The sequence below is a fragment of the Heteronotia binoei genome, chromosome 13 (assembly GCF_032191835.1).
Source record: "Heteronotia binoei isolate CCM8104 ecotype False Entrance Well chromosome 13, APGP_CSIRO_Hbin_v1, whole genome shotgun sequence".
Classification (NCBI taxonomy): Eukaryota; Metazoa; Chordata; class Lepidosauria; order Squamata; family Gekkonidae; genus Heteronotia; species Heteronotia binoei.
In genome coordinates, this window is record NC_083235.1 from 19,265,900 (window position 1) to 19,410,078 (window position 144,179).

The following is a 144,179-nucleotide window of genomic DNA, read 5'->3' on the forward strand; positions in this document are numbered from 1 at the left end:
GTAACAGGAACTCCTTTGAATATTAGGCCACACACCCTTGATGTAGCCAGTCCTCCAAGAGCTTACAGTAGGCCCTTTAATAAGAGCCCTGTAAGCTCTTGGAGGATTGGCTACCTAAGAGGGGTGTTGTCTAATATGCAAAGGAGTTCCTGCTACAAAAAAAGTGCCAGTTCTGGGTATAAGCTTATGTTTACATGCAGCAGATGGAAGGAGAGTGGAACTGACCAGAAATTGGTAAGAGGCTTCCCTTTCCTCCCTGCCAAGGGGGGCAGGGGCTGGGAAAGGAAAGAAAGAGAAAGGGCATGCCTTTGATGGCAAATCCTCCCTCTCTTTTCTCTTCCCTTCCCCGAGGGAACCGAGTAATTACATCACAGACTCAGATGATTGCATCACAATAACTCAAGGAAAGCAGGGTTGCCAAGATACTCTTAGGTAGCCTTTCCATACAGTGCGACTCAGAGCTTTGGGCAAATCGAAAGACAGTCACTGATGGAAGTCTGCTCCATAAGTTTATCCAGCCTCTCTTGAAGCTGTTTGTGCTTGTAGCTGCCACCACTTCCTCCGGCAGTGAATTCCACTGAATAGCGACTGCAGCCCAGCTTCATGCACTTCTGTGGAATAGTGTGGATGTATCAAGGGCCATCAAGTTGCTTCCAGCTTATGGCAACTCTGTAAATTAATGACATCCAAAGCATCCTATCAACAGTCTTGTTCAGGTTTTGCAAACTGAAGAACATCAAAGTGAATCCACCTCACATTGGGTCTTCTTCTTTTCCTACCGCCTTGAACTTTTCCTAGCATCATTGTCTTTTCCAGTGTCTTCTCATAATGTGCCCAAGAGGCTGGGATAAACAACTGGCCTGTGTATATAGAATCATAGAGTTGGAAGGGACCTCCGGGGTCATCTAGTCCAGCCCCCTGCACAATGCAGGAAACTCACAAACACCTCCGTCTAAATTCACAGGAACTGCATTGCTGCCAGATGGCCATCAAGCCTCTGTTTAAAAACCTCCAAGGAAGGATTGGGCTTACACGCACAGATTTAAAAATACAGTTTAATTAAATGGGAGAAAATGATAATATTCTCAGCTCCTGGATTGGCCCTGGATCTACTGGTCAGGCTCAGTTTGACCCAGAAGTTAAAAGCCCTTTGGTTCTTGCTTTCAGGTTGGTATAATAGCCACTTTAGCCCAGACTGCATCCAGCTACTGTTCCTAACATTCTTCCCCTTCTACATAATGCTGTCTATGTACACTTCATGAGATGAAATGCCTCAGCCCTATGGAGTCTGCAGTCTGAAACAAGGAAGACCACAGAGAGAACTACTAGATGGACCTCTGCTGTACGCCTATCGCTCGTGTCTTTTATTCTGCCTTTCCCTCCAAAGGGTCAGTGCTTTATTCCTGTGAGGTAGGCATTACATTTTATGATGCTCACAGGCTGGCCCAACAAAGTTACATTTATGTTGGCTCCGGCCCTCATTGCAAATGACGCGCCTGCTCTAGGGTTACCAGACCCCGCCTGGCCTCTGGCAGGGGAATGGGGGGGGGGGGGGTAGGGTTGCTAGATGCAAACTGGGAAACTCCAGATGTGGGGATGGAGCCTGGAGAAGGCAGGGACCTCAGTGGGTCCTCACCTTCCAAAGTATCCATTTTCTCCAGAGGAACTGATCTCTGGAGATGCACTGTAATTCTGTGTGATCCTGAGATCCCACCTGGAGGCTGGCATTGGGGTAGTGCAGGGGTGGCCAGCGGTAGCTCTCCAAATGTTTTTTGCCTGCAACTTTCATCAGCCCCACCCATCAGCCATGCTGGCTGGGGCTGATGGGAGTTGTAGGCAAAAAACATCTGGAGAGCTACTGTTGGCCACCCCTGGTATGGTGGTTTAGTGTAGTGGTTAAGTGTGCGGACTCTTATCTGGGAGAACTGGGTTTGATTTCCCACTCCTCCACGTGCAGCTGTTGGAATGGTCTTGGGTCAGCCATAGCTCTCCCGCAAGAGCTGTCCTTGAAAGGGCAGCTTCTGTGAGAGTCCTCTCAGCCCGACCTACCTCACAGGATGTCTGTTGTGGGGGAGGAAGGTAAAAAAGGAGACCGCTCTGAGATTCAGATTCGGAGTGGAGGGCGGGATATAAATCCAATATCATAATTCCTAGGCCCCCTCCCTTTCTGTCTTTCTTCAGGCTCCACCCACAAATCTGGAATTTTCCAAATTGGACTCGATAACCCTAAGCCCCGGGACCGTTTGCCTATCTCCCAGTCAGGACAAGCAATGCGGGTTTCCCGGGACAAGAGATCTAATTCAATATTCAGTAACATCATATGTTACTGATTGAGAAACAAACCCCGGAGGATGAATGGCATTCATCTCTACTTCGCATTGCACCTCTTCTACTAGCCCCGCGCCGGCACACTTTCCGATACTGCACCGCATTCCGTCTTCTTTTATCTCCCCCTTCCCCCGCGCGCCCCTTCTCTTTGATCTCCGCCTCTGCGCCTTCTCAATCAATGGGCTCTAAGCCCCGCCCTTGTCCCCCTCGCCGGAGCCCTTCATTCAAGCTCGGGCCGCCGAGTGAATTGGCCGTTCCTTCCTCGCTCCGCCTTTTCCTCTCGGAGACCCAATCGGAGCGCCCTTTGCTCCGCCCGGGCGGCCAATCGCGAGCGAGAGAACGCCGAAAGCCGTTGGGCGCGTGAGGCGGCGTTGCCAGGAGAAGTGGGCGTGGCGCTTTGGCTCGGCTCCGCGCGCTGGGGTGTGAGTGTGTGAGGAGGCGGAGGAGGCAAGATGGCGGAGGAGGAGAAGCTCCCCGCGGGCTGGGAGAAGCGCATGAGCCGCAGCTCCGGTACCGCCGCGGGGGGAGACGGGGGTGGGTCCATCGGGGCCCCGGGGCCAGGGCGGGGGAGGAAGCCGGACTCCTCAACCGGGGTTGGGGCGCGGGGAGACACAAAGGTGGGATTGGGGTGCGGGGCTTCACCAGGCCCTTCGGCCTTTGGGGGAACGGCCTTTTTGAGAGAAGGGCGTCCAGGGTGGGGGGGTGGCGGGATTCGGGCCTGAAGGGCAAGGGACGAGGCGGTTGGGCCTCTTGAGTCGTGGGCCGCGGGAGGATGGGCCGCTGCCGCAGCAGCGCATTTGGCTCCCTGGGCTTTAGGGTTGCCAAGTCCAAGTCAAGAAATCTCTGGAGACTTTGGGGGTGGAGCCAGGCGACTTTGGGGTGGAGCCAGGAGACATTGAGGGTGGAGGCAGGAGCAAGGTTGTGACAAGCATAGCTGAACTCCAAGGGGAGTGCTGGCCATCATATTTAAATGCACACCTTCGAAATGTCTTCCTTCCATTAGAAGTAATGAAGGTTAGGGGCACCTTCTTTGGGGGCTCATAGAATTGGACCCCCCGGGTCCAATCCTTTTGAAACTTGGGGGATTTTTAAAGGAAGAGCATGGGATACTATGGTCAGATTTGGTGCCTCTACCTCAAAAAACAGTCCCCCCTCCCAGAGACCCGTGGATCAAGTCTCAATTATAACCTATGCGAATCAGCCTCCATAAGGAATAATGGAGTGCCCTCCCTCCCCCGTTTTTTGATAATCCTGAAGCGCAGGGAGGGCCTCCAAACCGAGGGATCCCCTACTCCCCACCTGGGGATTGGCAACCCTACTGAGCTTCCTCTCCAAATGCTGCAACTCCCCCCCCACCTTTCCTAATTCCCCCCCCCCCCCGGCATTGTGGCCCATCCTATGTCGAAGGCTTCAGAGCATCCTGTGTTGTTTTTTAACCCCCCCCCTTCCTATATACTCCTTTCTAGGGCCTTGGTAGGCTTTATTTTAACAAGTCCTAGGGTTGCCAGGTCTGTGTTGGAAAATACCTGGAGGTGGAAGGGGGTGAGGGGAGGCTCCAGTGTCTTAGGGGTCCGCCCTTCAAAGCAGCCATTTTCTCCAGGGGAGCTGATCTCTGCCAGATGGAGATCAGTTGTAAAAGTGGGGAATCTCCAGGCCCCACCTGGAGGCTGGCAGCCCCATCCCAGCCCCCCCCTAAAATGTTTAGGCTACATGCTGAGCATTTGGGTACCCCCCCCCCCCCCGCTTCAAATCCATGTTCAGCCAGAGAACTCAGTGAGTGACCTTGGGCCAGTATTTGCTTAATGGGTGAGCGTTAGAGCTCATGCTGGAGCATTTGGTTGGCATGCAGAAGATCTCACGTTTTATCCCCAACATCCCTAGTTAAAAGGATGAGGCCATAGGTGATGTGAAAGATCTCTCCCTGAGACACTTTTATTTAATGCTGTTATTTAATGCTGATGAACCAATGGTCAGATTCAGTGTAAGGGAATTTCGTGTGTTTTGTCTGTCTCCTGCAGTGAGCTCTGAGTCATGAAAGCTTATGCTGGAATAAATTTTGTGTGTCTTTAAACTGCCATCTGGGCTCCTTCCTTTCTCCTGGCCCAGTTTACTTCAGGGGGCTGTTTGGAGGAGGGAAGAACTATGTGCTGACCTGAGCTCTTTGGAAGAAGAGTGGAATAAAATGCTGTTTGAAACTTAGAGCAGGAAGATACTTCAAGGATCATCTAGGCTAGGGACCCCCAACCACCGGTCTGTGGACCGGTCCCGATCCATGACCTGCTAGCAACTGGGCCGCAGAGAGAGGCAGAGCAGCCCTGGACTAAAGAGGCGGCATAGCTTTGCTCCCCTTGCAGGGGAGGCAGAGTGAGGCCACACTGCCTCTTTTGTCCACCTGGGTCCCGGGCTGACAGAAGGGGCAGTGCTGCTGTGGCCTTAGCCTATCCTTCCTTTATAGACCTCCACAAATCAGCTGATTGGCAGGGGTCTTTAAATGGGAGGGGGAGACAGAAACAGCCCCAGTCTTCCTCCCATTTAAAGACCCCCATGAGGGGCAGGGATGTGGCGTGGGGAGGGGCAGCCTGGGCAAAACCCCAGTGCCGCCTTCCCCACCGGTCCCTGGAAGAAATGTCTTCCACAAAACTGGTCCCTGGTGCCAAAATGGTTGGGGGCCACTGATCTAGGCCAACCTCCCCAATGCAGGAAATTCACTACACCCTCCCTCAGCATCCCCTGCTGTATGCCCAGAGGAAGCCCAAACCCTCCAGGATCCCTGGCCAATGCAGCCTGGAGAAAAATTGCTTCCTGACCCCAAAGTGACAATTGGCATTATCCTGGGCATGTAAGAAAGGGCCATAAGAGCTTAGCATTGGCTCATCCCTTCCTGCTTGCTTTCATGGTCTGTCTAAGTGTTTTTGACTTTCTTCTTTGTCATACTGAAATCTTCCATCTATACAAATCTGACATAACCAAAATGCTTTAATCTGCCCCAAGCATGCTTTAATCTGTCCTTGCTACTTTTGGGGGCTACTGCTCCATGGGTTCCATTCATCCCCAGTGCTCCCTGTGTGTGTGCATTAAGGGCTGTCAGGTCACTTCCAATTTGTAGCAACCCTATTAATGACCTGAATCAAACCATCCTCTTTTGCCCCCTACCCTTAGAACATAAGAGAAGCTATGCTGAATGAGACCAGTGGCCCATCCAGTCCTACATTCTGTGTCACAGAATGGCCAAAAAACCAGGTGCCATGAGGAGGCCCACGAGTGGGGCCAGGACACTAGAAGCACACCCACTGTGCCCCCCCAAGCACCAATAATACAGAGCATCACTGCCCCAGACAGAGAGTTCCAGCAATATGCTGTAGCTAATAGCCATTGATGGACCTCTGCTCCATGTGTTTATCCAATCCTCTCTTGAAGCTGGCTATGCTTGCAGCCGCCCTTCTCTATAAAAAAGCAGTATTCAGAACTGCGGTTTGCACAAGCCATGAAGGAAGACAATAGTAAAACCAAAACAGTAACAGTTAATTGCAGATTTATTCAAAATCCCGTTATAGCTTTTTAGTTTAATTTACTCAACAAAACTGATGAACTTGATCCATTGACACCAGCTTATCATAGTTCAATGGTCATTTAGCAAGAATCTTAGATACCCCATTCAGTAACCACTGTTCAGTAAATTCTTAAAGGGATGGATGGGCTTGATTAAGTGGTGCCAGTTTCCCAGTGTCTGGGTTCAAGTCACTTAGCAGGAGTCTTAAATCACCATGTTTAGTAATCTGGAGTTGATTTCTTTGCTTGAAGAGAGGTTGGATGACCACACTAAAACCACGTTCCACCAAATATGATGTTGGAAAAGCAACAAGGAGCTTCTTAACCACTGTCCATAATGCAGGATCACCATCAGAAATGTCCTTCTGTAACCAAAACTCTTGGTACTATTTCTTAAACATTGGCTTTAGCTCAGTGTCATTTTGTGGATCAGTTAGTTCTTTTTCTACTACCACTTTCTCTGTATCTGAAAATGGATTTATCACCCATTCTGAAATTTCCATGAAAAGATGATCCTTCATGCGGTATATCCAGATGGTCACAAAAAATTTGCAGGTCATTGTTTTGTTTCCCAACTTTCTCTTTCAACTCAGACAGGGTCAGAAATTGGTATATCTCACTACAGCCTGCACTGCGTTTGGATAGTATTAACTTTGAAATAAACAGAGAGATGACAAATTTGGCCTTTTATAAGATTGACCTAATTTCATTTAACTTTGCAGACGGCTCTGATAAATAAACAATATCACTCCTGATCTCTTTGATTTTATCACTGAGCAAAGCATTCATGTCTTCAGAAAACTCCGCAACAGTGTCAAAAGATTGTAAAAGCATCTCACACAGTTGTCTTTTGATAGCCAGCAAACTTCAGTGTGAAGCAGGAAATATTCAAAATCTTTATCATTCTTGGCACAGAGCTCCTAGAGCAGAGTAAGGGCTTTAATTTCATTTACTGCAGTAATAACGGTGTGTATGACTTGTGCAGGAAGTCACTGAAATTTTTAGCAACCAGCTCTTGGTGTGAAGGAAACAATGAAGGGTAAGGATTTTTGGCACTGCTTTTTTCAAGTAAGCAACAAATCCACTGTAGCGACCAGTAATCGATGGTGTTCCATCAGTTGCATAAGCAATTACGTTAGTAAGTTGAATTTTGTTATCTTTGAAGAACTGCTCAACATCAAGAAATATTTACTCTCTTTTAAGGTCTGTTCTTAGTTGCCTTGCAAAGAACAACTCTTGAGCAAAACTTTTATCTTTTATAAGGAATTAGAACATAAGAGCCCTGTTGGATCAAACCAGTGGTCCATCTAGTCCAGCATACTTTCTCATGTAGTGGCCAGCCAGTTCCTTTGGAGGGTCAGCAACAGGGCCTAGAGGCTGAGACCTTTCCTTGATGTTGCCTCCTGGCAATGGGATTCAAAGGATGTCTCTGGACATGGAGGCTCCCTTCAGTCACCATGGCCAGTAGCTATTGATAGACATCCTCCATGAATTTATATAATCCCCTATTAAAGTTGTTTATTCCTGTGGCCATCCCTACATCCTCCTGCAGTGAATTTCACTTTTTAATTGCTCTCTGCGGAAAGGAGTATTTCCTTTTGCCTGTCCTGAATCTACTGCCCATCAGCTTCATTGGATACCCTCGAGTTCTAGTTTTTTGGGAGAGGAAGAAAAAGTTCTTTGTCAACTCCCTACCTAATGCGTAACTTTATAAACCTCGATCATGTCGCCCCTTGAAATACAGTGACCAGAACTGTACTATACTTTTCTGCTTGGATTAAAGCAGACTAGAGTTCCGGTGGTGTAAATGCTGACAGTTTTTACTAGAAGTTCAGAGGCAGAAACTTGGAGTGCCATTTGGCAGCATAGTGCTGTAATCCCACTTCATCCCTTACATAAATGTGAAGGAAATTTATAGCATAAACTATTCATAACTACTTACCAACCATGCACAAACCTTCACTTGCCACGGATGTATGGTAACTAATTTATGAGAAGATCGGTATCTAGTGCCAATAATTGGCTATCTTGTGACAATCTGGAATTGTACATACAGATGTGACCAAAGGAAATAACTTTGATCGTGCTAACAGCAGTAAGAGTTTAAAGACAAAGCGCGGGAGGCGTTTTGCTCTAGGCTGTAGCCTGATCAGTTATAAATAAGTGAGTAACATGGTTGAAGGGGCCCACCTCCAGCCCCCTGGCTTTTACCTCCTTACCTCTTAGTGCTGCCCATAGCAATGTTATTGTACTTTGGTCACATCATGAGATGCTAGGAAAAGAGGAAGATTCAACATGACAGAGGAAGCTGTGGGCTTCAGTCTGGAAGATCTCAGCAAGGCTGTTAACAATACAGTATTTTGAAGGTCACTAATTCAAAGGGAGCCCCGTGGCGCAGAGTGTTAAAACTGCAGTACTGCAGTCCTAAGCTCTGCTCATGACCTGAGTTCGATCCCCGGCGGAAGCTGGGTTTTCAGGTAGCTGGCTCGAGGTTGACTCAGCCTTCCATCCCTCCGAGGTCAGCCAAATGTGTCCCCATCTTGCTGGGGGGCAAGTGTAGATGACTGGGGAAGGCAATGGCAAACCATTCTGTAAAAAGTCTGCCGTGAAAACGTGAAAGCAATGTCACCCCACAGTCAGAAATGACTGGTGCTTGCACAGGGGAACTTTCCTTTCCTTAATTCAAAGGGGGAACTGACTTGACCTCACAGCACTTAACATATCTCATCATCTCCTAGGGAGCAGTACTGCCCTCTTTAGAAATCACTGCTGTAGCCTATCTAATAAAGCAGAATAATGCATATTAACAATGTATGGCTGTAAATCTATGGAAAAAAAATTTCTGGATTGAAAGTCCCAAACCGCATGTGTGGTCAGGGCCTCAGTAAAAGAGTGACTTGCGAGACTTTGTGTTTATATGAAGGGGCACCCTTAAAATAGTGGCTAGAATGTTGAACTGGGACTAAGAAGACCTGAGTGTTTGTATGGCCATGAATTTCACTGGGTAACATTGGACTGGTTATACTCAGGATTTTACGCTGGGAAAACCATTTCTGCTGCTCTCAGAAAGCTTATTTTTATTTGTTTAAAATAATGTGCCTCCTTTTCAGGGTTTAGCTCAGGGATGGCTAAACTTGCTTAACCTAAGAGCCACAGAATAATGTCAGAGCCGCAAGACATGAACAACAGATGCTTGAGAGTCGGAAGGAAGGAAGGCAAATAGATGGGAGAGGGAGGGGGCAGAGGAAGAGGTGAAAGAAAACAGCTTTTAACTTCAAATGCATTCTCCAAGCTGCTGTCTGGTTTGGCTTGGAGAAGTTATTTAAAGAGAGAAACGCCTTCTCCAAGCTGGGTGGTGGGGGTTTCAAGAGCCACATAATATGTGTGAAAGAGCCACATGTGGCTCCCTCTGGTTTAGCTTAATACAAGCTCTCTCTTCCCCCTCCTTTTTTTTTAAACTTTATTGAGTAATACACAAGATACAATGCAATAAGAATCATATTCAAATATGAGAGCTCATAACTACGTGTACACATTTACATAACAAAAGAGAGAACGTTCATTGCAACCGGTACAGTTTCAGCACAAATTGGTAAATCACCGATACTAATACTCAAATATTCAGAAATGAAAATGATAGTATAAGCTGATGTAGCGCTTTTACAACAACATAAAGACCTATGACAAGTTATTGTCATAACACGGTAATCTAGCTGTGTCTATGGATTAGTTGTTTAATGATATAATAATAACGATAAATCATCAAATTGACTGGGCGGCATTGAAGTACAGGAGAGATTCAGTCTCCAACGCAAGTATGGCATCCATTTTTCTCGTAATGTGCTCTAATACTTGGGTTTTGATTGGGTCTTTTGATTTGCTGCGATTTTTTCTAATAGAAAGTATTCCCAAAGTTTTTTGTTCCAATGAAGCAAAGAGGGAGGTCCCCCCTCAAATACACATGGTTCCTCCTATGCCAGAAAAGAAAGTGGTTCAGGTGCAAGAATCTGCCCAACGTTTCTCATGCTGAAGTCTTAATGGAATAATTCATATGCTTTCTGAAGACATTGGAGTAATTCATCTACTTTTTCTTCCATCTCTCTGTGCTTCAGTAATCCTCCAATTAACTGTTTGTCTCCGTGGGTGTTTTTCTGCTTCTGAAGTATTTAGTGGTTTTAGCCAATTGTTTCGCAACATTCTTTTTTTGCTAACTTTTCTGGAAGTTCATTCTCCTTTTTGCTCTCCCCATTTTGCGCTCTCCATCTTGTCTTCTATAGCTTCCCTGACTGCTGGTGAACCATACTGACATTCTTTTGAGCTTTTTTTTTCTTAGCCTTACCTGATCTGTGGTACACTTTCTCTGAGCTTCTATGACTATGTGTTTTAAATAAACTCCTAGTGTTCTGAAGAGAGATGACGCACACTCATCTTTTCTTTCTCCTTTCCATTTCTGCCTTTTGGCCTCCTTTTAAATGTTCCTTTCACTTTTGAAGCATTCTGCAACTGAGTAGGTGTTCCTGGGCATCTTGAATTGGATGGCATTTTGGTCACTGTTCCTGAACTGTTTGGCATCACTTGAATCATGCTTCGCATCAAGCATTCCTCGATTGAATCAAAAATGTGCCTCCCTTGTGGAGTGCTGATTAACTCTTCTAAGCCGTAGTCATGTATCTTAGAAAAAATTTGTCTGTATCAAGATCTGGATGTATGTTGTCCTGATCTGGATAGCTCAGGCAAGCCCAATCTCTGGGAAGCTAAGCAGGTCGGCTGTGGTTAGTACTTGGATGGGAGACTTCCTTGAAATACCCAGTCGAGAGGACTGGGGCAACCTCTATTCAGTCACCTCTCTGAATATCCTCCAGGCCCCCAGTAAGGGTCAGTCACCAAAGATCAATATGACTTCCAGGTGCAAACACATGCGCATGTGCATACACACAATATATATACAAAATACCAAAAAAAGAGGAGGGGGAATCTAGATGTATTTTTATATAGATAGTGCAGGGATAGTTAAAGACGTAATATTTTTTTGCTTTGGTTGTTTGCTTGATTTCTTCTCATGGTCACCCTTAGTTTTGTTTTTAGGGAGGAAGGCAATAGTATGTACCTAAAACTGTACTGCTTTTTCCATGCAGTCTAATTCTGTGCTTACGTTTGTGGTTGTTAAAAGCGATGCCACTCCAATATCCTCTTCCTTGTCTCTCGTGTAGATATTTTTTAATACAGGGGTAACCATACCCCCCTTCACTTTCTCCCTCCCTCTGCGCAGACTTCCCTTTGTTTCTTTTTATTCCCCAATCTTATTTTTCCTCTCTCCTCACCTCAGGTTTTCCTTCATTTCTTTTTGTTGTCTTTCTGCGATTCTTTTCTGAAGGAAGGAGACAGTATTATATTTGGCTCTGCTGCTTGGCTGTGGCCACTTTTGGGTGGCACTCACCACCCCTCTTTGACATTGCAAAGCTGTTCGCAGGGCTAGAAATGTTGGGGACCTCTGATGTAAGGGATATGGCACATGGAAAGAGACACCTGGAAAGGGATGCAGTGCATATGCTAGTGCCGGAAACAATGACAAGGTGTGGGAAGGATCGTGCTTGAGATGAAGAATGTAAGTCAGTAAAAGAGGACATATTAGTTCACTTGTGGAAACAGAGAACCTGCAGGATAATAAGGAAAGCCTGAAGGGGGAGTGGAACCACAAGCTTGGATGCGTACAAGTCTTCCTGACACTCTGGTGCAAGGGCGTCAGACTCATTTGATACAGAAGGAAGCAAGGGAAAGCGAGAAGGAAGCAGACGACAGCCAGTTGCTCGATGGCCTGATAGCCCTCCAGGGGCCTGATTCGGCCCCAAGGCTTCATGTTTGACACCCCTGCTCTAGTGGCTGCAGCTGCTATTGTAACCATGGAAACCCCTTTCATTTGAATGAGGGCAACCATAACAGGCCTGCCTTACAGTGGCCCCCACCCAAAATTGGAGGAGAGGAGACTGTTACAAGCTGCACGGTATCCCCATTGGGAGAAAAACAGGGCATAAATGAGTTAAATAATGTGTAATGGAATTTTAAAAATTATTTTCTTTATTATTATGGGTCTGTTGCAATGTGTTTAAATCCCATGCTATGATGTCAAACATCTTTAAGAAAACCACAAACTCGTAAAAGTGCTCATGCCCCAATGTTATCTTTCTGTTCTGTTATCTGTCCCTCCTTACGAATTAGTGAAGAATCAAGATCTTCTGATCCCATGTGAAAGGGGATTGGTGTTGCTGTCATTCTTTAAGTGTCTGGGCAGCATTTTTGGGCAGCTTCAAAGACAACTTCTGGAACAGTTTTGGATCTCTGAGTCCTAGAGAGTAGCAGCTAAAACTATATAGAAGGGAAGCTGGATTTGGTTTTGGTAGGCTGATAATTTCATTTGCATAGAAGAGTTCTGTGTTTCTGTGAGCCGCATCCCTATAACTCTCTCTGGCTCAGTAGAAAAGTCGAGAAGAGAGTGAGGGAGATGTTGTCTGTACATGGCGGCACCCAGGGCTTTTTTTGTAGCAGGAACTTCTTTGCATATTAGGCTACACCCCCCCCCCAATGTAGCCAATCCTCCAAGAGCTTACAGGGCTCTTCTTACAGGGCCTTCTGTAAGCTCCTGGAGGATTGGCTAAATCAGGAGGGTGTAGCCTAAACTGCAAAAGAGTTCCTACTACAAAAAAGCCCTGGGACTACCTAGTCTTCATTTGGTCCGAGATGTGACAACCAAATTGCTGTCAGGTGTTGGATGCATAGTTCCTGTCACTGGTGGTGCTGAAATATCTGCCTTGTCCAGCCTTTGCTGATGCAGTTTAGAATGCTGCTGCTTGTTTCGAAAGCCCTAAAGAGCTTGAGGCCAGGGTCCCCGAAGGACTGCTGCCTTCTCCCTATTGCCCTGCCTCACCAAGGTCATCATTACAAGCCCTGCAGAAGTGAGGCAAGTGGAAACTAGGGACAGGGCTTTCTCAGTTGAGGCCCCCCAATTGTTGAATGCCTTCTCCCCTTCACGGTTTGTCTGGTGGTTACCTTGCTGGTTTTTAGGTGCCAAGTGAAAATGTTTTTCTGTACTTAGGCATCCAGATAACTTAGAACATAAGTTAAAAGTGATTGTGTTGGTCTTTTTGGGCAACTCTCTATTTATACAAAATAGTATAACTCTATATTTATACAAAATACAAAAAATTAACTTGGTGTTAGTTTAAATCCCCTCTCTGTTGCCTTTCTGTTCATATTTGTTTATACTGCTGATTTTACTGGTTTTTCCTCGGACAGCTGACAGTCGTGTTGTTGGAATGTTACTGGTTTTCACTGTTTTAAATTAGTGTGTATATTGTTTTGTTGTCAGTTACCTCAGGCAAGATTCTTCAGAGGTAGGTTAAAAATTCTAGCTGAAGAAGCGCTTGTCAGATGTGCTGTGCAGGTAAAGTCATCTGTTTAAGTGTCCCCCTTTCCGTACCTTGTATACTGCTTTCCTTTCCACACTTGTGGACTGACCTGGCTGAATGGTTAAGGCGGGGGTGGCCAGACTTGCCTAACATAAGAGCCACATAGAATAAATGTCAGATGTTTGAGAACCGCAAGAGATGAACATCAGATGTTTGGGAGCTGCAAAACAGGAAGGAAGGAATGGTGGTAAGAAAGGTGGAAAGAAAGCAGCTTTAAATGCATTCTCCAAGCTGCTGGATGGCTTGGCTTAGAGAATTGATTTAAAGAGACAAATGCCTTCTCCAAGCTGGCTGACAGGGTGGTGGTTGCTTTGAGAGCCACATAATATGTGTGAAAGAGTCACATTGTGGCCCCAAATCCACAGTTTGGCCACCCCTGGGTTAAGGCCTTAAATCTGTGCAGGGTTCCTTGTTTCTTAATGTATTGTGCTTGGCTTAAAATCAGAGATGATAGCTGGTCATCGTTCGTATTTATTGTCCAGTTTGTCCAAGGTGACAACCCAACAGCATTAAATGTTGTGGAAATCCATGGAACAGGAAGGTGTGTATCTTGTTCTCAAGTAATAGCATAAGCCTGTGCCATGAAAACAGATCATGCAGAGCAGGCAGGGTTCTCTGCCTTACTTCAGCGTGGCTTGAACAGTGCAGCCTCACTTAATGCTTGATGGTAATCCATTCCTATGAGGCTCTTCTTTCTTGCTGCATTCAGTTTTTTTGATGGGACTGATTAAAAGGTAATGAGAGTTTTCAGGGTTTGTGGGAAAAGCTGGGGCATCTACAGTGGCCCCTAGAGGGATAGCTGGCCTTGCATATTAACTATCAGTACCCAATTTTGACTCTTCCAGTCCAACCGGCTCTTCAGCCTAGCTCTGGTATTCCAGCCTCCCAGAAGTTCTTATCCGTCAGATTGCACTTGGCATTTTAGCATACCAGTTGCTTGCAAGGTTAAAAGGGTTCTGGGTGGGGAAGAGCTTGACGCTTAACATGCTTCAGGGACACCAGGTGTTGGGGAGGGGCGCAAATAGGGAGGCAAGCGGTGTTTCCTTTAAGCTGAGATAGTGTGAGCTAGCTCACAGTTTTTTTAGCCTCTGGCTCACACATTTTTGTCTTAGCTCAGGAAGGATGACCCCAGAGCAAACTAATTTAAGCGATAGCCAAATTGCTTGCTCACAACTTTAATGCTAGAGCTCACGAAGTTCAGTTTTTGCTCACGAGACTCCACCGCTTACAGGGAGTATTGGGAGGCAAGTTTTCCCTTAAGCTGTGAAATAAGACTGAAGTAGGTGAATGTGCAGCCTTATTGTGAGGGGGAGGTTACAGGTTCAGCATTTCTTCTGGAGTTTCAAAAACAGGCTTTGAGACAAAGCTTCTAGTTGGCGTTATGAAAAAAAAAATCCTCCCAAGGTATTGCATTTTCCATTTTGGTTTTTCCTATCTGGCTCAGGCATTTATAAGACTGCACTGTGTCTGAAAGACACTGCCATCCGGCCTTTTTCTTCCTTCGTAGGCTTTTCTTTGTGACTGATCTCATTGGGTAAAGGGAAATGCAAATTCTTCATCCTGTTGCCAAAATCCCCAGGATCAATAACCTTCAATGAAGATCTAAAATTATCTTTCTGTGAGGCTGGGCTCTTTCAATGGATTGGCTGTGGCCGGGGACTGTAGAAAACCAAAGATGCGTGCTTGCCTCTTTGGTGTAACTCTCCTCAGAACAGTGCAAGGCAAAGGGCACATTTCCTCTTTCGACACTCAACAATATTCATAAGGTTATTTTCTGTTTTAATTTTTATGTATTGTACTTTGTTGAAAGACCTCTTCTAGAGACCCTGGAGGACCGACCACTGCCAGTTTGAGGAGGCAATACTGATTTTGATGAACAAAAGACCTGTTACAGTATAAGGCAGCTTATGTGTCCAGGTGCATATGTGCATTTCCTGAACACATATGCATGAAAGTTGGCTGCAATAAAACATTTTTGGAACTAAATTTTAATGTTATTTAAGGATTTAATTCGGAATGTTTTCTTAGGCAGCCTATATGGGATTATATAGAGATATATCTGTTTAGGGACGAGATATGGTTATAAAATAAAGATTGCACGTAGCGGTGTTGGCCTAGTGGTAAAGCTGCAGTATCGCAGTCTTAAGCTCTGCTCACGACTTGAGTTCGATCCCGGCAGAAGCTGGGTTCAGGTAGCCAGCTCAAGGTTGACTCAGCCTTGCATCCTTCTGAGGTCAGTGCAATGAGTACCCAGCCTGCTGGTGGGGGGGGGGGGGCAAAGTGCAGATGACTGGGGAAGGCAATGGCAAACCACCTCATAAAACAAGTCGTGAAAACATCGTGAAAGAAACGTCACTCCAGAGTCAGAAACGACTGGTGCTTGCACAGGGGACTACTTTTACCTTTTTAAAAGTAGTAATGGTGTGGCAGTTCGGCTCTGATTCAAAGGTAACACAAAATGATGGGCTATCATTCACATTCTCTGGATCTTTTAATCAAACTGGCGGCTAAGATGTTCGGGGGTGGGGGAGGATATTTTTCAGGGTGTGATGGGGAAGCCCTTGATTGGGTTTTGTTGTTCTGGTTGTAAAATAGCTTCAGGAGGCACTGAAAATTACCAGGATAGAGAAGCACATCAATACAGTGGTCACTCTAACTTTGATAATGTAATATCCAGTTTTGGCTACTGGAGGGCGATGTTGGTCCTCCAACCATTGGGTAATACATAATTTGAGTTCTGTTGACTCATAATGCCTTAACCTAAAATTCACATAGAGGCGAGGCATCTTCCTTTAGCTCTGCTCGTGTGTTTGCAGGATTAGTGCTGGTGAAGATGTTTGATTAAACGTTGGCTTTTATATTTTCCAAGGAAGAATGGGGACTACATTTTTTTTGGGGGGGAGGGGGGCTTCTCTTGTTCTCTTTGCTGCTGTTGCTGCTTCAATCTGTTAGGTTGGAAGTGACTAATATTGGAGAACTGAACACACTGCAAAACTCTAGGAGGCAGAGAGCATAGAATACCGTACTGTAATTGAAGATGGTTGGGAACTTCAGCTGGTTCAAAGGATGGAAGCCTGGCACATAATTCCAGCGCTACAAAGCCTTCAGTAGCTGCTGGTCCTTTTTTCCTCAGAGTGTGCTCTGTATTTCAAGGTGGTGGGATTGAACTTTAAAGCCTGGGACCGGGACTGAACTATCTGGAGGATAGCACTTCTCCAGGCCCCCTGCATACAAGTCTTTGTGGTAGTCCCCATAGTCAGAGAAAGGAAATTTGTCTGCAGTGAGAACAAAACGTTTTCCACAGTGGTTTCTCACCAGTAGAACTCATTCCATCTAAGGCAGGGGTTCCCCACCCTTTTTGAGCTTGCTGGTACCAGTGGAATTTTGACACAAAATGGCTGCCTCAAGAGGCAGAGCCATCCACAAAGTGGCTGCCTCAACTTACCATCAGTCACACAGCCAGGGGTCATTTTGTAGAAGAAAAGGTACAGGAGCTCAGTAGCATATCTCATTTGCATATGCCCTGGGATCTGTGTGCAGTGAAGAGGTTTATGCAGCGGTGGCAGCTACTGCCAAAGCAACTTTTTAAAAATCTCCCAAACCAATAAAATATCTAATGGCCAACAGGAAACCTTGCTGTGAAAAGCCCCACTTGGTGCTGCTCACTTTCTAAAAGCACTTGGAGGGTACCAGGAAAAGCATTGGTGGGTGCCATGGGCATCACATCAGGGACCCAGATCTAAGGCATGTCAGGTCTGTTCACTTGGGCATTTCAGGAGAGCTGTAGAACCTTCCCTGTTCTAACAAGCTTTGATTAATTGGAGAAATTGGATCCTAGGCCTTGTGAGGCCTACGGGCTCCAGGGAAGCCTGTATCAGAGGAGATACAGGGCCTACATTTCCCAGGATCCTTTCTTAGGTGGGCACCAGTTTTGGAGGGAAAACTTGCCCAGTGGAGACCAGAGTGGGACCTGGAAGGAAGGAAATAAAAGGCCCAGCTATACAGTGAGGGTTGTTCTCTCTTGAGAGGCTGGACTGGAGAGAAGGCTGCAATCGGGAGAGTTTTCTCATCCAAAGTGTGGTGAGTCAGTTGGAATTAGAGGAAAGGACTGTATAGCCTGCCTCAGTGGGGAGGGCGGGGTATAAATAAAATTTATTATTATTTATATAGTTAGTCACTTCCGGGCTTTTTATTTTGCTGTGTACCACCTTTGGTGTTTCCATGTACGCTATTGCACTAAAAGTTACAACCTACTTGTTTGTTCTTGAGCACCTGCAATAAACTTATTGTTATACTGCCTGGGTCTGCACACCTCTTTGGTCACAGATAAAGGGTGCTTGCTGAGAAGGAAGATGGGTTGGGTGGGTGCTCTGGGCCCTCCCAGACAGATCCTTACCAGAGTGGCGACGGTCAGTAGATGGCCTTCTCTGGTCCCCTGCTTGTGACAGCGGGGTAATCATTTTTTTTGCTTCTCTTTTTTATTGTGATTGTTTAACTTTTACATTTTTTATATTTTTATGAATTGAGCCGTGTTATTTGGCTTCTCCCTGCTTTGAGTTTTTAAAATAATGGAAGACTGGGCTACAGATTTTAAAAGATGTGCTTGTAGCACAAGGTCATCCTAACAGGCTCAGTGGGTGATCCTGGTGGGATGCCAGATGATGCTGGTTTTTCCATGAGTTGTCTTCCTAGTCGACATAATCTGATAGGAATGAGTACAACATAGTGATTTGCTTTAGATCAGTTATTTACGTTTATGATTTGGTTTTATGTAGGAAAAAACATCAGCTCTTGTGTGTTTTAATAGCTGTGGGTTCAGTTTTAAGAAATGTAGAATTTAACACGTTTGTGATGGATTTAGGCTTCAGATTTCATTTAAAACCAGGCTGTATTTTTAGACAATGAAATAAAAAGGCCATTTAAAATCAGGGTGTTTTTGTTTGCCAAACAATTCAATTATAGCAATTGAAAATGTACAAAAGAAAAACCAAAACCCATTTTTAAAGAGTTGATTTTTTTATCCACCCTGACAATTTGTGAAGAACAAGGGGAGTCTAGTTCAAGTGTGTGAAGTTGGAGGACTGGCTGGGACTAGGGGTGTGCAAAAAAAAAAAAAAAATCTGAATTAGTAATCGGATTTGGAAATATATGGGGCCAAAATATTTGGAATACAGTATATTTCTGAGTACCGGTATTTGGAATAGCCGTATATACTGGAGATATACGGCTATTTCCGAATATACGGCCCCATTATACCCTATGGGCCATTGAAATCAGTAGCAAAATAGGGTATATTGGAAGCCGCTTGTAAGGGAGGGGGTTTGAGGGAGAGCTCCCAAATTTGCAGGGTTCCTGCAGGGGACTCTCCCCTATGAACCCCCCAAGTCCCAATAGATTGGGCCAGGGGTTCCCATTCCAGGGGCACCCAAAGAAGGTGCCCCTATCCCACCATTATACCCTAAGGCCATTGAACTCAGTGGCAACATAGGGCATAATCAGAGGCTACTGGGAGGGCAGGGGTTTGAGGGAGCGCCCATAACTGCATGTAACCCACAGGGGACTCTCCCCTACAAAACCCCCAAGTCCCAAAAAGTTTGGTCCAGGGAGTCCCTGTCTTTGGGCTCCCCAAAAGGCCTATTGCCACCAATTCTGGGGAAAGCCCAATTAGCCACTTCCTCCGCTATAATTGCTGTGGGAAAAGTGGCTCTGGCCAGAGGGGGGTTTGAGGGAGAGGCCCCAAAACTGCAGGGCAGCTTCAGAAGACTCCCCCACATGCAACTCCCCTGGCCCATCTGTGGGCACCCCAAAAGCAACACTGTTCCCAATGGTGAGAAAAAACCAATTAGAGCCACTTCCCCCTCTGTAATTATTGTGGGAAAAGTGGCTCTGAGGAGCAGGGGGTTTTGAGGAGAGCCCCCTAAACTGCTGTGCAGCTTCAGGGCACTGTCCCACACAAAAGCCACAAGGCCAAAAAAAAAAAAAAATTGGCCCAGGGGGTCCAATTCCTGGGGCACCCAAAGCCAAACCTAACTTCACACCAGAGAATCTCTGTAGGACCCGAATGCACTGCATCCATCTATCTACTCTATGAACCCTGCTGACCTGGAACTAATATAAACCCAGTTGCCAATGTCACTGCGACACAAAACACAATCTGCTCAATGTCTGCTCTGCAGACCTGGCTGCAGCAAACCCAGATGCCAGATCTCCAGCCCTGCCCCAAACAATGCGGGGAGAGCTAGCCAAACACAACAGGCATGCTGGTTCTGGGTCTTTCACCCAGATGCCAGCTTCCCTGCCACAGAACACACAATCTACAGATGCCAGCTCTCCAGCCCTGCCCCAAACAACACAACTCTCAAACAAGAGAAGCGGTGGACCACACCTAGTTCCACATCATTCTGTATCTGACACAAAGCAAGAAGCCTTTAGACTTACCTTGAGTGATGGATGGTTGGCTGGTCCAGGCTCTTTTGCACCATGAGGAGGTGAGTCAGAGTTGCACCCCAGATGAGGAAGATCACTGGGAGGGCCTCAGATTATGTGAGAGGAAGGGAAGCATTCCTTCTTGCTCAGCTCAGCAGCAACACACTAGCTATCACTGTCTCATTAGAGGGATCTCAGCATTGGTATGGCTGCTGGCTGCCTGTCATCATCACTGGCACCTCCCTCTTTCTTCCTCTTGCCCCTGAAAAAAAACCTGGGTTATCCTGGCTGGACCTGTGGGTGCTGTCGGTTACAGTTGGGGGCTGCAATGGCCCTTTCAGTATTATTAGGCATGTGTGGATGGGGACTGGGAAAATTTGGATTGCTTTGAAGATTTTAAATCAGCATTCACTTTTGGTTTGGGGATGGATGAGGGGTGGGGAGGGTGCACTGCCAATCAATTTGTGAGTGAATTTTTGGGCTGTCTTTGGACTCTAGTCTATGTTTAGTGGGAGAGCATTTTACAACCACCTTCCAAGCGCAGACTAAGAGAGAATGCAAGCACAAATAGGTGCTCACTTCATTCATTCTCAAAGTCTACGTTTGGGGAGCTGAACAGAGGCATGTTGACCTTCAGGAAGACCAACTGCTCAACTGTCCAGGGTTGCAGGCAGTTGCGATGTGGGCAGACAATGTCGCCCATATGTGAAAATTATGCGCTCGCTCTGCACGCTCGTTGGTGGGCATGAGAGGAACGCCTTGGCCACGGAGGAGAGGGCCGGCCAGACCGCCTCCTTCATGACCCAGTAGTCCAAAGGAGACGTTTTCTGTGCTTGTTGGGCTCCGAAGGATAGTCCCTCACCATTGCAGCACCCATCTCCGCTCTCAGGGGCCTACCGCTCCCAGAGGGGCCAGCAAGCCACCTGATGAGTGTCATCTCGGCACTCTTCTTCGCATGAGTCTAGTGGGAAACACTGCCTAGCCGGGGAGGTTGGGGATGAACGGCCGCGGAAGTGGTAGATGAGCTGCTTCCACCCCCCTCCTCCTCAGCTACCAGCACTGGGCCCGCCCTGACTCTGCAGCGCTCGACCTTCTGGGAGAGCTCATCTCGCCAGCAATCGAGTTCGTTGGCCCGCTCAGCAATCGTGCCCTTAAGGCACGGGTCTAGCATGGTTACAACCAGGGCGCGGACCGCTGGAGGAACGTCTGCACGGCCTTGAGCTGTCACTAGAAATGAGGCCAGGTCCTCATGGGCCATGTGGACCATGGGGACGACCAGTGTGATGCTTGCCGTATCAGATGAGAGCATTTCTGTGTGGGTCTTGAAGGGCCCAAGAACCTCCACAGTCTGAGAAATGACCACCCAATCCTCTTGGGTGAGACGGTTCTCATCCTGAAAGACCCTCGTCTCAGAGACAAGGCATCTAGGGCTGCTCTCTGCTCCACCATGCGCTTCAGCATGGCACAGGTGGAGTTCCAGCGTGTGCTGATGTCAGCGATCAGGCAGTGCCCTGGCATGCCTGTCAGTGTCTGTTTCTCATGCAGCAGATACGAGTCTGTATTGCTGCGTGAGAAGTGACCCGTGATGTGCCGACGCTTCTGGAGCAGAAGCCGGTACTCATGGGTCACGGCTAGATACCGACGATCCTGGCTTTTCGTTTGGCCCAATGCGTCCTTAACCATGAGGTGGAGAAGGTGGACCACGCAAGAAAGGCGTTTTAGGCCCTGACGCTGGACAGCCGCCTCGATGTTGGAGCCACCATCAGTTACCACGAAGCCCGTGGCGATGTCCCTGCCTACCCAGACCTGTAACTGCCGTGAGAGGATGGCTCCGAGTGTTTGCCGTGTGCGGTGCATCGACTGTTTCAGCGTGCAGCAAGGCCCAGCGATAGCACGGCCTGGTGGCCTTGACCCTGCCTGCTGCTACTGCCACTCCCACCCTGCAGCTCACTGGGTTGCCACCAATGCTCAGTCAGGAAGAGATACCCCTCGAATGCATGTTGAGAGCTCCATATATCTGAGGTGAAATGAACAGTCCCCCTGGCAGCATGGGACAAATGCTCCTTCACCACAGATCTGGTTGCCCTGAAAATAGATGGAGATGGAGGCACCTCGTGTGTCTCCGTTTCTTCCCCCTCCACCCCATGCGGCCTCTCCTCTTGGCCATCCCCTGAAGAACTGCTGGTGCCCGAAGGAACTGAAGAAGGGGGCTGGTCCTCCTCAACCAGCTTCTCCTCCAGCTCCTGCATGACACTCTCACCCTACTTGGGGTAATCGTTTTGGACAGAAAACTGTCTCCAAAGCTCATCTCCAAGGAGAGCTGCTCAATGCCAGCACCTAATGGCTGCCCCAGCAGCAGCCTTGACGAAGAGTCCAAGGCTGGCCTTCTTCATCACACTCTGGCCAGAGGTCGGAGTGCTGGAAGGGGGCTGTGGAGTGGCCTTACGCACAGGAGGGGGAGAAAACTGGGTCCTCCCCCTCTCCTCCACCCCTCTAGTCTTCTCCTTGGCCTTGCCCCCAGGGCCCCTCTTCTGCTGCCTGTCACTCATGTCACCCTTGGCCAATCTCACACAACCTGAACTGAGAATGTTTTTTTTTTACAAACCTAACTCACTACACTGTACCTTGAACCGACAGGTGCCCTGACTTCTTTTTAAAGACCCTCCCACCAAAACTTGTTTGGGTTTTTGGTCCCTAACCTGTCCTTCTTTGGGTTGGGGTAGTAGTAGCCCGGCAAAGTTTAGGAGACTAGGTGATCCTGCCTCTACCTGGCTACAGTTTTTAAAAGGCTACCTTGAGATGAAGGCAGTCCTTGTTATATTCTCCTAGTTAAACTTCTCCTAACTTCCTGGGACAAACCGGATTTCCTTGCAAACTAGAAATCAGGTGTCACCTATAACTAGAGAGAAGCTGTGGTTTACCCTATGGAAATCTAAGGATGCACCGGCTTTCAGTGGCTGAAAGCAAGATGCGCTTCAACCCTAGTCTCTTTAAAAGGGAGTCTGATGTGGCCTAGTAGTCACGCTGCCTTTTATGAGAAACCTAAAATCTTTTTAAATTGCCCTATCTGGCCTAGTTGAATTTTGAAAGAAAATAAAGCCCTAAACTGGATTATTTTTAAAAAATTTAAAAAAAAACGCAATCCCTAAAAACACCCTTATTAGTGGGGCAGTGTATTTAGTAGCCCTAGGCAAACCAAAAGCACCCTCAGACTCCAAAAAATAGCTCTATAAAAACACGAAAGTGATCCAGCCCATACGCCAACCCCCTCACACCAACCAGAGGTAATTAAAAAAAAATCAAAATGTGACAGAAAGAAACTTAACTTTTAAACCCCCCCCCCCAAAAAAAACCCCAGAACCAGGAAAAGGGACAATAGGATAGGATGCAAAACCAACAGCAGCAGATCCAAACAAATCCAACCGAGAAAAGGCCAACAAACTCAACTGTTAAAAAACTGAACTTTTACCAATAAAAAACCTCAGGCCAAATCAGTCAACACCCCCCCCCCCCCCCAAAAACAAACAAACAAACCAGAACCAGGAAAAGGGACAGCAGGACAGGATGCAAAACCAACAACAACAGATCCTAACAAATCCAACTGAGAAAAGGCCAACAAACTCAACTGAACTTTTTAACAATAAAAATTAGGCCAAACAGCCCCCCCCCCCCCCAAGAACCAGAAGAGAAAAGGAACAACAGCAGCACAACACAGAAGCAACAAATCAAACACAAAATCCTTTTAAAACAGTAAAAAACTTGAGTTTTAACAATACAGGAACTTAACCAACCCATCCTCCCCAAAAAAACCTTCACCCTAACCCCAAGAAATCCAAGCCACCCAAATCAGGAAAAATAAAAGGACGCTGCACTTTTAAGTCCTCTCACTAAAGTAAGATATAGGCAAATTGGCAATCCCCCACCCCAGGCCCCCACCCCCAGCAGAACCCCCTAACCCCAAATAAGCTACCCACCCACCCAAATCTGGATAAGTAAAGGGACTCTGAGTCTTAAAAAGTCCTTTTACTTTTATCCTAACTAAAATAAAAACAAGAACCCCAAGACTGTCTTACCTTAGATGTCTTCTTCCAGGCAGGTCAGGCAAGGTTTAGAGAGAGCAGCAGCAGCTGAAGCCAAGGGCCAGTGCAGCACAATCTCTCTCACACACCAACACAGCAGCAATGGAATGGAGTCCAGCCAGGCAGACTCCTTAAAAAGGTTCTCTGGCCCTGCACAGAGCAGTTTCAAAAAAATACCACTGCTCTGTGATTGGCCAGAGACCAGTGTTTACTTGGATACCCAAGTAAACAGAAGAACAACAATGTTGCTGATGGCTAGGGGATTAGCTCAGCCATCAGTTACACAACAGTCCTGCAAAGCATGCATTTGCAGTGCATTTTGGAAATGCATGCTTTGGATTGGCTGCTGGGTCTCCTCTCCTCTCCCCCTCCTCCTCCCTCCCTGATCCCAGGGAGGCTATGGGAGAGGCGGGAAAAGGCTTCCAAAGGCAGGAAAGGAGGCAAGCAGCTTTCCTGAGGCTGCAGAAGCTCCTTTCCTGCATTTTACATTGAGTTCCATATACTTCCAAATATTGATTCAGACGTATACGGGGGAGCCGTATATGGCTCCCATATAATGCCTTCTAATTGGATTTGGAAGTATACGGCGCCGTATACTTCCAAATTGGGGTATTCAGCGGTCTATTCGGTTCAGTTGAACCGAATGCACACCCCTAGGTGGGACTTCATGGTGTGTTGACAGTCAGTTTAAAACTGCCAGAGAGCTTAGCAGTGACAATAAATATGCCTCGGGCTGCTGAAGCCGAAAAGCACTCAGATTTCCTTTTCCCAGCAAGCCAGGCAATTCCCCAATCCTGCATGTACCCGGACAGCCATGCAGTATTCTATCCATGGATCAAAAAATGCAGTTCTGCCGCTTAAGAATTTCATTTCCCCCTTAAGACTGTACAGATGCTAAGTCTAGTGCTTAACATTTGCTCCTTAAAACAAAACAGCCACACCTGAAATATTTCTCCAGTTTTGTAATCCTGGGGTAGCCTCTCATAGCTTATGTACAGTGAAGAAAAACAGGATCCGTTAGTGCTGGCGAGCTTACAGATAAGGCTGTACTTCAGTGGATAGTGCTGCCTGCACTGTCCTAAGAAATATAGCCAGTTAGGGGCTGTTGTTTTTTAAAGGAAAAGGGATGGCCTCACCAATTTGTTGGAATGTTGCCTGTTAGCCATAACCCATAGAATCACAGAGTTGGAAGGGACCTCCAGGGTCATCTAGTCCAGCCCCCTGCACAGTGCAGGAAACTCACAAATACTCCCCCCACACACACACATGCCTAGTGACCCCCTGCTCCATGCCCAGAAGATGGCAAAAACCTCCAGAATCCCTTGCCAAACTGGCCTGGAGAAAAATTGCTGTCTGACCCCAAGGTGTCAATCAGCATTTCCCTGGGAGTGTAAGAAAGGGCCACAAGAACTAAGCATTGATGCAACCCTTCCCGCCCGCTTCCTCATGATCTGCCTAATTCACAGAATCAGCAGTGCTGTCAGATGGCCTCTGTTTAAAAACCTCCAAGGAAGGAGAGCCCACCACCTCCCGAGGAAGCCTGTTCCACTGAGGAACCGCTGTATCCATCAGGAAGGCGTTCCTAATGTTTAGCCAGAAACTCTCTTAATTTAATTTCAACCCATGGGTTCTGGTCCAGCAGAAAACAATTCTGCACCATCCTCTGTACGACAGCCCTTCAAGTACTTGAAGATGGTGATCCTATCACCTCTCAATCGTCTCCTCCCCAGGCTAAACATACCCAGGTACTTCAGCCTTTCCTCATAGGTCTTTGATGGTGAGGTGTGGCCTGGTGGCCCCACAGAGTAACACACTCAGGGCTTACTTCTGAAGGTGAGTAGAGGATGTATTGTTGTGTCGTACCCATGCTCATCTGACACGGTTAGTGACATCACAAATAGTTACAGTTAGATTTAAATCCAGTAGAACCTTAGAGACCAACAACATTTTCAGGGTATACACTTTCAGGAGCCAAAGCTCCCTTTCTGGAGATCAAGCCCTATGACGAAAGGCTGAGGGACTTGGGAGTGTTCATTCTGGAGAAGAGAAGGTTGAGGGGGGACATGATTGCTCTCTATACATATTTGGAGGGCTGCCACTTAAAGGTGGGCTGTTATTGTTGGCAGCAGAGGAAAGGACTCATAATAATGGGTTTAAATTAAGGGTGGGAAGGAATTGGTTGGATATTAGGAAACCTTTTTTACAGTAAGAGTTGTTCAGCAGTGGAATCAGCTACCAAGGGAGGTCGTAAGCTTCCCCTTATTTCCCCTAGTGGCTGAATGAACAGATCTGGCCCTCATAACAAACACCCCTGCTCTAGGCTGATCCTGCATTGAGCAGGAGGTTGGACTAGATGGCCTGTATGGCCCCTTCCAACTCTATGATTCTACACTTCTCCGATACAGCGGTGCAGTAACAGGCTTGGCCTAGCAAAATCTTGGAAGGAGCTTGCCTTTGACATTGTTGGAGGGAGAGTTTAAGAATAAATATGATCTGATGGTTCTGAAGGATGGTGAGAGACTGGCTGTGGGTGAAATGTCAGGAAGGTAGTTTCAGGAAGGTGCTAAATGGTTGAATTACAGACTTGTCTGTTGCTTTTGGAGCTTGTGGAGATGCTTATTTTGGGGGAAGTGGTTGTCGTCTTAGACCTTCTTGGAACTGCAGCTTAAACCTTGCTCTCCTTATTTTTCAGGGCGTGTCTATTATTTCAACCACATTACCAATGCCAGCCAGTGGGAACGCCCCACTGGGAACAGCAAGAACGGGCAAGGGGAGCCCACGAAGGTGCGATGCTCACACCTCTTGGTGAAACACAACCAGTCTAGGAGGCCCTCATCGTGGAGGGAGGAGAAGATCACCCGGACCAAGGAGGAGGCCCTGGAGCTCATTAATGGCAAGTAACAGCAGGAGAAAAATGAGAGGTTGTCTCCTTTCCACGTCAGATGCTGTGGTTTTCTTTCACTTCTCTTGCAGAGCCCAGCAGTGTGTAGACAGAAGATTTACTGTCTTACTCCCTTGATTTTGGTATTTCAGTTGCTTAAAGTAACTCTTCCCCCCTTCTGCCCCATAGCAGCGCATAACATTGTGTTACTACATAGGAGAAAATTTAATTCTGAAGAACATCTTAGGGGCTTTCCTTTTCCATGTCGTCCGTGGCTGGCGTTCTCTTCTTCACAGCTGCCTGTTCGTGTTTTTCAGTCCAACCAATCTAAAATCGCCTGCTCTCTCTCCTTGCCAAGTCTCCCCACTGTTCCAAAATCCCTCAAATGTCAAGTTGAGTTAGAGATTATGCAAAATGTGTGCCTATGCATAACTTTTCTTGTTTGCATAATTTGCAGAGATAATTTAGGATTTTGCTATCTGTTGATGTATAATTATTTTGGTCCAGTTTGGTGGGGGAGGGGGTGTAAAACCTAAACCCTGCCCTCCATATAGGCTTTAGGAACAGAGTGTTAGTTAGGCTTCCATTATAATTTTTGTCTGGGGTATAAGCTTTTGTTTATACAAATAGCAGATGAGGCTATAAAACTGGTTATGAGCTGTTTTCAGACTGCAAGGAGGGAACATCACCATTCCTGCTTTTTTGAGTGTCAGGGGGTGTGGCCTGATATGCAAATGAGTTCTCGCTGGGCTTTTTCTACAAAACTGATGATGTCAGGAGTGTGGCCTAATATGTATATGAGTCCTCATTCTACTTTTTTTACAAAAAACCAAAACCCTGCTTTGGATTCATTGGGCTTGCCAAGCTAACATACTGGGGAGGAGACTGACTGAGTCCTCTTTCTCCTGATGCATAATGGCCTCTGAGCAAGAAGTTGTTTGTAGGAAGTTGTCCTCCACACTGCTGTCTGAAGTGGCTCGGGAACAGTTTAACCATCTCATTTGTTGGTTGATTGGAAGAAATTCATAGATAGTGCAAACACCTTAAGTGTTGTTGGGCTTGGCTAGAAAATAAATGGGCAATTCATATTGGAAACTTCTGCCCCATGATATACTATTTTTGGAGCTCCAGGGCAAATTCTCGATTATTTGACCTGTCAGTGAAGCTTAATTTGCTGTAGAAATGTAAGAATTTCTAGAAATTCAGAAGACAAGCTCCCTGGAAAAAAACAAATTTTGAGGGGGGAGAAGAATATATGCAATACTTACTTCCTATCAGACCTAAACTACTTTTATGGATTTCACATAAAACACATAGTTTATAGTTTAACATATAAAATTGTATTAATATAATTTTTTGGAATATAAAAGTATTAAGGTCGTCATTTTCTGTAAGAGAAATGGCAAGCACAGTATTTACTCAAATACAAGATTAGGGTTCCCCCCCTTAGTTATACCTTTTTAAAAAGAGAATTGACTTACGTTCATGTACAATTTACATACAATTTTATTTATTTATGTCATTAACAGTCTGCCTCGCTCACATGGACCCAAGGCAGTTTACACATAGTACTTAGGAGAGGGGCTGTGACTCCGTGGTAGAACATCTGCTTGGCATGAAGTAGGTGCCAGGTCCAGTCCCTGGCATCTGCAGTTAAATGATCTGGCAGTAGGTGGTGTGAAAGACCTTCACCTGAGACCTTGGAGAGCTGCTGTTACTCTGTGTAGACAGTACTTCCTTTGAAGGACTAAGGGTCTGACTCAGTATAACGCAGCTATGTGCGTTCATGTGTGAGTCAGTACAGTCAACAAAATGGGACATTCAGTGATTAATACATTCAGATCTTTGAAGGCTTGGAACCACCAGAAAGAACAGGAGCATAGCAGAAGAATGACACATTAGGCAGTACAGAAATTACATAATAGGATCCTACTTACAATACGCTGTATGCAGCAGTAAAGACCACAAGATCCAGTCATTTATCCAAGTAAGTTTGTCAAGCCATTTTGTGGTGTGTAGCCTCATTACTGGGCAGAAAAGCCCCTCTTGAATAGTTCCGTTTTGCATACTTCTGCTGAAGGCTAGGAGTGCGGCGCCTTTCCTGATCTCTGAGCAGGCCATTCGAAAACTTCTGTCCAACAATAACTTCATCGTATATAACGTTTTTGAAGGGGGCTCAGTTGCCTTACATTCTGGGCCTTTTTAGTTTTGAGTAAATATAGTTCTGTTCAGTACTTGAGAAGGAATCGCAATCTGCTGTATAGCCTATGCCATCATAGAACATACATCTGTAATTTTTGCCATTTCAGAGGCAGAACAAAATAAAAGTTGAAGGTAGAAAACAAATTCCATTTTAAACCAAAGAAACTGTATTATTAGGGCAAAAATTTATAGTCACAATAGGTGGGAGTTGGAACCATCTGCTTATTATGTGTATTAAACAAAACTTTATAATAGTGAAAACACTGAACCGTTCAGGAATGTGTTATCATCAAACATATTATACCATTAATCATTGCCAACATTATTTACATTTGAGCAGAGTAAATTCACAGAAATGAATTATCATTATTTAATGTTATAGACCAGGGGTGGCCAAACTTGCTTAATGTAAGAGCCACATAAAATAATCTTCAGATGTTTGAGAGCTGCAAGACATGAACATCAGATGTTTGAGAGCTTCAAGGAAGGAAGGCAGGCAGGCAAATAGATGGGGGAGGAAGATGAGGAAAGAAAGCAACTTTAACTTTAAATGAATTCTCCAAGCTGCCAGCCAACGGGGTGGTGGGGGCTTCGAGAGCCACACAATATGTGTGAAAGAGCCATATGAGGCTTCCGAGCCACAGTTGGCCACCCCTGTTATCGACTGTTTTCAGTCAAAATTTTCATAGCACACTTTTGAGTAAACCTCCTTATTCCATTTCACTGATTCCAAAAGGGAAAAAAGAAGAGCATTTTGCAAAGTGTCCCAGTTTTTTCACTGGAAGAAATGAGAAAGTCCTCCACTTTTTCATGCTATATCTTTTGAGTGAGAAAAACATTACCTTAAAAAGAATTTCACTCATTCTAAAAGATAGCATTTCATAAATAGTTTTTCTATTGCAAACCCAAAATTTCCAGTTTTTCCTTTGGAAATTTTGAGCAAACCCTGGGACTTTTTCATGTTCTAAATTTGCAGGGAGTGGTGAAAATACTTTATAAAACAAGGGCTTTCTCCTTAAAAAAAGAAAATATTTCATAGACTTTTAAAAAAATAATCCTGCAAATTTCCCAGTTTTTCCATTAAAGCCCTCTAACTTTTTCATGCCATACATTTTGCATGTGAAAAAAAACCTAGCTCCAGGAAGCATTTTGCTCATTCTAAAAGAGAAAATAGATCAAGGGTGTCAAACTCATTTGTTATGAGGGACGGATCTGACATAAATGAGAACCTTGTCAGGCTGGGCCATGTGTGTATCTATTTAAGATTAGGTAGCAGAGATATAAACTTTTTAAAGGACTCACAAACATGGTTAAATATTTGTTTAAAAAAAACTTAAAATACAACATGCTTAAAACATTAGCACTTGTTGGTCTTAAACGTACTTTCTTTGTATTTCTCCCATGGGATCCAGGCAACTGGGCAAAGGAAGTTCTGGCTCTTTCCCTCCCTCCCCAGGGGACCAGGAGGGGGAGGAGCCTCAACCAATGGAGAAAATAGAGGTTTTGCTCTGTAGCTCCTATGTGATTGAGTAAGCCTTGCAAAGCAAGCTGAGATGCAGAAGGAAGCTTCCAGGCCAGCTGCTGCATGTTTGACACCCCTGAAACAGATCATATGTGTTTTTTTAGTGCTTCCCCCAATTCTCCCCCATTCATAGCTGTAGTTCATCCATCCCCCCCCCCCCCCGGTGCCTCAGTGTGATTATTTGTTGTACTGGTGGGGGATGGGGGACTCAGGTGGGTAGATTCAGACTGGGAAACTCCTTGTGATTTGGAGGGCAGGGACCTCAGTAGGGTACAGTGCCATAGGCTCCACCCTCCAAAGCATCCAGTTTCTCCAGGGGAAATGAACTCTGTCGTCTGGAGAGGAGCTCTAATTCTGGGGGATCTCCAGGTCTCTTTTGGAAGTCTATCCCTAGCTGAAGTGAACGTTTTGATTCAGTTGTAGCTCCTCAGCGCTGGGGTATCATCCTACCGCTCAGCCTCTGCTTTGACCTGGATTGCCAGGCTGGCTTATTAGCCTGATCTCATCAGATCTCAGAAGCTAAGCAGAGCCAGCTCTGGGTGGTATTTGAATGGGAGACCACCCAGGAATATCAGGGTCGTGACTGCAATGCAGAGGCAAGCAGCAGCAAACTACTTCTGAAAGTCTCTTGCCTTGAAAACACTGTGGAGTAGCCATTAGTCAGCTGTGACTTGATGGCAAAAAACCCCAACCTCTCTCCTTTTTTCATCTTTAATGGCCCTACTCATATCCTAACACCTGTACAGCATTTGTAGTCCCAGTATTCTTGTACAGAGGTTGAACTATGTTACGCGCAGATTCCTTCTCATTCAGTGAAAGAGTTAGTATATCAGTGTGTGAGGCTGTGTGTGTTGCTGGAATTAAAAAAAAGACACTCCACTTGGAAGCTGAGCTTATTCCTTTGTCACAGACACGGGGGGAAATTACCTTGGACCAGGATTAATCTGACAAACTGCGGTCGGAAGACGACCAATCTCTAAGGAGGTGGCATCTAAAAGTGTTAAATAAGAATTCTCAGGTTTTCCCACAGCGCTTCTCTCTTCTGGATTAGCTGTTGTTCTGGTACAAAGTAGCTCTTAAATGCTGCCCTAGTTATTCTGAAATATCCAAAAATGTTTGGTTTTGGAAGCGCAGCCTTCAGTGGTGATATTCCATATCTGCTGTGACATTCAGACATGAACTGGAAGTGCTTGTCTGTTCTGTTAAACTTTCTACAGCGTTAGAGAGCTATTTAATACTTTATGTTGAGCTGTTCCTCCCACTAAATCTGTGGGTTTAGCATTTGATCAGTCAAAATATTTTAAAAGTATTGACTTTATTAGGCTAACAGATCCATTGTCAACAGACTGGATACTTATATGAAAAATTTGTGATTTTTTGCAATTATAATTTTTATGTATCATTCTTGACTGTAAATTTAGGATTGTAATGAATTATACCTTTTTAACAATGTTTGGTAATATTGTTGAATGAAATACTTCTTCTCTTTGGCTTTTATTCTGGAGCCACAAGTTCAGCATCCTATTAAAATAAATAAAAAATAGAAACAACAACAGCACCAGCTTATGCACTCAAATCAAATAAAGTGTAGCAATGCAGCAACTGTTAAAAAGCACATCAGTTTTTAAAGGATGGTAGTTGCCAAATGATACCATAATGTAATTCAAAATACAAACTGCCTGCTATCCAGGTGGTGGTATTGGCTTCAGAAAATATTTCCCAGTACTTTCCTATGGTCATATAAAAGGCTGAAAACTGATAATATTTCCCTGGTCAGTTGACTGTTGTACCACCTGTACATTGAATTCATGAAGCTTCCATTGTTCTGATCTTGGCTGGTCTGACAATAATTCAGATCCAGCAGTAGAAGATGTTGACAGTCACAGATTTTTCTTCCATTCTCTTCCTTCCAGAGGTGCTTTTTGACCTTGCGAGTATGTGAGTTCATATTCTCAAGAGTTGGGAAATGAAGCAGGCAAAAACCACCTGTTTCTTCTATCACTACAGCTCTGCTGATGGAAGAGGAAGAACGGAGTCAATTCCATCCCCTTTTGTTTCAACATTGCAGTCTCCTAGCCAGTTCCCGAATCCTGGGAATAATAAACTTGGGAATTAGTTCCCGAATCCTGGGAATAATAAACTTGCCCAGAATCAGAAAGGTCTGCTGGAGAGCAGAAAAAGATCAGTGATCCTTTCATGTGCAGATTACTTTATCTGACTCCAAGGCTTTCTGTGTTCAGGGACTCTATATGAAGACTGTTTTAGAAGTATAACCTGAGGCTGACAGGCTGTAGTGCTACAGTGCATAACTGATGCCTTGCGCTGCACTGTTCTGAAATTATTGGCCTCAAATGTTGGACAAATTAGATACCTTGAAAAATTGTGATGCAAACATGGAAGGGTTGGCTAGGGCTGGCACAAGCCAGGAAAATGGAGGTTTGTGGCATCTCACAAACCACAGGTTATGCATCTCTGCAGACTTTCCCATTTCCCGAACCAGTTTGGGTTTGTGGGGTTCATGAAGGAGACATTTTTAAATGCCTTGCGCTGCACTGTTCCCCCTCCCTCCCTGAATTGCGCTGCAGTGGTGGCACACTTCTAAGAACAAAGGGAAGGCAGTGTACCTTCCCTTCACTTGTGGAGGCCAGAGAGGAAGAGGGCATTTTTAAATGCCTCCCCCTCCCTCCCTGAATTGTTCTGCAGCAATGGCATGCTTCCAAGAGTGAAGGAAAGGCACAGTTCTGGAGAGGGGGCACAAACAGAATAAACCGTCGCAAAGACATTGGCGGTTTGTGGGTGGATCATGAACCATGGACTAGCCTGGTTCATGATGAAACCTGCTTTTTATCTTGGTTTGTGCCCAACCCTAGTGCTGGCAATGCTGCTTAGCCAGGATGGGGGAAAGTAATCACCACCACCTTGCCATTCTTTTGATACTTAAGCATTTTTGCTGTCACCTGTTCAAGCAAGGTGCTTATTCCCCAAGTTTTAAGAACATAAGAAGAGCCCTGCTGGATCAGACCAGTAGCTCATTTGGTCCGGCATCCTGTCTCACACAGGGGCCAACCAATTCCTCTGGAAGGGCAACAACAGGGCATATAGAGACTGAGGCCTTTCTCTGGTGCTGCCTCCTGACTCTGGGATTCAGAGGCTTTAGTGTGTCTAAATGTGTAGGTGTCCCTCAGTCACCGTAGCTAGTAGCTGTTGATAGACTTATCCTCCATTCATTTATCTAATCCCCCTTTAAAGCTGTTTATTCCTGTGGCCATCGCAACATTTTCTGGCAGTGAATTCCACATCTTAATCCCTCACTGTGTAAAGAAAAAATGAGTTTACTGGCCTGCCCTGCCCACTTACTTTTGAAAAAGAAGACGATGACATAGGATTTATATTCCGCCCTCCACTCAGAGTCTCAGAGCGGTTCGCAATCTCCTTTACCTTCCTCCCCCACAACAGGCACCCTGTGAGGTGAGTGGGGCTGAGAGAGCTCTCCCAGCAGCTGCCCTTTCAAGGACAATCTCTGCCACAGCTATGGCTGACCCAAGGCCATTCTGGCAGGTGCAAGTGGAGGAGTGGGAAATCAAACCTGGTTCTCCCAGATAAGAGTCCGCACACTTAACCACGACACCAAACTGGCTCTCGAGACAACCAACTTTTATAAAGCTTCTGTTTGTGGAGGTGACTCTTACCTGGTTAGCCCCACTAAGCAGCAAGCAACTTCAGTTATTTTTTTTAAGTTGGAATTTCTATGATTTTCAAGTATTTGTAGAATGTGGACTAATTAGCTCAGGGACAGCATGTGACCACTGTTCTGTTACTGATTCCAGTGTGACTGAAACTCTGAAGGTTAATTCAGATGGGCAGCACTGTCAAGTGGTGCAGGCCTTTCTAGATTATAGTCCCCCTTTTGTCTGTAGGCACAAGGCATTGTAATGTGTGAGTGCTGGGGTCCTAACACTGCCTTATACTATGGTAGCTGTGTGAGTTTGCATAGAACAGCTCAAATTGAATCCAGTAGCAACTTGGAGACCAACAAAGTTTGGGGGAGTGTGAACTTCTGAAGGAATTGTTCTTGACCAGCCAGAACATTCCAGTGTAGTCTCACAGTGTTGGATTAGGACTGGGGAGACCTGGGTTTAAAACTTGACTCAGCCTTACAAAGCACATTGGATGAGCTTTCAGGCCAATTTAGCTCACTTGATTGAATCATATCCAATTCTATCACATTTGTACCAAGGGAGTCTTAAAAGGTCATACCCCTAAAATGTTATTAAGCTCTAAGATTCTACTGGAATCAATTCAAGCTATACTCTGGTGCATCTAGAGAAAGAAATAAAGAAGACGACAACATTGGATTTATATTCCGCCCTCCACCCTGAATCAGAGTCTCAGAGCAGCTCACAATCTCCTTTATCTTCCTCCTCCACAACAAATACCCCGTGAGGTGGATGGGGCTGAGAGAGCTTTCCCAGAAGCTGCCTTTTTAAGGACAGCTCTGAGATAGCTGTGGCTGACACAAAGCCATTCCAGCAGCTGCAGGTGGAGAAGTGGGGAATCAAACCCAGTTCTCCGAGATAAGAGTCTGTGCACTTAACCACTACACCAAACTGGTGAAGGGTGGGCAGTGGAAATCCTGGTTGAGCCATCATACAAAGGCCTCAGGAAGAGGTTGGGCCACGTACAGCAGCCGTGGATCCTTGGCACAGCCCCCATACAAGTAGAAGTTCAGGTTTTAAAGAACTTTCTCCTAACACATCTGCTGGTTGCAGCCTTGGTCAGGCTTCTAGTGGTTGTTCTGTCATCGGCCAGCCATTCTGCTGCAGCTGTTTTGGTTTTTATCTGCCGTATTTATCTCCTGCCATTTGGACTTCCACAAGGCAGCTTATGATAAAGCCAAGAATGCCAACTTTTAACTGAAACTCTGCTACGCTGGCAGGTTCTGTGCTTTTAAAGGATTGCTCCCAAACCCTCACCATTTCACATTGCCAGGTGAGAGGCCAGGGGCCAATGGCATAGTGTTCACTGATAATCGGTGTACATGCAGTGTTTTAGTTCAGGAGCACCACAAAGACCAGCAAGATTTCCAGGACAGCTTCAAGAGGGGATTGGATGAACATATGGAACAGAGGTCCATCAGTGGCTCTTAGAAACAGGGTATAGATTGAATGCTCTGTCTGGGGCAGTGATGCTCTGTATTCTGGGTGCTTGTAAGGCAACAGTGGCAGGAGGACGTCTGGAATTCTGGCCCTGCTGGTGGACCTCCTAATGGCCACTGAGTTTTGGCTGCTGTGTAAAACAGAACATTGGGCTGGATGGGACAATGGCCTGATCTAACATGGCTTCTCTTATGTTCTGAAACTTTCACACTGGAAGTCTTGTTGGTCTTTTAAGGTGCTGCTGGGCTGGCATCTTGCTCTTCTACTGAAGACCAACATGGTTGCCTGCCTGAAACTGTCCTTATATGTAGAAGGCTAAGAAGCTGAAACTCTGAGAAAACATGTCTCCTTGCCATGCTAGGATGGGGTCCCCCTAGCCTTTGGAATCGTGGTGGGTGGAGCCACAAAATGACTGCTTTCTTTCAGTCATACCAAGGAGATCCTTTTGCTGTTTTGGCAGTTGCTGCCAAACCACCATTTTTAAAAATCTGCATAGCCAATCAGATCTCCAGTGTTCAGACCGAAGCATTGCTGAGCAGAAGTGCCGCTTGGCCACACACACTTTCTAAAAATACTTGGGGGGGCAGGAAAGATGTCAGTGTGCCCCATAGTGCCCACGGGTACCACTTTGGGGACCCCCCCTGCACTTTAAAAACAAAACATGAAGCAGCATTCAGACATGTGACTTCCCAACTTGTAGTGTGATGTATACTGTCCAGAAGAACATTGTGTGTCATGCCATTTGTACGTGTTTGGAATCGGCCCTCCTATTGGGAAGGGAGAATGGAACTGTAATTTAATTAGTTTTGAATATTGCCGCAGAAGCGCTGCCAGCCAGGTGTGAAGTTACATTCATCTGGCCAGGAAGGATAAAAATCAATGGTTTCAAATAAACAAATACTGGATTTTAAGGTATAAATTAAAGCTCTCTAAAAGTGTCAGTAGCTCTCTGTTAAATAACCTAGTTTAAAAATTCCTTTCAACTTCCAGCTCATGATGTGAATTTTCTGGAAGTCAGAATTGGAAAACTTCCCAGAAAATTATCTGGCGCCCTAAATAAATATGTCACAATCAGATTTAGCAGGTTTGTTTTTGAAATTTAAAATGCATCTCATGCCAAGTTTATGCCCTAATAGAAACAAATACTTAACTGAAATATTTTATTATGGGGAGAAGCAAATCAAGTATGGTTTACAACTTATGTCCAAACAAATGGAAAGCTTTATGGAGAAATTGTGTTCTTACTGGAATAATACCTGTGGAAATTGAAAGGCCATATAGGATGTTAATTCCTTTATATTGTTGAATTTAAAGACGATCAAAGACACTATTATATGGGAGAATTACACACAGGAAGTATATAATCAGGGATTTTTTTTTGAGCCGGGATGCACAGGAACCCAGTTCTGGCTGGCTTAATGTCAGGGGGTGTGGCGTAATATGCAAATGAGTTCCTGCTAGATTTTCAGTTCGCTCAGTCGCAGCTGGGGAGAATTCATTTCCAAGCGCTTTGTCATATCTCCCTGGAAAATGCAATTCTAGCTCACCTCTTCATGGTGCACCCTGGCTAATGCTAAAGAGCTAGAATGTCCATGTATTCTTACACAATTATGTGGACTCGTAGCCTGAAAAATATTAATTGCAAATTTGAAACTGGCAAGACTTACGTAAAACTACATTGGCAATGGTTTCCATTCATTGTTAATTTTATGGAACAAGGATTTTTTAGAATTAGATCACTTTATGTAGAGAAATATTAATCACCTACACATTTCTGCTTCAAGCCCTGTAAATAGTTTGCATTTATTGTGGGATTCCTACTGGACCTGTATTTCATCGGTTCATCCACTGCGTGAGCTTGTATCCTTATGTGCTCTAACTTGCAGCATCTCAAACTGTGAATATCTATGACTTGTGCACTCCAGCAGCATAAAAAATAATTCACATGTGATGAAGGATCCACCAGGCCTTGCTTCCGGAAGGTTCAGACTGCTTTTCTTCAAATAAACTATCTTGCTTAGTATCCTTGTATTGAATGCAGACAGCAAAACAGGAAATTCAGCCAATAGAAGGAAGAGAGACTTGGCTCAGTAGCTCTGCTGTGCATTTGAGAGATCCTGGAAAAACAAACTCTGCCTTTCTCCCTTCCTTCCCAAAGGAGGAGCCTCAGCCAATGGAGAAAATAGAGATTTTGCTGTATAGGTCCTGTGTGAATGAGCAAGCCTTGCAAAGCAAGCTATGATGCAGAAGAAAGCAAGCAATAGGGAGAAGGAAGCAGAAGACAGCCAGTTGCTCGGGGGCCTGATAGAAGCCCTCTGGGGGCCTGATTTTGCCCCCGGGCCACATGTTTGACACCCTGCTGTAGCACCTATAAAGTTGGTGCACAATTTGATCAGAGGTTTCTAATTATGCTCCTAGGGCTGTAATTCAGTACAGATTTCTTTGGAAGCAAGGCGTGCTGGACTTTGGAGGGCTTGAACAATAGGGAAAGGCTCTGTTTAACTGTAAACTGATATGTTGTAATTGCTATAGCAGTAATTTGTGTGTACTTTATGGAAAGACTTACATTGCAATGCAAAAGCTTGAATTAAGTCATGGGATTTAAACCAGTCTTAAATTCTCAAGGAAAACAATCAATTTTTTTGCCTCTAACAGGACTTGCAGAGAGGAGGCACAGCAGCTGTAAATGCAGATATAGCCTGCACATGCTCCTCTTCAAATGTCACAAGGAGCTTGGCTTGGCAAAATTGGGAAGTGTGACTGTGCATTCCGCTGTCAGTGCCCATTTATCAACCCTGTGAAGTCTCTCTCTCTGAAGAAGCCTGCATCTTATAGGCAGGAATTTATAGGCAGGATCATGTACTCTCTGTGCTAAAAAAGGGAGAAACTTTGCACCAGGGCGCTCCAACTCCAGGAAAAGAAATGCTGAAATCTCCATAAATTATGCCGATTGTAAGAAATCTGCATGACTCCTTATTTTGCATAATTTTGTAACTTCTGCTAGGTACGAAAAAGTGCCTCCTGAACATCTATCAAACATCTTGTTTAACTTCTGAGATTTCACTGGACGTTATCCTTGTTTTCAGTCACATTTTTTGCAATTGTAAGGGCTGCTGGCTTGCATTAGATAAGATTCCCAAGCAGCTGAATTTGATGCCTCTTTTGCATTCCAGCCAATTCGTGGAACACACACAGCCCTGCTTACATAGAAGGCCTTCTTACATTGTCTAATTTTCATGTTTTATGCCATGTCACGTTGAAGGAAATTCATTTTAAACAATTCGGTCCTCAAATTGTCTTCTAGATGGAGAGTGCGTTTAAGTGCGTGCTGCATAATATGTAATGTTAATCTTCTAACCAGGGCTTTTTAAAAGCAGGAACGCACATGAAGGCAGTTTCGGCTGGCTTGGTGTCAGAGGTGTGGTCTAATATGCAAATAAGTGCCTGCTGGGCTTTAAAAAACATTTACCAAAAAAGCCCTGTTTCTGACCTATAAGAAATGTTGCAGTTTATCAGTCTTTGCACATGATGGCGCATGGGAGCAGGATTGCCCTCTGGTAGTACTTTAATATTGTGGAGAGTCACCCTGACCCAGATAGCGCAGACAAGCCTGATCTCATCAGATCTCAGGAGCTAAGCAGGGCCAGCCCTGGCAAGTACTTGGATGGGAGGCCTCCTTGGAATACCAGGACTGGGAAGCAGAGGCAGGCTGCATCAAGTCATTCCTCTGAACATCCTTTATACCAAAGTATAGAGGTCATCAGAAGTTATCTATCTATTTATTTATTTAATCAGATTTATATCCCGCCCTCCCCTAACGGGCTCAGGGTGGCTAACAACAAATAAAAGCAGCATAAAATATTAAAAACAAAATATACAATCAAATCATTTCCATACATTTTATAGTCATTAAAAGTTCAAGATGCACGTTGATGTTCTGGTTATTCTGATGTTTCTGGTTTCATTTACGTTAGTTCAGTGAGGTTGTTGGTGCTGTGGAATAATAGCCACCTCCCAAGTTACCATGACTAACAGGCACATGTGCACGTGTGTGCACACCAACACAGAAATACACAAATACTTTTTAAAAATATTGTGGAGCATTTTTGTCCCACTAAAGCACTGTAACATTTAAAAACAGTTTGCCAAGGCTACTGAACAATACATTGACCTCATCTTTCAGCTTTCCTTACGGCTGTAGATTGATTCTTAGAAGAAGTGGTTAAAGAACTAAGTGTGTATATTGTAACCGTGCTGGCTGGGAGTGGAGGCGGGGGGGGGGTTTAGAATGAATCTAGAAATCATTGTGGCAGTGATTTTGCCGCAAAGTGAACCCTGCAGCATGGAGAGCGACACGTTGTCTTCCCCCGAATTTCAGCATTTATGTTTGAACAGAGCACATTTTCTGGGTGCAGCAAACAAAACGGAGCTCTGCATTCTTTCTGTTCAAGGCTCGTTGTTGAAGAACATGCTATTGAGAGCCACTTGTGTCCAAGTGCTCAACACATCCGCATAGGCTTTAGCTCTTTCCTATCACCCTAAGCTCTTGTCCCTGCAGTCCCTGTGGTTTAACATGTGAAGTAAGAGAAGAGTCTTACTTGGGAATAATTAAATTCAAGTCCGGTATCACCTTGGAAACAACAAGATTTTCAGGGTATGAGCTTTCTGAGAGTCAAAGTTCCCCTTTGTCAGATATGAGTAGAAATGGAGATCTCAGAGCCTTTATATCCCAGTCAGAAGGTGGAAGGGTGTTGTAAAGAAGGAACTGAGGATATAGACATCCAATTCATATTGTAATCAGAAGAATAATAATTGCATATTTGTACCCTGCCCTTCTCTCTGAATCAGAGACTCAGAGCGATTTACAATCTCCTTTATCTTCTCCCCCCACAACAGACACCCTGTGAGGTGGGTGGGGCTGAGAAGGCTCTCACAGCAGCTGCCCTTTCAAGGACAACCTCTGCGGGAGCTATGGCTGACCCAAGGCCATTCCAGCAGGTGCAAGTGGAAGAATGGGGAATCAAACCTGATTCTCCCAAATAAGAGTCCGCACACTTAACCACTACACCAAACTGGCTGTCAGCTTGATTAGAGCAGAGGGGAAATGTGGGGGTGGGGAGGAGTTAGCATCTACAGTGGGATAAGAATCCTGTCTGCCTACTCAGCCCTAGGGAGTTCCTGCCATTCTGAACTTGTGAATGAATTCAAGTTCAGTAGTCTCACATTGTTGTCTTCCCTTGAAGTTTCTTTATCCGAGGACTGCCAGTCTTTGGTCAGCAATGGAATCACTGGAAGATTAAACAGTTCTCCCATTGCTAACTTTGAGTGTCGTGGTTTTAATGTCAGATTTCTGTGAACAATGAAAGGTAGGTGGGTACAGGAAAGCCTTTCACTTTCAGCCTCCTCCCTCTTATGGTAATATTGGTCTACCAGTTTGGTGTAGTGGTTAAGTGTGCGGACTCTTATCTGGGAGAACCGGGTTTGATTCCCCACTCCTCCACTTGCACCTGCTAGCATGGCCTTGGGTCAGCCATAGCTCTGGCAGAGGTTGTCCTTGAAATGGCAGCTGCTGTGAGAGCCCTCTCCAGCCCCACCCACCTCACAGGGTGTCTGTTGTGGGGGAGGAAGGTAAAGGAGATTGTGAGCCGCTCTGAGACTCTTCGGAGTGGAGGGCGGGATATAAATCCAATATCATCATCTTCTTCTACCTCACAGGGAATTTGCAGAGTTAAGATAATGTGTGTAAAGCACCTTGAGCATTATGAATGCTATATATCAGGGTGGCCAAACTGGCTTGCACATTGTGTGGCTCTCGAAGCCCCCATCAAGCTGGCATGGAGAAGGCATTTCTCTTTTTCGCCAAGTCAGCTAGCAGTTTGGAGAATGCATTTAAAATTAAAGTTGCTTTCTTTCTCCCGCCTCCCCAGTCTATTTGCCTTATGTACCTATAAAGCTGCCTTATGCTGAATCAGAGATGGCGGGGATTGAACCTGGGACCTTCAGCTTACCAAGCAGATACTCTACCACTGAGTCACCCGTCCCTCCCTCCCTTCCAATATCTGATGTTTAGTCTATGTGGCTCTTAAAAAGTTTGTTCACCCCTGCTATATATTGTTGGTTCACCAAGGCTCCCACTTACCCTTTCCTGTCCGTATGTGGACAGAGCTTCTCTGGCACTCAAGAGAGCCACAGCAAAGCCGTTGAGAAACTATTGCCATGCTTTCCTCAACATGATCAAGTGCTCTGCCAATGAAAAGGGAGAATATTATAAGGGAATCAGGGATACAGTTTCAGCTGGCATGCCCATTTCACCCAGTTCTTCATTGATTGCTAACTCCTTAATCCTAATAGTTAAGGATTCTTAAGCCATCTGCTGCAAAAGTCCTTGTAGAAAACTTGGTAGGAAACCAGGGCTTGAGGATTTTTTTAACCAACGATCTTGCACTTCTAGACTTGTGTTCAAATTCCAAAGGATCCATTAAAAAGGCTTTCCCCCCTGCTGTAATAACCGGTAGAACTGTCACTGCTCAAGCAGTGCTTTCCCTTTTGTTTTCCAGCTGTGTGTTCACTGGAGCGATCATTAGCAAATTTAACACTCTACAAAACAAAGTAGTAACATAGTGTAGTGTTCAGGCTTCTTAATGGTAGGGAAGGATTATTCAACTCCAGAGCCAATTCAGATTATGAAGATTAGATAGTTTTATAGGAACAAGACCATTTAGTGACAAAAATATTAAAATAACATTAATTCCTACATCTTTTCTGCAACTTTTGCATAGGTTATATGTGTGTTATCCGCTGGCTTGCTAGTCTGAGGGCTGAAGTATACATAGTTGAGGGACTGTAATCTTAACCCAGTGATGTATAGTTCAGTGTATTAAAGTAGTCGGGGGATACAGATAACTACTGAAGCACTGTGGAAAGGGGGTTAGAGTAGAACCTTTGCCATTTGGGGAGGTCCCATTCCTGGTACCAGAGGAAACAGGAAAATCTGTAAACGTAGAGGGGGCTGCTATCCCCAGGGGCAGATTGGGAGACCAAAACAGCCTAATAGGCTCCCTCTGCTCTCATAAAGGGAGGCCCAGCCCAAGTGTGTTGTGTTTGGTTCAGCATTGCTGAGTGAATTGGGCAGTGGTGGCCACCTCATTTAAGGCAAGTTTTTAAAGAAGGATATACAGACAGCTGGAGGGCAATGAAGATGGTGTGGGGTCTGGAGACCCAAGTCCTATGATGAAAGGTTGACGGAGCTGGGTTTGTTTGGCCTGGAGTGGAGGCTGCCGAGAGGTGATATGATCACCATCTTCAAGTACTTGAAGGGCTGCCATTTAGAGAATGGTGTGGAATTGTTTTATTGTTGCCCGAGAAGGTAGGACTAGAACCAGTGGGTTGAAATTAAATCAGAAGAGTTTCTGGCTCAACATTAGGAAGAACTTCTTAACAGAGCGGTTCCTCAGTGGAACAGTCTTCCTCGGGAGGTGGCAGGCTCTCCTTCCTTGGAGGTTTTTAAACAGAGGCTAGGTGGCCATCTGTCAGCAGTGCTGATCCTGTGAAATAAGGGGGGAATTTCCTGCATTGTGAATTTCCTGCATAGGTTGTATGTGTGTTTCCTGCATTGTACACGGGGTCGGACTAGATGACTCTGGGGACTTCCAGCTCTATGATTCCAAGTTGTATGGCAGTGCAGCAGCTGGGTGCTAGCTTGTGAATTACCCAACCAGTCATGGTGGCCACTGGGCATACTTCCTCCATATGTCGGCACAGTCCTAACAAGACAGAGATTGTTCAGAGGTAGGGGGGCAAGGCCTTTGTGCTCTTGCCACTTTTCCATTTCCCATTGCACTGGAGGATCAAGGGTAGCCACACTGTGGTTGGCTCTGGGCTGCAGATAAGTGAAATCATGAGTCCTTGGTTTATGAATGGCAAGGGTCTACTGTAATCCTTTCGCCAGTGTCATTTCTGCAGTTACAAACCCCTTCCCACCAATAAGGAAAGACTAGCAAAGAGAGAGAGGCTGGAAGTGGTGATCATTAGAATGGCCCAAGAAGAAAGGGTTACCTTCCTCTTCTTCAGAACCTGCTATACCTTCTTTCCAGCAGTTGCTTTTTAAAACCAAAATAAACTTGGGTTGATCCAGCCATGGGTTCCCAATGTAACATCCGATTTTTTCTGAAGGCCATTTCCAAACTGTATAAACATGACTCTGTGGGAAAGTAATGACTGCAATCTACCTCACCACAGAAGAGTCTTATATTTTCAGCATGAGAACCTTCTGGGGAGATGAGTTTTTTGTCTTCAATGTTAACTGAGCTAAATTTAACCTATTCATGAGTCTTGAAAGGGTAGACTGTTTAACATTCACCTACGGCTTGGTTTGGCCAACTGGCAGGGTGATGGTAAATAGCATGATAAAAGGCAGGAATTGGCCACTTGGTGAAGAGAGGATGGAGAAAGGTTGGGTCCGGCTTTTTAGACAGAACAGTTGTTCCCCACCCTTTTGGTATGATGACCTGCATCTCCCCTCACTATGAACCCCGAGCACTGAAGTAGAAGACAAAATGGATATTTGCTTTTGGACTTTGGAATTGTCCTCTTAAGATAATAGTCACTTCAAACAGGCCAGATATACCAATATTTAGTTTAAATAAAAACTTATCACAGGCCTCGATACTATTGTCTGATCTTCGTCAGAACTGGATGTGGTTTAAACTCTGCCAGCTTGGGGTGACGATGACGTGCTATCATAAGCTGTATCAGAACATTCACTCTTTCCGTTATATTGTGCAAACTTCTTTATCTTGCGGTCATTAAAAGTTTAATGTGAATGCAGACCACGAAAGCGCTTATCTCTCCGCTGATGTCCCAGAACCTCATCTTCAATTAGAAGTTCCGATACTGACTTTTTCTCCCTGTGCTTTTACCGGTAGAAGGCCAAATAAATGAAAAATTGTCGAGAGGCGCCACAATAGAAAGTCTCCATCATCTGATAAGGTTATGGAGAGAGACATTTTAATCTTGTTTCATATGAGATCCAGATGTAATTCTTATATTCAAGTGGTGTTTAGAATGTATTGAAGTGCCGGTTTGATAGCCCCAGAGACGAAACTCCTTCTGCTATCAGATAATTTTTTTTTCCCGGGCAGAGGAATCTTTTGTGTCACCTTAAGGACAAAGAGAAAGATGTGATTAAAACTTATTTTATCTAACGATCCTGCTGCAAAGTTGATAAAGCCTGTTAGGAACTAGTTCATTCATCACTTCTATGATCATTGTATTTTTTTTTTAATTCTCCCAAGTATGAAATGCCATGATCAGAAGAGGGGGGGGGGGAATCTATTTTCTGTCAACACCTCCATCTGTCCTTGATAAACATCATTTGCCGTAAAGGTCATAGGAGCCTGCATATAATTATTTCAATTCGGCAGCGTTCACTTTGGCTCGATAAGAGTAGGAGAGAGATTGATACCGTCAACTGGGCGAGAGCAGTCTGTTATTATCCTCCTAAAAATGAGCAGGTGAAATTATAAACAACAACCCCCCCCCCCCGCCGCAAAAAATAAAAACAAAATCACTAAAGAATGCATTTGCATGAGTGCCCACGTTAGCCTCAAACAGCTGAGCTTCATTGAATTTCTATGAACAGACGTAGCGTACCTGATGAACATAATTATAGCCCGGAATTGTTTAAATAGATCTCTTGGAAAGCATCATTCTGACAGGCATATCATCACTGCCTTTCTTTCTTTTTTTTGGTTATTGTTGTTTAGAGAATTTTAACTCTGCGGTTACCGCGTTTAACAAAATGCCATTGTGAGTGTGGGGAGGCGCCGAGAGGCTTTGTGAGCGCGTATTGACCTTTTGTGCTGTTTAGCTAAGGTTTGTCAACAGCCTGGTCTCCTGGGGTGACTCAGAATTTGCTACAAGTGACCACGTAGGGAAAGTTTCCTGCCCTCCGATCCCCTTTTGGGGTGATCTGGGTTGCCAAAACAGCAGCGGTGGCAGTTCTAGAGTGCCGATGCACAGCCGGTGCCCGAGGCCCCTGCGGTGCCCCTTCCCACATCTGATGCATGAGGTGGTGCGATGACAGCCTAGCGACACTCTCCAGGTGCCCCGCTGCGCCACAGCTTAGCCCGGCTATTTCCCTTGACGCGGAGGCAAGGGTAAGTGGAAGGTCCCTAACTGGTGCCCTCCCTGGAATCGTGCCCCAGGCAGCTGCCTACGGGTGCCTAGTGGAAAGACTATCTCATAAGTATGCATCACCAGTTACCTATATTTTTGAGTGTGTGGACTGGTAACTGATGGATTCATTTGCAAGCTTGCATTTACCGCTCAGTGCTTTTTTTTCTTTTTTTGCCGTCAAGTTGCAGCTGACTTTTGGGCAACCCCCTAGGGTTTTCAAGGCAAGAGACGCATTCAGAGGTGGTTTGCCAGTGTCTTTCTTTGCATCAGGTATTTCTTGGAGGTTTCCCATCCAAATAACTATCAGGGCCGACCCTGCTTAGTGTCCGAGATCTGACTAGATCAGGCTAGCCTGGGCTCTCCAGGTCAGGATTCATGCCCTTAATGGACGTTAGTCTTATCATATGCTGGTCCCAGGAAAATTCAGCTGCCCCCATTCTGGTGTGCATCACTAAAAAAAAAAAAAAAAATCTGATTATAAATCTAATAAATAACACCAGTCTCCCAGTAGCAGTTCTGGTGTCTCTTTCTTTCCAGTTGTAATTCAAGGTGCCAGTTTGTACCTTAAAGCCACAGAAAATAACATTACCCAAGAAGCGCTTTCAGGTTTTTGTCAGTGGCCGGAGCTAAACTGGTGCGATTGAACGTTGATTCAATTCTGTGTATGCCTTGCATGCTTTAATGGGTACGTTACAGGTTGCATTTGTTACCCTGATCATTGATTTGCTTTGCAGCAGACACCCAGGGTAGGATTATATTTAGACACAAGCTGTTATAACAATGTTATTTGTTATGCCAGAAAAAATGAGAATTCTCCAGTGTTAAGAAAGCAGTCGGGTTAGTTTGAACTCGTTCACCAGAGATGGGGCTTGTAAACTTGAAAGCCATTCCTAATAAGAGTTTCTGTTCTTCCAGGGCAGGAGTCCCTGACTGTTTTGAGCCTCTGGGCACTTTGGGATTACGATCCAACCCGATGGATTCAGCCACAAAACGTTTGCCTTATAATGGCTGCTGCAAGAGGCGGAGCTAGCTACAAAATGGTTGCTCCGGCTTGCTTGCAGTCACGTAGCCAAGCCCCTTGTACTGTGAGCTGCTGCCCAAAACAATGTATTTAATACTCTCCATTGGCCAGTTTGAAGCCTTGCTGGGCAAGAGTCTCACCTTGTCCCACTCACTTTCTAAAAACATGTGGTGGTGGTGGGCAACAGGAAAGTTGTCAGTAGGCGCCACGATGCTCCATCAGGTCATTTCATAGACCAGGGGTGGAGAACCTTTCTTCTGCCAAGGGCCATTTGGATATTTATAACATTATTCGCAGGCCATACAAAATTACCAACTTAAGAAACAGTCCACCGCTGAGGGAGAATGATTCAGGCCGGCAAAATCAATGCAAATAATTGTTTTTCTATTTGAAGTCACATGGGGAGAGCCTAATGCAGCACACACACCCACACACCGACCCACTGTGCTAGGCAGATGCCTAGGTCCAGTCATATTAGACCACATCCCCTAATATTAGCATATTAGGTCACACTCATTAGCATATTAGGCCACACCATCTGAGATAATCACATGCAAATTGAACTGGTGGTGGCTGGCTCCCACCCCCCATCCCTGCCACCCCTCCCTCCCTCCCTTCAGCTGCTCCCAGCAGACCTTTAAAGGCACCCACATATCCTATCAGCAGTCCTTCACAATGCCCATGAGAGGGGGGCGGGGCTCGGACTAGCAAGTTCCAAGGGCCAGACCAAGTGATTTTGAGGGCCGTTTACAGCCCTCGGGCCTGACGTTCCCCACCCCTGTCATAGACAAAGAGATGCCAGAGCTCATTAGCGCAACTCATTTGCATATGCTACACGCCCCTGATGTCACTGGAAGGTGTATTAAATTATATCAGCTCAGCATCTACCTTCAAAAACCTTACTCCCATCATGCTTTTTAAATTACGTACTCTTACGTCACCACAGTGGCGTGATGATTTCCATCTGTCTGCTTTGTCTGTTTTGGTTTTTTCCCCCATTTTTTTGTGGGGGGAAATATTAGAAAGTTTGTCAAGTCTTAAGAGTTCAGCAAAATTTTCACAGGGGGTTTGAACAGTGGAGCCCAGAAGCAAGTATTTTGTGTGTGTGTGGGGGGGGGAGGTTTAAGGAACGAAGAGCAGACTAAAACTTAGAGGTTCCTGAGCTCCGCTCCTGCCCAAAATGAGGCCTGGGTACCATGTTGGGGACCTCAGTTTCTGGAGTTGGGAGGACTTAGGAATGGCGCTTGCTTGATGACCACAGATAACCGAGCTGCTTGGAGCAGCAGCTTGTATGTGCAAATACTGCTTCCTCTTCTCCCCTCTCCTGGTCCACCTCCTGCCTCTTGGTGAGTATAAAGACCATCAGATCCTAAGGTTTAGCAGTGACCCATTGCTCACCTTGGGTTCCCCTCACCCAGGATACTGCTGTGCTTCTGATGGTCGGCGGGCTTGTGCCACAATGGCCTGTTAGTCCCTGTCATGATTTGAAGAAGAAGAAGATGAAGATATTGGATTTATATCCCGCCCTCCACTCTGAAGAGTCTCAGAGCGGCTCACAATCTCCTTTACCTTCCTCCCCCACAACAGACACCCTGTGAGGTGGGTGGGGCTGGAGAGGGCTCTCACAGCAGCTGCCCTTTCCAGGACAACCTCTGCCAGAGCTATGGCTGACCCAAGGCCATGCCAGCAGGTGCAAGTGGAGGAGTGGGGAATCAAACCCGGTTCTCCCAGATAAGAGTCCGCACACTTAACCACTGCACCAATTTGTGCTGTGCTGCAGAGGCCTAATGGGCCCAGAGAGCATGTGAGGCCTGTGTAGCAGTAGTGAGAGACAGCTTACAAGCCCTAGAATGCCCTTAGAGGTTTTAGTGCCGGTTTTAACCAATCACAGAAAAGGAGGCTGTGGAAAAGCTCTCTGAAAGGAAAAGCTCTGTCTTTTTTTCCTGGGAAGCTGAGCCTGCAGGAAGGCCACTACACGCAGGGGTGTTGAACTCATTGGTTATGAGGACCAGATCTGACATAAATGAGACCTTGTTGGGCCAGGTCATATCGGGCTGGGCCAGATGTGTACCTATGTAAGATTAGGTAGCAGAGATATAAACTTTATAAAGGGCACAGACAAACACAATTTTTTTTTTTTAAAAAAAAAACACCTTAAAACATGCTGAAGACATTAGCACTCGTTGGTCTTAAAGGTGCTTTCTTTGTATCTCTCCCATGAAATCCAGGGAACTCTGACTCTTTCCATCCTTCCCCAGGGGGCCAGGAGGGAGAGGAGCCTCATCCAATAGAAGGAAGAGAGGCTTGGCTCAGTAGCTCTGCTGCATGATTGAGAGAATCTGGCAAAGCAAGCTCTGCCTCCCCCCCCCTTCCCAGGGGAGGAGCCTCAGCCAATGGAGAAAATAGAGACTTTGCTCTGTAGCTCCTATGCAGTTGAGTAGGATGTTCTGCAGAAGGAAAGCAAGAGAGAGCAGGAAGGAAGCAGATGACAGCCGGTTGCTCGGGGGCCTGCATGTTTGACACCCCTGCGCTACAGGGAAGAAGACCCTCATTCTAAGGGAAGAGTGAGCAGGCCGGAGCCTGGTTGAACTAACAGATTGGGTACTGCGAGTCTAGTTGTTAGGACATTTTTGTTTATTTTCCTTCACCCACTTTATTATTGTATGCACCTTATCTTTTATCCTGCACCTGCTTGTTGCTCTGCCTGCTCCTCATGTCCTGCTTCTTGGTCAAGGCAAGGGAGATCTGAAAGGTTTGGGAAGGTACTCTGGGTCTTCCCAAGGAATCTTAAGTCCGGAGTGGTGGCATCGTCAGGTGGCACCCCATCTGAGTCGTGGCAGTCCCACATCTGCCAAACGATTGGCGGAATCCTCTTGGATCCAAAGCAGAAATCCCATGGAGTTTTTCCGGGGTGTGTGTGTGTGTATGTGTGTGTTTGTGTGTGAGAGAGAGCTGTTAGTATCCAAGCTGTTACCCTTGAGCTGTCCATTTCAAATACAGGAACAAGCCAGTCCAGAGTCCAGACTGTTGTGGATAGTGTACCTAGCATAGCCTCGGACATATTAGGGGTTGTGAAAGAATGGGATGGGATCTCTTCACACCAGAGTTCTTCAGTGGTTAAGATTCACATTGGTAAAGACACCACATTTGGCAGAAAGCAACATAGGTGTGTGGTGGGGGAGTGTCACCTCTGGAAGTTCCCATTGTTCTCGTGTTTTAGCACCTTCTAGTGTTCCTAATTTTGAAGCAACAAGAGCACTGTAGGTGGCATTGGTCGGGCATGTACAGGAGATCCAGAACTAGGTCTGTAGGGAATCAGTGTGGGGGGGTTTGAGGGCATGGATGATGGAGGAGGTGCTCCATGATTCATGCCCCTGCTGAAGGGGCAAAGCCAGACGCCAGAGCTTTACTGCAATGGCCTGCTTGTGCTGTGTACCTTCACTAACTTGATGTTCGGTAGAATTAAGTGTGGGGAACATGGCTGTATATCAGTTTCTGTCTCTTCCCAAGGGAGTTGTCTCTCTTCTTAGTAACTTGCCATCGGAGTATGTATATATGCTGAGAGGAGGAATCTGTTCCATTGCCCACAGGTTGGACAGAGAGTTATGATGTTATGATGCCTTGACTAGAGAGGGATTGAGGTCTTCTGTGATTTAGGCTCAGAAGTGAGCCAGACGGAGCCGGAGAAGTTGCTGCTTCTGTTGGCAGTGGAAATACATACTCTAGGAATGGCTGTAGTGCAAGGGCGGCCAGAGTCACATAGAACAAATGTTGTATGTTTGAGAGCAGCAAGACATGAATGTCAGATGTTTGAGAGCAGGCAGGCAGGAAGGAAGATGGGGGGCGGGGAGAGAGGTGAAAAGAAAGTTACTTTAACTTATATGCATTCTTCAAGCTGCAAGCCGGCTTGGCAAAGTGATTTAAAGAGACAACTTCTTCTCCAAGCTGGCCGACAGAGGCTTTGAGAGCCGCATATGTGTGAAAGAGCCACACGAGGCTCCCAAGCCACAGTTAGGCCACCCTTGTTGTAGTGTAACCCAAAGGTCAAAGGGAGATTTACAGGGTGGCTGTTTTGGGGGGAGGAAGATGCAAAGGAGATTGTAAGCTGCTCTAATAATAATAATAACATTTTATTTATATCCTGCCCTCCCCGTCAAAGCAGGCGCTAAGACTCTGAGATTCAGAGTGGAGGGTGGGGTCTGAATCCTTGCAGCAGGTGAGAGAGAATGTTTTACTCGCTACCAGTGAGTTGACGGGCACATGACCATTCCCCTACTAAAGGGGTCCCTGACCTGTTTTGAGCTTATGGGCACCTTTGGAATTCTGGCACAGTGCAGTAGGCGCAACCACAGAACAGCTGCCGCAAAATGGCTGCCGCAAAGGGGAGGCGGAGTCAGCCACAAAGGGGAGGAGGAGCCAGCCACTAAAAGGCAGCTTCGCTTGAGTCACACAGTGACTGTTGCCAAAGCAAACCTTTTGAAAAATCTGCTTGCCACTCATATCTTCACTGACCAGTCAGAAGCTTTACTGGGCAAAAGCCCCACCTGGCCCTGCCCACTCCCTAAAAACATTTGGTGGGTGCCAGGGAAGGTTCTGATAGGTGCCATAGTGCCCCCGGGCCCCACACTGGGGACCCCTCCCTTAAGAGATGCCATGTTGTTATGGCTGTGATCCCTATAAAAAGATGAGAGTAGTTTATGCGGTCCTGGGAATAGGAAGAATAATCACGCCTTGCGCAAGAACTATATAGTTACTGGTGCTGGAGTTGCAGACTGCTGCTTCCGCCATCTCCTTAAAAAAATAAATAAAAACAAGCACCAGCCACAGTCTTTGAGGGGGAGGACTCATTAACCAAAGTTCAGCCTGTCTCTATAACTGCAGGAAGGGATCAATACACCAAGCAGCTGTTCTAATGAGCAGTCTGTCCCTGGGTTTCATGCAGTTCTCAGCAAGATTCTCGTGCTGGCAGAAGATCATTGGAGTCACCTGTGACTCAGACTGCTTGGGCAGTGGGCAGCAATGTTTCAGCTCTGGGCTGGCCATCTGGTTCCCTCTCCAGGTTTGTAACCATGTTTGCAGCTCTGTCTCTGTAGGACTTCGGTATATTTGCCATTTTTCTTGTAATAAATGAAGACAGTTTTTAAATATCGTAAGGCCAGCATGGTGCAGTGGTTAAACATTTTGGACTAGGATCTGGGAACCTCATCTGCTGTGGACTCTTCCTGGGTGAAGTTGGACCAATCACACACTGAGCTTAACCTTCCTCACAGGGTTGTTTTGAGGATAAAACAAGGGAGAGGAGAACAATAGACGCTGCTTTGGGTCCCTATTGGGGAGAAAGGTGGAATATAAATAAAGTAAATAGATATGTCAGATAGTGTTATTTTTCCATGTCAACTAAGGTATGCACCTGGGGTGGCCAAACTGTGGATCGGGAGCCACATGTGGCTCTCTAAACCCCCATCACCCTTTTGGCCAGCTGGGAGAAGTCATTTGTCTCTTTGAATCACTTCTTCAAGCCAAGCCAGCCAGCAGCTTGGAGAATGCAGTTAAAGTTCCTTCCTTCCTTCCTTCCTTCCTTCCTTCCTTCCTTCCTTCCTTCCTTCCTTCCTTCCTTCCTTCCTTCCTTCCTTCCTTCCTTCCTTCCTTCCTTCCTTCCTTCCTTCCTTCCTTCCTTCCTTCCTTCCTTCCTTCCTCCCTCCCTCCCTCCCTCCCTCCCTCCCTCCCTCCCTTCCTCCCTCATCTGACATTTATGTCTTGCAGCTCTCAGACATCTGGCATGTATTCTACGTGACTCTTACGTTAAGCAAGTTTGCCCACCCCTGGTATACACTATGTTTTATAATGGCCAAAGCAGTAAGTTTAGATTTAGTAAGGAAGTAGCCCAGGCTAGTCTGATCTCATCAGATCTTTGACACTGAGTAGGGTCAGTCCCAGACAGTATTTGGATGGGAGACCACCAAGGAAGTCCAGGGCTGTGATTCAGAGGCAGACAGTGCCCAACCTCTTCTGATAGTCTCTTGCCTTGAAAACCCTACAGGGTTGCTGTAAGTCAGCTGTGACTTGATAGCAAGGAAAAGAAGAAGGAAAAAGAACTGCAGCTATTTCAGTTTCCCCACCCCCAAAGTTTTCTTGGCTCCAACTTTTCCAGAAATGTTACTTCTTTAGACATATTTATTGGTTTAAAAGATTCTCGGATTTTTGTTTCTGTCGCTGCAAGCAAATTAGGACCTGGTAGAGATTTCTCAACTGCCTTGCTTGGCACAAAGTGAGGGGCATTTCATTATCATTGGGAAGAATCTGGAGCTTTCCTGGGTTCCTTCTGCCCTGCCCCATGCTGCTTTGGAGGTGGGGCTTGGCAAAATTAGATGATGCTAGGGAAAGCATAGCTCTGCTGTTTATGACTCGGGTTACAAAAACAGTGAAGGCAATAAATAAGGCATAGTTCTGCTCACATTGTTTGTAAGCTCCACCTGTGACAGGTAAGAAGTTGACAATGTGTAGAAGACAAAAGGGCTGTGGTGCGACCCCATTCCAGCTGAGAAACTTTCCTGGTTCTAAAGTACTTTTGGGTTTTGTGCAGGGTTAACATCTGAGTTCACAAAAACTTAAGCAGTGACAGTGGGGGCTGTTTTTCCCACCTTAATGTGCTCGTTTTCTACCTGCAAGGATCTTTTCACGGTTATGAAGAAGTATTTATTCATATGAACCACTCTTCCCTATTTGCATTGGTGCAGTGGTTAAACTAGGATGGGAGATCCTGGTTCAGATCATCAGAAGAGCCCCAGTGGTCCACCTAGTCCAGCATCCTGTCTCACACAGCGGCCAACCAGTTTCTCTGGAGGGTCGACGACAGGGCCTAGAGGCCAAGACTTTCCCTTGCTGTTGCCTCCTGGCATTGACTTGTGCAGTCAAGTACTGCACAGTCTTCATTAATGAAGAGCTCTGTGTTTGTTTAATCATAGAAAGCTTTATTCATTTAACAAAGCTGTTTCAGGCTAGACTTCATCGCGATAGAACTGAAGAGCCAAGGATAAACAATCAGATATATAGGTTGGTTCAGACTGTTATTACATTGAAGCGAAAAGCACCTTTTTTCTCTACCGATGAAGCAGCACACCTACCCCCCCCTTTTCATTCCAGTCGCAGCTAGCCGCAGACAGCGATAGTCTCTGAGAGTACAAACTTGAATACCCAAGCGTGCCAAATACATCAGGGTGAGAAAAAGGATGCTTGTAAGTTTCATAAGACACAGTATGCACGATTAGCCAGCCGTCTGCATCTGCAAGCACAATAGCACACGGTTACAGAATCTGAACCAACACGGAAGTACTTATGGCAAGGAAACACTTTGACAGGCAACATCACAGAGACTGCCTCTGAACAAGGAGGTTCCCCTTCATCACCATGGCCAGTAAGCAGCTATCTCCCATAAATCTCTCTAATGCCCTTTGAAAGCTGTCTAATCCTGTGGCCGTCACTACATCCTCTGGCAGCGAATTCATCTTAAGCAAGTTCAGTGGATGACCTTGGGCCAATCGTTCTCTTTTGTCAGCCTACACGTACCTCCCATGGTGACAGTGAGAATAGCACGGACGCCAGCCTGAGATCCTTAGAGAAAGGGCAGCCTAAAAATGGGACAGTTGTACGGTCCAAAACCGCATCAGTCAGTCATCCACCAGAGCTGAACGCAGTTCTGCGCTGCAGTTAAAGGAACTAGATTATTTTATTGACAGGAACAGTTAAAAGAATCAAAAGGGAAAAAAAGATCTAAAAATATAGGGAGTTTGCTCTAAGCTTCCTAGCCGCAACCTGAAATCGCTCTCTTTTTTTGACAGGCTACATCCAGAAGATCAAATCCGGGGAGGACTTCGAAACCCTCGCATCGCAGTTCAGTGACTGCAGCTCGGCTAAGGCAGGAGGAGACCTGGGTGCTTTCGGAAGGGGTGAGTGAAAGGAGGGTTCTGCAAGGCTGCAGCCTTACTGTTCCATAAATTGTGTTTGTGCTTAAGGGGAGTGTGGAAGACGGATCATGCCGCGCCTTCTCTTTCCTGCCCAGGAATTGTTCTTGTATGGATGCCATCTGGGAAGGAAAACAGAGAGAAAATTAAACCATTCTCGATGACTTGGAAGAGGGTGGGGACATTCCACAACCAGTGTTCCCTCCAAGCTGAGTTAGTGTGAGCGAGCGCACAGATTTTTAGCCTCCAGCTCACACATTTTTGTCTTACCTCAGGAAGGATGACCCCAGAGCACAACAATTTGTACAGTAGCTCACAACCCTAATGCCAGAAACTCACAAAGTAGAATTTTTGCTCACAAGACTCTGTAGCTTAGAAGCAACAGTGTCCACAACATGCCTCCACTGTGGGGGAGCGTTGTTCCCTCTAATCTGTGCGCATTCACCCAGGAAGCCGCACTCCGGTGCAGGCTGGAGCCGTGCAGGATCTTGCAGTGCCCATTGCGCATTTTAAAATTGCAGTAGTTCTAGTTCTGCACAGGACGTGAACCTCTCCACTCGGGGAAAATTAGAGAGAACATTAGATGGAAGCCAAGCAAAGGGAAGGACTGGAGCAGGGGTGGCCAAACTTGCTTAACTTAAGAGCCACATAGAATAAACGTCAGATGTTTGAGAGCTGCAGGTCATGAACGTCAGATGTTTGAGAGCTGTGGAGGGAGGGGAAGGAAGGAAATAAGGCAAATAGATGGAGGGGAGAGAAGTGGAAAGAAAGCAACTTTAAATTTAAATACATTCTCCAAGCCCCCAGCTGGCTTGGCTTGGAGCAGTAATTTGAAGAGACAGATGCCTTCTCCAAGCTGGTCAGTGGTGGCTTCAAGAGCCACACAATATGTGCGAAAGAGCTACATGTGGTTCCCAAGCTGCAGTTTGGCTCCTCCTGGACTGCAGCCTCCCCTGTGGCTGTATTGCAGATAGGCTTCCAAACTGAATTAGTGATGCTAATAACTAATAACTGCTGTAAGAGTGCTCTTACAGCAGCTGCCCTTTCAAGGACAACTCCTATGAGAGCTATGGCTGACCCAAGGCCATTCCAGCAGGTGCAAGTGGAGGAGTGGGGAATCAAACCCGGTTCTCCCAGATAAGAGTCCACACATTTAACCACTACACCAAACTGGTTCTCTTGGATCTTCAAATTAGGCATCTATGCCAAATGCAGTGACTCTTCAGGGTCTGAGACCTTTCACATCACCTTCTACCTGATCTTATTTAATTGGAGATGCCAGGGGTTTTGCCTGGGACCTTTTACGTTCTGAGCTTTATCACAGAGCCCTGGGTACTCCCCGTGAGGAAGGGATTGTCATGCCTGGGAGAGGTAAGACGTTTCAAAACTCATTCAGGAGTCCCCAAAATTCTGGAAAGGATGCTCTTTCCCAGAGAGCACAGCCATAAAATTCTCAGATTGCCAGCAGGGCAGAGGTTAGTTTCCTGCAAAGAGAGAATGGTTTGCTGTTTGGTGTAGTGGTTAAGTGTGCGGACTCTTGTCTGGGAGAACCAAGTTTGATTCTCCTCTCCTCCACTTGCAGCTGCTGGAATGGCCTTGGGTTAGTCATAGCTCTTGTAGGAGTTGTCCTTGAAAGGGCAGCTGCTGTGAGAGCCCTCTCAGCCCCACCCACCTCACAGGGTGACTGTTGTAGGGGGAGAAAATATAGGAGATTGTAAGCCGCTCTGAGTCTCTGACAGAGAGAGAAGGGCAGGGTATAAATCCACAGTCGTCGTCTTCTACCCAGCTGCCAGTAAGAGGCAAGATGGGTGAGTGTTGCAGAACACGAATGGGACAGTAGGACCTGTGAGACAGGGGCTCCACATTGATTGGGGAAAGGAGTGCTAGGATACCATGAGGGCACCAGCAAATAGATGGGAGGGAGAGAGGTGGAAAGAAAGCAACTTTAACTTTAAATGCATTCTTAAATGCCTAGACTTTGGGAGGGACGGTGGCTCAGTGGTAGAGCATCTTCTTGATAAGCAGAAGGTCCCAGGTTCAATCCCCGGCATCTCCAACTAAAAAGGGTCCAGGCAAATAGGTGTCAAAAACCTCAGCTTGAGACCCTGGAGAGCCGCTGCCAGTCTGAGTAGACAATACTGACTTTGATGGACCCAGGGTCTGATTCAGTATAAGGCAGCTTCATATGTTCATATGACTTAGGACCGGGCAAGGGACTTCCAGCCAACTGGGGCTGAAAGGGTAAAAAAGGTCTGAACACCTGGCTAATGATGTCCAAGCCCTGTGCTCAACCGTTGCTCTCTTGTTCCCATTCACGTCTCTCCAGGGATTCTGAAGTGACATCTGTGACTCTTAAGTCAGGCTTGTTAAAGTTATCTTTTTTCCCATCTTGGATCTGCTGAAGCCCTTTGAGGGTGGTATTCCTTTCCCCTGTGTACTGTGCTCTAGATCAGAGGTAGATCCAGCTGAGCAGCCGTATTGGTCTGAAGCAGTAGAACAAAATAGGAGTCAAGTATCACCATTAAGACCAACAAAGTTTTATTCAGAATGTAAGCTTTCGTATGCATGCACACTTCTTCAGACAAGGGAATGGGGTACATTCCCTCATCTGAAGAAGTATGCATGCATGCGAAAGCTTACATTCTGAATAAAACTTTGTTGGTCTTACAGGTGCTACTCGACTCCTACTTTGTTCTACTAGATCAGAGGTGTCAAGCTCATTTGTTACGAAGGCCAGATCTGGCATAAATGTCACTTTGTCGGGCAGATCCATGTGTGCCGTAAAATGTAATGCCAGGTACCAGAGATAGAAACTGTATAAAGCAGGGGTGTCGAACTCATTTGTTATGAGGGCTGGATCTGACATAAATGAGGCCTTGAGAGGCCCTCAAAATAGAGAAAATAGAGGTTTTGCTCTGTAGCTCCTGTGCAGTTGAGCAAGCCTTGCAAAGCAAGCTGTGATGCAGAAGGAAGCAAGATATAGGGAGAAGGAAGCAGATGACAGCCAGTTGCTCAGGGGCCTGATTTGGCCCCCAAACTGCATGTTTGACACCCCTGGGAAGGACAGCAGCTGGTAAGCTCTGAGTTGGTGTATCTGCACTGCAAGGCCCCAGGGGCTGTGTGTGTGTGCAGAGGAAGACCCACATGGGCAGACTGGAGGAGCAGCAATGTAGCACTGGGCAGGTGCTCCCATGATGCTTGACTGCTGCAGACAAGGTTGTTCTGCCATGCTGAAACCATACTGGAGCGGCTCCACCCATTTCTGTCCCCCCCCCCCCCCCACCAAATGCTTGCAGGCTGCATAAGAGCCCTAGATGGGCTGGTTCTGGATCCTGGGCCTTATGTTTGACATTTCTGCTTTAGATGGCTAAGCAGTGTTATAAGTCTTTAAAGCCCCTTTCCTTTTAAAGAAAGCAGACTGTGTTCACAGTGCCTCCCTATGTCTCTAGCTGTTTGTTCACATGGGGGGGAGGAATGGGAGCTGAGGGCCACTGTGCATGCACAGAGAGCCTGTTGCTAGCTCCCAAAGCACTGGTGAACGAGACAGGCTAAGTTCAGGATGCTGTTGGCAAATCTGAAGACTTTGGGCCACAGGAAGGAAATTGGGAAACTGTCCTCTTTGTTTGGTGTAGTGGTTAAGTGTGCGGACTCTTATCTGGGAGAACCAGGTTTGATTCCCTACTTCCCCACATGAACCTGCTGATGTGACCTTGGGTCAGCCACAAGTTCTCTCAAGGCTGTTCTGCTCAATAGCAGTTCTGGGAGAGCTCTCTCAGCCCCACCTACCTCACAGGGGTGTCTGTTGCGGGGAGGGGAAGGGAATGGAGATTGTAAGCCGCTCTGAGACTCCTTTGACTAGCAAATGGCAGGGTAAAAATCCAATTTCTTCTCTTCTCTGCATGCTCATGCAAGCCCCTACCGAAGCAGGACCCATCATGACAGGGTAGGACTTACCTATGCCTTGGAGGAAGGGTGGGATAAAATGATCCAGGTAGGCTACCAGCAGCAAATCCTCCAGCTGTTCCTTTCTCCAGCAGGTGCCGCAGTGTGCTCAACATCCACCTACCCAGGGGTCATTTTGTAGAAAAATAGGTGGTGGAGCTCATTAGCGTATGCTAACAGCCAACAGCAACCCGACGCAGGAAAGGAGAGCCCTGGGCAAGCGAGGCCTGCTTGGGCTGGCTAGAGATCCAGCCAGCTCAAGCAGGCCTCACTCACCTGGGGCTCTCCTGGGCCACCTCCCCCCCCCCCAGTCAAAAATGCCAGCAAGTCACCTGCCACCCAAAATCACATAAGAAGTGGAGGAAGGGTGGTGTGGGCTTTTCCAGGGGTTAATGAGGGCTGCTGGGGGTGTGGCAAAGCTCCTGGTGGCTGGCTGGCTGACCTTCCTAATCCAGGGATTGTTATGCAGCTGCACCTACTATTCAATGGACAAGGTAAGTGGGGAGGAGGAGGGGGAACCTTCAGAAAGGTTCAGGAACTGCGCTCCTGTGAGCTCCTGCTGAATTCAAGGTCTATACCTACCCCCTGCCAGTTGGGACACAGCTCCCTGTAGAAGCAGTAGCATTTCAAGATGTGCATTTTGTCAAGCAACGGATACTGATTGTGAGCTACACCTAGAAGACGTTTACCATCAGCTCAGGTGCCCCAAATATAGTTAGTGGCAGGATTTCTTCATCACTAGACCCTGAAGCTTCCCTGTTGTAAGTCGAGGCTTGAACACCTTAGGTGTTCCCAGTCCTTGGGCCTTGGTTTCTTCCACTCTTGACTGGGACTCGGTTTGCAGCAACTAAATCAAAGAGCAAGGCAGGGAGTTCCAAGAAGACACTGTCATAATGTGTGTTCTGCTCAAAGAACCACTCTCTGGGCTCTTTTCTTGCTGTGCCTTCTTAAAAATGGGAAGAGCGTCGAAAGGGAAGCTTTGTTAGGTGAATTAAGGACAGGGCTTTTTTTTTTTTGAGCAGGAGCACACAGGAACTCAGTTCCGGCTGGCTTGGCGTCAGGGGGTGTGGCCTAATGTGCAAGTGAGTTCCTGCTGGGCCTTTTCTACAAAAAAAAGTCCTGTGTGAAACAATGGTGACATCAGGGGGTGTGGCCTGACATGCAAATGAGTTCCTGCTGGGCTTTTTCTACAAAAAATCCCCGATTAAAGACCACTGGGGGCTTTGCTCTGGAATAAAGTGATTACAAAATTTCTTGTGTGCCAGGGAGTTGTAGGCTGAGCGCCGTGGTCATCAGGCTGCTGGTTCCCAGAAAGATCGTCCATATGTTACAACTTGAGGTCTTTCTCTGCTTCATTCCAAGAGATTAAACTTCCTCTCTGCCATATTGTGCTGGCGGAGGCACAGCTTCCTCTGCAGTTGGCTTCCGCTGTGTGTTTTGTATTAAAGGATTTCGCGAACAAACAAGGAGCACATCCCTAGTGCACAGTATGGAAAGCAGAAATAATAGGGACTGAGGCATATAGAGCAGGGGTGTCGAACTCATTTGTTATGGGGGTCGGAACTGATGCAAATGAGACCTTGTCTGGCCGAGCCGTATATGTCATAAAATGTCATGCCAGGGAGCGGAGATATAAACTTTATAAAGGACACAAACGCAAGGATTTTTTTTAAAAAAACTTAAAAGATGCTTAAAAGATTAGCACTCTTGGAATATTTTGTTTGTTTAACGGTTTCTGATAGCTGACAGCTCTTGCTCTGAATTATTGCATCAAGAAATTGAGTATGCTGTTCAGGTTTTGTTCCAGGTGTGTCTGTAAGTTGCAAGCCTACTTTTGATTTATTGATATTCATTACAGAAATCTCATGGTCAATGCTTTGAGCCTAAGATCCAAGGGAAAACATGGAATGGCTGGGCAATGCGAGCTTTTGTACATAAGTTGCTTCATGTGCTTGTCAGCCAGTGGAGAAAATAGGGGCTTTGCTCTGTAGCTCCTGTGCAATTGAGCAAGCCTGGCAAAACAAGCTGTGATGCAGAAGGAAGCAAGGGAGACAGAAGGAAACAGATGCTAGTGAGTTGCTTGTGGGCCTGATAGGAACCCTCTGGGGGCCTGGTTTGGCCCTCGAGCTGCACGTTTGATACCCCTGGTATAGAAGAACATACCGCATTTACACAAAAGGAAGACAGTCCTGATGACCACTCCTAAACATGGTATATACCCCCCCCCCCCATTATTGGACCAAACTGTAAGTAGGTCCAAACTGTAATTAGGTCCAGCCAGTTTGGTGTAGTGGTTAAGTGTGCAAACTGTTATCTGGGAGAACTGGATTTGATTCCCCGCTCCTCCACTTGCACCTGCTGGAATGGCCTTGGGTCACCCAATGCTCTGGCAGAGGTTGTGCTTGAAAGGGCAGCTGCTGTGAGAGCTCTCTTAACCCCACCCACCTCACAGGGTGTCTGTTGTGGAGGGAGAAGATATAGGAGATTGTAAGCCACTCTGAGTCTCTGATTCAGAGAGAAGGGCGGAGTATAAATCTGCAGTCTTTTTCTTCTTTGGACACACTCACCCTCTCTTTTGGGGGTGGTAGTGGCATCATTGGTGGGGGGAGCCCTATTCTTGCATTTGAGTAAATACAGGAGATAACGTTGCATGAGAATTAAAATGAAGCACCCAAAATACGTAACCCACATTGCAAGCTCCGCACAATACAGTTTACTATAACAGTGATCGTTGCCAGTCACCAGTCGATTGGTGATTAACAAGGCTCTGGCTTATGATATTGATAGAAAAATTTCTTAAAACCATTTCACGTATCGGTCCTGAAAAATGCCAGTGTACAAGTTTGCTGTCGGGGGCAGCCGAGTGGGGGACAGCTTCATTATCTCTGCCATAAGCAAAAGAGATTATTTCAACTTTTAATCCTCCTAAGATGAACTCCCGCACAGAAACAGAACCTTTCTTTTTCCCAGCCAGCATGCTAGATTAGCCTCGGTGACCTTGCAATTGGGATTTCAGCATGCGCTCAGCAGCAGTGCCGTCTGCAGGCCGAACTAGATGTGAGGGCGCCCTGGTGTTTTAAAGTCATTTTGTAAAGAAGACTGCGGGTTTATACCCCGCCTTCCTCTCTGAATCAGAGTCTCAGAGCAGCTTACAATATCCTTTATCTTCTTCCCCCACAACAGACATCCTGTGAGGTGGGTGGGGCTGAGGGAGCTCTCCCAGAAGCTGCCCTTTCAAGGACAAGTCCTGCAAGAGCTATGGCTGACCCAAGGCCATTCCAGAAGCTGAAGTGGCGGAGTGGGGAATCAAACCTGGTTCTCCCAGATAAGAGTCCGCACACTTAACCACTACACCAAACTGGCTCTAAAATGCTGCTAGGGCCATCAGGCCCCTGGAGGAGCAGACTCTGAGGCATTCTTGCTCCCCACCCACTCCTTACCCAGTGCCGAAATAGCCATTCCACTCTGGCCCCCTTGGCTGTTTTGGGAGGGAGGAGGGGAACGAGTGCCATGCTGCAGGCCTGATCAGGATGAGGCCTCTGCAGCAATTTTAAATGACTTTAAGATGGCCATGCCCTTACAGAGGTTGAGAGGACGCCGTCACTTCTCCTTACTTGAGGTCTGCAAAACATTGCGTGTCAAAATACTCTTCCTTCAAAGCTGAGAGAAAAACACTTCTCCCTTCCAGTTTTTAAAAGAGATTGTTTTGACACGTGTTAAGGAAGGGACCCCATGGCTCAGTGGTAGAGCCTCTGGTTGGCACGCAGAAGATCCCAGGGGCAATCCCCGCCATCTCCCAACTAAAAGGACCAAGCAGCAGGGAGATGTGAAAGGCTCCTCCCTGAGACCCTGGAGAGCTGCTGCCAGTCTGAGCAGACAGTCCTGACCTTGACGGACCAAGAGTCTGATTCAGTATAAGGCAGCTTCATGAGTTCCTGCAGAGCACAGTTGTAGACATAATTCCTGCGTGGAGAGAACAGCAGCTTTCATGCTGCCTTATCACATGTGACTCGCGGGGCTTCTTTGGTAGCAGGAACTCCTTTGCATAATCGGCCACACTCTGCTGATGTAGCCAATCCTTCTGGAGCTTACAGTAGGCCCTGCACAAAGAGCCCTGTAAGCTCCAGAAGGATTGGCTACATCAGGGGTGTGTGGCCTAATATGCAAAGGAGCTCCTGCTCACAAAAAAAGCTCTGCATGTGAGCATGGATCGCTTTAGAGGGGTACTCGTGTCTGTCTGCAGCAGAGCAGTTAGATTTGAGTCCAGTAGCAGCTTGGAGACAAGCAAGAGTTTCAGCGTATAAGTATCAAGTACTGCATAATCTCCATCATTGATGAGCTGTATGATGGTGAAATCATGGGAGTTTATTCACTTAATGAAGAAGTTACAGGGCCAAGACTAAGTCTTGGTAGAACTGGGTCGCCCAGGTACAGACAGACAGATTTATCACATGGTCCAGACTATTACAAGTTTGAAGCATTGAGCGCCTTTTTCCTCTACCAATGAAGCATCCCCCTTCCTCCCCTTTGTGCTAATCCCAGTTAGAACAAGTTCCATCAAGAACGATAGTCTTTGATGCCTGGGCGTACCACATAACTCAGGGTGAGAAAAAGTTACTTGTGAGTCTCACAGACAAAACACATTTGATTAGCGTGCCAGCTGTTCTGGCAACACAGCAGTGAGGTTACAAAAATCTGGATCAAAATGGAAGTGCTCGTGGCAAGAAGAATCCTTGACAATAAGATTTTGAGAGTCAAAGCTTGGACTGGATAAACATGGATCAGAGGTCCATGTATGGCTATTAACCACAAGGTATAGACCAAGGGTGTCAAGCATGCGGCCCGTGGGCCAAACTGGCTCGCTCAGAGCTTTAATCAGGCCCACAGGGCTCTCTTCTCCCTCCTCCTGTCCTCACCTTGTGAAGCTCTGAGGCTGCTGACACATTCCCAGCTCCTTCTACCTTCTCTTTGCAGAGGCTAAAGCTGAAAGCAATGCTACAGAGAAAATGCGGAATGGATTTTCTTTTCAGGCTTCTGGGCAGAGCAGAGGTGAACAGAAAATCCACTCCACGTTTTCCTTGCAACTTTGTTTATGTGTTGCAATGGAGAGGAACTTCCCAGTGTTCCTATGGCTAGCTGAAGCTTCCTGGAGTTGTGTCCTTGCAAATCAAGCACTGGATGTTTTGAGCCAGTTTTGTCTGATCTTCTTCGTGGTCTCTGTGCATCACACTGATGGGATTAAGGCGCCTGCGCCGATCACGATCGGTAACTTCAAAAGCTGCGGATTTCCGCGCCCCAGGCCCGGTGCGCATGCGCACAGCCCCCACTGCGCATGCTCACCGAGCCCGGAGCGGACATCCCGCCAGTTCTCTTCTGACCGCCGCTCGGATCAGTCGATCTTTTCGCTACGGTCGGTATTTTCTCCTATATCTATACGTAGATTGTGGATTTCCAGAGGTTTTTTCTTATTTTCTTTCTTATTTTAGTTTATTATTTTCGTTTTAAGAGGAGGGAACGAAATTTGGATTCTCCTCTCCAGTTCCCGTTTTTTCCTCGCCTTCCCCCCCCCCCCTCATCCTTTCCCGCCACGCATGGAAAGGCGCTGGGGATTTTTCCGGAGGTGCACGAGGTGTGGCAGCAAGATAGCCCCTCCAGACGGACACTCCCTCTGCCTACTCTGCCTTGGGGAGTCCCATATTCCTGACTCTTGCATACATTGTTCGAGATTTTCAAAGCAAACCAGAAAAAATCGCGCAGCCCGGCTGGCCGCCGCAATAATGGAGAGGGCACTTTCACCGAAGAAGATGTCGACCGCTTCAAAACCGTCGACATCCGAGTCGGTCGGTACCGACAGGGCCCTTACCGACGCCGATCGCCCCAGCAAGAAAGCGGGCTCGGCACAGAAGTCGGACTCCTCTACGCCCGCAAAACGGCCTAGAGAGGAGAAGGTCGCCCACACCGAAACAAAGAAAAAGAAGGCAGACAAACCCAAACCCAGTGGGCATTCTGCTTCTTCCGCCCCGACATCGCCATCAGTACAGGCGATCGGGAAGGTTCCACCGCTTAGGCTATTCGCCTCGCCTAGCCATCGTCACAGCTCACCGACACTCTCAGCCATGTCGACGCAGATAGCGATTTCATCGGACTCCGACATCGAACTCGCCCAACGCTCGGGAACGGAACAGAGTCCTACGGACGAGCACCGCCCTCGAACCCCATCCCCGCAACCTAAGAGAGATGACCGTGTTACTCCCCCAAGGGGTCGGTCGCGGAGCCCACGCAGACCTCTCACCCCCCGCCATCGCTCCCGAAGCAGACGTCGGGACCGATCACATAGCCGCTCCAGGAGCCCTAGACGTCGGCACCGATCACGTGAGTCGACCAAGGCCAGATCGCCGGTCGATCGTTCACTGAGATCGAAGCCCAGAGACATTTCGCCACTCCGGAAGCCACCACCCCCGATACCATGGGACCAGAGACAGTGGCAATACTTATACGGCTCTTACCAGATGCCTTCAGTTTTTCCTTGGTTGCCCCCCAGACAAATAGACTGGGACCAGCAATCTGAGGCGTCAGTGAGATCCAGAACCTCCTATCATACACCGAGGCATGCATCATCGGCGTCACTGGCAAAACCCCCGAGCATCGAAAAGCCCCCAAAGCAAAGCTCTCCTCGACCCCGAGGACAGGAAAAGCTGACACCAGAACCGGATAAGACCCCAGAACCCCATCCTAGGTCAGAGCACTCAGAATCGCCAGACGATTCGAAGTCAGGGGAGGAGTCTGCCTCAGAAGAACAAGGCACCCCTTCCTCCCCGGAGGAACCATCACCTCCGGAGAAGGTCGGGGAAGAACAACCTATATCCCCATCTGAAGATCTTAAATCTTATGGGGATCTTATCAAACGCATGGCCCAGACACTGGCCCTGACTACTGTTCAGCCTCAACCGGTAGTCACTGACAATGTGTTCGATGTAGTGCAACTCGACACCTCCACGGCAGTGGCACTCCCTCTAACGTCTGTCATGCTACACACGGCCAAATCCGCATGGGACAAACCTGCGTCGACACCAATATCGTCACGCAGGCTTGACCACATGTATAGAATTCAGGAATCGACTGCTGAATTTCTATTTAACCACCCTAAGCCGAACTCGGTGGTGGTCGCCTCCTCTTCCAAAGCTAGGAAGACCCATTCGACCCCCCCTGACAGGGAGGGCAAGAAACTGGACAACCTGGGTAGGCGGTTTTATACAGCGGGTTCACTAGGCGTGAAAATGGCGAACTACACAGCATGCATGGGGCGCTACCAATATGCGTTATGGGACCAACTCTCCTCCATTTTACCTACTCTCCCAGAACAAGCAAAGACAGCAGTCAGGAAACTGCAAAAAGAGGGAATCCTACTGGCGAAACAACAAATCAGTTCCGCAAAACACGTCGGCGATATAGGGGCAAAGACCATCTCCTCGGCCGTGACACTCAGAAGGCATTCGTGGCTAAGGTCAACGGCCCTCCAACCGGATACTCAATCATATATAGAGGATTTGCCATTCGATGGTAGCGGTCTGTTCAGTGCAAACACCGACACCGCTTTACAAGAATTAGATAAAAGCATTAAAACATCAAGAAACCTAGGGGTATCCACCTCATCGAAAACACAGACCAAACGACCTTGGTCAAAGACTTGGAACAAGAAACCGTTCTCAAAGCAGCAAGGGGACCAGCAGTGGAGACCAAAAAGTTCGGGCTCTTTCTCCAAGCCTCAGTATGGTGCAAAGACGAAATACTCACCAACTTCTACGCAGACCCCTCGCCAAAAGGGAAATAGGCAGCCCAAACAGAGCCTTTGACTGCCTCCCCCTGTGTTTTTCCCTATCCCCATCCCCTGGGAACCAGACAAGACTCTACCCTTTCTTCCCAGCTTGGACCAAGATTACTACCGACAAATGGGTCCTATCTGTTATTCTACTGGGCTACCAAATAGAGTTTCAACAACAACCCACTGTCCCTACGGTCGTCTACACCACACACTCTCCAATACTAAAAGAAGAAGTACAAGCTCTTCTACACAAGAATGCAATAGAGGCAGTCCCACAGTGTCAGGAAAGACAGGGATTCTACTCCCGATATTTTATAATCCCCAAGCGGGATGGTGGCCTCCGGCCTATCATGGACCTGAGAGCTCTCAATATTTTCATCACTCATCACAGGTTCAGGATGACCTCACTGCAAAACATTCTACCTCTGCTCAACCAGGGAGACTGGATGGCCACGTTAGACCTGCAGGACGCATACTTCCATATAAGTATCCACCCAGACCATCGGAAGTTCCTCAGGTTTACCATCGGGAAATCCCATTTCCAATACCGGGCGTTGCCATTCGGACTTTCAACGGCCCCAAGGGTCTTTACGAAGACCATGGCAGTAGTGGCAGCACATCTGAGACTGCAAGGGATAGTGATATTTCCCTATATAGACGATTGGCTCCTGGTGGCAAACTCCAAGGACTGTCTACTACACCACATCCAGATAACCTTAACCCTTCTACAAGAACTGGGGTTACAGGTCAACAACAAAAAGTCACATCTCCAACCATGCCAAAGGATACAATTCATAGGAGCGATCCTAGATACAAGGAAATGCAAGGCGTTTCTCCCACCAAGCAGAGCAAACGACATAGTCTCGCTTGTGTCAGAATTCTTCCACAACCCAACGGTGAGAGCGAGACAGATACAGCGCCTTTTAGGGCTGATGGCCGCAACCACAGCAGTCATCACGTTTGCCAGGTTCCACATGCGGATGCTCCAATTATGGTTCATCAATGCATTCAACTGCCTGAGGGACCCCCCGTCACGCAGGATGAGTATTCCAGAACCAGTCCTTTTCTCTCTAACGTGGTGGCACCAGAGACAACATCTAACGGAGGGTGCCCCATTTCACAAGAGGGCCCCTTCCCTGACGATAACCACAGATGCATCCTTATGGGGCTGGGGAGCACATCTGAACGGCATGTGCGTTGGGGACAGGTGGTCTCCATGCCACCTAGAATTTCACATAAACTTTTTAGAGCTGTTGGCAATCCATCACGCCATCATCTCATTCCGGAAACTACTCACCAACAGATCGGTGGCAATTCTTACAGACAATACGACAGCCCTAGCATACATAAACAGGCAAGGGGGCACAGTGTCCCGGAAGCTTTGCCTGCTAGCTTTACGCATTTGGGAGATATGCAGAGAAACGCGGACAACCCTAACTGCAGCACATCTCCCGGGCACTCTCAACTCTTGTGCGGACTCTCTAAGCAGAGGAGGTGCCGTACTCCACGAATGGGAAATGAACTGGCAATTCCTTCAACCAGTTTTTCAGAAGTGGGGAACACCGGAAATAGACGTGTTTGCGACTCGCAGAAATTCAAAGTGCAGGAAATTCTGCTGCAGGGGGGGAGCCGACCCGAGATCGCTGGGAGACGGCCTGATATTTCCATGGAAGGGACAGCACGTTTACCTGTTCCCTCCCATCCCGCTCATAACCAAGGTGATCCACAAGATTCACAGCGAAAGGCCACGGGGAATCCTAGTCACCCCTTGGTGGCCGAGACAACATTGGTTTGCCCCAATCCTAAGCATATCCGAAGGGGTCTACCATCAGTTCCCACCAGCCGCAGACCTACTAATATCGCATCAGGGAAGGGTGACTCATCACGATGCACCGCACCTGAAATTGACGGCGTGGCGGCTATAACTGCCCCATTATCAGCCAGGGCACAAGAAGTTATTCTGAACTGCAGAAAACTATCCACTCGGAAGTCCTATGACTACAAGTGGTCTAAGTTTGTGGAGTTTGCTTCATCAGAGGGAGCAGACCCCGCCACAGCGGGCCTTTCCACGGTGTTGGACTTCATCCTCGCCCTAATCGACAAGGGACTAGCAGTATCATCAGCTAGAGTGTACTTGGCTGCCATATCAGCTAATCACGTGAACATTGAAGGCCACTCGGTGTTCTCACACCCAGACTCTAAGAAATTCCTTCGTGGCCTTGCCAGACTGTACCCTGTAGTAAGGGTTCCAGCCCCCGCATGGGACCTCCCTGGAGTCCTACACGCCTTATCGGGGAAACCATTTGAACCCATGGCGACATGTCCTCTGCAGTTGCTAACGTGGAAGACGGCTTTCCTCTTAGCCATTACGTCGGCCAGGAGAGTAGGTGAACTGGCCGCTCTCCGATGTGACAACCCATACTTACGCTTTAGTGCAGACGGTGTCTGGTTAAGACCAGATATCAGATTCCTCCCCAAGGTGGTATCCTCTTTCCACTTAAATAAGGAAATATACCTGCCGGTGTATTTCCCGAACCCTACGACAGATGGGGAGCGCAAACTCCATGCACTAGATGTCAAAAGGGCACTATCCTTTTACCTACACAGAACGGGGCCCTTCCGGAGGGACTCCAGACTTTTTCTGTCCTACGCCCCAGCGTCTCAAGGGAGCAAGGTCTCAGCTCAGAGGATCTCAAAATGGATCTCAGAGACCATAAAACTCTGTTACTTGATAAATAAGAGGCCCTTGCCTGGCCCCATTAGAGCACACTCCACGAGGGCGATGGCCACTTCAGCAGCCTTCATGAAGGGAGTGCCCCTGAGTGACATTTGTGCAGCAGCCACGTGGTCCTCGCCGCATACCTTCGTTAGACACTATGCGTTGGACCTGAGATGGCATCAGGGCACTTCGGTGGGCCAGGCGGGTACTGCAGTCGCTGTCTTACTGATGAACCGGAGCACCCTCCTCCAGGTAGGACATTGGCTTGCTAGTCTCCCATCAGTGTGATGCACAGAGACCACGAAGAAGATAAACAGGTTGCCTACCTGTAACTGATGATCTTCGAGTGGTCATCTGTGCAGTCACACTACCCGCCCTCCTTCCCCTCTGCTGCCGGTCCATCAGTGGATCATGCAGCGGTCAGAAGGAACTGGCGGGATGTCCGCTCCGGGCTCGGTGAGCATGCGCAGTGGGGGCTGTGCGCATGCGCACCGGGCCTGGGGCGCGGAAATCCGCAGCTTTTGAAGTTACCGATCGTGATCGGCGCAGGCGCCTTAATCCCATCAGTGTGACTGCACAGATGACCACTCGAAGATCATCAGTTACAGGTAGGCAACCTGTTTTTCTCAGTGGAGTGAGGTCTGCAAAGCATTGAGTGTGGAAATACTTTTCCTTCACATTTGATTATTTTGATATGCATTAGGGAAGGGATCATGGCTCAGTGGTAGAGTTTCTGCTCGGCATGCAGAAGATCTCAGGGGCAATCCCCGCCATCTCTAGCTAAAAGGACCAGGCAGCAGGGAACCTACAGCCAAAGGGGGATATTACACTGGAGAACCATTGCTAATCTGTAGACCTGGGTGGTGGTGGGGAAGAAGCTTGCAATGCCTTGCCATTTCATGTTTTCCCAGGCTGAGAGCATTTTTTTAAAGTTTTCTGCTGTGATTCTTGTGCTTTTTCTTGATGTTTATTTTTAAAATTGTATTGCATAATCCCACTATCCCCCCTTTCCATTTTAAACAAAATGTTGCAAGAGTTTTAGGCATGTTTGTATTTTAAGTTTAAAAAATGATATCTTTAATTGTGTTGGCCCGTGTCCTCTATAAAGCCTATATCTCTGCTGTCTGGCATTTACAATTTAGGACATGCAAGGCTCGGCCCCACAAAGGGTTTCGGCTTCTGTGTGACATAGAGCATTGGACTGGATGGGCCCTTGCCCTGATCCAGCATGGCTTCTCTTGCTTCCTTATGCAAAGCTCCCTTCTTCAGGCATAGATAGCTGTAGCTCTCATCAGCATCTCTCAAAGCTGCAAGCCTGACTTGAAAAAACTGAAATGCCTGCTTTTTGTGTGTGCGCAGCCTGCTAGCCGAGGCACCGCTAACTTTATTTAACTCAAACTTCTTGTCCTCAAAAATCCAGAAGTGCTGTTTTGTTTTTTTGTTTTTTAAAGTTTGCCTTTATTTTCATACGGAGCTCTGTCTTGTCATCAAATAGCAGCAATTTCTTCCTTGGTCAGTCAGATATTTCCTTTTTTAAAAAAGAAAAAAGATGGTTGCTAATATTGGCACTTTATAGATCGGGAAGTAATGAAACGGCCATTAATCTTGGGTAGCCGGTGCCTGGTAGTTTAGCCTCATTTACAATCTGTCAGCTCTACTGTGATCCTATGGTGACTTACCAGCAGAGTTTTTGAGCTGCTGGAGTCCTTCTTTCCACTAGGTGGCAGTAGCAGCTCAGTAGCCGCTTCGCTCTTCAAAGCTAATTTCTTCAATCTCTATCTTTCCTCCCCCATCTCGTTTTTTTTGGGGGGGGAGGGGTCAACAAACCATAATTTATTAGAACTGTGAATCCTGGTTACTTTTAGAGGTGAAATGGCTCCAGCGTTCCGATTTATCTTCTTCAGAAATTCCCAAGTAATTGACATTTCCGGGGCAGTGGGGGGGAGGTTGGTTTTATTGAAGGCAAGGCAGGGAGACGAAAAGTCATCCCCCCCCCCTCGTTCCAGAATAAAGATCTCTTGGTTTGAGAGTGAAAAATGACTTTTGGCAAAAAAGAGAACCGATTTAGGGGAAAGCAAGAGGGGCCAGAAGAACATGCACTTGAGATCGAGATGGCGGTGGTTAAAAGTGCTGCAAAGTCACAGCTGACCTATGATGCCCTCGTAGGGTATTCGAGACGAGACAAACAGAGAAGGTTTGCCATTGCCTGCCTGGACTTCCTTGCTAGTTCCCCCCATCCAAATACTAACCAGGGCTGAACCTGATTAGCTTCCGAGATCTGATCAGATCGAGCTAGCCTGAGCTCTCCATGCCAGGGTAGGTTTCAAGTAAAGTGCCTCAAATGCCTCAAGTGAGTTTCCTGCATTGTGCAGGGGGTTGGACTAGATGACCCTGGAGGTCCCTTCCAGCATTATGATTCTATTCTAAACAGTATGAAAGGTCTCCCGCCTCCCATTTTACAAATCTCTGCACACACGTCTCTGCGCATGCCACCCTGAATGTCTGATAAGAGATGGCTTTTTTGTAGCAGGAACTCCTCTGCATATTAGACCACGCCCCCTGATGTAGCCAATCCTTCAAGAGCTTAAAGGGCTCTTAGTACAGGGCCTACTGTAAGCTCCAGGAGGACTGGCTACATCAGGGAGCACGGCCTAATATGCAGAGGAGTTCCTGCTACAAAAAAAAGGCCTGATAAGTGGTAGTCTGCTAGATCGTCCCTTACTCTTTGGTTTCACTGTGCTCAGTTTCTACATGAACGCTGTGTCTCTTTTCCGGTTCCACTGCTCCCTTTCCCTGCCTTGATTTGTCTCCAGCTCAGGGACCTCACATTTTATTTATTTGTATCCTGCCCTTCACATCAGTGGGGATCCGGAGCACCTGATATTGTTTTCCCCTCCTCCATTGTACTCTCACAACAACCCTACTTTAGGCTGAAAGGGTGTGACTGACCCAAGTTCACCCAGCAAGCTTCCGTGGATTCGAACCCAGGTCTCCCAGATACTAGCCTGACATTCCTAACCACTACACTACACTGGCACCTTGAGGGAAGTTCTCTGATCTGTTGACATTTACAACACGAGCCGTGGTTTGTAACCCCTCCCTGCTGGTATCCCATTCAAACTGTCTTCCCCCCCCCCCATATTTTCGGAAATACTGGAAAGGTCGTTTTAGAGCTAGGGAGCTCCTTTCTTGGAATTGGAAATACCTGTTGGAAGTCTAAGAGATTTGTAGCTCTGCACCTTTGCCTGGTGAGTCATGGCTCAGTGACCATACTGAAGATATGGGGGGGGAGGGGGAGGTGAAGGCCTACTTTTAATAGAGGTTCTTCACACTACTTTTAGTAATTCCAAATACAGAAGGTATAAACCAGGGCAGGCCCGTAGCCAGAAAATTTTGGGTGGAGGGGCCCTGGGGGCCAGATGGCCTCATTTGCACGGAGGGCTTCTCTTGAGGAGACCTTCGCGCAAACTCCATTAGTTTCCCTTCCCTCCTTCCCCATCGTGCCACCCGCCTGCTGTGGCAGCCTGTGCCTCCTCCGCTGGCCAGCCGCAGCCCACCCCTTCCCTTCCCATTGCAACCCCCAAACTCCATGAGTTTCCCTTCCCTCCTACCCCATCGTGCCACCTGCTCGCCCACCGTGGTGACCTGTGCATCCTTCACTAGCCTGGCGCTGCCTACCCCTTCCCTTCGCACACCCCCCCCAGCACGCCACTTGCCCCCCGCAGTGGCTACTGCCACCCGCCCCTCCTTCCCCATCGCCTCCCCCCCTCCCCGCGCGTGATCACAGGGCCCTGTCGTGATCGCGGGGGCAGGGGAGGTGACAGGAAGGGATGGGAAGGAGGGGCGGGCAGCAGTAGCGGGCGCGGTGAGCCGGTGAAGGAGGCACAGACCGTGGCAGCAGGCGAGCAGGCACAGGCCATGGCGGCGGGCAATACGATGGGGGGGGGGGGGTTGCAATGGAAAGGGAAGGGGTGGGCAGAGGCACTGGATGGAGGGGCCCTACTGGGGAAAGCAGGGTTTAATGGAGGGGCCGTTTCCCCCCCCCCCCCCGCCCATGGCTACGGGCCTGAACTAGGGATGTCAAACTCATTTGTTATGAGGGCTGGCTCTGACATAAATATCTTGTCGGGCCAGACGGTGTTAGACCGGGCCATGCACGTACCTATTTAAGATTAGGTAGCAGAGACATAAACTTTATAAAGGACAAAAACAAACACAATTACATTTTTCTTTAAAGAAAACTTAAAACATGCTTAAAATATCAGCACTCGGTGGTCTTCAAGGTGCTTTCTTTGTATCTCTCCTGTGCAATCCAGGGAACTAAGGAAAGGAAGCTCTGGCTCTTTCCTTCACCAGGGAGCCAGGAGAGGGAGAAGCCTCAGCCAATAGAAGGAAGAGAGGCTTGGCTCAGTAACTCTTCTGTGCAACTGAGAGAGCCTGGCAGAACAAGCTGTGATGCAGAAGGAAGCAAGAGAGAGGGAGAAGGAAGCAGATGACAGCCAGTTGCTCGAGGGCCTGATAGGAACCCTCCATGGGCCTGATTGGGCCCCCAGGCCACATGTTTGACACCCCTGGTATAAACGTTATCAAGGACACAGGCAACCCCAATTCAGCAGTTGATTCCTAGCAGTGAAAGCAATTGATTTACTGCGAAACCCACAAAAGCCTGGCTCTCCCAGATTGCCCCTCAGTTCTCATCCCTCTTGCTTTTTTCACAGGGGTGGTGGGGCTGAGGGGAAGGCCTGACAGAGCCTCTGAAACCTCTGTGTGGGGGGGTGCTTCTCTCCTTCTGTGCCATTTTCCCTCAAGGGGCTGAGAACAGCTCCAGTTGCTCTCGGGCCAGATAAGAGCCCTGGACGGGCTGCTTCTGGCCCACAGGCCATATGTTTGACAACCTTGACTTAATGTGTCATGTTATGCCGTGTTTGAGTTTCTTCCTGGTGGTTCCTGAGGCATCTAAAGCCCTAAGGCGGGGGTGGCCAAACTCGCTTAATGTAAGAGCCATAGAGAATATACATCAGATGTTTGAGAGCCGCAAGACAGACAGGAAGGAAGGCAAATAGATGGGGAGGGAAGGAGAGGTGGAAAGAAAGCAGCTTTAACTTTAAATGCATTCTCTAAGTCACCAGCTGGCTTGATATGGAGAAGTGATTTAAAGAGACAAATGCCTTCTCCAAGCTGACCGCCAGGGTGGTGGGGGCTTCAAGAGCCACACAATGTGTGTGAAAGCCACATGTGGCTGCCGAGCCATGGTTTGGCTACTGAATGTCCCATTTTGTTGATTGTACTGGCTCACTATGTGCAATCTGCCTTTGGTCCCTGTGAGAAAGACTGATCATAACGAACGTAAATAAGGAAAATATACACCTGTATCATTGTCTGAAGAAACCACATCACATGTTTTTGGGATCTGTCTTTCCTCTGCACCAAGAGTCTTATTCTTAGGTGCCCAGATGTGCAGTTTGTCGTCAGCCAAGCAACCCTATTCTTAGGGTTTTTTAAAGCCTCCGGTCAAATCTCACTGTCTCTCAAGCTCTCTTGTGAACGAGGCTTGTGGGGGGAAAGGCCGAAGCCGCAGTGACTAATCTTGGAAAGGCGAGTTTAGAGCAGCCGGAGAAAGAGGCACAGATGGATTTAAAGCCTCCAGTAAAATCCATAAATTCTGCCCAGCCGTCTCAGGCTCCTGATGCATCTGCGACGGGCAGCCCATGCAGAGCCCTCAAAGGGATTCGTATATCACCCAAATGTTCTCCCTTTAAAAAGGGAGGGGGGGCGGAAATCCTTCCAGAGCTTCATCCGTCAGGCTGTCTCCCAGCTTTCCGTCCTCATCTCCTTCCAGCAGTGGCTTGCAGTTCCAAGACAAGAGTCATAAACTTACACGAGATTTACTTGGTCTCGCTCGCCTGATCTGTGCTGCGCCAGGCACTTTAAGGGGGCCTGGGACTTGCAGAGACGGTCGGGCGCTGAGTTCGGGAAGCGGAACAGCCCTCCCCTCCCCCCCCCCTTGCATCTTTTTGTCACCAGGAGCTTGAGTCTCCCGTGGAGGGATGGCCTTTCGCAGGAGTTGAGAGCCTCATTATTTCGAGCTGGGAGCGGCAGACTCTCTTGTTTGAAAGCGAGCGCTCCGCTGCAGCCACCCCTTGGTAGCTTCCTTTTCCTGAGCTTTCGATCTGCGTTTTCGGTGGCCAGCCGAGGCTTGTGGCCTCTTCAGAACAGGACCTTGATCTGTAGTTGGAAGGTGGCTCAAAAAAAAAAAGAGGTACAGGAAGAGGCTTGAAGCATGGTTGCCACTAGGGCTGGACTCTAGATTGGGAAAAGGAAAGAAAAAAGCAGACTTTGAGAAGAGCTGCTGTTGGATTAGAGTACACTGTGGCAGTACACCAGAAATGGCTGAAAAACAGTCAAAATCTATTACCAAAACATATTCTCCTAATAGAACAGCTGCCCTTTAACACAAGAAGCTGATAAATACTTAAGGTACTGATGAGATACTAATTCAGGGAGGGGCTACTGGTTCAGTGATAAAAGCATTTGCTTGGCATGGAGAAGTCCTCAGTTCAATCCCTGGCATCTTCAGTTAAATGGATCCAGTGGCAATGGTGCAGGAGGGGCCAAAATGCACGTGGCTCTTCGACACATATCGTGTGGGTTTCGAAGCCCCCACCGCCCCATCAGCCAGCTCGGAGAAGGCATTTGTCTCTTTAAATCAGTTCTCCAAGCTGGTGGCTTGGAGAATACATTTAAAATTAAAGTTGTTTGTTTTCCACCTCTCCCTCCCCATTTATTTGCGCTCCCTCCCTCCATGATTGCGGCTCTCAAACATCTGACATTTATTCTGTGTGGCTCTTACGTTAAGCGAGTTTGGCCACCCCTGCGGTGGTGGAAATTGTCTTCAAGTCGCAGCTGACTTTTGGTGACCCCGTCGAGTTTTCAAAGCAAAAGCCATTCAGAAGTTTTGGTGGGAAGGGCGGGATACAAATCATAAATAAACTAAAACTAAAGAAGTGGTTTGCCATTGCCCACTCCTGTGTCGTGACCCTGGACTTTCTCAGTGGTCACACGTCCAAATACTAATCGGGACTGACCCTGCTTAGCGTCTGAAATCCAATGAGATTTCATTAGCCTTGGGCCATCCAGGTGAGGACCCAGCAGCAGGTGATGTGAAAGACCCTAACCTGAGACTCTGGAGAGCCACTGGCAATCTGAATAGACAGTACTGACCTTGACGGGCCAAGGGTGTCTGATTCAGTGCAAGGCAGTTTCGTGTGTTCGACAGTAAGAAACCATTTAGTGCGCACTAGAAAAATAGTCATAAAAAATTATACGAGACCAAACACATTGCAACTGTAACAGCATTCTTCAGGGGTCTCTTAACACATAAAAAGGATCAAGAATATAAACACAATATCAATCCTGGCTGCTTCAGGGTCCCATTGTAGATCAGAGTGGGGTTTTTTTCTGTTTCCTTTTTCTGTTTCCCAGGGAGACCTGGATAGCCAAAGGCACACCTGGTTACCTCCTTGGAACTTGCCGTACAGCTGAGTTGTTTAACGATGGAATTATTTGCCTGCCCAGGGTAGCTGGCTGCTGGGGTTTCCCATTCAAGGACAAAAGCCCCCTCTTGCCCAACAAAGGGAGCCAACCCCTGAAGTTGTCAATCACTGCTGCAGTTTAGGCTTGCAAGCTAGCGCTGAAATGTCATCTTCTCTGCCTGGGTGATTTCTGTGGAGTGTTAGGCAAATGAAGCAGCTGCAGGGAGAGGACAAGAACTGCCTGTTCACTGCGCTGCACGTAGAGATGTTAAGAGTATGTGCGTGCATGTGTGTGTGGAGAGGGAGGTTTATCTTTTTGGATGCTCCTTTATGTAAAAAGCTTCCTGCATCTAGACAGCTAGCACAGCAGGTGGACAGCTGGGTTGGAACCGCTGTCCTGGATGTGCTGGTTTTCTGCTTGTAGGCATCTTTTTAAAAGTAGATTTTTAGCAAGTTAGCATCCCGTGGTAGAATCCCACCCCCCACCTCTAGTTTGGGGCAGAGCATCTTATTCTACCAGCTCATGCTGTTGATGCATTAGACCCAGTTTACGTATTGCGTTGCACAGATGGGTCATGCAGCAGAGCAGGCACAGATGAGCTGGTGGAAGAGGGATCTGGGGCAACTGCAATCCCATAGGATTAAAGAATGTGGGATTTAGAAGCCGGAGTGCTAAAACACTTGTCCTATCCAGGCTTGAGAGCCATTGTGATGTAGTGGGTAAAGTGCTGGATGAAGGTCTGGGAGATCCAGGTTCAAATCCCCACGTGCCTTGGACCAGTTACATACTCTAAACTCTATCTCACAGGATGATTGTGAGGATAAAACAGAGGAGAGACTGATGTCAGCTGCTTTTGAGTCGCTGTCATCATGGAAGGTGGGATGTAATCAGGGGTCGTTTTGTAGAAGAACAGGTGGTGGAGCTCATCCAGGGATTGTTATGCAGCTGCACCTACTATTCAGTGGACAAGGTGGGAAGGAGGAGGTGGAACTCTCAGAAAGGTTCAGGAGCTGTGCTCCTGTGAGTTCCCACTGAATCCAAGGCCTGGATATAATTAAAGTAAATCAAAATAAATACATTGCCATTAGCCTGGAATCTCATAAACGTTTGCGCCTTTGATCTTCTTCGTGGTCTCTGTGCTTCACACCCATGGGATAGAGCGCCTGTGCCGATCTTCGAATCGGTATCTGTAAAGCCCGGGATTTTTCCACGCTCGGTGCCAATGGGCATGCGCAGGCGTCCCAGTACACATGCTCACCAGCGCCAGCGCGGGGATCCCGCCAATTCCTTTCTGACCGCTGCGCGGAGAGGTTTGCCTTTCGTGTCCCTGGTCGGTGAGATTTTGGCCTTTGCCTTTATTGTTGTAAATAGCCCGTTTGTTGTTTTCCTTAGTGTAGTTAGTTAGTTAGCTAGTTAGGGGGAAAAAAGTTTTTGTGTGTGTTTGTTGGACTGCCCTTCGGGGCTTTCCCCCCATTTGTTTTCCCCCAGTTTTTCCCCTCAGAGGACTCTGAGCGGGTTTTTTGGCGGCTGGCGTCTATGGAAAGTCGTTGGGTTTTTTTCAAACGCTGCCGTTCCTGTGGGAAGAAGATTGCCCCCCCCCCCGACGGCCATTCTCTGTGTCTTCTCTGCTTGGGTGAAGTGTACCATGTGGAGGCCTGCCCACACTGTCTCCGCTTCTCCAAGCAAACATGGAAGAACCGGGCGGTGCGGCTTTCAGCGGCTTTAACCGAATTGGCACTCCGCCCTCAGAAATCGGCATTGGACCCGTCGGCATCAACCATGGCGGACACTCCGGCCCCAACGGTCACATCAGCCGATATGACCCTGATCGTGACCAAAATGCCGATTGAGCGAGGCTCCTCCATGAAACGATCCCATGACGGATCAGTGGACACGCCAGCCAAAAAGCGTCGGGATGACTCGGGGACCCGAGCATTCGCCCCGAAGAAGGCCAAGTCAAAGGAGAAGCGGAAGAGGCCCCGCACTCCATCGCCTTCTCCGGACGCTTCGGCACCGATGACCCCTGCTCCGCCGAGGAAGATCCTGGCTTCCCCGCGCCATAGCCCATTGGCATCGAGAGGCAGTACTCAGCAGCCCCGTCTCTCGACGTCGGAGCAGGAGATCGATCTCACCCAGCGATCCTCGTCATCAGCGTCACGACGTCGTAGTGGGAGTGATTCGATCTTCTTCGTGGTCTCTGTGCATCACACCAATGGGAGAAGGCGCCAGCGCCGATCACGATCGGTAAACTTCAAAGCTGCGGATTTCCGCGCCTCCACCCCAGTGCGCATGCTCAGGAGCCCCACCGCGCATGCCCACTGGGACGGGAGCGGACATCCCGCCAGTTCTCTTCTGACCGCCGCGCTGATCAGTCGATCTTTGGCTACGGTCGGTGAACTTCGTATCAATCTGTTGGTTGATTTATGTAGATAGTTGTTAGTTAGTTTTTCTAGTATAGTATAGTTAGTGTAGGTTTGTTGCTGCCGCGGGAGTGTGGGGTAAGTTTCCCGCCACTTTGGGCAACCCCCCCCTCTTCCTTCTATCCCTCCCGCGATCCCCCCGCCATCTTCCCTCGCGCATGGAAAGGCGGTGGGGCTTCTTCAGACGGTGCGTTAAGTGTGGGAGCAAAATCGCACCGCCTGACGGACATTCGCTGTGTCTGCTGTGCCTTGGAGAACGCCACAAGCCAGACTCCTGTGCACATTGGGCAAAATTTTCCAAGCAAACCCGGAAGAATCGGGCGGCGAGACTGGCGGCGGCGCTAATGGAGCAGGCGCTTTCCCCCCGAAAATCGGCCGAAGAGCCGACGGTCGCCCTCGAGTCGGTATCGGCACCGAAATTGACCGACACCGAACAGGCTCCCTCCGACGCCGATCGCCCTCAGAAGCGCTCGGGCTCGGCTGCGAAGTCGGATTCCTCAGTGCCTGCTAAGCGGCACAAAGAGGATAGAGGAGAGCATGGCAAGAAGGCCAAGAAGGCCGAAAAAGCGAAACCTCGCAAGGAGGATCCGAGGACTTCGCTGGATTCGGAAGGTCCTTCGGTCTCGACGAAAATTGTTCCTCCGCTGAAGCTGTTTGCCTCGCCACGTCGTCAGACCCCTCTGGAGTCCATGCAGACGCAACTAGTCATCTCGGACTCGGACTCCGAGATCGAATCAGCGCAACGTTCCGGCACCGATAGGAGCCCCCTCCCTCGACTGGAAACCCCTCGTTCTCGAAGCCCTCGGGATCGACGGGATCCATCCCGGGATCATCAGAAGGAGACTCGCTCACCACGCCACATCAAAGGTGACCGCTCCCCGCACCGGCCAGTGACCCACGTCTCGTGGGACCAGCGCCAGTGGCAGTATTTATATGGAGCGTACCCCATGCAGCCGCCTTTCCCCTGGCTCCACCCTAGACAGATGGAGTGGGACCAGCGCTCCGAGTCGTCATATCGGTCTCGTACGTCCTACCAGACTCCGAAGCGATCGGCATCAGCGTCGGTATCGAAGCCGCCCGAGGTGGAACCATGTCGGGAACCGACGCAACCCCCCGTAACGAAGCTGAAAGCTCAGGTCGAACCCGAGTCACCACTACGTGAACTGTCGGAACCGTCACAGTCTCCAGGAGGCTCGACTAGGTCCATAAGGGACTCTTCCCCAGAGGATCCCGGGGGCTCTTCCCCGACAGAACCGTCCCCACCGGAGAAGACGTCGGAGGAGCAACCCATCTCCCCATCTGAGGACCTGAAGTCCTACGGGGACCTGATCAAACGAATGGCTCTGACGCTTTCACTGCCGACGGAACAGCCGCAGCCGGTAGTAACGGACAGTGTATTTGATATCGTCCAACGTGACACCTCAACAGCGGTGGCGCTTCCCCTGACTAACGTGATGCTCCAGACAGCAAAATCCTCATGGGATAAACCATCCTCGACGCCGGTGTCTTCCCGCCGCCTCGATCATATGTATCGGATCCAGGAGAGCACCGCGGAGTTTTTGTACACTCATCCGAAGCCAAACTCGATTGTCGTGTCTTCTTCTTCGAAAGCAAAAAAGAAACATTCCACGCCCCCAGACAAGGAAGGCAGGAAGCTGGACTCGATAGGTCGCAGGCTCTATTCTACAGGCTCTCTCGGCATGAAGATAGCCAATTACTCTGCATGCATGGGCAGGTACCAGTATGCATTATAGGACCAGGTCTCCAGCATTCTGCATACTCTACCGACAGAGAGCAGGAGTGCCCTCAAGAAGTTGCAGAAAGAAGGGATGCTACTGGCTAAACAGCAGCTCAACGCGTCTAAGCACTCGGGGGACACTTGCTCAAAGGCCTTGACGACAGCCATATCGTTGAGGCGCCACTCTTGGCTGAGGTCGACCGCACTCCAGCCCGACACTCAGACCTATATCGAAGACCTTCCCTTTGACGGGTCCGGTCTCTTCAGCTCTAATACAGACTCTGTTCTCCAGGAGATGGATAAGAGCTTGAAGACGTCCAGGAACCTGGGGGTGTCACCGTCCCGCCCAGCAGCAAAGCGCCAGTGGATGAAGCCGTGGCAACGGAAGCCGTATGCAAAGTCCCCAGAGCGCTCCTGGCGCTCGAAGTCGACAGCTGCGTTCCCGCGCCAGCAGTACTCGGCAAAACCTAAGTACTCCCCGCCTGCTACCCATGCTGCCAAACAGAAAGGGTCCAAGCAGCAGAAACAGAGTCTTTGACTCCCCCCGGCATCTTGCCCTTCCACGGCTGTGGACTCTATCCGCCTTTCCCGTTTCCTCCCTACGTGGGGCCGCATTACATCGGACCTCTGGGTTCTGGCCATCATCCGACGGGGGTACAGAATAGAGTTTCTTCAAGAACCCCCAACTCCCAAATTTGTCTATACTTCCCCATCTCCAACCCTACGGGAGGAAGTACAATCCCTTCTCCTAAAAGAGGCCATCGAAGTCGTTCCAAACACCCAACGAGGTCACGGTTTTTACTCCCGCTACTTTGCTGTTCCCAAACGGGATGGGGGCCTCCGACCGATTATGGACCTTCGTGCACTGAACATATTCGTCAGGTGCGACAAGTTTCGAATGACTTCCCTGAAGTGCATCCTCCCTCTCCTCAGGCCAGGCAACTGGATGGCCACCTTAGACTTAAAGGATGCGTACTTCCACATTTCTATTCCCCCCCCCCCCCCCACGACAATTCCTAAGGTTCACAATTGGGGAGGACCACTGCCAATACAGGGCCCTACCCTTTGGCCTATGCACAACTCCGAGGGTTTTTACCAAGACTATGGTGGTCGTCGCTGCCCACCTACGGCTGCAGGGGGTAGCGGTGTTCCCGTATATCGACGACTGGCTGATAGTCGCAAGCTCCTGGGAATCCCTAGTACGCCATGTCGACACCACCCTTACTCTCCTAGTAGACCTAGGTCTGCAGGTCAATTGGGGAAAGTCTCGCCTCCAGCCTTCTCGACGAGTTCAGTTTATCGGGGCAGTCTTGGACTCGGTGGCCTGCAGGGCTTTCCTCCCTCTAGACCGAGCGGCTGTAATCATCCGGACAATCAGTCTTCTTCGCCAAAATCCCACAGTGCGGGCTCGGCAGGTTCAGAGGCTCCTGGGACTTATGGCAGCCACGACGGCGGTCGTGGGCTTAGCGAGGCTCCACATGCGCCCCTTGCAGCTTTGGTTCCTCAAGGTCTTCAACTGCAACAGCGACCCCCTGTCTCGACTATTGACGGTCCCGCCAGAGGTACTGCAGTCCTTGACCTGGTGGGAGTCGGAGCACAACCTTGTGGAAGGGGTCCCATTTCAGAGGCCCCCGCCATCGATCACTGTGACGACGGATGCATCGATGTGGGGATGGGGGGCTCACGCTTTAGGACTGTGCGTGGGAGCTCCCTGGCCCAGGCATCTCCAACATCATCATATCAACTTCCTAGAGTTGATGGCGGTGTCCCACGCCCTGCACTCCTTCCAGACTCTAGTTCGAAGCAGGTCGGTGGCCATCTTGACAGACAACACCACGGCTATGGCCTACCTGAATCGGCAAGGGGGCACGGTGTCCCGCAGCTTGTGCGGTCTGGCGATGAGCATCTGGGAGAGGTGCGGGTCCCTGGGGATATCCCTGATGGCCGCTCACCTCCCGGGGGAACAGAATGCCCAAGCGGACTTCCTAAGCCGAGGGGGAGTGTTGCTCCACGAGTGGGAGTTGAATTGGGTCTATCTGAAGTCGCTCTTCCAGCGCTGGGGCATGCCAGACCTCGACGTTTTTGCAACAAGAGACAACAAGAAATGCAGACTGTTCTGCAGCAGGGGAGGAGTGGACTCCGGATCCCTGGGGGACGGCCTATTGATTCCGTGGTGCTATCACAGCGTGTACCTGTTTCCCCCCGTCCCACTCCTGACTCGGGTGCTGCAGAAGGTTCTGCAGGACCGGCCGGTGGGTATTCTCGTAACGCCGTGGTGGCCGAGGCAACAGTGGTTCCCCATCGCCCTGCAGCTGGCGAACGGCAACTTTCACCACTTCCCGCATGTGCCGGACCTCCTACTATCCCACGGGGGGTGGGTACTCCACCACGATGTTCCGCACTTGAAGCTAACAGCTTGGCGTCTGACACACAGCAGTTATCCGAGAGAGTGAAATTTGTTATGCTAAACTGTAGGAAGCCTTCCACGCAAAAGTCGTATTGGTACAAGTGGGGTAGGTTTTCCAGGTTTGCTGACGCTGTAGGGGTTAGCCCGCGGGCGGCGGGCCTCCCTGTCATTTTTGATTTTTTGGTTTCTCTGCTGGATGCGGGACTGACAGTGATGTCGGTGCGCGTCTACCTGGCCGCCATCTCGGCGGAACACCCACGGGTGGATGGTCAGTCTGTCTTTGCCCACCCGGACTCAAAGAAGTTCCTGAAAGGACTAGCAAGGTTGTACCCGATGGTGCAGATGCCCGCCCCAGCTTGGGACTTGAACCTGGTGCTGAGGGCCTTAACCGGGAAGCCTTTCGAGCCCTTGGCTACTTGTGCGCCCCACCTTCTGGCCTGGAAGACGGCCTTTTTGGTGGCAATTACGTCCGCCGGGCGAGCTGGCGGCTCTCCGCTGTGACGCCCCCTACTTGACATTCACCCCGGATGGGGTGGTGCTTCGCCCAGACATTGCCTTTCTGCCTAAGGTCCTGTCCTCCTTCCATCTCAACGCTGAGATCTCGCTGCCAGTGTATTACCCTAACCCGGCGTCCGAGCCTGAACGCCGGCTCCACGCCTTGGACGTTAAACGAGCCCTATCCTTCTACGTGCATCGTACAAAGGGCTCGAGGAAGGACTCCCGGCTGTTTGTATCCTACGCGTCTGCAGCGAAGGGGAAAAGGATATCGTCCCAGAGGCTCTCCAAGTGGATTGTCGAGGCGATCAGGCTGTGTTACCTGCTCTGCAAAACGCCGCTTTCGGGGCCAGTGAGGGCCCATTCCACGCGGGCGATGGCCACTTCGGCGGCGTTCATGAGAGGCGTCCCACTTCAGGACATCTGCAGGGCCGCTACATGGGCTTCACCTCACACCTTTGTGTCGCATTATGCCCTGGACCTGAGGCGGCGTTGGGAGTCTTCGGTTGGCCGTGCTGTGCTTCAATCCATCTCCTACTGACGGACCGTGGCACCCGCCACCAGGTAGGACTCCAGCTTGCTAATCTCCCATTGGTGTGATGCACAGAGACCACGAAGAAGATAAACAGGTTTCCTACCTGTAACTGATGATCTTCGAGTGGTCATCTGTGCAGTCACACTACCCGCCCTCCTTCCCCTCTGTGGCCGGTCCGTCAGGGGCTGACGCAGCGGTCAGAAGGAACTGGCGGGATGTCCGCTCCCGTCCCAGTGGGCATGCGCGGTGGGGCTCCTGAGCATGCGCACTGGGGCGGAGGCGCGGAAATCCGCAGCTTTGAAGTTTACCAATCGTGATCGGCGCTGGCGCCTTCTCCCATTGGTGTGACTGCACAGATGACCACTCGAAGATCATCAGTTACAGGTAGGAAACCTGTTTATCTCAGAATTGGAGCCGTCGGCACCGATGGACCCGTCTACCCCGATGGAACCCAGAGGCAGACGGGAGCTAGAGCCTTCCCTGGAACCGCACCGTTTCCCACCGCTACCATCGTGGGAGCAGCGTCGGTGGCAGCCTGCCTACCCGTACCCCTACCCTCCGTATCAGTGGTATCCACCGAGGGAGTTTATGGAGTGGGAGCAGCAGTCGGAGGCATCCTGCATGTTGAGGGTTTCATGCCATTCCCGGCGACCATTGGCATTGATCCCTCCAGAGAGGCGCATCGTCCCGGTCGAACCTCCTTGGCGACCATCGACGCCGATCCGCTCGCCATTAAGGGAATCAACACCGATCCTCTCGGAGCACTCTGTTCAACGGGAGTCTTCCTCATCGGATTCGGACGCCCAGGAAGGTGATCTGGAGCCCTCGCCAGATTCCCAGTCGGCCAAAGATCTTCCGATTTCGCCATCGGAGGATCTGAAGTCCTATGGAGACCTAGTGAGGAGAATGGCTACCACCCTCTCTCTGCCTGTGACGCAGCCACAGCCCATCATGGATGACAATGTCTTCGACATTATGCAGAGAGACACATCCACAGCAATCGTTTTGCCGGTCACCAAAGTGATTCTACAGGCAGTGAAGGAGCCCTGGAAGAAACCATCATCTACACCTGTATCTTCCAGGAGATTGGACCACATGTACAGAGTCCAGGAGACGGGGGCTGAGTTCCTTTTCACCCATCTGAAACCGAACTCAGTGGTCGTCTCGTCCTCATCCAAGGCTCGCAAGGTCCACTCGTCCCCACCGGACAAGGAGGGGAAGAAGCTCGATAGCATGGGAAGGAAGGTTTACTCGGCAGGGACCCTAGGTTTACTCGGCAGCGGCTTGCATGGCTAGATACCAATACTCCGTATGGGAGCAACTCACCCCTCTCCTCTCTTCCCTAAGCAAGGACAAGAAGGCTGCTGCTAAGAAACTGCAGAGGGAAGGCTTTGCTGTGGCCAAGCAACAATTGGCTGCAGCAAAGCACATGGTAGACATGTCGGCTAACATGTCTGCTGTGTGCATTCGCCTCCACTTGTGGCTATGATCAACCGCCCTGCAGCAAGATACCAAGGCATTTGTGGAGGACTTGCCTTTCGAAGGAGATGGCCTCTTTAGCACTACCACGGATAGTGCACTGCAGGAGATTGACAAAAGCCTTAAGACTTCCAGGAACCTGGGTGTGCAGGCCATCTCTAGAACTCCCAAGATGAAGCAGTGGCACAAACCATGGGCCAAGAAGCCTACCAAAAGTTCTCACCAGAACAACAATGGCGACTCCGCTCCACTCAGCCTGACAGACCATTGTACTCAGGCAACAAAAGGTACCGCTATGGTTCTCAGTCCACGGGCAAATCCAAGGGTGCCCGCCCTCAAAAGCAGGGCCTTTGACTTTCTCGTGGCACGCGTCATCGTCCCTACTGGATCACCATCTATCCGCCTCCGCCCTTTCCTGCCTGCCTGGGAGTTGATTTCTTTAGACAGGTGGGCTCTGTCCATCGTAGAAGAGGGCTACAAAATAGAATTTGCTCAGATTCCGAACCAATCCGTGGTGATCACCACTCCCCCATCCCCACTTCTGCTGGCGGAAGTGAACAACCTCCTACAGAAACAAGCCATAGAAAGAGTTCCGATGGAGGCCAGGACGGGAGGGTTCTACTCTCGCTACTTCCTGGTCGCCAAGAGGGATGGGGGCTTAAGACCAATTATGGATCTTTGGAATCTGAACAAATTTATTCGGTACCAGAAGTTCAGGATGTCCATGCTGCAAACAATCCTGCCGTAACTGGCGGGATCACCGCACTGGCGCCGGTGAGCATATGTACTGGGATGCCTGCGCATGCCCATTGGCACCAAGCGCGGAAAAATTACAGATACCGATTCGGGGATCGGTGCAGGTGCTCTATCCCATGGGTGTGAATGCACAGATGACCACTCGAAGATCTACAGTTACAGGTAAGCAACCTGTCTTTACCATGTGGTGTAGTCCCACCTCCATCCCCAAGCCTGGAGGGTGTCTGAGGTAGAGAAATTTAAGGCTGGTGCATTCTTTGCAAAACAGGCCGTCCTCTTAGCACCCAGATATCTGAATATGGCTTCAGAAATGTTTTGATCTGTTAGCAGTGGATCAGAAAATGCTCCATGTGGTACCACCAGGAGAACGTTTCCCAGTAGCGATAGAGAATTAATAATCAGCAGCTCTTAGGTAACCCGTGCATGTTCCCATGGTCATTCACGTCCTTGGGAATCGGCTTTTTGGGGGTAGAAAAAGACCAGCAGGGACTCATTTGCATATTAGACCACACCCCCTGACATCACCATTGTTTCACACAGGGCCTTTTTTAAAAAAGAAAAGGCCCAGCAGGAACGCATTTGCTTATTATGCCACACCCCCTGACGCCAAGCCAGCTGGAACTGCGTTCCTGCTAAAAAAAAGCTCTCTTGGGAATACTTCGGGGTTTGTTTAAAGCTGGATGACCACACACAAAAAGAGCAGCTTCACAACCTGTGTCACTCAGTAGTATCTGCTGTGGGAAGGGGAGGGGAAAGGAGATTTGTAAACTGCTTGGAGACTCCTTTGGGTAGCAAAGGGAATGGTATAAATCCAATGTCTTCTCTCCTCCTCACTTGGCATTGCAAGCCCCTTGTTGGGGTCGCCATAAATTGGCAGAACAGCTCTTTATACACATGTATGTCACACAGCCTCTTGGCTACTTGTTCTAGCGCCTGGGCAGCTTTCTGAGAAGCACTTCCAAAGTTGGCTGTCTCCTTTGCCACTGTACTGCACTGGGTGTCTTGCCGTTCTTCGCCACGCTGCTGTGCTTAATTGCAATTCTTCTTTCTTCTGGCAGGTCAAATGCAAAAGCCTTTTGAAGATGCCTCGTTTGCGCTGAGGACCGGGGAGATGAGTGGACCAGTATTCACGGATTCAGGGATCCATATCATCCTGCGTACGGAGTGAACAGTGCCTTGGCGACACGCTAGAAAAGGAAAGGGTGGTGGGAAAAAAACCGCAGGAACAAGAGAACCTCGATTCCATCCCTCTACACCCTCTCTATCCCCCAACAAACTCCATATCTATCTTCCGTTTTACTGTTATCTCTCCCTCCCCTGCCCCAGTATCTCAGTTCCTTCCTTGGCACCTCAACACAGTGTTTTTCCCCCCACCCGTAGAGATGCATGGTTAGCTGAGGCCGAAAAACCACAATCGAAACAAAGAGTCGGTAGCATCTTTCATAGGCTTGGTGAGGGAGGATGTTTTTAAGGAAAAATAAATAAATCCAAAGCCGCTTGAGTTTGATCTTGACGATTCCTCCCCCGTTCAGGAGACGTGTCCGCTACGGGGTTCATACTTCAATGCTTTTGCTCCACGTCCAACTTAAAATAGTTATTTATTATGGGGGCTCCACCGATAGTGGCGAAACTTAGCTCTCGAGGTTTTAGACAGAATGAAAACCACCCTCCCTCCAGTGTCCCTCTCTGTTTTTTTTTAAAGAGTAATAAAGCCACCCCACCCCCAAAAAAACCCACCTCCAGTTCCCAGGATTCAACCTCAAGACACTTTTCCAACTGGCTGATCATTGATACATTGCTCTTGGGTACTTTAACAAGAGCAGTTCTTCTGCAGCCGTAGCCTGGCAGATTCCCTTCCAAACAAGTAACCCGAAAATTTCCCTGCACCTTGCCGAAGCCGTGACCCCATATGTAGGGAATCTGATGCCCATGAGGGGTTTCCCATTTGCTTCTGTGCAGGAGAGGGATACTTGGGGGGGGGGGAGGTTGCTCCCCTCCATCCAGCAGGGAAGGCGGCTTGTGCAGGAATTCAGTGTGTACACAAGACGGTGTCCAAACTGAATTACTTTTCCCACCTGTCAAGTGTCGGCTCCTCGTCAGTTTTCCCATCGGCTCAGAACCCGTCAATGCCTTTTTTTAGGACGAGCAAAAGAGGTAACCATCAGTATCCTTTTCTCCCTGCAGGTACCTCCCCTCTTCCCCACCCCCCCAAGGGTAAAAAGAAAATTTACCCCTGTAAAATTACCGTAGGATGAATTGTGCATTTAACCATTCCTGTGTGTGGTTCTTGTTGTTAAAGCGCTGTCCCAAGGGGACGGTGGTTAGCTGTAGGTTTGGTTTTTTTGTTTTTTTTTTCAGAGAGGCAGGTCACGATCCATGTGTGGTTTGGAAAAAAAAAAGATAAAGCATTGTAAAGTCACTGTGTGTTTTTTTTCTTCCCAGTTACGCTGCATTGCTTTCTGTTTACTAAAATCAATAAGACTCCCACTGAATTCTTCACTATGACCTGCAAACGAGCTTTGTGTATATATATGTATAGAGAGAGTGTTCCAGTTCTCTTATGCAAGAAAAATAAAAAAGAACTCCTCGCCAATTAAAGATCACCCGTGTTCTGAGATTGATTTATTCCCCCCGCCCTGCCCGCCCATTCTGTCTGTCTTACTACCAGACTTAGGCTGTTACGTATTATTTTGCCCTCCAAGGGAAAATGATAGGAATAGGAGTCTTTATTTTCATTTATAGTCTGCCTTTCTCACTGGGACACAAGGCGGATTACAAGTGCAATAGAAGTGTTTAGTCAATCAGTAAGCCAGTTACAGAATACAGTAACAATGGAAAGGTAACAGTATTTGAAACTTAACGGCAATGATTTGAAGTCAAATAAAGCTGCTCAGTCATTCAGCAAGCAGGTTTTTGGGTGTGTGTGTATGTGCATATGTGTGAAGTTTGTTTGTTTGTTTGTTTATTCGTTTTCTGTCCTGCCCTCTCCACAAGCAAACTCAGGGCGGCTAACAGTCAATTTAAAAAAACAATTTAAGGTTACAATTTAAAACAATAAACCATTAAAATACATTTCATGGTGTTGCTCAAAACTTCAGTACAGGCGGGGTCATAACTTTCTTCTGATGATGATCCTATGGGAATAATTCCTCATGAACGATGTCGCTCAGCAGTGGAGGGTGACAGTCCTCTCCCATTTAGGTATTTAATACCATTTAAGTATTAAAAGGCCATTTAGGTATTAAAGGCCTGTTCCCTCTAAGCTACAGAGTCTTGTGAGCAAAAATTCTGCTTTGTGAGCGACTGCGTAAATTATAGTGCTATGAGGTCACCTTTTCCTGAGCGAAGAGAAAAATGTGTGTGTTGGAGGCTAAAAATTTGTGAGCCAGCTCACGCTAACTCAGTTTAGTTCTGTTTCTTGTAACTGAATAACATCAGACACCATGGAAAGTCTAAATAGCTGGAACGCCATCTTATTTGGGTTTAAGCTTTTACTGCTTATAATGACTTGATTGTAGTTTTTAAAACCAATGCTGTAACCTGCCCTGAGCCCATTCCCAGGAAGGGGGGGGGGTAGAATTTGAATTAAAAAAAAACCCCATAGTGCAGTTGGGCTGGCATTGAAGGACTGGAAGAATAAACACAGTATCCTTAATAGATAATCTCCCGCCCCTCCAAGTTGATCGATCGCATCACAGCTCTACAAGAATGCCCTCCTGAGCCATTCTGATTTGCACATTTTGAAAAAGCCTGTTGGGAATGTTAGCACGCTTCTGTCCTTTTTCAAAACACGCAAATCCTGGCGGACTGTTCCATCGTGTGGGAACCACCATAGAGGGCACAATTGAACAGGTGGTTGCCGATTTTACCTGTTGGCTGAGTGGCACCTTTGGTAGGGTTTGCCGGTGTGGTGTAGTGGTTACACATGGCGGATTCCAGTCTGGAGAACCAGGTTTGATTCCCTCCTGCTCCTCCATGTGAAGCCTTTCTGGGTAGCCTTGGACCAAGTCACCATTCTCTCAGAACTCTCTCAGTCCCACCTGAGAAGGTTTCTGTTGTGGGGAGAGGTAGGGAAGGCCATTGTAAGTTGCTTTGAGACTCCTTTAGGTAGAGAAAAGCATGGTATAAAAACGTTCCTTGTCATCCCTGGTTGTGCGGCAGCATTGCACTGTCTGGAACTGACCGAGCAGCATGCAGCCCACCCGAGTCTTTGGCCCACTAGATGCCTGTCAGCCCCTCTTATTCGCTGGAAGGTTTATTCAGCCCCAAGGCATGGTTACTCATTGAATTTACCTTGGTGAGTGGAAAGTTATGCAGGCAGGCACTGAAAACTATGAACAGGAGATGCAAAAGGTACAAGACTTGGGGACTGAGAGGTATATATTGAATCAGGAAGCAATCCAGTCTAGACCTGTACCTCAGTGACACTCAGCCCTGCCCCTTCCACTCCCCCCACTCCACTGAGCCACCTAATCCAGCCAACAGATGGCTGCCACCGGAGCACACGGACAAATGAAGGCTGGTTGTCCGTTGAAGGCTGATTTCAGTTTTTTCAAGGCAGCTTGAATTTGATCAGATTTAATGTTTACAATTTCTGCATCATTCTATTTGATCCTGAACAGACTGGAACAGGAATCAATTTTGCATGTCCCTTACGGTTTTTAAAAAGTTAATCTGTGTTGGATAAGGAGAGGCTCACATCCCTCTTGTGACCACGGAAGGGGGTCCATTCAAGAGGTGGATTAGGTTTACCTCGGTTTCTAGTTGATTTTATGGCCCACAGAAAGATCTTGAGAACCCCAAAGTCTTCATGCAAAAGGGCAGCAGTTCTGGTTGACGTTAGTCAGGCCTAATTCAGAAGCAGAGACATCACCCTGCCAACTAACGCCCGAGTAGTCAAAGCGATGGTATTCCCAGTAGTAATGTATGACTGTGAGAGTTGGACCATAAGGAAGGCCAAGCAGAGAAGAATAGATGCTTTCGAGCTGTGGTGCTGGAGAAGAATCTTGCGAGTCCCTTGGACTGCAAGTAGATCAAATCAGTCCTAAGGGAAATCAACCCAGACTGTTCCCTGGAAGGTCAGATGCTGAAGCTGAAGCTCAAATACTTTGGCCACCCAATGAGAAGGGAGCACTCACTGGAGAAGATCCTGATGCCGGGAAAGACAAGGCAAAAGAAGAAGGGGATGGCAAAAGATGGGATGGCTGGACAGTGTTACTGATGTAGCAAACATGAATTTAAACGGACTTTGGAGGATGGTGAAAGACAGGAGGGCCTGGTGTGACATCGTCCATGGGGTCGCAAAGAGTTGGACTTGACTGTACGACTGAACAACAAGAACAGTTCTGATTTTGATGTGCAGTTAAGTCCTAGACATCAAGTTGGCTTTCCTATATCAGATCATTTACCTCCCAGTTGGAGGTACACCTCAATAACATGTTAGACTCATTAAGGGCATAGTACACAAGAAGATACTGTTAGAGAATCTCTTGCTTTCATTTAACCTTTAATTAAAACCTGATTGCTTCTTAACTTTGACTAAATCCACAAAACATTTCTCTAATCCTAACCCTATGAGCCCATTCACTCTAATGAATCTCATAGGCTAAAATGGAGAATGGAAAAACATCCAAAATTTTTCCCCATCAAGAGTATTCCCTTCAGTGTGATATGAAAAATGCATCTTACCCAACCCTAAACCGAACCCCAATTTTAACCCAAACATGAGTGTGTCTTGAACTCTAACCCTAACCGTAACCCTTACCATATGGGCCCATTCATTCTAATGAATCTTATAGGCTATAATGGAGAATGGAAAAACATCCAAAATTTCCCCCCATAAAGAGTATACCCTTCAGTGTGATATGAAAAATTCCACCCAACACTAAATCAAACCCCAATTTTAACCCAAACATAATTGTGTCCTAAACTCTAACCCTAACCCTATGGGCCCATTCACTGTAATGAACACCATACGCTATAATAGAGAATGGGAAAAAATCCCAAAAAGTCTCCCACTCAAGATTACACTTTTCAATATCATATGAAAGGTACTTCTCACCCAAACCTAAAACTAACCCAATCTTTAACCAGAACATAAGTGTGTCCTGAACTCTAACCCTAACCCTATGAGCCCATTCACTGTAATGAACACCTTACGCTATAATAGAGGATGAGAAAAAATCCCAACAAGTCTCCCACTCAAGATAACATTTTTCAATATCATATGAAAGGCACTTCTCACCCAAACCTAAAACTAACCCAATCTATAACCAGAACCTAACTATGACTCAAACCGTAACAATAACACTATGGGCCCATTCACTCTAATGAATCTCATAGGCTATAATGGAGAATGGAAAAACATCAAAAACTTTTCCCCATCAAGAGTATACCATTCAGTATGATATGAAAAATAAATCTTTCCCAACCCTAAACCAAACCCCAATTTTAACCCAAACATAAGTGTCCTGAATTTTAACTCTAACCCTAACCCTCACTCTAATAAATCTCATAGGCTATAATGGAGATCGGAAAAACATCAAAAAATTTTCCCTATCAAGAGTATACCCTTCAGTGTGATATGAGAAATTCATCTTACCCAACCCTAAACCAAACCCCAATTTTAACCCGAACATAACTGTGTCCTGACCTCTAACCCTAGCCCTAACCTTAACCCTATCGGCACATTCACTCTAATGAATCTCATATGCTATAATGGAGAATGTAAACACATCCAAAATTTTTGCCCATACAGAGTATACCATTCAGTATACTATGAAAAATACATCTTAGCCAAGCCTAAACCAAACTCCAATTTGAACCCGAACTTCACTGTGTCCTGAACCCTAACCCTAACCCTATGAGCCCATTCACTCTCATGCATCTCATAGGCTATAATGGAGAATGGAAAAACATCCAAAATTTTTCCCCATCAAGAGTATACCCTTCAGAGTGATATGAGAAATCCATCTTCCCCAAGCCTAAACCAAACCCCAATTATAACCCGAACATAACTGTGTCCTGAACTCTAACCCTAACCCTCACTCTAATAAATCTCATAGGCTATAATGGAAAATGGAAAAACATCCAAAATTTTTGCCCATAGAGAGTATACCCTCCAGTGTGATATGAGAAATTCATCCTACCCAACCCTAAACCAAACCCCAATTATAACCCGAACATAACTGTGTCCTGAACTCTAACCCTAACCCTAACCCTATCGGCACATTCACTCTAATGAATTTCATATGCTTTAATGGAAAATGGAAAAAGATCTAAAATTTTTCCACATCAAGAGTACACACTTCAGTGTGATATGAGAAATTCTTCTTACCCAGCCCAAAACCAAACCCCAATTTTAACCCGAACATAACTGTGTCCTGAACTCTAACCCTAACCCTCACTCTAATAAATCTCATAGGCTATAAAGGAGAATGGAAAAACATCCAAAATTTTTGCCCATCAAGAGTATACCCTTCAGTGTGATATTAGAAATTTATCTTACCCAACCCTAAACCAAACCCCATTTTTAACCCGAACATAACTGTGTCCTGAACTCGAACCCTAACCGTATGGGCCCATTCATTCTAATGAATCTCATAGGCTATAATGGAGAATGGAAAAACATCCAAAATTTTTGCCCATCAAGAGTATACCCCTCAGTGTGATATGAGAAATTCATCTTACCCAACCCTAAACCAAACCCCAATTTTAACCCCAACATAACTGTGTCCTGAACTCTAACCCTAAACCTAAACCTATGGGCCCATTCACTCTAATGAATCTCTTAGGCTATAATTGAGAATGGAAAAACATCCAAAATTTTTGCCCATCAAGAGTATACCCTTCAGTGTGATATGAGAAATTGATCTTACCCAACCCTAAACCAAACCCCAATTATAACCCGAGCATAACTGTGTCCTGAACTCTAACCCTAACCCTAACCCTTACTCTAATAAATCTCATAAACTATAATGGAGAATGGAAAAACATCCAAAATTTTTCCCCATCAAGAGTATACCCTTCAGTATGATAAGAGAAATTCATCTTACCCAACCCTAAACCAGACCCCAATTTTAAACCGAACATATCTGTGTCCTGAACTCTAACCCTTACCCTTACCATATGGGCCCATTCATTCTAATGAATCTCATAGGCTATAATGGAGAATGGAAAAACATCTAAAATTTTTCTCCATCAAGAGTGTACCATTCAGTGTGATATTAAAAATACATCTCATCCCACCCTAAACCCAACCCCAATATTCACCCAGACATATGTGTATCCTGAACTCTAACCCTAACCCTTACCATATGGGCCCATTCATTCTAATGAATCTCATAGGCTATAATGGAGAATGGAAAAACATCCAAAATTTTTCGCCATTAATAGTGTACCCTTCAGTGTGATATGAGAAATTCATCTTACCCAACCCTAAACCAGACCCCAATTTTAAACCGAACATATCTGTGTCCTGAACTCTAACCCTTACCCTTACCATGTGGGCCCATTCATTCTAATGAATCTCATAGGCTATAATGGAGAATGGAAAAACATCTAAAATTTTTCTCCATCAAGAGTGTACCATTCAGTGTGATATTAAAAATACATCTCATCCCACCCTAAACCCAACCCCGATATTCACCCAGACATATGTGTGTCCTGAACTCTAACCCTAACCCTTACCATATGGGCCCATTCATTCTAATGAATCTCATAGGCTATAATGGAGAATGGAAAAACATCCAAAATTTTTCTCCATCAAGAGTGTACCATTCAGTGTGATATTAAAAATACATCTCATCCCACCCTAAACCCAACCCCGATATTCACCCAGACATATGTGTGTCCTGAACTCTAACCCTTACCCTTACCATATGGGCCCATTCATTCTAATGAATCTCATAGGCTATAATGGAGAATGGAAAAACATCCAAAATTTTTCGCCATTAATAGTGTACCATTCAGTGTGATATTAAAAATACATCTTACCCAAGCCTAAACCAGACCCCAATTTTAAACCGAACATATGTGTGTCCTGAACTCTAACCCTAACCCTTACCCTTACCATATGGGCCCATTCATTCTAATGAATCTCATAGGCTATAATGGAGAATGGAAAAACATCCAAAATTTTTCCCCATCAAGAGTGTACCATTCAGTGTGATATTAAAAATACATCTTACCCCACCCTAAACCAGACCCCAATTTTAAACCGAACATATGTGTGTCCTGAACTCAAACCCTAACCCTTACCATATGGGCCCATTCATTCTAATGAATCTCATAGGCCATAATGGAGAATGGAAAAACATCCAAAATTTTTCCCCATCAAGAGTGTACCGTTCAGTGTGATATTAAAAATACATCTTATCCAACCCTAAACCAGACCCCAATTTTAAACCGAACATATCTGTGTCCTGAACTCTAACCCTAACCCTTACCATATGAGCCCATTCATTCTAATGAATCTCATAGGCTATAATGGAGAATGGAAAAACATCCAAAATTTTTCCCCATCAAGAGTGTACCATTCAGTGTGATATTAAAAATACATCTTACCCAACCCTAAACCCAACCCCAATATTCACCCAAACCTAAGTGTGTCCTGAACTCTAACCCTAACCCTAACCCTTACCATATGGGCCCATTCATTCTAATGAATCTCATAGGCTATAATGGAGAATGGAAAAACATCCAAAATTTTTCCCCATCAAGAGTGTACCATTCAGTGTGATGTTAAAAATACATCTTACCCAACCCTAAACCAGACCCCAATTTTAAACCGAACATATCTGTGTCCTGAACTCTAACCCTAACCCTAACCCTTACCATATGGGCCCATTCATTCTAATGAATCTCATAGGCTATAATGGAGAATGGAAAAACATCCAACATTTTTCCCCATCAAGAGTTTACCATTCAGTGTGATATTAAAAATACATCTTATCCAACCGTAACCCAACCCCAATATTCACCCAAACATAAGTGTGTCCTGAACTCTAACCCTAACCCTAACCCTTACCATATGGGCCCATTCATTCTAATGAATCTCATAGGCTATAATGGAGAATGGAAAAACATCCAAAATTTTTCCCCATCAAGAGTGTACCATTCAGTGTGATATTAAAAATACAACTTATCCAACCCTAAACCCAACCCCAATATTCACCCAAACCTAAGTGTTTCCTGAACTCTAACCCTAACCCTAACCCTTACCATATGGGCCCATTCATTCTAATGAATCTCATAGGCTATAATGGAGAATGGAAAAACATCCAAAATTTTTCCCCATCAAGAGTGTACCATTCAGTGTGACATTAAAAATACATGTTATCCAACCCTAAACCCAACCCCAATATTCACCCAAACATAAGTGTGTCCTGAACTCTAACCCTAACCCTAACCCTTACCATATGGGCCCATTCATTCTAATGAATCTCATAGGCTATAATGGAGAATGGAAAAACATCCAAAATTTTTCTCCATCAATAGTGTACCATTCAGTGTGATATTAAAAATACATCTTACCCAACCCTAAACCAGACCCCAATTTTAAACCGAACATATCTGTGTCCTGAACTCTAACCCTAACCCTAACCCTTACCATATGGGCCCATTCATTCTAATGAATCTCATAGGCTATAATGGAGAATGGAAAAACATCCAAAATTTTTCCCCATCAAGAGTGTACCATTCAGTGTGATATTAAAAATACATCTTATCCAACCCTAAACCCAACCCCAATATTCACCCAAACCTAAGTGTGTCCTGAACTCTAACCCTAACCCTAACCCTTACCATATGGGCCCATTCATTCTAATGAATCTCATAGGCTATAATGGAGAATGGAAAAACATCCAAAATTTTTCTCCATCAATAGTGTACCATTCAGTGTGATATTAAAAATACATCTTACCCAACCCTAAACCAGACCCCAATTTTAAACCGAACATATCTGTGTCCTGAACTCTAACCCTAACCCTAACCCTTACCATATGGGCCCATTCATTCTAATGAATCTCATAGGCTATAATGGAGAATGGAAAAACATCCAAAATTTTTCTCCATCAATAGTGTACCATTCAGTGTGATATTAAAAATACATCTTACCCAACCCTAAACCAGACCCCAATTTTAAACCGAACATATCTGTGTCCTGGACTCTAACCCTAACCCTAACCCTTACCATATGGGCCCATTCATTCTAATGAATCTCATAGGCTATAATGGAGAATGGAAAAACACCCAAAATTTTTCCCCATCAAGAGTGTACCATTCAGTGTGATATTAAAAATACATCTTATCCAACCCTAAACCCAACCCCAATATTCACCCAAACCTAAGTGTGTCCTGAACTCTAACCCTAACCCTAACCCTTACCATATGGGCCCATTCATTCTAATGAATCTCATAGGCTATAATGGAGAATGGAAAAACATCCAAAATTTTTCTCCATCAATAGTGTACCATTCAGTGTGATATTAAAAATACATCTTACCCAACCCTAAACCAGACCCCAATTTTAAACCGAACATATCTGTGTCCTGAACCCTAACCCTAACCCTTACCATATGGGCCCATTCATTCTAATGAATCTCATAGGATATAATGGAGAATGGAAAAACATCCATAATTTTTCCCCATCAAGAGTGTACCATTCAGTGTGATGTTAAAAATACATCTTACCCAACCCTAAACCAGACCCCAATTTTAAACCGAACATATCTGTGTCCTGAACTCTAACCCTAACCCTAACCCTTACCATATGGGCCCATTCATTCTAATGAATCTCATAGGCTATAATGGAGAATGGAAAAACATCCAACATTTTTCCCCATCAAGAGTTTACCATTCAGTGTGATATTAAAAATACATCTTATCCAACCGTAACCCAACCCCAATATTCACCCAAACATAAGTGTGTCCTGAACTCTAACCCTAACCCTAACCCTTACCATATGGGCCCATTCATTCTAATGAATCTCATAGGCTATAATGGAGAATGGAAAAACATCCAAAATTTTTCCCCATCAAGAGTGTACCATTCAGTGTGATATTAAAAATACAACTTATCCAACCCTAAACCCAACCCCAATATTCAACCAAACCTAAGTGTTTCCTGAACTCTAACCCTAACCCTAACCCTTACCATATGGGCCCATTCATTCTAATGAATCTCATAGGCTATAATGGAGAATGCAAAAAACATCCAAAATTTTTCACCATCAAGAGTGTACCATTCAGTGTGATATTAAAAATACATGTTATCCAACCCTAAACCCAACCCCAATATTCACCCAAACATAACTGTGTCCTGAACTCTAACCCTAACCCTTACCATATGGGCCCATTCATTCTAATGAATCTCATAGGCTATAATGGAGAATGGAAAAACATCCAAAATTTTTCTCCATCAATAGTGTACCATTCAGTGTGATATTAAAAATACATCTTACCCAACCCTAAACCAGACCCCAATTTTAAACCGAACATATCTGTGTCTTGAACTCTAACCCTAACCCTTACCATATGGGCCCATTCATTCTAATGAATCTCATAGGCTATAATGGAGAATGGAAAAACATCCAAAATTTTTCGCCATTAATAGTGTACCATTCAGTGTGATATTAAAAATACATCTTACCCAAGCCTAAACCAGACCCCAATTTTAAACCGAACATATGTGTGTCCTGAACTCTAACCCTAACCCTTACCCTTACCATATGGGCCCATTCATTCTAATGAATCTCATAGGCTATAATGGAGAATGGAAAAACATCCAAAATTTTTCCCCATCAAGAGTGTACCATTCAGTGTGATATTAAAAATACATCTTACCCCACCCTAAACCAGACCCCAATTTTAAACCGAACATATGTGTGTCCTGAACTCAAACCCTAACCCTTACCATATGGGCCCATTCATTCTAATGAATCTCATAGGCCATAATGGAGAATGGAAAAACATCCAAAATTTTTCCCCATCAAGAGTGTACCGTTCAGTGTGATATTAAAAATACATCTTATCCAACCCTAAACCAGACCCCAATTTTAAACCGAACATATCTGTGTCCTGAACTCTAACCCTAACCCTTACCATATGAGCCCATTCATTCTAATGAATCTCATAGGCTATAATGGAGAATGGAAAAACATCCAAAATTTTTCCCCATCAAGAGTGTACCATTCAGTGTGATATTAAAAATACATCTTACCCAACCCTAAACCCAACCCCAATATTCACCCAAACCTAAGTGTGTCCTGAACTCTAACCCTAACCCTAACCCTTACCATATGGGCCCATTCATTCTAATGAATCTCATAGGCTATAATGGAGAATGGAAAAACATCCAAAATTTTTCCCCATCAAGAGTGTACCATTCAGTGTGATGTTAAAAATACATCTTACCCAACCCTAAACCAGACCCCAATTTTAAACCGAACATATCTGTGTCCTGAACTCTAACCCTAACCCTAACCCTTACCATATGGGCCCATTCATTCTAATGAATCTCATAGGCTATAATGGAGAATGGAAAAACATCCAACATTTTTCCCCATCAAGAGTTTACCATTCAGTGTGATATTAAAAATACATCTTATCCAACCGTAACCCAACCCCAATATTCACCCAAACATAAGTGTGTCCTGAACTCTAACCCTAACCCTAACCCTTACCATATGGGCCCATTCATTCTAATGAATCTCATAGGCTATAATGGAGAATGGAAAAACATCCAAAATTTTTCCCCATCAAGAGTGTACCATTCAGTGTGATATTAAAAATACAACTTATCCAACCCTAAACCCAACCCCAATATTCACCCAAACCTAAGTGTTTCCTGAACTCTAACCCTAACCCTAACCCTTACCATATGGGCCCATTCATTCTAATGAATCTCATAGGCTATAATGGAGAATGGAAAAACATCCAAAATTTTTCCCCATCAAGAGTGTACCATTCAGTGTGACATTAAAAATACATGTTATCCAACCCTAAACCCAACCCCAATATTCACCCAAACATAAGTGTGTCCTGAACTCTAACCCTAACCCTAACCCTTACCATATGGGCCCATTCATTCTAATGAATCTCATAGGCTATAATGGAGAATGGAAAAACATCCAAAATTTTTCTCCATCAATAGTGTACCATTCAGTGTGATATTAAAAATACATCTTACCCAACCCTAAACCAGACCCCAATTTTAAACCGAACATATCTGTGTCCTGAACTCTAACCCTAACCCTAACCCTTACCATATGGGCCCATTCATTCTAATGAATCTCATAGGCTATAATGGAGAATGGAAAAACATCCAAAATTTTTCCCCATCAAGAGTGTACCATTCAGTGTGATATTAAAAATACATCTTATCCAACCCTAAACCCAACCCCAATATTCACCCAAACCTAAGTGTGTCCTGAACTCTAACCCTAACCCTAACCCTTACCATATGGGCCCATTCATTCTAATGAATCTCATAGGCTATAATGGAGAATGGAAAAACATCCAAAATTTTTCTCCATCAATAGTGTACCATTCAGTGTGATATTAAAAATACATCTTACCCAACCCTAAACCAGACCCCAATTTTAAACCGAACATATCTGTGTCCTGAACTCTAACCCTAACCCTAACCCTTACCATATGGGCCCATTCATTCTAATGAATCTCATAGGCTATAATGGAGAATGGAAAAACATCCAAAATTTTTCTCCATCAATAGTGTACCATTCAGTGTGATATTAAAAATACATCTTACCCAACCCTAAACCAGACCCCAATTTTAAACCGAACATATCTGTGTCCTGGACTCTAACCCTAACCCTAACCCTTACCATATGGGCCCATTCATTCTAATGAATCTCATAGGCTATAATGGAGAATGGAAAAACACCCAAAATTTTTCCCCATCAAGAGTGTACCATTCAGTGTGATATTAAAAATACATCTTATCCAACCCTAAACCCAACCCCAATATTCACCCAAACCTAAGTGTGTCCTGAACTCTAACCCTAACCCTAACCCTTACCATATGGGCCCATTCATTCTAATGAATCTCATAGGCTATAATGGAGAATGGAAAAACATCCAAAATTTTTCTCCATCAATAGTGTACCATTCAGTGTGATATTAAAAATACATCTTACCCAACCCTAAACCAGACCCCAATTTTAAACCGAACATATCTGTGTCCTGAACCCTAACCCTAACCCTTACCATATGGGCCCATTCATTCTAATGAATCTCATAGGATATAATGGAGAATGGAAAAACATCCATAATTTTTCCCCATCAAGAGTGTACCATTCAGTGTGATGTTAAAAATACATCTTACCCAACCCTAAACCAGACCCCAATTTTAAACCGAACATATCTGTGTCCTGAACTCTAACCCTAACCCTAACCCTTACCATATGGGCCCATTCATTCTAATGAATCTCATAGGCTATAATGGAGAATGGAAAAACATCCAACATTTTTCCCCATCAAGAGTTTACCATTCAGTGTGATATTAAAAATACATCTTATCCAACCGTAACCCAACCCCAATATTCACCCAAACATAAGTGTGTCCTGAACTCTAACCCTAACCCTAACCCTTACCATATGGGCCCATTCATTCTAATGAATCTCATAGGCTATAATGGAGAATGGAAAAACATCCAAAATTTTTCCCCATCAAGAGTGTACCATTCAGTGTGATATTAAAAATACAACTTATCCAACCCTAAACCCAACCCCAATATTCAACCAAACCTAAGTGTTTCCTGAACTCTAACCCTAACCCTAACCCTTACCATATGGGCCCATTCATTCTAATGAATCTCATAGGCTATAATGGAGAATGCAAAAAACATCCAAAATTTTTCACCATCAAGAGTGTACCATTCAGTGTGATATTAAAAATACATGTTATCCAACCCTAAACCCAACCCCAATATTCACCCAAACATAACTGTGTCCTGAACTCTAACCCTAACCCTTACCATATGGGCCCATTCATTCTAATGAATCTCATAGGCTATAATGGAGAATGGAAAAACATCCAAAATTTTTCTCCATCAATAGTGTACCATTCAGTGTGATATTAAAAATACATCTTACCCAACCCTAAACCAGACCCCAATTTTAAACCGAACATATCTGTGTCTTGAACTCTAACCCTAACCCTTACCATATGGGCCCATTCATTCTAATGAATCTCATAGGCTATAATGGAGAATGGAAAAACATCCAAAATTTTTCCCCATCAAGAGTTTACCATTCAGTGTGATATTAAAAATACATCTTATCCAACACTAAACCCAACCCCAATATTCACCCAAACATAAGTGTGTCCTGAACTCTAACCCTAACCCTAACCCTTACCATATGGGCCTATTCATTCTAATGAATCTCATAGGCTATAATGGAGAATGGAAAAACATCCAAAATTTTTCCCCATCAAGAGTGTACCATTCAGTGTGATATTAAAAATACATCTTATCCAACCCTAAACCCAACCCCAATATTCACCCAAACCTAAGTGTGTCCTGAACTCTAACCCTAACCCTAACCCTTACCATATGGGCCCATTCATTCTAATGAATCTCATAGGGTATAATGGAGAATGGAAAAACATCCAACATTTTTCCCCATCAAGAGTTTACCATTCAGTGTGATATTAAAAATACATCTTATCCAACCGTAACCCAACCCCAATATTCACCCAAACATAAGTGTGTCCTGAACTCTAACCCTAACCCTAACCCTTACCATATGGGCCCATTCATTCTAATGAATCTCATAGGCTATAATGGAGAATGGAAAAACATCCAAAATTTTTCCCCATCAAGAGTGTACCATTCAGTGTGATATTAAAAATACAACTTATCCAACCCTAAACCCAACCCCAATATTCACCCAAACCTAAGTGTTTCCTGAACTCTAACCCTAACCCTAACCCTTACCATATGGGCCCATTCATTCTAATGAATCTCATAGGCTATAATGGAGAATGGAAAAATATCCAAAATTTTTCCCCATCAAGAGTGTACCATTCAGTGTGATATTAAAAATACATGTTATCCAACCCTAAACCCAACCCCAATATTCACCCAAACATAAGTGTGTCCTGAACTCTAACCCTAACCCTAACCCTTACCATATGGGCCCATTCATTCTAATGAATCTCATAGGCTATAATGGAGAATGGAAAAACATCCAAAATTTTTCTCCATCAATAGTGTACCATTCAGTGTGATATTAAAAATACATCTTACCCAACCCTAAACCAGACCCCAATTTTAAACCGAACATATCTGTGTCCTGAACTCTAACCCTAACCCTTACCATATGGGCCCATTCATTCTAATGAATCTCATAGGCTATAATGGAGAATGGAAAAACATCCAAAATTTTTCCCCATCAAGAGTGTACCATTCAGTGTGATATTAAAAATACATCTTATCCAACCCTAAACCCAACCCCAATATTCACCCAAACCTAAGTGTGTCCTGAACTCTAACCCTAACCCTAACCCTTACCATATGGGCCCATTCATTCTAATGAATCTCATAGGCTATAATGGAGAATGGAAAAACATCCAAAATTTTTCTCCATCAATAGTGTACCATTCAGTGTGATATTAAAAATACATCTTACCCAACCCTAAACCAGACCCCAATTTTAAACCGAACATATCTGTGTCCTGAACTCTAACCCTAACCCTAACCCTTACAATATGGGCCCATTCATTCTAATGAATCTCATAGGATATAATGGAGAATGGAAAAACATCCAAAATTTTTCCCCATCAAGAGTGTACCATTCAGTGTGATGTTAAAAATACATCTTACCCAACCCTAAACCAGACCCCAATTTTAAACCGAACATATCTGTGTCCTGAACTCTAACCCTAACCCTAACCCTTACCATATGGGCCCATTCATTCTAATGAATCTCATAGGCTATAATGGAGAATGGAAAAACATCCAACATTTTTCCCCATCAAGAGTTTACCATTCAGTGTGATATTAAAAATACATCTTATCCAACCGTAACCCAACCCCAATATTCACCCAAACATAAGTGTGTCCTGAACTCTAACCCTAACCCTAACCCTTACCATATGGGCCCATTCACTCTAATGAATCTCATAGGCTATAATGGAGAATGGAAAAACATCCAAAATTTTTCCCCATCAAGAGTGTACCATTCAGTGTGATATTAAAAATACAACTTATCCAACCCTAAACCCAACCACAATATTCACCCAAACCTAAGTGTTTCCTGAACTCTAACCCTAACCCTAACCCTTACCATATGGGCCCATTCATTCTAATGAATCTCATAGGCTATAATGGAGAATGGAAAAACATCCAAAATTTTTCCCCATCAAGAGTGTACCATTCAGTGTGATATTAAAAATACATGTTATCCAACCCTAAACCCAACCCCAATATTCACCCAAACATAAGTGTGTCCTGAACTCTAACCCTAACCCTAACCCTTACCATATGGGCCCATTCATTCTAATGAATCTCATAGGCTATAATGGAGAATGGAAAAACATCCAAAATTTTTCTCCATCAATAGTGTACCATTCAGTGTGATATTAAAAATACATCTTACCCAACCCTAAACCAGACCCCAATTTTAAACAGAACATATCTGTGTCCTGAACTCTAACCCTAACCCTAACCCTTACCATATGGGCCCATTCATTCTAATGAATCTCATAGGCTATAATGGAGAATGGAAAAACATCCAAAATTTTTCCCCATCAAGAGTGTACCATTCAGTGTGATATTAAAAATACATCTTATCCAACCCTAAACCCAACCCCAATATTCACCCAAACCTAAGTGTGTCCTGAACTCTAACCCTAACCCTAACCCTTACCATATGGGCCCATTCATTCTAATGAATCTCATAGGCTATAATGGAGAATGGAAAAACATCCAAAATTTTTCTCCATCAATAGTGTACCATTCAGTGTGATATTAAAAATACATCTTACCCAACCCTAAACCAGACCCCAATTTTAAACCGAACATATCTGTGTCCTGAACTCTAACCCTAACCCTAACCCTTACCATATGGGCCCATTCATTCTAATGAATCTCATAGGCTATAATGGAGAATGGAAAAACATCCAACATTTTTCCCCATCAAGAGTTTACCATTCAGTGTGATATTAAAAATACATCTTATCCAACCGTAACCCAACCCCAATATTCACCCAAACATAAGTGTGTCCTGAACTCTAACCCTAACCCTAACCCTTACCATATGGGCCCATTCATTCTAATGAATCTCATAGGCTATAATGGAGAATGGAAAAACATCCAAAATTTTTCCCCATCAAGAGTGTACCATTCAGTGTGATATTAAAAATACAACTTATCCAACCCTAAACCCAACCCCAATATTCACCCAAACCTAAGTGTTTCCTGAACTCTAACCCTAACCCTAACCCTTACCATATGGGCCCATTCATTCTAATGAATCTCATAGGCTATAATGGAGAATGCAAAAAACATCCAAAATTTTTCTCCATCAATAGTGTACCATTCAGTGTGATATTAAAAATACATCTTACCCAACCCTAAACCAGACCCCAATTTTAAACCGAACATATCTGTGTCCTGAACTCTAACCCTAACCCTTACCATATGGGCCCATTCATTCTAATGAATCTCATAGGCTATAATGGAGAATGGAAAAACATCCAAAATTTTTCCCCATCAAGAGTTTACCATTCAGTGTGATATTAAAAATACATCTTATCCAACCCTAAACCCAACCCCAATATTCACCCAAACATAAGTGTGTCCTGAACTCTAACCCTAACCCTAACCCTTACCATATGGGCCTATTCATTCTAATGAATCTCATAGGCTATAATGGAGAATGGAAAAACATCCAAAATTTTTCCCCATCAAGAGTTTACCATTCAGTGTGATATTAAAAATACATCTTATCCAACCCTAAACCCAACCCCAATATTCACCCAAACATAAGTGTGTCCTGAACTCTAACCCTAACCCTAACCCTTACCATATGGGCCTATTCATTCTAATGAATCTCATAGGCTATAATGGAGAATGGAAAAACATCCAAAATTTTTCCCCATCAATAGTGTACCATTCAGTGTGATATTAAAAATACATCTTATCCAACCGTAACCCAACCCCAATATTCACCCAAACCTAAGTGTGTCCTGAACTCTAACCCTAACCCTAACCCTTGCCATATGGGCCCATTCATTCTAATGAATCTCATAGGCTATAATGGAGAATGGAAAAACATCCAAAATTTTTCCCCATCAAGAGTGTACCATTCAGTGTGATATTAAAAATACATCTTATCCAACCCTAAACCCAACCCCAATATTCACCCAAACCTAAGTGTGTCCTGAACTCTAACCCTAACCCTAACCCTTACCATATGGGCCCATTCATTCTAATGAATCTCATAGGCTATAATGGAGAATGGAAAAACATCCAAAATTTTTCCCCATCAAGAGTGTACCATTCAGTGTGATGTTAAAAATACATCTTACCCAACCCTAAACCAGACCCCAATTTTAAACCGAACATATCTGTGTCCTGAACTCTAACCCTAACCCTAACCCTTACCATATGGGCCCATTCATTCTAATGAATCTCATAGGCTATAATGGAGAATGGAAAAACATCCAACATTTTTCCCCATCAAGAGTTTACCATTCAGTGTGATATTAAAAATACATCTTATCCAACCGTAACCCAACCGCAATATTCACCCAAACATAAGTGTGTCCTGAACTCTAACCCTAACCCTAACCCTTACCATATGGGCCCATTCATTCTAATGAATCTCATAGGCTATAATGGAGAATGGAAAAACATCCAAAATTTTTCCCCATCAAGAGTGTACCATTCAGTGTGATATTAAAAATACATGTTATCCAACCCTAAACCCAACCCCAATATTCACCCAAACATAAGTGTGTCCTGAACTCTAACCCTAACCCTTACCATATGGGCCCATTCATTCTAATGAATCTCATAGGCTATAATGGAGAATGGAAAAACATCCAAAATTTTTCTCCATCAATAGTGTACCATTCAGTGTGATATTAAAAATACATCTTACCCAACCCTAAACCAGACCCCAATTTTAAACCGAACATATCTGTGTCCTGAACTCTAACCCTAATCCTTACCATATGGGCCCATTCATTCTAATGAATCTCATAGGCTATAATGGAGAATGGAAAAACATCCAAAATTTTTCCCCATCAAGAGTTTACCATTCAGTGTGATATTAAAAATACATCTTATCCAACACTAAACCCAACCCCAATATTCACCCAAACATAAGTGTGTCCTGAACTCTAACCCTAACCCTAACCCTTACCATATGGGCCTATTCATTCTAATGAATCTCATAGGCTATAATGGAGAATGGAAAAACATCCAAAATTTTTCCCCATCAAGAGTTTACCATTCAGTGTGATATTAAAAATACATCTTATCCAACCCTAAACCCAACCCCAATATTCACCCAAACATAAGTGTGTCCTGAACTCTAACCCTAACCCTAACCCTTACCATATGGGCCTATTCATTCTAATGAATCTCATAGGCTATAATGGAGAATGGAAAAACATCCAAAATTTTTCCCCATCAAGAGTGTACCATTCAGTGTGATATTAAAAATACATCTTATCCAACCCTAAACCCAACCCCAATATTCACCCAAACCTAAGTGTGTCCTGAACTCTAACCCTAACCCTAACCCTTACCATATGGGCCCATTCATTCTAATGAATCTCATAGGCTATAATGGAGAATGGAAAAACATCCAAAATTTTTCCCCATCAAGAGTGTACCATTCAGTGTGATATTAAAAATACATCTTATCCAACCCTAAACCCAACCCCAATATTCACCCAAACCTAAGTGTGTCCTGAACTCTAACCCTAACCCTAACCCTTACCATATGGGCCCATTCATTCTAATGAATCTCATAGGCTATAATGGAGAATGGAAAAACATCCAAAATTTTTCCCCATCAAGAGTGTACCATTCAGTGTGATATTAAAAATACATCTTATCCAACCCTAAACCCAACCCCAATATTCACCCAAACCTAAGTGTGTCCTGAACTCTAACCCTAACCCTAACCCTTACCATATGGGCCCATTCATTCTAATGAATCTCATAGGATATAATGGAGAATGGAAAAACATCCAAAATTTTTCCCCATCAAGAGTGTACCATTCAGTGTGATGTTAAAAATACATCTTACCCAACCCTAAACCAGACCCCAATTTTAAACCGAACATATCTGTGTCCTGAACTCTAACCCTAACCCTAACCCTTACCATATGGGCCCATTCATTCTAATGAATCTCATAGGCTATAATGGAGAATGGAAAAACATCCAACATTTTTCCCCATCAAGAGTTTACCATTCAGTGTGATATTAAAAATACATCTTATCCAACCGTAACCCAACCCCAATATTCACCCAAACATAAGTGTGTCCTGAACTCTAACCCTAACCCTAACCCTTACCATATGGGCCCATTCATTCTAATGAATCTCATAGGCTATAATGGAGAATGGAAAAACATCCAAAATTTTTCTCCATCAATAGTGTACCATTCAGTGTGATATTAAAAATACATCTTACCCAACCCTAAACCAGACCCCAATTTTAAACAGAACATATCTGTGTCCTGAACTCTAACCCTAACCCTAACCCTTACCATATGGGCCCATACATTCTAATGAATCTCATAGGCTATAATGGAGAATGGAAAAACATCCAAAATTTTTCCCCATCAAGAGTGTACCATTCAGTGTGATATTAAAAATACATCTTATCCAACCCTAAACCCAACCCCAATATTCACCCAAACCTAAGTGTGTCCTGAACTCTAACCCTAACCCTAACCCTTACCATATGGGCCCATTCATTCTAATGAATCTCATAGGCTATAATGGAGAATGGAAAAACATCCAAAATTTTTCTCCATCAATAGTGTACCATTCAGTGTGATATTAAAAATACATCTTACCCAACCCTAAACCAGACCCCAATTTTAAACCGAACATATCTGTGTCCTGAACTCTAACCCTAACCCTAACCCTTACCATATGGGCCCATTCATTCTAATGAATCTCATAGGATATAATGGAGAATGGAAAAACATCCAAAATTTTTCCCCATCAAGAGTGTACCATTCAGTGTGATGTTAAAAATACATCTTACCCAACCCTAAACCAGACCCCAATTTTAAACCGAACATATCTGTGTCCTGAACTCTAACCCTAACCCTAACCCTTACCATATGGGCCCATTCATTCTAATGAATCTCATAGGCTATAATGGAGAATGGAAAAACATCCAACATTTTTCCCCATCAAGAGTTTACCATTCAGTGTGATATTAAAAATACATCTTATCCAACCGTAACCCAACCCCAATATTCACCCAAACATAAGTGTGTCCTGAACTCTAACCCTAACCCTTACCATATGGGCCCATTCATTCTAATGAATCTCATAGGCTATAATGGAGAATGGAAAAACATCCAAAATTTTTCCCCATCAAGAGTGTACCATTCAGTGTGATATTAAAAATACAACTTATCCAACCCTAAACCCAACCCCAATATTCACCCAAACCTAAGTGTTTCCTGAACTCTAACCCTAACCCTAACCCTTACCATATGGGCCCATTCATTCTAATGAATCTCATAGGCTATAATGGAGAATGCAAAAAACATCCAAAATTTTTCACCATCAAGAGTGTACCATTCAGTGTGATATTAAAAATACATGTTATCCAACCCTAAACCCAACCCCAATATTCACCTAACCCTAACCCTAACCCTTAACATATGGGCCTATTCATTCTAATGAATCTCATAGGCTATAATGGAGAATGGAAAAACATCCAAAATTTTTCCCCATCAAGAGTGTACCATTCAGTGTGATATTAAAAATACATCTTATCCAACCCTAAACCCAACCCCAATATTCACCCAAACCTAAGTGTGTCCTGAACTCTAACCCTAACCCCTAACCCTTACCATATGGGCCCATTCATTCTAATGAATCTCATAGGCTATAATGGAGAATGGAAAAACATCCAAAATTTTTCCCCATCAAGAGTGTACCATTCAGTGTGATATTAAAAATACATCTTATCCAACCCTAAACCCAACCCCAATATTCACCCAAACCTAAGTGTGTCCTGAACTCTAACCCTAACCCTAACCCTTACCATATGGGCCCATTCATTCTAATGAATCTCATAGGCTATAATGGAGAATGGAAAAACATCCAAAATTTTTCCCCATCAAGAGTGTACCATTCAGTGTGATATTAAAAATACATCTTATCCAACCCTAAACCCAACCCCAATATTCACCCAAACCTAAGTGTGTCCTGAACTCTAACCCTAACCCTAACCCTTACCATATGGGCCCATTCATTCTAATGAATCTCATAGGATATAATGGAGAATGGAAAAACATCCAAAATTTTTCCCCATCAAGAGTGTACCATTCAGTGTGATGTTAAAAATACATCTTACCCAACCCTAAACCAGACCCCAATTTTAAACCGAACATATCTGTGTCCTGAACTCTAACCCTAACCCTAACCCTTACCATATGGGCCCATTCATTCTAATGAATCTCATAGGCTATAATGGAGAATGGAAAAACATCCAACATTTTTCCCCATCAAGAGTTTACCATTCAGTGTGATATTAAAAATACATCTTATCCAACCGTAACCCAACCCCAATATTCACCCAAACATAAGTGTGTCCTGAACTCTAACCCTAACCCTAACCCTTACCATATGGGCCCATTCATTCTAATGAATCTCATAGGCTATAATGGAGAATGGAAAAACATCCAAAATTTTTCCCCATCAAGAGTGTACCATTCAGTGTGATATTAAAAATACAACTTATCCAACCCTAAACCCAACCCCAATATTCACCCAAACCTAAGTGTTTCCTGAACTCTAACCCTAACCCTAACCCTTACCATATGGGCCCATTCATTCTAATGAATCTCATAGGCTATAATGGAGAATGCAAAAAACATCCAAAATTTTTCACCATCAAGAGTGTACCATTCAGTGTGATATTAAAAATACATGTTATCCAACCCTAAACCCAACCCCAATATTCACCCAAACATAAGTGTGTCCTGAACTCTAACCCTAACCCTTACCATATGGGCCCATTCATTCTAATGAATCTCATAGGCTATAATGGAGAATGGAAAAACATCCAAAATTTTTCTCCATCAATAGTGTACCATTCAGTGTGATATTAAAAATACATCTTACCCAACCCTAAACCAGACCCCAATTTTAAACCGAACATATCTGTGTCCTGAACTCTAACCCTAACCCTTACCATATGGGCCCATTCATTCTAATGAATCTCATAGGCTATAATGGAGAATGGAAAAACATCCAAAATTTTTCCCCATCAAGAGTTTACCATTCAGTGTGATATTAAAAATACATCTTATCCAACCCTAAACCCAACCCCAATATTCACCCAAACATAAGTGTGTCCTGAACTCTAACCCTAACCCTAACCCTTACCATATGGGCCTATTCATTCTAATGAATCTCATAGGCTATAATGGAGAATGGAAAAACATCCAAAATTTTTCCCCATCAAGAGTTTACCATTCAGTGTGATATTAAAAATACATCTTATCCAACCCTAAACCCAACCCCAATATTCACCCAAACATAAGTGTGTCCTGAACTCTAATCCTAACCCTAACCCTTACCATATGGGCCTATTCATTCTAATGAATCTCATAGGCTATAATGGAGAATGGAAAAACATCCAAAATTTTTCCCCATCAATAGTGTACCATTCAGTGTGATATTAAAAATACATCTTATCCAACCGTAACCCAACCCCAATATTCACCCAAACCTAAGTGTGTCCTGAACTCTAACCCTAACCCTAACCCTTGCCATATGGGCCCATTCATTCTAATGAATCTCATAGGCTGTAATGGAGAATGGAAAAACATCCAAAATTTTTCCCCATCAATAGTGTACCATTCAGTGTGATATTAAAAATACATCTTACCCATCCCTAAACCAGACCCCAATTTTAAACCGAACATATCTGTGTCCTGAACTCTAACCCTAACCCTAACCCTTACCATATGGGCCCATTCATTCTAATGAATCTCATAGGCTATAATGGAGAATGGAAAAACATCCAAAATTTTTCCCCATCAAGAGTGTACCATTCAGTGTGATATTAAAAATACATCTTATCCAACCCTAAACCCAACCCCAATATTCACCCAAACCTAAGTGTGTCCTGAACTCTAACCCTAACCCTAACCCTTACCATATGGGCCCATTCATTCTAATGAATCTCATAGGCTATAATGGAGAATGGAAAAACATCCAAAATTTTTCCCCATCAAGAGTGTACCATTCAGTGTGATGTTAAAAATACATCTTACCCAACCCTAAACCAGAACCCAATTTAAAACCGAACATATCTGTGTCCTGAACTCTAACCCTAACCCTAACCCTTACCATATGGGCCCATTCATTCTAATGAATCTCATAGGCTATAATGGAGAATGGAAAAACATCCAAAATTTTTCTCCATCAATAGTGTACCATTCAGTGTGATATTAAAAATACATCTTACCCAACCCTAAACCAGACCCCAATTTTAAACCGAACATATCTGTGTCCTGAACTCTAACCCTAACCCTTACCATATGGGCCCATTCATTCTAATGAATCTCATAGGCTATAATGGAGAATGGAAAAACATCCAAAATTTTTCCCCATCAAGAGTTTACCATTCAGTGTGATATTAAAAATACATCTTATCCAACACTAAACCCAACCCCAATATTCACCCAAACATAAGTGTGTCCTGAACTCTAACCCTAACCCTAACCCTTACCATATGGGCCTATTCATTCTAATGAATCTCATAGGCTATAATGGAGAATGGAAAAACATCCAAAATTTTTCCCCATCAAGAGTTTACCATTCAGTGTGATATTAAAAATACATCTTATCCAACCCTAAACCCAACCCCAATATTCACCCAAACATAAGTGTGTCCTGAACTCTAACCCTAACCCTAACCCTTAACATATGGGCCTATTCATTCTAATGAATCTCATAGGCTATAATGGAGAATGGAAAAACATCCAAAATTTTTCCCCATCAAGAGTGTACCATTCAGTGTGATATTAAAAATACATCTTATCCAACCCTAAACCCAACCCCAATATTCACCCAAACCTAAGTGTGTCCTGAACTCTAACCCTAACCCTAACCCTTACCATATGGGCCCATTCATTCTAATGAATCTCATAGGCTATAATGGAGAATGGAAAAACATCCAAAATTTTTCCCCATCAAGAGTGTACCATTCAGTGTGATATTAAAAATACATCTTATCCAACCCTAAACCCAACCCCAATATTCACCCAAACCTAAGTGTGTCCTGAACTCTAACCCTAACCCTAACCCTTACCATATGGGCCCATTCATTCTAATGAATCTCATAGGCTATAATGGAGAATGGAAAAACATCCAAAATTTTTCCCCATCAAGAGTGTACCATTCAGTGTGATATTAAAAATACATCTTATCCAACCCTAAACCCAACCCCAATATTCACCCAAACCTAAGTGTGTCCTGAACTCTAACCCTAACCCTAACCCTTACCATATGGGCCCATTCATTCTAATGAATCTCATAGGATATAATGGAGAATGGAAAAACATCCAAAATTTTTCCCCATCAAGAGTGTACCATTCAGTGTGATGTTAAAAATACATCTTACCCAACCCTAAACCAGACCCCAATTTTAAACCGAACATATCTGTGTCCTGAACTCTAACCCTAACCCTAACCCTTACCATATGGGCCCATTCATTCTAATGAATCTCATAGGCTATAATGGAGAATGGAAAAACATCCAACATTTTTCCCCATCAAGAGTTTACCATTCAGTGTGATATTAAAAATACATCTTATCCAACCGTAACCCAACCCCAATATTCACCCAAACATAAGTGTGTCCTGAACTCTAACCCTAACCCTAACCCTTACCATATGGGCCCATTCATTCTAATGAATCTCATAGGCTATAATGGAGAATGGAAAAACATCCAAAATTTTTCCCCATCAAGAGTGTACCATTCAGTGTGATATTAAAAATACAACTTATCCAACCCTAAACCCAACCCCAATATTCACCCAAACCTAAGTGTTTCCTGAACTCTAACCCTAACCCTAACCCTTACCATATGGGCCCATTCATTCTAATGAATCTCATAGGCTATAATGGAGAATGGAAAAACATCCAAAATTTTTCCCCATCAAGAGTGTACCATTCAGTGTGATATTAAAAATACATGTTATCCAACCCTAAACCCAACCCCAATATTCACCCAAACATAAGGGTGTCCTGAACTCTAACCCTAACCCTAACCCTTACCATATGGGCCCATTCATTCTAATGAATCTCATAGGCTATAATGGAGAATGGAAAAACATCCAAAATTTTTCTCCATCAATAGTGTACCATTCAGTGTGATATTAAAAATACATCTTACCCAACCCTAAAGCAGACCCCAATTTTAAACCGAACATATCTGTGTCCTGAACTCTAACCCTAACCCTTACCATATGGGCCCATTCATTCTAATGAATCTCATAGGCTATAATGGAGAATGGAAAAACATCCAAAATTTTTCCCCATCAAGAGTGTACCATTCAGTGTGATATTAAAAATACATCTTATCCAACCCTAAACCCAACCCCAATATTCACCCAAACCTAAGTGTGTCCTGAACTCTAACCCTAACCCTAACCCTTACCATATGGGCCCATTCATTCTAATGAATCTCATAGGCTATAATGGAGAATGGAAAAACATCCAAAATTTTTCTCCATCAATAGTGTACCATTCAGTGTGATATTAAAAATACATCTTACCCAACCCTAAACCAGACCCCAATTTTAACCGAACATATCTGTGTCCTGAACTCTAACCCTAACCCTAACCCTTACCATATGGGCCCATTCATTCTAATGAATCTCATAGGATATAATGGAGAATGGAAAAACATCCAAAATTTTTCCCCATCAAGAGTGTACCATTCAGTGTGATGTTAAAAATACATCTTACCCAACCCTAAACCAGACCCCAATTTTAAACCGAACATATCTGTGTCCTGAACTCTAACCCTAACCCTAACCCTTACCATATGGGCCCATTCATTCTAATGAATCTCATAGGCTATAATGGAGAATGGAAAAACATCCAACATTTTTCCCCATCAAGAGTTTACCATTCAGTGTGATATTAAAAATACATCTTATCCAACCGTAACCCAACCCCAATATTCACCCAAACATAAGTGTGTCCTGAACTCTAACCCTAACCCTAACCCTTACCATATGGGCCCATTCATTCTAATGAATCTCATAGGCTATAATGGAGAATGGAAAAACATCCAAAATTTTTCCCCATCAAGAGTGTACCATTCAGTGTGATATTAAAAATACAACTTATCCAACCCTAAACCCAACCCCAATATTCACCCAAACCTAAGTGTTTCCTGAACTCTAACCCTAACCCTAACCCTTACCATATGGGCCCATTCATTCTAATGAATCTCATAGGCTATAATGGAGAATGGAAAAACATCCAAAATTTTTCCCCATCAAGAGTGTACCATTCAGTGTGATATTAAAAATACATGTTATCCAACCCTAAACCCAACCCCAATATTCACCCAAACATAAGTGTGTCCTGAACTCTAACCCTAACCCTAACCCTTACCATATGGGCCCATTCATTCTAATGAATCTCATAGGCTATAATGGAGAATGGAAAAACATCCAAAATTTTTCTCCATCAATAGTGTACCATTCAGTGTGATATTAAAAATACATCTTACCCAACCCTAAAGCAGACCCCAATTTTAAACCGAACATATCTGTGTCCTGAACTCTAACCCTAACCCTTACCATATGGGCCCATTCATTCTAATGAATCTCATAGGCTATAATGGAGAATGGAAAAACATCCAAAATTTTTCCCCATCAAGAGTGTACCATTCAGTGTGATATTAAAAATACATCTTATCCAACCCTAAACCCAACCCCAATATTCACCCAAACCTAAGTGTGTCCTGAACTCTAACCCTAACCCTAACCCTTACCATATGGGCCCATTCATTCTAATGAATCTCATAGGCTATAATGGAGAATGGAAAAACATCCAAAATTTTTCTCCATCAATAGTGTACCATTCAGTGTGATATTAAAAATACATCTTACCCAACCCTAAACCAGACCCCAATATTAAACCGAACATATCTGTGTCCTGAACTCTAACCCTAACCCTAACCCTTACCATATGTGCCCATTCATTCTAATGAATCTCATAGGATATAATGGAGAATGGAAAAACATCCAAAATTTTTCCCCATCAAGAGTGTACCATTCAGTGTGATGTTAAAAATACATCTTACCCAACCCTAAACCAGACCCCAATTTTAAACCGAACATATCTGTGTCCTGAACTCTAACCCTAACCCTAACCCTTACCATATGGGCCCATTCATTCTAATGAATCTCATAGGCTATAATGGAGAATGGAAAAACATCCAACATTTTTCCCCATCAAGAGTTTACCATTCAGTGTGATATTAAAAATACATCTTATCCAACCGTAACCCAACCCCAATATTCACCCAAACATAAGTGTGTCCTGAACTCTAACCCTAACCCTAACCCTTACCATATGGGCCCATTCATTCTAATGAATCTCATAGGCTATAATGGAGAATGGAAAAACATCCAAAATTTTTCCCCATCAAGAGTGTACCATTCAGTGTGATATTAAAAATACAACTTATCCAACCCTAAACCCAACCCCAATATTCACCCAAACCTAAGTGTTTCCTGAACTCTAACCCTAACCCTAACCCTTACCATATGGGCCCATTCATTCTAATGAATCTCATAGGCTATAATGGAGAATGCAAAAAACATCCAAAATTTTTCACCATCAAGAGTGTACCATTCAGTGTGATATTAAAAATACATGTTATCCAACCCTAAACCCAACCCCAATATTCACCCAAACATAAGTGTGTCCTGAACTCTAACCCTAACCCTTACCATATGGGCCCATTCATTCTAATGAATCTCATAGGCTATAATGGAGAATGGAAAAACATCCAAAATTTTTCTCCATCCATAGTGTACCATTCAGTGTGATATTAAAAATACATCTTACCCAACCCTAAACCAGACCCCAATTTTAAACCGAACATATCTGTGTCCTGAACTCTAACCCTAACCCTTACCATATGGGCCCATTCATTCTAATGAATCTCATAGGCTATAATGGAGAATGGAAAAACATCCAAAATTTTTCCCCATCAAGAGTTTACCATTCAGTGTGATATTAAAAATACATCTTATCCAACCCTAAACCCAACCCCAATATTCACCCAAACATAAGTGTGTCCTGAACTCTAACCCTAACCCTAACCCTTACCATATGGGCCTATTCATTCTAATGAATCTCATAGGCTATAATGGAGAATGGAAAAACATCCAAAATTTTTCCCCATCAAGAGTTTACCATTCAGTGTGATATTAAAAATACATCTTATCCAACCCTAAACCCAACCCCAATATTCACCCAAACATAAGTGTGTCCTGAACTCTAATCCTAACCCTAACCCTTACCATATGGGCCTATTCATTCTAATGAATCTCATAGGCTATAATGGAGAATGGAAAAACATCCAAAATTTTTCCCCATCAATAGTGTACCATTCAGTGTGATATTAAAAATACATCTTATCCAACCGTAACCCAACCCCAATATTCACCCAAACCTAAGTGTGTCCTGAACTCTAACCCTAACCCTAACCCTTGCCATATGGGCCCATTCATTCTAATGAATCTCATAGGCTATAATGGAGAATGGAAAAACATCCAAAATTTTTCCCCATCAATAGTGTACCATTCAGTGTGATATTAAAAATACATCTTACCCATCCCGAAACCAGACCCCAATTTTAAACCGAACATATCTGTGTCCTGAACTCTAACCCTAACCCTAACCCTTACCATATGGGCCCATTCATTCTAATGAATCTCATAGGCTATAATGGAGAATGGAAAAACATCCAAAATTTTTCCCCATCAAGAGTGTACCATTCAGTGTGATATTAAAAATACATCTTATCCAACCCTAAACCCAACCCCAATATTCACCCAAACCTAAGTGTGTCCTGAACTCTAACCCTAACCCTAACCCTTACCATATGGGCCCATTCATTCTAATGAATCTCATAGGCTATAATGGAGAATGGAAAAACATCCAAAATTTTTCCCCATCAAGAGTGTACCATTCAGTGTGATGTTAAAAATACATCTTACCCAACCCTAAACCAGAACCCAATTTAAAACCGAACATATCTGTGTCCTGAACTCTAACCCTAACCCTAACCCTTACCATATGGGCCCATTCATTCTAATGAATCTCATAGGCTATAATGGAGAATGGAAAAACATCCAACATTTTTCCCCATCAAGAGTTTACCATTCAGTGTGATATTAAAAATACATCTTATCCAACCGTAACCCAACCGCAATATTCACCCAAACATAAGTGTGTCCTGAACTCTAACCCTAACCCTAACCCTTACCATATGGGCCCATTCATTCTAATGAATCTCATAGGCTATAATGGAGAATGGAAAAACATCCAAAATTTTTCCCCATCAAGAGTGTACCATTCAGTGTGATATTAAAAATACATGTTATCCAACCCTAAACCCAACCCCAATATTCACCCAAACATAAGTGTGTCCTGAACTCTAACCCTAACCCTTACCATATGGGCCCATTCATTCTAATGAATCTCATAGGCTATAATGGAGAATGGAAAAACATCCAAAATTTTTCTCCATCAATAGTGTACCATTCAGTGTGATATTAAAAATACATCTTACCCAACCCTAAACCAGACCCCAATTTTAAACCGAACATATCTGTGTCCTGAACTCTAACCCTAACCCTTACCATATGGGCCCATTCATGCTAATGAATCTCATAGGCTATAATGGAGAATGGAAAAACATCCAAAATTTTTCCCCATCAAGAGTTTACCATTCAGTGTGATATTAAAAATACATCTTATCCAACACTAAACCCAACCCCAATATTCACCCAAACATAAGTGTGTCCTGAACTCTAACCCTAACCCTAACCCTTACCATATGGGCCTATTCATTCTAATGAATCTCATAGGCTATAATGGAGAATGGAAAAACATCCAAAATTTTTCCCCATCAAGAGTGTACCATTCAGTGTGATGTTAAAAATACATCTTACCCAACCCTAAACCAGACCCCAATTTTAAACCGAACATATCTGTGTCCTGAACTCTAACCCTAACCCTAACCCTTACCATATGGGCCCATTCATTCTAATGAATCTCATAGGCTATAATGGAGAATGGAAAAACATCCAACATTTTTCCCCATCAAGAGTTTACCATTCAGTGTGATATTAAAAATACATCTTATCCAACCGTAACCCAACCCCAATATTCACCCAAACATAAGTGTGTCCTGAACTCTAACCCTAACCCTAACCCTTACCATATGGGCCCATTCATTCTAATGAATCTCATAGGCTATAATGGAGAATGGAAAAACATCCAAAATTTTTCCCCATCAAGAGTGTACCATTCAGTGTGATATTAAAAATACAACTTATCCAACCCTAAACCCAACCCCAATATTCACCCAAACCTAAGTGTTTCCTGAACTCTAACCCTAACCCTAACCCTTACCATATGGGCCCATTCATTCTAATGAATCTCATAGGCTATAATGGAGAATGGAAAAACATCCAAAATTTTTCCCCATCAAGAGTGTACCATTCAGTGTGATATTAAAAATACATGTTATCCAACCCTAAACCCAACCCCAATATTCACCCAAACATAAGTGTGTCCTGAACTCTAACCCTAACCCTAACCCTTACCATATGGGCCCATTCATTCTAATGAATCTCATAGGCTATAATGGAGAATGGAAAAACATCCAAAATTTTTCTCCATCAATAGTGTACCATTCAGTGTGATATTAAAAATACATCTTACCCAACCCTAAAGCAGACCCCAATTTTAAACCGAACATATCTGTGTCCTGAACTCTAACCCTAACCCTTACCATATGGGCCCATTCATTCTAATGAATCTCATAGGCTATAATGGAGAATGGAAAAACATCCAAAATTTTTCCCCATCAAGAGTGTACCATTCAGTGTGATATTAAAAATACATCTTATCCAACCCTAAACCCAACCCCAATATTCACCCAAACCTAAGTGTGTCCTGAACTCTAACCCTAACCCTAACCCTTACCATATGGGCCCATTCATTCTAATGAATCTCATAGGCTATAATGGAGAATGGAAAAACATCCAAAATTTTTCTCCATCAATAGTGTACCATTCAGTGTGATATTAAAAATACATCTTACCCAACCCTAAACCAGACCCCAATTTTAACCGAACATATCTGTGTCCTGAACTCTAACCCTAACCCTAACCCTTACCATATGGGCCCATTCATTCTAATGAATCTCATAGGATATAATGGAGAATGGAAAAACATCCAAAATTTTTCCCCATCAAGAGTGTACCATTCAGTGTGATGTTAAAAATACATCTTACCCAACCCTAAACCAGACCCCAATTTTAAACCGAACATATCTGTGTCCTGAACTCTAACCCTAACCCTAACCCTTACCATATGGGCCCATTCATTCTAATGAATCTCATAGGCTATAATGGAGAATGGAAAAACATCCAACATTTTTCCCCATCAAGAGTTTACCATTCAGTGTGATATTAAAAATACATCTTATCCAACCGTAACCCAACCCCAATATTCACCCAAACATAAGTGTGTCCTGAACTCTAACCCTAACCCTAACCCTTACCATATGGGCCCATTCATTCTAATGAATCTCATAGGCTATAATGGAGAATGGAAAAACATCCAAAATTTTTCCCCATCAAGAGTGTACCATTCAGTGTGATATTAAAAATACAACTTATCCAACCCTAAACCCAACCCCAATATTCACCCAAACCTAAGTGTTTCCTGAACTCTAACCCTAACCCTAACCCTTACCATATGGGCCCATTCATTCTAATGAATCTCATAGGCTATAATGGAGAATGCAAAAAACATCCAAAATTTTTCACCATCAAGAGTGTACCATTCAGTGTGATATTAAAAATACATGTTATCCAACCCTAAACCCAACCCCAATATTCACCCAAACATAAGTGTGTCCTGAACTCTAACCCTAACCCTTACCATATGGGCCCATTCATTCTAATGAATCTCATAGGCTATAATGGAGAATGGAAAAACATCCAAAATTTTTCTCCATCAATAGTGTACCATTCAGTGTGATATTAAAAATACATCTTACCCAACCCTAAACCAGACCCCAATTTTAAACCGAACATATCTGTGTCCTGAACTCTAACCCTAACCCTAACCCTTACCATATGGGCCCATTCATTCTAATGAATATCATAGGATATAATGGAGAATGGAAAAACATCCAAAATTTTTCCCCATCAAGAGTGTACCATTCAGTGTGATGTTAAAAATACATCTTACCCAACCCTAAACCAGACCCCAATTTTAAACCGAACATATCTGTGTCCTGAACTCTAACCCTAACCCTAACCCTTACCATATGGGCCCATTCATTCTAATGAATCTCATAGGCTATAATGGAGAATGGAAAAACATCCAACATTTTTCCCCATCAAGAGTTTACCATTCAGTGTGATATTAAAAATACATCTTATCCAACCGTAACCCAACCCCAATATTCACCCAAACATAAGTGTGTCCTGAACTCTAACCCTAACCCTAACCCTTACCATATGGGCCCATTCATTCTAATGAATCTCATAGGCTATAATGGAGAATGGAAAAACATCCAAAATTTTTCCCCATCAAGAGTGTACCATTCAGTGTGATATTAAAAATACAACTTATCCAACCCTAAACCCAACCCCAATATTCACCCAAACCTAAGTGTTTCCTGAACTCTAACCCTAACCCTAACCCTTACCATATGGGCCCATTCATTCTAATGAATCTCATAGGCTATAATGGAGAATGCAAAAAACATCCAAAATTTTTCACCATCAAGAGTGTACCATTCAGTGTGATATTAAAAATACATGTTATCCAACCCTAAACCCAACCCCAATATTCACCCAAACATAAGTGTGTCCTGAACTCTAACCCTAACCCTTACCATATGGGCCCATTCATTCTAATGAATCTCATAGGCTATAATGGAGAATGGAAAGACATCCAAAATTTTTCTCCATCAATAGTGTACCATTCAGTGTGATATTAAAAATACATCTTACCCAACCCTAAACCAGACCCCAATTTTAAACCGAACATATCTGTGTCCTGAACTCTAACCCTAACCCTTACCATATGGGCCCATTCATTCTAATGAATCTCATAGGCTATAATGGAGAATGGAAAAACATCCAAAATTTTTCCCCATCAAGAGTTTACCATTCAGTGTGATATTAAAAATACATCTTATCCAACCCTAAACCCAACCCCAATATTCACCCAAACATAAGTGTGTCCTGAACTCTAACCCTAACCCTAACCCTTACCATATGGGCCTATTCATTCTAATGAATCTCATAGGCTATAATGGAGAATGGAAAAACATCCAAAATTTTTCCCCATCAAGAGTTTACCATTCAGTGTGATATTAAAAATACATCTTATCCAACCCTAAACCCAACCCCAATATTCACCCAAACATAAGTGTGTCCTGAACTCTAATCCTAACCCTAACCCTTACCATATGGGCCTATTCATTCTAATGAATCTCATAGGCTATAATGGAGAATGGAAAAACATCCAAAATTTTTCCCCATCAATAGTGTACCATTCAGTGTGATATTAAAAATACATCTTATCCAACCGTAACCCAACCCCAATATTCACCCAAACCTAAGTGTGTCCTGAACTCTAACCCTAACCCTAACCCTTGCCATATGGGCCCATTCATTCTAATGAATCTCATAGGCTATAATGGAGAATGGAAAAACATCCAAAATTTTTCCCCATCAATAGTGTACCATTCAGTGTGATATTAAAAATACATCTTACCCATCCCTAAACCAGACCCCAATTTTAAACCGAACATATCTGTGTCCTGAACTCTAACCCTAACCCTAACCCTTACCATATGGGCCCATTCATTCTAATGAATCTCATAGGCTATAATGGAGAATGGAAAAACATCCAAAATTTTTCCCCATCAAGAGTGTACCATTCAGTGTGATATTAAAAATACATCTTATCCAACCCTAAACCCAACCCCAATATTCACCCAAACCTAAGTGTGTCCTGAACTCTAACCCTAACCCTAACCCTTACCATATGGGCCCATTCATTCTAATGAATCTCATAGGCTATAATGGAGAATGGAAAAACATCCAAAATTTTTCCCCATCAAGAGTGTACCATTCAGTGTGATGTTAAAAATACATCTTACCCAACCCTAAACCAGAACCCAATTTAAAACCGAACATATCTGTGTCCTGAACTCTAACCCTAACCCTAACCCTTACCATATGGGCCCATTCATTCTAATGAATCTCATAGGCTATAATGGAGAATGGAAAAACATCCAACATTTTTCCCCATCAAGAGTTTACCATTCAGTGTGATATTAAAAATACATCTTATCCAACCGTAACCCAACCGCAATATTCACCCAAACATAAGTGTGTCCTGAACTCTAACCCTAACCCTAACCCTTACCATATGGGCCCATTCATTCTAATGAATCTCATAGGCTATAATGGAGAATGGAAAAACATCCAAAATTTTTCCCCATCAAGAGTGTACCATTCAGTGTGATATTAAAAATACATGTTATCCAAACCTAAACCCAACCCCAATATTCACCCAAACATAAGTGTGTCCTGAACTCTAACCCTAACCCTTACCATATGGGCCCATTCATTCTAATGAATCTCATAGGCTATAATGGAGAATGGAAAAACATCCAAAATTTTTCTCCATCAATAGTGTACCATTCAGTGTGATATTAAAAATACATCTTACCCAACCCTAAACCAGACCCCAATTTTAAACCGAACATATCTGTGTCCTGAACTCTAACCCTAACCCTTACCATATGGGCCCATTCATTCTAATGAATCTCATAGGCTATAATGGAGAATGGAAAAACATCCAAAATTTTTCCCCATCAAGAGTTTACCATTCAGTGTGATATTAAAAATACATCTTATCCAACCCTAAACCCAACCCCAATATTCACCCAAACATAAGTGTGTCCTGAACTCTAACCCTAACCCTAACCCTTACCATATGGGCCTATTCATTCTAATGAATCTCATAGGCTATAATGGAGAATGGAAAAACATCCAAAATTTTTCCCCATCAAGAGTTTACCATTCAGTGTGATATTAAAAATACATCTTATCCAACCCTAAACCCAACCCCAATATTCACCCAAACATAAGTGTGTCCTGAACTCTAATCCTAACCCTAACCCTTACCATATGGGCCTATTCATTCTAATGAATCTCATAGGCTATAATGGAGAATGGAAAAACATCCAAAATTTTTCCCCATCAATAGTGTACCATTCAGTGTGATATTAAAAATACATCTTATCCAACCGTAACCCAACCCCAATATTCACCCAAACCTAAGTGTGTCCTGAACTCTAACCCTAACCCTAACCCTTGCCATATGGGCCCATTCATTCTAATGAATCTCATAGGCTATAATGGAGAATGGAAAAACATCCAAAATTTTTCCCCATCAATAGTGTACCATTCAGTGTGATATTAAAAATACATCTTACCCATTCCTAAACCAGACCCCAATTTTAAACCGAACATATCTGTGTCCTGAACTCTAACCCTAACCCTAACCCTTACCATATGGGCCCATTCATTCTAATGAATCTCATAGGCTATAATGGAGAATGGAAAAACATCCAAAATTTTTCCCCATCAAGAGTGTACCATTCAGTGTGATATTAAAAATACATCTTATCCAACCCTAAACCCAACCCCAATATTCACCCAAACCTAAGTGTGTCCTGAACTCTAACCCTAACCCTAACCCTTACCATATGGGCCCATTCATTCTAATGAATCTCATAGGCTATAATGGAGAATGGAAAAACATCCAAAATTTTTCCCCATCAAGAGTGTACCATTCAGTGTGATGTTAAAAATACATCTTACCCAACCCTAAACCAGAACCCAATTTAAAACCGAACATATCTGTGTCCTGAACTCTAACCCTAACCCTAACCCTTACCATATGGGCCCATTCATTCTAATGAATCTCATAGGCTATAATGGAGAATGGAAAAACATCCAACATTTTTCCCCATCAAGAGTTTACCATTCAGTGTGATATTAAAAATACATCTTATCCAACCGTAACCCAACCGCAATATTCACCCAAACATAAGTGTGTCCTGAACTCTAACCCTAACCCTAACCCTTACCATATGGGCCCATTCATTCTAATGAATCTCATAGGCTATAATGGAGAATGGAAAAACATCCAAAATTTTTCCCCATCAAGAGTGTACCATTCAGTGTGATATTAAAAATACATGTTATCCAAACCTAAACCCAACCCCAATATTCACCCAAACATAAGTGTGTCCTGAACTCTAACCCTAACCCTTACCATATGGGCCCATTCATTCTAATGAATCTCATAGGCTATAATGGAGAATGGAAAAACATCCAAAATTTTTCTCCATCAATAGTGTACCATTCAGTGTGATATTAAAAATACATCTTACCCAACCCTAAACCAGACCCCAATTTTAAACCGAACATATCTGTGTCCTGAACTCTAACCCTAACCCTTACCATATGGGCCCATTCATTCTAATGAATCTCATAGGCTATAATGGAGAATGGAAAAACATCCAAAATTTTTCCCCATCAAGAGTTTACCATTCAGTGTGATATTAAAAATACATCTTATCCAACCCTAAACCCAACCCCAATATTCACCCAAACATAAGTGTGTCCTGAACTCTAACCCTAACCCTAACCCTTACCATATGGGCCTATTCATTCTAATGAATCTCATAGGCTATAATGGAGAATGGAAAAACATCCAAAATTTTTCCCCATCAAGAGTTTACCATTCAGTGTGATATTAAAAATACATCTTATCCAACCCTAAACCCAACCCCAATATTCACCCAAACATAAGTGTGTCCTGAACTCTAACCCTAACCCTAACCCTTACCATATGGGCCTATTCATTCTAATGAATCTCATAGGCTATAATGGAGAATGGAAAAACATCCAAAATTTTTCCCCATCAAGAGTGTACCATTCAGTGTGATATTAAAAATACATCTTATCCAACCCTAAACCCAACCCCAATATTCACCCAAACCTAAGTGTGTCCTGAACTCTAACCCTAACCCTAACCCTTACCATATGGGCCCATTCATTCTAATGAATCTCATAGGCTATAATGGAGAATGGAAAAACATCCAAAAATTTTTCCCCATCAAGAGTGTACCATTCAGTGTGATATTAAAAATACATCTTATCCAACCCTAAACCCAACCCCAATATTCACCCAAACCTAAGTGTGTCCTGAACTCTAACCCTAACCCTAACCCTTACCATATGGGCCCATTCATTCTAATGAATCTCATAGGATATAATGGAGAATGGAAAAACATCCAAAATTTTTCCCCATCAAGAGTGTACCATTCAGTGTGATGTTAAAAATACATCTTACCCAACCCTAAACCAGACCCCAATTTTAAACCGAACATATCTGTGTCCTGAACTCTAACCCTAACCCTAACCCTTACCATATGGGCCCATTCATTCTAATGAATCTCATAGGCTATAATGGAGAATGGAAAAACATCCAACATTTTTCCCCATCAAGAGTTTACCATTCAGTGTGATATTAAAAATACATCTTATCCAACCGTAACCCAACCCCAATATTCACCCAAACATAAGTGTGTCCTGAACTCTAACCCTAACCCTAACCCTTACCATATGGGCCCATTCATTCTAATGAATCTCATAGGCTATAATGGAGAATGGAAAAACATCCAAAATTTTTCCCCATCAAGAGTGTACCATTCAGTGTGATATTAAAAATACAACTTATCCAACCCTAAACCCAACCCCAATATTCACCCAAACCTAAGTGTTTCCTGAACTCTAACCCTAACCCTAACCCTTACCATATGGGCCCATTCATTCTAATGAATCTCATAGGCTATAATGGAGAATGGAAAAACATCCAAAATTTTTCCCCATCAAGAGTGTACCATTCAGTGTGATATTAAAAATACATGTTATCCAACCCTAAACCCAACCCCAATATTCACCCAAACATAAGTGTGTCCTGAACTCTAACCCTAACCCTAACCCTTACCATATGGGCCCATTCATTCTAATGAATCTCATAGGCTATAATGGAGAATGGAAAAACATCCAAAATTTTTCTCCATCAATAGTGTACCATTCAGTGTGATATTAAAAATACATCTTACCCAACCCTAAAGCAGACCCCAATTTTAAACCGAACATATCTGTGTCCTGAACTCTAACCCTAACCCTTACCATATGGGCCCATTCATTCTAATGAATCTCATAGGCTATAATGGAGAATGGAAAAACATCCAAAATTTTTCCCCATCAAGAGTGTACCATTCAGTGTGATATTAAAAATACATCTTATCCAACCCTAAACCCAACCCCAATATTCACCCAAACCTAAGTGTGTCCTGAACTCTAACCCTAACCCTAACCCTTACCATATGGGCCCATTCATTCTAATGAATCTCATAGGCTATAATGGAGAATGGAAAAACATCCAAAATTTTTCTCCATCAATAGTGTACCATTCAGTGTGATATTAAAAATACATCTTACCCAACCCTAAACCAGACCCCAATTTTAACCGAACATATCTGTGTCCTGAACTCTAACCCTAACCCTAACCCTTACCATATGGGCCCATTCATTCTAATGAATCTCATAGGATATAATGGAGAATGGAAAAACATCCAAAATTTTTCCCCATCAAGAGTGTACCATTCAGTGTGATGTTAAAAATACATCTTACCCAACCCTAAACCAGACCCCAATTTTAAACCGAACATATCTGTGTCCTGAACTCTAACCCTAACCCTAACCCTTACCATATGGGCCCATTCATTCTAATGAATCTCATAGGCTATAATGGAGAATGGAAAAACATCCAACATTTTTCCCCATCAAGAGTTTACCATTCAGTGTGATATTAAAAATACATCTTATCCAACCGTAACCCAACCCCAATATTCACCCAAACATAAGTGTGTCCTGAGCTCTAACCCTAACCCTAACCCTTACCATATGGGCCCATTCATTCTAATGAATCTCATAGGCTATAATGGAGAATGGAAAAACATCCAAAATTTTTCCCCATCAAGAGTGTACCATTCAGTGTGATATTAAAAATACAACTTATCCAACCCTAAACCCAACCCCAATATTCACCCAAACCTAAGTGTTTCCTGAACTCTAACCCTAACCCTAACCCTTACCATATGGGCCCATTCATTCTAATGAATCTCATAGGCTATAATGGAGAATGCAAAAAACATCCAAAATTTTTCACCATCAAGAGTGTACCATTCAGTGTGATATTAAAAATACATGTTATCCAACCCTAAACCCAACCCCAATATTCACCCAAACATAAGTGTGTCCTGAACTCTAACCCTAACCCTTACCATATGGGCCCATTCATTCTAATGAATCTCATAGGCTATAATGGAGAATGGAAAAACATCCAAAATTTTTCTCCATCAATAGTGTACCATTCAGTGTGATATTAAAAATACATCTTACCCAACCCTAAACCAGACCCCAATTTTAAACCGAACATATCTGTGTCCTGAACTCTAACCCTAACCCTTACCATATGGGCCCATTCATTCTAATGAATCTCATAGGCTAAAATGGAGAATGGAAAAACATCCAAAATTTTTCCCCATCAAGAGTTTACCATTCAGTGTGATATTAAAAATACATCTTATCCAACCCTAAACCCAACCCCAATATTCACCCAAACATAAGTGTGTCCTGAACTCTAACCCTAACCCTAACCCTTACCATATGGGCCTATTCATTCTAATGAATCTCATAGGCTATAATGGAGAATGGAAAAACATCCAAAATTTTTCCCCATCAAGAGTGTACCATTCAGTGTGATATTAAAAATACATCTTATCCAACCCTAAACCCAACCCCAATATTCACCCAAACCTAAGTGTGTCCTGAACTCTAACCCTAACCCTAACCCTTACCATATGGGCCCATTCATTCTAATTAATCTCATAGGCTATAATGGAGAATGGAAAAACATCCAAAATTTTTCCCCATCAAGAGTGTACCATTCAGTGTGATATTAAAAATACATCTTACCCATCCCTAAACCAGACCCCAATTTTAAACCGAACATATCTGTGTCCTGAACTCTAACCCTAACCCTAACCCTTACCATATGGGCCCATTCATTCTAATGAATCTCATAGGCTATAATGGAGAATGGAAAAACATCCAAAATTTTTCCCCATCAAGAGTGTACCATTCAGTGTGATATTAAAAATACATCTTATCCAACCCTAAACCCAACCCCAATATTCACCCAAACCTAAGTGTGTCCTGAACTCTAACCCTAACCCTAACCCTTACCATATGGGCCCATTCATTCTAATGAATCTCATAGGCTATAATGGAGAATGGAAAAACATCCAAAATTTTTCTCCATCAATAGTGTACCATTCAGTGTGATTTTAAAAATACATCTTACCCAACCCTAAACCAGACCCCAATTTTAAACCGAACATATCTGTGTCCTGAACTCTAACCCTAACCCTAACCCTTACCATACGGGCCCATTCATTCTAATGAATCTCATAGGCTATAATGGGGAATGGAAAAACATCCAAAATTTTTCCCCATCAAGAGTGTACCATTCAGTGTGATGTTAAAAATACATCTTACCCAACCCTAAACCAGACCCCAATTTTAAACCGAACATATCTGTGTCCTGAACTCTAACCCTAACCCTAACCCTTACCATATGGGCCCATTCATTCTAATGAATCTCATAGGCTATAATGGAGAATGGAAAAACATCCAAAATTTTTCCCCATCAAGAGTTTACCATTCAGTGTGATATTAAAAATACATCTTATCCAACCGTAACCCAACCCCAATATTCACCCAAACATAAGTGTGTCCTGAACTCTAACCCTAACCCAAACCCTTACCATATGGGCCCATTCATTCTAATGAATCTCATAGGCTATAATGGAGAATGGAAAAACATCCAAAATTTTTCCCCATCAAGAGTGTACCATTCAGTGTGATATTAAAAATACATCTTACCCCACCCTAAACCAGACCCCAATTTTAAACCGAACATATGTGTGTCCTGAACTCAAACCCTAACCCTTACCATATGGGCCCATTCATTCTAATGAATCTCATAGGCCATAATGGAGAATGGAAAAACATCCAAAATTTTTCCCCATCAAGAGTGTACCGTTCAGTGTGATATTAAAAATACATCTTATCCAACCCTAAACCAGACCCCAATTTTAAACCGAACATATCTGTGTCCTGAACTCTAACCCTAACCCTAACCCTTACCATATGGGCCCATTCATTCTAATGAATCTCATAGGCTATAATGGAGAATGGATAAACATCCAAAATTTTTCCCCATCAAGAGTGTACCATTCAGTGTGATATTAAAAATACATCTTATCCAACCCTAAACCCAACCCCAATATTCACCCAAACATAAGTGTGTCCTGAACTCTAACCCTAACCCTAACGCTTACCACATGGGCCCATTCATTCTAATGAATCTCATGGGCTATAATGGAGAATGGAAAAACATCCAAAATTTTTCCCCATCAAGAGTTTACCATTCAGTGTGATATTAAAAATACATCTTATCCAACCCTAAACCCAACCCCAATATTCACCCAAACATAAGTGTGTCCTGAACTCTAACCCTAACCCTAACCCTTACCATATGGGCCCATTCATTCTAATGAATCTCATAGGCTATAATGGAGAATGGAAAAACATCCAAAATTTTTCCCCATCAAGAGTGTACCATTCAGTGTGATATTAAAAATACATCTTATCCAACCCTAAACCCAACCCCAATATTCACCCAAACCCAAGTGTGTCCTGAACTCTAACCCTAACCCTAACCCTTACCATATGGGCCCATTCATTCTAATGAATCTCATAGGCTATAATGGAGAATGGAAAAACATCCAAAATTTTTCTCCATCAATAGTGTACCATTCAGTGTGATATTAAAAATACATCTTACCCAACCCTAAACCAGACCCCAATTTTAAACCGAACATATCTGTGTCCTGAACTCTAACCCTAACCCTAACCCTTACCATACGGGCCCATTCATTCTAATGAATCTCATAGGCTATAATGGGGAATGGAAAAACATCCAAAATTTTTCCCCATCAAGAGTGTACCATTCAGTGTGATGTTAAAAATACATCTTACCCAACCCTAAACCAGACCCCAATTTTAAACCGAACATATCTGTGTCCTGAACTCTAACCCTAACCCTAACCCTTACCATATGGGCCCATTCATTCTAATGAATCTCATAGGCTATAATGGAGAATGGAAAAACATCCAAAATTTTTCCCCATCAAGAGTTTACCATTCAGTGTGATATTAAAAATACATCTTATCCAACCGTAACCCAACCCCAATATTCACCCAAACATAAGTGTGTCCTGAACTCTAACCCTAACCCAAACCCTTACCATATGGGCCCATTCATTCTAATGAATCTCATAGGCTATAATGGAGAATGGAAAAACATCCAAAATTTTTCCCCATCAAGAGTGTACCATTCAGTGTGATATTAAAAATACATCTTACCCCACCCTAAACCAGACCCCAATTTTAAACCGAACATATGTGTGTCCTGAACTCAAACCCTAACCCTTACCATATGGGCCCATTCATTCTAATGAATCTCATAGGCCATAATGGAGAATGGAAAAACATCCAAAATTTTTCCCCATCAAGAGTGTACCGTTCAGTGTGATATTAAAAATACATCTTATCCAACCCTAAACCAGACCCCAATTTTAAACCGAACATATCTGTGTCCTGAACTCTAACCCTAACCCTAACCCTTACCATATGGGCCCATTCATTCTAATGAATCTCATAGGCTATAATGGAGAATGGATAAACATCCAAAATTTTTCCCCATCAAGAGTGTACCATTCAGTGTGATATTAAAAATACATCTTATCCAACCCTAAACCCAACCCCAATATTCACCCAAACCTAAGTGTGTCCTGAACTCTAACCCTAACCCTAACCCTTACCACATGGGCCCATTCATTCTAATGAATCTCATAGGCTATAATGGAGAATGGAAAAACATCCAAAATTTTTCCCCATCAAGAGTTTACCATTCAGTGTGATATTAAAAATACATCTTATCCAACCCTAAACCCAACCCCAATATTCACCCAAACCTAAGTGTGTCCTGAACTCTAACCCTAACCCTAACCCTTACCATATGGGCCCATTCATTCTAATGAATCTCATAGGCTATAATGGAGAATGGAAAAACATCCAAAATTTTTCCCCATCAAGAGTGTACCATTCAGTGTGATATTAAAAATACATCTTATCCAACCCTAAACCCAACCCCAATATTCACCCAAACATAAGTGTGTCCTGAACTCTAACCCTAACCCTAACCCTTACCATATGGGCCCATTCATTCTAATGAATCTCATAGGCTATAATGGAGAATGGAAAAACATCCAAAATTTTTCCCCATCAAGAGTGTACCATTCAGTGTGATATTAAAAATACATCTTATCCAACCCTAAACCCAACCCAAATATTCACCCAAACCCAAGTGTGTCCTGAACTCTAACCCTAACCCTAACCCTTACCATATGGGCCCATTCATTCTAATGAATCTCATAGGCTAAAATGGAGAATGGAAAAACATCCAAAATTTTTCTCCATCAAGAGTGTACCATTCAGTGTGATATTAAAAATACATCTTACCCAACCCTAAACCAGACCCCAATTTTAAACCGAACATATCTGTGTCCTGAACTCTAACCCTAACCCTAACCCTTACCATACGGGCCCATTCATTCTAATGAATCTCATAGGCTATAATGGGGAATGGAAAAACATCCAAAATTTTTCCCCATCAAGAGTGTACCATTCAGTGTGATGTTAAAAATACATCTTACCCAACCCTAAACCAGACCCCAATTTTAAACCGAACATATCTGTGTCCTGAACTCTAACCCTAACCCTAACCCTTACCATATGGGCCCATTCATTCTAATGAATCTCATAGGCTATAATGGAGAATGGAAAAACATCCAAAATTTTTCCCCATCAAGAGTGTACCATTCAGTGTGATATTAAAAATACATCTTATCCAACCCTAAACCCAACCCCAATATTCACCCAAACCTAAGTGTGTCCTGAACTCTAACCCTAACCCTAACCCTTACCATATGGGCCCATTCATTCTAATGAATCTCATAGGCTATAATGGAGAATGGAAAAACATCCAAAATTTTTCCCCATCAAGAGTGTACCATTCAGTGTGATATTAAAAATACATCTTACCCATCCCTAAACCAGACCCCAATTTTAAACCGAACATATCTGTGTCCTGAACTCTAACCCTAACCCTAACCCTTACCATATGGGCCCATTCATTCTAATGAATCTCATAGGCTATAATGGAGAATGGAAAAACATCCAAAATTTTTCCCCATCAAGAGTGTACCATTCAGTGTGATATTAAAAATACATCTTATCCAACCCTAAACCCAACCCCAATATTCACCCAAACCTAAGTGTGTCCTGAACTCTAACCCTAACCCTAACCCTTACCTTATGGGCCCATTCATTCTAATGAATCTCATAGGCTATAATGGAGAATGGAAAAACATCCAAAATTTTTCTCCATCAATAGTGTACCATTCAGTGTGATATTAAAAATACATCTTACCCAACCCTAAACCAGACCCCAATTTTAAACCGAACATATCTGTGTCCTGAACTCTAACCCTAACCCTAACCCTTACCATATGGGCCCATTCATTCTAATGAATCTCATAGGCTATAATGGGGAATGGAAAAACATCCAAAATTTTTCCCCATCAAGAGTGTACCATTCAGTGTGATGTTAAAAATACATCTTACCCAACCCTAAACCAGACCCCAATTTTAAACCGAACATATGTGTGTCCTGAACTCAAACCCTAACCCTTACCATATGCGCCCATTCATTCTAATGAATCTCATAGGCCATAATGGAGAATGGAAAAACATCCAAAATTTTTCCCCATCAAGAGTGTACCGTTCAGTGTGATATTAAAAATACATCTTATCCAACCCTAAACCAGACCCCAATTTTAAACCGAACATATCTGTGTCCTGAATTCTAACCCTAACCCTAACCCTTACCATATGGTCCCATTCATTCTAATGAATCTCATAGGCTATAATGGAGAATGGAAAAACATCCAAAATTTTTCCCCATCAAGAGTTTACCATTCAGTGTGATATTAAAAATACATCTTATCCAACCCTAAACCCAACCCCAATATTCACCCAAACATAAGTGTGTCCTGAACTCTAACCCTAACCCTAACCCTTACCATATGGGCCCATTCATTCTAATGAATCTCATAGGCTATAATGGAGAATGGAAAAACATCCAAAATTTTTCCCCATCAAGAGTGTACCATTCAGTGTGATATTAAAAATACATCTTATCCAACCCTAAACCCAACCCCAATATTCACCCAAACCTAAGTGTGTCCTGAACTCTAACCCTAACCCTAACCCTTACCATATGGGCCCATTCATTCTAATGAATCTCATAGGCTATAATGGAGAATGGAAAAACATCCAAAATTTTTCCCCATCAAGAGTGTACCATTCAGTGTGATATTAAAAATACATCTTATCCAACCCTAAACCCAACCCCAATATTCACCCAAACCTAAGTGTGTCCTGAACTCTAACCCTAACCCTAACCCTTACCATATGGGCCCATTCATTCTAATGAATCTCATAGGCTATAATGGAGAATGGAAAAACATCCAAAATTTTTCCCCATCAAGAGTGTACCGTTCAGTGTGATATTAAAAATACATCTTATCCAACCCTAAACCAGACCCCAATTTTAAACCGAACATATCTGTGTCCTGAATTCTAACCCTAACCCTAACCCTTACCATATGGTCCCATTCATTCTAATGAATCTCATAGGCTATAATGGAGAATGGAAAAACATCCAAAATTTTTCCCCATCAAGAGTTTACCATTCAGTGTGATATTAAAAATACATCTTATCCAACCCTAAACCCAACCCCAATATTCACCCAAACATAAGTGTGTCCTGAACTCTAACCCTAACCCTAACACTTACCATATGGGCCCATTCATTCTAATGAATCTCATAGGCTATAATGGAGAATGGAAAAACATCCAAAATTTTTCCCCATCAAGAGTGTACCATTCAGTGTGATATTAAAAATACATCTTATCCAACCCTAAACCCAACCCCAATATTCACCCAAACCTAAGTGTGTCCTGAACTCTAACCCTAACCCTAACCCTTACCATATGGGCCCATTCATTCTAATGAATCTCATAGGCTATAATGGAGAATGGAAAAACATCCAAAATTTTTCCCCATCAAGAGTGTACCATTCAGTGTGATATTAAAAATACATCTTATCCAACCCTAAACCCAACCCCAATATTCACCCAAACCCAAGTGTGTCCTGAACTCTAACCCTAACCCTAACCCTTACCATATGGGCCCATTCATTCTAATGAATCTCATAGGCTATAATGGAGAATGGAAAAACATCCAAAATTTTTCCCCATCTAGAGTTTACCATTCAGTGTGATATTAAAAATACATCTTATCCAACCCTAAACCCAACCCCAATATTCACCCAAACATAAGTGTGTCCTGAACTCTAACCCTAACCCTAACCCTTACCATATGGGCCCATTCATTCTAATGAATCTCATAGGCTATAATGGAGAATGGAAAAACATCCAAAATTTTTCCCCATCAAGAGTGTACCATTCAGTGTGATATTAAAAATACATCTTATCCAACCCTAAACCCAACCCCAATATTCACCCAAACCTAAGTGTGTCCTGAACTCTAACCCTAACCCTAACCCTTACCATATGGGCCCATTCATTCTAATGAATCTCATAGGCTATAATGGAGAATGGAAAAACATCCAAAATTTTTCCCCATCAAGAGTGTACCATTCAGTGTGATATTAAAAATACATCTTATCCAACCCTAAACCCAACCCCAATATTCACCCAAACCCAAGTGTGTCCTGAACTCTAACCCTAACCCTAACCCTTACCATATGGGCCCATTCATTCTAATGAATCTCATAGGCTATAATGGAGAATGGAAAAACATCCAAAATTTTTCTCCATCTAGAGTTTACCATTCAGTGTGATATTAAAAATACATCTTATCCAACCCTAAACCCAACCCCAATATTCACCCAAACATAAGTGTGTCCTGAACTCTAACCCTAACCCTAACCCTTACCATATGGGCCCATTCATTCTAATGAATCTCATAGGCTATAATGGAGAATGGAAAAACATCCAAAATTTTTCCCCATCAAGAGTGTACCATTCAGTGTGATATTAAAAATACATCTTATCCAACCCTAAACCCAACCCCAATATTCACCCAAACCTAAGTGTGTCCTGAACTCTAACCCTAACCCTAACCCTTACCATATGGGCCCATTCATTCTAATGAATCTCATAGGCTATAATGGAGAATGGAAAAACATCCAAAATTTTTCCCCATCAAGAGTGTACCATTCAGTGTGATATTAAAAATACATCTTATCCAACCCTTAACCCAACCCCAATATTCACCCAAACCCAAGTGTGTCCTGAACTCTAACCCTAACCCTAACCCTTACCATATGGGCCCATTCATTCTAATGAATCTCATAGGCTATAATGGAGAATGGAAAAACATCCAAAATTTTTCCCCATCTAGAGTTTACCATTCAGTGTGATATTAAAAATACATCTTATCCAACCCTAAACCCAACCCCAATATTCACCCAAACATAAGTGTGTCCTGAACTCTAACCCTAACCCTAACCCTTACCATATGGGCCCATTCATTCTAATGAATCTCATAGGCTATAATGGAGAATGGAAAAACATCCAAAATTTTTCCCCATCAAGAGTGTACCTTTCAGTGTGATATTAAAAATACATCTTATCCAACCCTAAACCCAACCCCAATATTCACCCAAACCTAAGTGTGTCCTGAACTCTAACCCTAACCCTAACCCTTACCTTATGGGCCCATTCATTCTAATGAATCTCATAGGCTATAATGGAGAATGGAAAAACATCCAAAATTTTTCTCCATCAATAGTGTACCATTCAGTGTGATATTAAAAATACATCTTACCCAACCCTAAACCAGACCCCAATTTTAAACCGAACATATCTGTGTCCTGAACTCTAACCCTAAACCTAACCCTTACCATTCCGGCCCATTCATTCTAATGAATCTCATAGGCTATAATGGGGAATGGAAAAACATCCAAAATTTTTCCCCATCAAGAATTTACCATTCAGTGTGATATTAAAAATACATCTTATCCAACCGTAACCCAACCCCAATATTCACCCAAACATAAGTGTGTCCTGAACTCTAACCCTAACCCTTACCATATGGGCCCATTCATTCTAATGAATCTCATAGGCTATAATGGAGAATGGAAAAACATCCAAAATTTTTCCCCATCAAGAATGTACCATTCAGTGTGATATTAAAAATACATCTTACCCCACCCTAAACCAGACCCCAATTTTAAACCGAACATATGTGTGTCCTGAACTCAAACCCTAACCCTTACCATATGGGCCCATTCATTCTAATGAATCTCATAGGCCATAATGGAGAATGGAAAAACATCCAAAATTTTTCCCCATCAAGAGTGTACCGTTCAGTGTGATATTAAAAATACATCTTATCCAACCCTAAACCAGACCCCAATTTTAAACCGAACATATCTGTGTCCTGAACTCTAACCCTAACCCTAACCCTTACCATATGGGCCCATTCATTCTAATGAATCTCATAGGCTATAATGGAGAATGGATAAACATCCAAAATTTTTCCCCATCAAGAGTGTACCATTCAGTGTGATATTAAAAATACATCTTACCCAACCCTAAACCAGACCCCAATTTTAAACCGAACATATCTGTGTCCTGAACTCTAACCCTAAACCTAACCCTTACCATTCCGGCCCATTCATTCTAATGAATCTCATAGGCTATAATGGGGAATGGAAAAACATCCAAAATTTTTCCCCATCAAGAATTTACCATTCAGTGTGATATTAAAAATACATCTTATCCAACCGTAACCCAACCCCAATATTCACCCAAACATAAGTGTGTCCTGAACTCTAACCCTAACCCTTACCATATGGGCCCATTCATTCTAATGAATCTCATAGGCTATAATGGAGAATGGAAAAACATCCAAAATTTTTCCCCATCAAGAATGTACCATTCAGTGTGATATTAAAAATACATCTTACCCCACCCTAAACCAGACCCCAATTTTAAACCGAACATATGTGTGTCCTGAACTCAAACCCTAACCCTTACCATATGGGCCCATTCATTCTAATGAATCTCATAGGCCATAATGGAGAATGGAAAAACATCCAAAATTTTTCCCCATCAAGAGTGTACCGTTCAGTGTGATATTAAAAATACATCTTATCCAACCCTAAACCAGACCCCAATTTTAAACCGAACATATCTGTGTCCTGAACTCTAACCCTAACCCTAACCCTTACCATATGGGCCCATTCATTCTAATGAATCTCATAGGCTATAATGGAGAATGGATAAACATCCAAAATTTTTCCCCATCAAGAGTGTACCATTCAGTGTGATATTAAAAATACATCTTATCCAACCCTAAACCCAACCCCAATATTCACCCAAACCTAAGTGTGTCCTGAACTCTAACCCTAACCCTAACCCTTACCATATGGGCCCATTCATTCTAATGAATCTCATAGGCTATAATGGAGAATGGAAAAACATCCAAAATTTTTCCCCATCAAGAGTTTACCATTCAGTGTGATATTAAAAATACATCTTATCCAACCCTAAACCCAACCCCAATATTCACCCAAACATAAGTGTGTCCTGAACTCTAACCCTAACCCTAACCCTTACCATATGGGCCCATTCATTCTAATGAATCTCATAGGCTATAATGGAGAATGGAAAAACATCCAAAATTTTTCCCCATCAAGAGTGTACCATTCAGTGTGATATTAAAAATACATCTTATCCAACCCTAAACCCAACCCCAATATTCACCCAAACATAAGTGTGTCCTGAACTCTAACCCTAACCCTAACCCTTACCATATGGGCCCATTCATTCTAATGAATCTCATAGGCTATAATGGAGAATGGAAAAACATCCAAAATTTTTCCCCATCAAGAGTGTACCATTCAGTGTGATATTAAAAATACAACTTATCCAACCCTAAACCCAACCCCAATATTCACCCAAACCTAAGTGTGTCCTGAACTCTAACCCTAACCCTAACCCTTACCATATGGGCCCATTCATTCTAATGAATCTCATAGGCTATAATGGAGAATGGAAAAACATCCAAAATTTTTCCCCATCAAGAGTGTACCATTCAGTGTGATATTAAAAATACATCTTATCCAACCCTTAACCCAACCCCAATATTCACCCAAACCCAAGTGTGTCCTGAACTCTAACCCTAACCCTAACCCTTACCATATGGGCCCATTCATTCTAATGAATCTCATAGGCTATAATGGAGAATGGAAAAACATCCAAAATTTTTCCCCATCTAGAGTTTACCATTCAGTGTGATATTAAAAATACATCTTATCCAACCCTAAACCCAACCCCAATATTCACCCAAACATAAGTGTGTCCTGAACTCTAACCCTAACCCTAACCCTTACCATATGGGCCCATTCATTCTAATGAATCTCATAGGCTATAATGGAGAATGGAAAAACATCCAAAATTTTTCCCCATCAAGAGTGTACCTTTCAGTGTGATATTAAAAATACATCTTATCCAACCCTAAACCCAACCCCAATATTCACCCAAACCTAAGTGTGTCCTGAACTCTAACCCTAACCCTAACCCTTACCTTATGGGCCCATTCATTCTAATGAATCTCATAGGCTATAATGGAGAATGGAAAAACATCCAAAATTTTTCTCCATCAATAGTGTACCATTCAGTGTGATATTAAAAATACATCTTACCCAACCCTAAACCAGACCCCAATTTTAAACCGAACATATCTGTGTCCTGAACTCTAACCCTAAACCTAACCCTTACCATTCCGGCCCATTCATTCTAATGAATCTCATAGGCTATAATGGGGAATGGAAAAACATCCAAAATTTTTCCCCATCAAGAATTTACCATTCAGTGTGATATTAAAAATACATCTTATCCAACCGTAACCCAACCCCAATATTCACCCAAACATAAGTGTGTCCTGAACTCTAACCCTAACCCTTACCATATGGGCCCATTCATTCTAATGAATCTCATAGGCTATAATGGAGAATGGAAAAACATCCAAAATTTTTCCCCATCAAGAATGTACCATTCAGTGTGATATTAAAAATACATCTTACCCCACCCTAAACCAGACCCCAATTTTAAACCGAACATATGTGTGTCCTGAACTCAAACCCTAACCCTTACCATATGGGCCCATTCATTCTAATGAATCTCATAGGCCATAATGGAGAATGGAAAAACATCCAAAATTTTTCCCCATCAAGAGTGTACCGTTCAGTGTGATATTAAAAATACATCTTATCCAACCCTAAACCAGACCCCAATTTTAAACCGAACATATCTGTGTCCTGAACTCTAACCCTAACCCTAACCCTTACCATATGGGCCCATTCATTCTAATGAATCTCATAGGCTATAATGGAGAATGGATAAACATCCAAAATTTTTCCCCATCAAGAGTGTACCATTCAGTGTGATATTAAAAATACATCTTATCCAACCCTAAACCCAACCCCAATATTCACCCAAACCTAAGTGTGTCCTGAACTCTAACCCTAACCCTAACCCTTACCATATGGGCCCATTCATTCTAATGAATCTCATAGGCTATAATGGAGAATGGAAAAACATCCAAAATTTTTCCCCATCAAGAGTTTACCATTCAGTGTGATATTAAAAATACATCTTATCCAACCCTAAACCCAACCCCAATATTCACCCAAACATAAGTGTGTCCTGAACTCTAACCCTAACCCTAACCCTTACCATATGGGCCCATTCATTCTAATGAATCTCATAGGCTATAATGGAGAATGGAAAAACATCCAAAATTTTTCCCCATCAAGAGTGTACCATTCAGTGTGATATTAAAAATACATCTTATCCAACCCTAAACCCAACCCCAATATTCACCCAAACATAAGTGTGTCCTGAACTCTAACCCTAACCCTAACCCTTACCATATGGGCCCATTCATTCTAATGAATCTCATAGGCTATAATGGAGAATGGAAAAACATCCAAAATTTTTCCCCATCAAGAGTGTACCATTCAGTGTGATATTAAAAATACAACTTATCCAACCCTAAACCCAACCCCAATATTCACCCAAACCTAAGTGTTTCCTGAACTCTAACCCTAACCCTAACCCTTACCATATGGGCCCATTCATTCTAATGAATCTCATAGGCTATAATGGAGAATGGAAAAACATCCAAAATTTTTCCCCATCAAGAGTGTACCATTCAGTGTGATATTAAAAATACATGTTATCCAACCCTAAACCCAACCCCAATATTCACCCAAACATAAGTGTGTCCTGAACTCTAACCCTAACCCTAACCCTTACCATATGGGCCCATTCATTCTAATGAATCTCATAGGCTATAATGGAGAATGGAAAAACATCCAAAATTTTTCCCCATCAAGAGTGTACCATTCAGTGTGATATTAAAAATACAACTTATCCAACCCTAAACCCAACCCCAATATTCACCCAAACCTAAGTGTTTCCTGAACTCTAACCCTAACCCTAACCCTTACCATATGGGCCCATTCATTCTAATGAATCTCATAGGCTATAATGGAGAATGGAAAAACATCCAAAATTTTTCCCCATCAAGAGTGTACCATTCAGTGTGATATTAAAAATACATGTTATCCAACCCTAAACCCAACCCCAATATTCACCCAAACATAAGTGTGTCCTGAACTCTAACCCTAACCCTAACCCTTACCATATGGGCCCATTCATTCTAATGAATCTCATAGGCTATAATGGAGAATGGAAAAACATCCAAAATTTTTCTCCATCAATAGTGTACCATTCAGTGTGATATTAAAAATACATCTTACCCAACCCTAAACCAGACCCCAATTTTAAACCGAACATATCTGTGTCCTGAACTCTAACCCTAACCCTAACCCTTACCATATGGGCCCATTCATTCTAATGAATCTCATAGGCTATAATGGAGAATGGAAAAACATCCAAAATTTTTCCCCATCAAGAGTGTACCATTCAGTGTGATATTAAAAATACATCTTATCCAACCCTAAACCCAACCCCAATATTCACCCAAACCTAAGTGTGTCCTGAACTCTAACCCTAACCCTAACCCTTACCATATGGGCCCATTCATTCTAATGAATCTCATAGGCTATAATGGAGAATGGAAAAACTTCCAAAATTTTTCTCCATCAATAGTGTACCATTCAGTGTGATATTAAAAATACATCTTACCCAACCCTAAACCAGACCCCAATTTTAAACCGAACATATCTGTGTCCTGAACTCTAACCCTAACCCTAACCCTTACCATATGGGCCCATTCATTCTAATGAATCTCATAGGATATAATGGAGAATGGAAAAACATCCAAAATTTTTCCCCATAAAGAGTGTACCATTCAGTGTGATGTTAAAAATACATCTTACCCAACCCTAAACCAGACCCCAATTTTAAACCGAACATATCTGCGTCCTGAACTCTAACCCTAACCCTAACCCTTACCATATGGGCCCATTCATTCTAATGAATCTCATAGGCTATAATGGAGAATGGAAAAACATCCAACATTTTTCCCCATCAAGAGTTTACCATTCAGTGTGATATTAAAAATACATCTTA

The 144,179-nt window shown here is 44.3% G+C and overlaps 1 protein-coding gene across 5 annotated transcripts; it reads left to right on the forward strand.

The window, feature by feature from the left end:
• Nucleotides 1–2,581: 2,581 nt before the first annotated feature.
• Nucleotides 2,582–89,213, forward strand: PIN1 (peptidylprolyl cis/trans isomerase, NIMA-interacting 1). 5 transcript variants are annotated; one of them, XR_009556153.1, is made up of 5 exons: nucleotides 2,582–2,838; nucleotides 26,538–26,738; nucleotides 54,642–54,749; nucleotides 87,669–88,313; nucleotides 88,508–89,213. XR_009556153.1 is itself a non-coding variant. In XM_060253539.1 (4 exons), exons 1-4 carry the CDS (start codon nucleotides 2,781–2,783, stop codon nucleotides 87,776–87,778), a joined length of 477 nt encoding a protein of 158 aa, XP_060109522.1. In that variant the 5' UTR covers nucleotides 2,582–2,780; the 3' UTR covers nucleotides 87,779–89,213. The 5 variants fall into 5 exon arrangements, 2 of the variants coding, with proteins under 2 accessions (XP_060109522.1, XP_060109521.1); XR_009556151.1 differs by having other exon boundaries at nucleotides 2,707–2,862; nucleotides 87,669–88,321; XR_009556152.1 differs by having other exon boundaries at nucleotides 2,707–2,838; nucleotides 87,669–88,321.
• The last annotated feature ends 54,966 nt before the right edge of the window (nucleotides 89,214–144,179 follow it).

Coding starts and splice junctions, on each gene's coding strand:
- PIN1 (XM_060253538.1), top strand. CDS start 2,781: ATGGCGGAGGAGGAGAAGCTCCCCGCGGGCTGGGAGAAGCGCATGAGC. Junction 26,739..54,641: donor GGCCCTGGAGCTCATTAATG/GCAAGTAACAGC, acceptor TTTTTTTGACAG/GCTACATCCAGAAGATCAAA. Junction 54,750..87,668: donor CCTGGGTGCTTTCGGAAGGG/GTGAGTGAAAGG, acceptor TTCTTCTGGCAG/GTCAAATGCAAAAGCCTTTT.